A 141,400-nucleotide genomic window follows, 5' to 3' on the forward strand; every position below is an offset into this window, starting at 1 on the left:
AATAATAATAATTATTTATTTATTTATTTATTTATTTATACCCCGCCCATCTGGCCGTGTTCTCCCAGCCACTCTGGGTGGCTTCCAACAAAATACAGAAATCCATCAAACATTAAAAGCTCCCCTAAACAGGGCTGCCTTGAGATGCCTTCTAAAGGTCTGGAGGTTGTTGTATACTTTGAGGGCAGAGCTTCAGTTCCCCCTTCTTGTCCTTGTGCAGCAATAAATCTGCTAGCGCATTCACAAAGCTAAGCAGGGTCCGGTATGGTTTCAAATTGGATGGGAACCGCATGTTGAGATTCCTGCTTTGCAGGGGGTTGAACTAGATGACCGTTGGAGGGGGTGTCCCTTCCGACTCTACGGTTCTATGATTCTATGAGTGAACGTTACCCATTCATTTATATGGAAGGCGGTTTATGGGAGCTTTCCCCAGCCTGGTGCCATCCAAACGTTTTGGGTTACAATTCCCACATGCCCCACCCTGCACAACTGATGGGAGCTGAGCTGTAATCCAAAACATCCGGGGTGGGGTGGGGGAAATCTCAGTCATAGTCTCTGAGCCCCTTGGGTGCGTTAGACGCAGCAATCTAATCTAGAAATCTGTTTCCCGCCAGCGTTGCAAAACAGGCGAGCAATTTGCAGTCAGCTTTCCGGCTATTTTCCAGGTGTCCTTGTGACACAAGAGGGGCTCTCCACGTGGCCTTGGAACATCAGGGACTGTGCTGAGCTGCTTGGAAAAGAAGCTACTGGTCTCGCCTCCTCTTCCCCCTCCCCCTTAAAACAAACATGAGAATTCAACACGAGCTGAGCTTCATTTTGTCCATGCATTGATGCATTAGCTTTATGTCGAGGGTGGGTCTCAACGCACATAAAGATTGACCTGTGTGTGACCTTGATGGGCGTTGGGCATATATATGGGTAGGTGGTGTTGAGGCTCTGCTCCGTTCTAAACCGTTTTAGAGTCATTTGTTTATTTGCAACGGCTGATGGGGCAAGACGAGCCCAACTTAAGTCTTATGTGAAAGCATTTCCCCTTACAGGAATGTATTGGCAAGCTTCGCCCAATCTCCATCTGTCACTCTGACCCTCCTCTCGGTTTTCTCCCTAGCCAAAATGTGACGAAGGAGCCAATCGTTTATGAGCTTCAGGCTGCTGCGCGGCCTCAGTCTCCCCCTGGGGCAGGAACGCATTCCTCCGCTGTTTCTCACAACAACCCTCGCCTTTGAGCGCCTTATTTTTTGAGTTTCCCTGCAATCTGCATATCACAGACCAGGTGTTAAACTTGCAAATGCCAGAAATAATCAACATACCGAAGATCTGGAATAAATCACATAAATACCTTTTTATTTCTTCTTGGTTAAACCCAACCTGGTAATATCACAGGAACAAATAACATTACATAACCTAAGATGCTGCGAGGTGGAATGGCTTTGAGGACATCGCGTCTGCATTGAGAATCCCTGGGAATAATTGGAACCGGTGACGCTTGGTTCAAGTTTTAAATTTGTTGCTCTCAGAGTCCTCTTTCTACACCTTATCGTAGTTTGGATTGTTCTGTTTGTGACATAAACATTTGTGATATGTTCTAACCATGCAATTTTTGCAGAAGTGTTCGTTTGGCACCTCTGTATCAATGCAGGTTTGGATCAATGTTGTCCTTCCAAAACAGCCAGCTTAACCCTGGTCTCTTCTAAACCTCTCTCCTTTCCAGGAGGCCTTCAGTGACCTGGCGATGTTTTTCTACGACAAGCATGGAGGAGAGGTGATAGGAGTCCTCTGGAAGCCTCCGGCCTTCGAGCCACAGCCTTTCAAGGTGAGGCGGTCTGAACCCTAGGATTTGGACCATGTGCATTTTTGTAACCTGGCTTCTAGGTCGCAATCAGGGCCGGCGCGTCCATTAAGGCGAACTAGGCAGCTGCCTAGGGCACCAAAATGGAGGGGGCGCTGGCCAGCCTGCCCGTCCCCCGGTGCTGCCTGGGGCTGCATCCTCCACGCCCTCAGCTGTTGAGCGGCTTCAGGCCGCTCTCCGGAGGCGCTGAGGCCACCTTTCAGCCCGCCTTTCAGCCAAGGAACTCTCTCTCTTTATTTCCTACTTTTTTATTTTTTCCTATTTCCTATTTCCTATTTTTTCTCTTTTCTCTTTTTTCTATTTTTTATTCCACTTTTATTTTTTCTAAAAAAGGTCAACAACTCTGGGAAATTGGGGGGGGGGTGGTGCCAGAAGGTGATCTCGCCTAGGGCGCAAACAACCCCAGCAGCAGCCCTGGTCGCAATTGCACAGGGCCCTCTGTGTACAAGGCGCTGGGCAGCAAATAGAGGTGGCAGGAGAGCGTTCTGCCTGCCAGAATGCTTAGAGCTGATGTTAAGTGACACAGGGAGGGATGGCTCAGGGAGAGGCTTGCAGAGAGAAGGGGAATCTTGGCCGATGAGCGAGGGGCTGCTGTTTCGGCAAGCGACATGGCGAAAGGTACAGAGACCTTTTGGGTTGGAGGGGAGAAAGGATCTAAGGGGGGGATAGATGAGGAGACAGCTAGAAGATAGAGAGAGAGAGAGAGAGAGAGAGAGAGAGAGAGAGAGAGAGAGAGAGAGAGAGCGAGCAGGTGCAAAAGAAGATGAGGGACAAGAAAGGCCAGAGCTGATTGATGAAGGGCTTGGCAGCGATCCCAGATAAGAAGCCACTTTGGAAGTGCAAGATGTATGGTAGCTGGAGGGAAAGGTGACTTGAGCAGAGGGTGGGGAACTCCTGGCTTTCAGCCAAAGGATAAATAAATCTACATGGCTGCTCCTTTGGAACTGCAACTGCTCATGTGGATAAGAGAGTCGGAGGGTGTTGGAATTTGCATGGCTTGGCATGCCCAACTGGTTGCAGAACAGAGCCTCTAGCATGAAATCTGATGAGAGTCGGCTGAATAATCAAGCATCCTTTTCCCCACCCCCATCCTTTTTTACTAGCAAAATAAGTTCCTAGCCCTCATGGTGGAGGGGCACCACCCTGGCTGCCCCTGTGCTGTTGTGTATATGCATTTTGTGCATCAGTTGGGGTCCTGTTGGCCGACAGATTCTGCTCAAATGGCTCAGGCTGGCTTTCAGTTTTGGAGGCTAGCAAGGCCTAGGGAGTGGGGCTCAATTCAAGCATCATGCCCAAACCATGGTTAAAGGAGAAACCCGAGTACGGTTTAGCAAACCATATCACTTAGCAAAGGTTTCTTCCTCACTCTTCCAGAGTAATAGGAAAGTTTTAGGGCAGTTTTCCCGCTAAAGCAACAGATTATTTATTGCAAAGCATGGAATCTATACCAGTAAGATAGAAACAGTATCAGACCGTCTTAAATTGGCCAGATAAGTAAAAAAGAAAAGAAAAAAAGAGGTATTTTTAACTTACCTTTACAACCTCGGTCCTGTATACCTGAAGGAGCGTCTCCACCCCCATCGTTCAGCCCGGACACTGAGATCCAGCGCAGAGGGCCTTTTCGGTAGTGGCGCCTGCCCTGTGAAACACCCTCCCATTGGAAGTCAAGGAGATAAACAACTACCTGACATTTAGAAAACACCTAAAGGCAGCCCTGTTTAGGGAAGTTTTTAATCTGTGATATTTTAATGTATTTTGGTATTTGTTGGAAGCCGCCCAGAGTGGCGGGGGAAACCCAGCCAGATGGGTGGGGTATAAATAAATAAATAAATAAATAAATAATAATAACCTGGCATTGTAAAGGTAAAGATCAGCTCTATGCAAGTTGGTTTGAGGAAGAAATTCCAAATACTGGGTGTCACCACTGAAAAGGCGGTGGTTTGGAAACCATGGTTTGTTGCGATACCTAAATGGGAAAACCACACTCTCTGCACCTCTGGAGGCTCTTATAGCACGGAAGTAGAAATCAGGGCCGGCTCTAGGGGAAGGCTGGGTGGCGAGGGGTGCCAGGGCGCCGGGCTGCCAGGGGGGCGCCGTGCGGTGCACAGCATCCACCCACCAGCCGCAGCAAGAAACGGGGCGGGGGTACCGGAGCGATCTACGCACCACGCGCCCGTGTGCCCGACATTCTTAAGACGTAGAAATGCTGAGCAGATGGATGATGAAACCAGACAGGCGAGCCGCAAACCATGGTTTGTCTACCTGTTCAGAACCTCAGTTCAGATTTTGGGTTCTAAACCTGGATTTGGTACAATGCTTGAGTAGAGCTGCGGTCTGAACTCAGTTGCTTATTATATCTGTTCTTTCCGTCACAGGCGCTGAGCATGAAAGGAAGAATGATGTCCGCCCTCGCCCCTGAGCCTCTGACAGTTCCCAATGTGGAGGCCATTTTGGAAGACTTCAAGATTTTGGGGGAAGGATTGGTCACGTCAGTAGAGGCTCGTACAGAGAAATGGTCCATTTAGAATCTTTTGGAACTTTGTGCTGCGTGTATAAAGTGTTGCCCAGGGTGTGTTCTCACCCATGACTTTTCCCACTTAGAACTGTCTTATAAGAAAAGTATTTTTACTACATACAAACTTCTCTCGATCCTGTTTCCTCCTAGAGACTCATCCAGTTTAGAGAAACCTGACCTTCCTAATAAAGGACCCTGCTATTGTAGAAACTCTTATTAAATCCTCTTCCCGCCACCTTTCGAGGCCAAGGAAATAATTGGAACATTTATTTGTCTATTTGCTCAAGTCTTTATTTGTCTAGTGGAATTCTAATTAAAACACCACTCCCTCATAAAACCGCCAAGGTGTGAAATGCTGTTTTCTCCAAAGCTTATTTTACTCTTGAGTTAGCACATACAGAACTCTCTAGAGGAGTGTCTTCTCTCCCAGTCAATAAATAGATTCAGGGTGCTTATACCTGAGAATCATAGAATTGGAAGGGTCTCCAAGGGTCATCTAGGCCAGCCCCCTGCAGTGCAGGCTTCACAGCTGAAGAATATCTGAAAGCAAGCTCTTCCATCTTCCGTGTCGCAGCCCTTTAGTCTGCAGAAATCATGCAAATGCACTTGTACTTATTTTTGCAAAGTTCGTTTTGCCTTCTTCATTCAGATTTTCCAGATCAGCCACCTCTGCATGCTCTCTAGAGCTCCCTCCTGTTATCTGTCCACCTTGAAAGCCATATTCACAGCCCTAAGGACTAGAAACCTCTCTCCCACTTTTAAAATAGACACCGAGGCTTTCAATATTCGGAATTTTGTGCTGGTGTTAATTCATAAAACAAACAAACAAACCCAAGCTCTGGATAGGAGCCACAGCACACTCACATTGCAGCCTTGTGGTTGATATTTTTGCAACATGCTGCAGTTGCAACATCAGTTAATGCTTTGCGGTTCCACCACTGCGTTAGCAGAGAATGAGTAGAAATTAGGAGTTGGCTATGCTTAGCTTGGAAAAGAGAAGACAGAGAGGTGACACGAGAGCCATCTCCAGATATCTTAAGGACTGTCACACAGAAGATGGGGCAAGCTTGTTTTCTCCTGCTGTGGAGGCTAGATTCTGATTAAACATCAGGAAGAACTTTTAGAGCTGTTCAACGGTAGAACAGGCCAACTCAGAAGGTGGTCGACTCTCCTTCCTTGGAGGTTGAAAAGTTGGATGGCCATTTATCACGGATACTTTAGTTGTCATTCCTGCATTTCAGGGGGTTGGACTAGAGGACCCTTGGGGTTCCCTTTCAACTCTTGTCCCTGTGGGTCACTATGAGGATTCTCCCAGGTGTTCTCTTCCTGTCCCGTCCCCACCTTGCCACGCAAAGCCTCCCTGCAGCCCATTTGCCCCAGTCTAGTTGCCGTGCCCTCAGTTATTTTGGCAAGGCAGGGGTGGGGAAGCTTTTTTAAGCCCAAGGGCCACACCCCCTCCATTCTGGGCAACCTTCTGGGTGGCCACATGCCCCTCATGGGCGGGGCCAGAGACACAAGTGGGCGGAGGAACAAATGCAAATCTTGCCTAGTTTCTACACTTGCACCCTCCCATCTCTGCCCTTCCACCCAAACGTGGGTCTCTGGCTCTTTTTGGACTACAACTCCCATCACCCCCTAGCTTGCAGGACCTGTGGTCAGGGGTAATGGGAATTGTAGTCCCAAAACAGCTGGAGACCCAAGCTGGGGAAACTCTGATCATGAGTCAGCAGTGTGATGCAGCAGCCTAAAAAGCCAATGCAATTCTGGGCTGCATCAATAGGAGTATAGCATCTAGATCTAGGGAAGTAATAGTACCACTGTATTCTGCTCTGGTCAGACCTCACCTGGAGTACTGTGTCCAGTTCTGGGCACCACAGTTCAAGAAGGATACTGACAAGTTGGAACGTGTCCAGAGGAGGACAACCAAAATGGTCAAGGGCCTGGAAACGATGCCTTATGAGGAACGGCTTAGGGAGCTGGGTATGTTTAGCCTGGAGAAGAGAAGGTTAAGGGGTGATATGATAGCCATGTTCAAATATATAAAAGGATGTCATATAGAGGAGGGAGAAAGATTGTTTTCTGCTGCTCCAGAGAAGCGGACACGGAGCAATGGATTCAAACTACGAGAAAGAACATTCCACCTAAACATTAGGAAGAACTTCCTGACAGTAAGAGCTGTTCGGCAGTGGAATTTGCTACCAAGGAGTGTGGTGGAGTCTCCTTCTTTGGAGGTCTTTAAGCAGAGGCTTGACAGCCATCTGTCAGGAATGATTTGATGGTGTTTCCTGCTTGGCAGGGGGTTGGACTGGATGGCCCTTGCGGTCTCTTCAAACTCTATGATTCTATGATCTAGGCCAGGCACGTCCAACAGGTAGATCGTGATCTATAGGTAGATTACTGGACGTCTGTGGTAGATCACCAGTAGATCACTGGCTCCCCCCAAAGAAACTCATCAACTTTGGCTCCCCTAAAAAAAAGCTCAACAACTTTCTCCATCACCCCTAAAAACAGGGTTTTCCTTACCCCTAAAAAAATCTCAACAACTTTGACCTGAACCCCTAAAAAACAGGGTTTTTTTAGCTCAACTTTGACCTGAACCCCGCAAAAGGGGGTAGATCACTGCCAGTTTTGAACTATGTGAGTAGATCGCAGTCTCTTGGGAGTTGGCCACCCCTGATCTAGGCAAACAAGAAGCAGGAGTGGTGTTCAAGGACGCATTTCACCCAGGAAGAAAACAGCTGGCGATGGGTGTAGAGCCTGGAAAGAGTTATGAGGGCCAGGCAGAGAGGCTTGCAGGGCCGCATTCAGTCCCTGCGTCTGAGGTTCCTCCGTCCTGCATTCACACACAACCTGCCCTGGATATTTTTGCTGCATCGATGCATCAACATAACTCCTAATGTTGCTGCTGATTGAGCACACAGTCACCCAATCCTGTGTCGTGAAGTCTCCTTTTGCCTTGTGCAGAAAAGCGTGGCCAGGATCGTGCTCTTTAAGCCCCCTCCTTCCCAGTAAAACAAGACGGTGCCTGGTTTAAATATGCCCTGAGTGCAAACAGAAACTTGATAAACCCTTCCAAATATAACTCTTATTAACGCTTATAAACTTTTTAATGCCTGCAGTGCACCGGGAGCAGGAAAAGGCTTCCGCTTGGGAGGTGACGCTTCTCTGGGATGTCTGGAAGAATCTGGAAAACAAAGAAAAGACTCTTGGGAACCGCAGGTGGCAAAATAGGCACTGGAAGATCCAAACTAGGCTGGCACCTAGGAGTTGTAACCCAATAGCTGATGGGAGCATAGCTGCCAAGTTTTCCCTTTTCTCGCGAGGAAGCCTATTCAGCATAATGGAAAATCCCTTTTAAAAAGGGATATCTTGGCAGCTATGGATGGGAGTTGTAATCCAAAACATTGGAGGGCACCAGGTTGACAAAAGCGAGCCTAGTTCAGATCTCACCTGTGCCAAGATCTCAGCCGGTGGCCTTGGGTATCTCTGCCTCAGGCCACCTGCAGTGTGAAGACAGTAAGAAGGCTGACCGCTCTCTTTCACGAGGCTGTGGAAAGCACTTTGCATTCTACAACCCACAATTGCAGCGGGGGGTAAAAACTGAATGTCACCCCTTACTCGCATTTTCTCTAAACTAAAAACTCCCCAATGCTGAAGCTCTTCCCCGGAGGGAAGTTGTTCCTTCTCATCGATCAGGTCGGTTGCCTTTTTCTCTCTCTTTTTGAATACATTTCATTAACATTCGCACAAAAGGAATACAAAAGTTAATACCCAGTACCCTTTTTATCCAAAGCTGGAAAGCTAATCTAAATTAAAACATGGGCCAGAAAAGGAGAGAGAGAAAGCAATATAGGGAAAGGATAAAGAGAAAAGAGAAGGGGGGGGGGGAGAATGGCAGAAAAAAGATTTTTCATCTGTCAGCAGTATATAAAAAAATTATTCAACACACCCACTCCATGATAACACTCAACAAATCCACTTTCTATAAACCATTGGCTGCCTTTTTAGGAACTTTTCTCAATATCCTTTTTGGGACGAGGCAACCAGAACCAGGCAGAGTATTCCAAGTGTACTAGCGCCTTACATTTGCATAACAGGAGACACCCTGATCCTTGCCGATCCCTCCTTGGAGCCACCCAGCCTGTGAGAACAACTGGCAGGTGTGCAAGACCAGTAAGCCCATTACTAAACCATCAATACGATGTCTTGCATATCACACTGAAGAAAGGGAACAGGAGATTACAAAGAAATCCTGCTAGCATTTGACTACTACACCCTTACTCTCTTGCTAATTAAGAGCTAAACATGTGAAAAGCAAATCATCTTTGGAGGTCAACTCAAGCAGGAAATGCCGCCGTTCTCCTCCAGAAGGCTTTGAGATCTCCGGGCAAACATTGCCTCGACAGCCCCTTCGTTCCTCTCACAATGAGCGAGGTTTGCCGTGGCATGCCTTAATTGCCCGTCTCGCTTTTTCGGCCTGCGTTTCCTGACAGCTTTAATACCATCTCAGTGGAAGAGGCAATGAGGAAATGGGGGCAGTTGGTTTTGTTTGCAGGACTGGGGGGGGGGGTCATTTGGCAGCTCCCTGTCTTGAAAAATTGAGCTCCACCCATGAAATGCCATGTGGGGACCAGAAAAGCAACCGAACCCCAACTCCAGAAAAAAAAAAGGTATTAATGTTCACTGGCTTTTATCCTAGTTTAACCCAGGGCTCTGCAAAAGAAGCACATGCTATGGGCATCAAGGGGGCTGCCACAAATTTCCCATTGTTGGATTTTTAACATTAATGGTCACAAATTGCTGAGCGTATATTTCCAAAATCCCAACAGAACAACTCTGCAATAAGACCGGCCAGCCGGCCTATCTCCACAAACTATAGATTAGTTTTGAGCATCTGATTGAAGGCTTTGCAATTAGAAAAAAGCAGGAGGGAATTTTTCAAATACAAATAGTGGAAGTATACAGAAACAAACATCATTTTCCATCCTACTCTACGTTTTGTTTCGTTTCAAAAAAATAAGGCGTCATTTCACGGTTTATTGTTACTTATGTTTTCAATTTGATCTGTATGGGGGCACCATTTTTTTTAAGTGCTTAGGGACTACAAAGGTCTTAATTTGTAGAGCCAGTGTGGTGTAGTGGTTTAGAGCGGCAGACTCGTAATCTGGGGAACCGGGTTCGCGTCTCCGCTCCTCCTCCTCCTCTGCTGGGTGACCTTGGGCTAGTCACACTTCTCTTAAGTCTCTCACCTCACAGAGTGTCTGTTGTGGGGGAGGAAGGGAAAGGAGATTGTTAGCCGCTTTGAGAATCCTTAGGGTAGTGATAAAGCCGGATATCAAATCCAAACTACTATCTCTTCTTCTTCTTCTTCTTCTTCTTCTTCTTCTTCTTCTTCTTCTTCTTCTTCTTCTTCTTCTTCTTCTTCTTCTTCTTCTTCTTCTTCTTCTTAATTTGGCCCTGGCTGGAGGCAGCAGTCCCTTTGAGTATAAGTAGCTGGAAACCTCTAGAGGGAAGAGGGCTCTTGTGGCTGAATCCTGCTTGCAGGTTTCCGCGGGTTTCCCACAGACAGCTGGACTAGATGGGCCATTGGCTTGATCCAGCAGGCTCTCATGATGTTCTTAGGCCTAGGTCTCATGGGTCTTGTGGTTCTGAGCACACACCTGCATGCGTGCCCAGGACGGAAAAATGCAGCAGGGTGTGGCGTGCGTCTGAGATACACTCACGGTACATTCCAAAAAGCTCCACACTCTGGGGGGGATGGCAAGCTCCAGAAAACGCTCTAAAATTGTGAAGGTGCGGAAATCAATGCACCAAAAGCCCACACAGAAAAACGGGCTGTGAACAGCTCATGTGCAATGGGAGGGGTCAACCCAGAAGCATGCTCAGCGAACATGAGAAACGGTGCCAAGTCATGCCAGTTGAGTTTTGATGCTGGTAGCAGCTTTTGCGGCAGGAGTCTTGCCTAACCTTACCCAGGAATCGCAGGGATGGAAGCTTGGACCACCTGCATGTAAGCAGGTGCTCTGCTACCGACCTACAGAACCAGGTCATCTTCAGGACACAGTTCATTGGCAAAGTGGGCGCTTTGCATGAGAAGGCTCCAAGTTCCCAGTCCCTGGTGTCCTTTTCTCTGCCTGAGACCATGGAGAAGAAGAAGAGTTTGGATTTGATATCCTGCTTTCTCACTACCCGAAGGAGTCTCAAAGCGGCTAGCATTCTCCTTTCCCTTCCTCTCCCACAACAAACACTCTGTGAGGTGAGTGGGGCTGAGAGACTTCAGAGAAGTGTGACTAGCCCAAGGTCACCCAGCAGCTGCATGTGGAGGAGCGGAGGCGCGAACCCGGTCCCCCAGATTACGAGTCCACCGCTCTTAACCACTACACCACACTGGCTCTACACTACACCACACACATCTGCCAGGGATATTAGATGGTATTAGATGGGCAAATGGTATTCTTTCATATGCAGAATGAGAAAACGTTTCTCAGACTCAGCTGTTGACGGGTCGCCAACTTGGATGGCATACCCTCCACCATTTCTCCTATGAAAATAGGGACGTGCTATTCCATAACAATATAAATTTTATTATTTACACCCCACCCATCTGACTAGATTGCAGCAGCCACTCTGGGCGGCTTCTAACATATAAAAACAGAAAACATTGAACATTTTTTAAAAAAAACTTCCCCATACCAGGCTGTCTTCAGATGCATTCTAAAAGTTGCATAATTACTTATCTCCTTGGCTCGGGCGTCGCATAACTCCATACCCTCCAACAGTTCTCCAAGGAAAATAGGGACGTCCTAAGGAAAAGCAGCACATTCCGGGATCGAATCAGAATCTGGGAATGCTTTTGCAAATCTGGGATTGTCCCTGGTAAACAGGGACACTTGAGGGTCTGAGATGGCTTTAAAAGAAGTTTAGATAAATTCATGGAAGACAAAGCTACCAGGGTCTGCTAGCTGGGAGTCGCAGGTGTGCAGAGGACTGTTGCGCTCACGTCTTGTCGGTGGGCTTTCCAGAAGAGGAATTTTATCAGCCACTGTGAGAACAGGATGCTGGACTAGAGCAGTGTTTCTCAACCTTTTTTGGGCCACGGCACACTTGTTCCGTGAAAAAAATCACGAGGCACACCACCATTAAAAAAGTTAAAAAATTTAACTCTGTGCCGCCCTATATTATAATTATGACTGTAAGAAACACTTGCCAAATATTGCTTTCTGGCGGGTTAGTGCTGTGTGTTGGCGGCCGCCAGGCTCGTTTGCACTGAGCTTTGGGAAAGAGGAGGAGAAATATTGCTTTCCGGCGGGTGACAATGCAAATCGCCCTTCTCGTCGCCGCACGTCGCCGCACACCAGCCAGCGTCTCGCGGCACACTAGTGTGCCGCGGAACAGCGGTTGAGAAACGCTGGACTAGAGGAGTCCGTCACCTTATTGTTTTATTTCTATTCAATTTGAATCCTGCCATCTGTCCAAATCTCTCAATTTCTTCTAATGCTTCTGCAACACTTTTGCCGGGAGTTTCTAAAGTTAAAACCAGATCATCTGCAAAGGCCTTTAACTTAAATTCTTTTGCACCCAATTTAATACCTTTAATCTTTGAAAGCTCCCTCAATCTATTTTATAATACCTCCAGGTCCTTTTCTCTTTTCTTGGGTTTCATCTTTGACCCTTTGCATGCGGGCTTCCCTTAAGGCAGGTCTGTTTGCCTTCCAAGCGCAGCTGATGTCACCAGGCAGAGATGATAAATTGCTTCTGTGGTTCATGGGGCAATGAGGATACATAGCTGGGATAGCTCAGTCAGCAGAGCGCAAGACTCTTAATCTCAGGGCTGTGGGTTTGAGCCCCACGTCCAGCAAATGTTCTCTGCACTGGATGACCCTTGTGGTTTCTTCTAACTCTACAATTTTATGCAAGAAGGAAGGAAGGAAGGGTGGAGAGAACAGGTTGCAGGTCAGGCTACTGCTTAATTGCCTTGTTACCCTTTAACCAGGCTTCAGTCAGAGGTGTCAGGTGGAGACAGGCTGCGAAGGGGAGGACACTGGCTCACTTCAGAGTGTGCCACAAGGAGTTATGACATCTGCCTTCCCAACAGGGACTGAATCTCCTGCCTGTCGGCGACCAAGATGCTGAAGAAAGTCATCGGCTGGCTGACGATCCGAAATGAAACCATCCGGCAGGGACTGGCAGAGGCTCTGTCCACCTTCATCCTGATGGTGAGCAGGACAGGGGTGGAGGGTGCAGGGGTCATTTGAAGAGGGGGAGGGGGTGGCAAAGGCTGGGGCATGCACACACCTCCTTCTTGTTCCTGAAAAAGTGATGTGTGTGGATGAGGAAGGAGGCAGGAAGGGGAGCCAGTCTGCATCAGAAGCAGAATTGATCAAGTTTGCAGATCAATAGCGGAACCAAAACAGGCATCCCTCAAAAGGGGAACATATCTAAATTTTGAGATATGATTCTCCAGTCTGTCAGTATGTGTGCAAAAATGCAACTGTTAGGTCTGATCCTGCCTCGGGGCTCTTCTGAACACTGCAGTGTTGTGTGTGCCAACTATATTAGGCATGTCCAACAGGTAGATCGTGATCTACCGATAGATCACTGGATGTCTGTGGTAGATCACCGGTAGATCAGTGGCTCCCCCCCAAAGAAGCTAAAAAACTTTGGCTTCCCTAAAAAAAAAATCAACACCTTTGCCCTGCACCCCTAAAATGACCTGAACCACCAAAAACAGGGCTTTCCTTCCTAAAAAAAAGCTCAGTGTTGCTTTCCTCCTTCCTAAAGAAGCTCAACAACTTTTATGTGAACCCCAGAAAACAGGGCTTTCCTTCCTAAAAAAAAGCTCAACAACTTTGACTTCAATCCCCCAAAAGTGGGTAGATTACTGCCAGTTTTTAACTCTATGAGTAGATCCAGGCCCGGCTCGCCCATTGACTCTAGTGGCACAATGCACCACGGCGCCTGGGCGATCAGGGGGCGCTGAGGGGCGCCCCAGCAAGTGGGGGAGCTTCGCGGTGGCCTCCCTTTTCCCTCCACCAGCCGCTCCGCGAGAGCAGGGAGGGAAGCGAGCGGAACAGGGGCACTAGGACCCTGTTCCGCTCTGCAGCGCCAGGGTCATCCCTCACCCCGGCGCTGCGATTCATTGGTAGAGGTGACGCCACATGACAGCACCTCTACCAATGAAACGCAGCGCCCTGTTGGCGGGAAGGAACCCGGCGTGGCCCGGCCTGCCCAGGCACCCCGCTCTGCTGGGAGAAGGGAGGAAGGCTGCGCGGAGCAGTGGCGCCCCCTCCCCCACTCAATCTGGCGGCATCGGACAGGCAGGCAGGCGGCCTCCGGCACAGCGCGGCCCTGCTGTGAGGTGCGGGGGCCGCCGTGAGGCTCCCGCCGCCCGGCACACCAGGTAAGAGTTTTCCTCTTTTTTTAGAGTGGGGTGGCGCCCAAGGGATCCCTGCACCAGGGCGCCCGATGACCTTAAGACGGCCCTGAGTAGATCTTGGAAGTTGGCCACCCCTGAACTATATCTTTAAAGCACGTTCAAAGAACATTGCCCTCCGCTCAAAGAATTCTGGATACCGTAGTGTGTTAAAGGTTGCTGGGAACTTTCCCTTTGTGAGGGGCAAACTACAGGGCCCAGAATTCTTTGAGGGAAAGGATAGGCGTCAGAGCTGCTTTAAAGGCATACACAGTCAACAATGGTCATCTCCATCCCTTGTTCTGGACACGAAGGATCAGTGTTTCTCACACACCTGCTGTGACCCACGACCTGAGCGCTGCTCATAAACCCCGTTTAGTGATCCACCTGAAGATCAGCAAACCTTTCATATGCTCAACAGTATATTTGGAGTAGCAAACAACAACCCGACTCAAAGATGATATTGTGGGAGAAAACGGGGGAGGACATTTTGTTCTGAACTTCAGTTTGCATTAGGTATCTGATTGTATTAATTGGTTATGGATTGGAACCCATTGTCTCATGATTTGGAGGAAGCATCTGATAAAAGCACCGTTGCGCCCAACTTAATGAGGAACATTTCTTCAAGAACAGCTCATGCAATACTATTTTTATTTTTTTAAGCATCTAACCGGCTAAAAATATAGTATTATTATCCCAAGGGCTGTTTAATCCATTACCATCGCTATTACATTCAGTATTAGACACTTTGGGATTAGACAGGGATAGTGGCATTACAATCTGGAAAGAAAATACAGTGGTACCTCTGTGCCGTTTGCACCCCGAAAAGTCCGTAAGTAGAGTGTCGCTACTGCGCATGCGCGAAGCCTGATAGAGCGCTTCTATGCATGTGCGAAGCACGCAGATCACATATGCGGCAAAACCCAGAAGTATACACTTCCAGGTTTGCCCCGTTCGCAACCCGAAAATCTGCAACATGAAGCGAACGCAACCAGTATTATTATTCCAAGGGCTGTTTAATCCATTATCATCTCGATTAAATTCAGTACTAGACACTTTGGGATTAGACAAGGATAGTGGCATTACAATGACCTGCACATGTGGGTTCGCTTTGACACAGGCGATCTTTGCACAGGTGATGTTGTCCTGCTACCATGATGATGGATACCTTGACACATAGGGGGTCTCTCTTCTTCCCCCTCCCCCCCCCACACAGGTTATTGGACAGGGCTCTGTTGCCCAGGTGGTACTAGGAAGGAATAGCTATGGGCAGTTTCTGAGCATCAATCTGGGATTTGGATTCGGTGTCATGTTAGGAATCCACGTAGCTGGTGGAATCTCAGGTGAGTCTGGTAGAAAATGTGTCTGGCAGATCTTCCTTTTAATATCAGCGATGCAGTTTGAATCAGTTTAGATCTGGACATAAATTGCTTTAGGACCTGGAGAACTTCCACATACCGGATGTCTAGAAACGTACAGATTCAGCCTTGAGGCCATCTCTATACTCACAGAACCACGGTTCTCAGGGTTAAGAAGCAGGTCCCAACACCCACTCCATGATGCCTAGAACAACTTCCATAATCTAAGGACCACCTTGCTGATACTCGCCTCCAGCGGCTGAGGGTGTGGAATAAAAGTTCAGAACCGGCTTGTTTTGATTCCCCCCCCCATTGTGTTATTTTTTATTGAAACTTTTCAGCATACGATACCATACAAAGCAAACTAATCTAAATGAAAAGGAAAACAGCCAAAAAGGATAAAAGTCTCCTTTTGCTTTTCCATCACTTAGCATTTCCCTGTTTTGTGTTTTTTAGCAAACGCTCTCAGAATTGCTCTTTGTTGTGTTGTTTTTGCAAAGATAGCCCTTCTAAGAATTGGCAAGACGGAAGGGGTGGCTTGCAAATGCTATTATTGCTACTATTATTACTATTATCATCATTTACTCTCATATTCCTACCATTTCTTTTGTCCCTGGAAGGTGCTCACATGAATGCAGCAATTACATTTGCAAACTGTGTCGTGGGGAATCTGCCATGGTACAAGCTTCCGGCGTATGTGATTGGCCAGTTCATGGGATCCTTCTTGGCTTCTGCTATGACGTTTGCACTGTATTATGGTATGCTATTTCCCTTGACCCCCAACCCCTCACAAAGCCACTAGAATAGCTGGGGAGAGAGAAGAACTACCCTGATTTTTTGTGGTTGTTTCAGTGACACACACACATACCCTTATCTCTCATAAACACACACACACACAGAGAGAGAGAGAGAGAGACACACACATTGCGGGTCCGTGGAAGGGCAGAGTGTTTCGATCTAAAAGTCCATTTGTAGCCTCTCCAACTTGTGCTTTTGCTGTTGAACTGTGTAATCTGGTTGATTCCCTTTCAGAGGCCCTGATCGATTATACCGGGGGGACCCTGACTGTTGGAGGACCCTCTGGCACGGCAAACATCTTTGCCACCTACCCGTCTCCGTACGTGTCGACTTTGGGCGGCTTTATAAATGAGGTTGGCGCACCAGAATTGGCTTTTACTTATTTAATTCATTAAAGTTATATCCTTTTGGTTATATACTGTACTTGAAAAACCATACCCAAAGTGGTTTGCTAAAAGAATAAAACAGTAGGATTATCAGGGAAAGCAGTTAAAACACAACTATTTCATAGGGAGTCATTCTATAGCTTCTAGATAATAGAAACGGAGAGCTTGGACCACACTGAAATGCTAAGATAATAATTGTCCTCGTACAGGACTCCTCCTTAAGAGACAAATGAACCCAATCAGTCTTCAGACTGCAGGGGGTGAAGACAGGGTTGGCCCAGCCATGAGGCAAAGTGAGGTGACCGCCTCAGGCGGCAGGATCCACTGGGGCAGTGGATAGTGATAGGCACAAACGGGCTAGTAAGTATAAAACCAAATTTATTAGAATAATAGCTGGAATAGAGATAGGCTACTAACCATTCAAACAACAAACATACTAAGGTGCCATGTGCAATACAGGGACTGGAGATACTGTAAACATGGAGTGGATAAATGTACAACTCTATCTTAACAAGTGACATGTACAGTAAACGTTATACTGTACAGACTGGATTAATGAACCGTTCCACAAGTACCGTAAGTCCAATCACGGAACGGCTACCCAGTGCCACCACAACGGTAAGGATAGCATAGTTGCCTCTTCTGCCTCTGGGCTGCCATCTTTTTTTTTCATCCTTCCTTCCTTCCTTGCCTCATCCCCGCAGTTCATGACTACAACTGTGCTATTGATCGGAATCCTCGCCATCAACGACCTGAACAATGCAGGTGCTCTTCCAGGCACCCATGCCTTGAGTATTGGGCTTCTGGTTGCGGTCATCGGCATGTCCTTGGGGATGAACACAGGCTACGCCATCAACCCTTCCAGAGACTTGCCACCGAGGATCTTCACAGCCATTGCTGGATGGGGGCTGGATGTCTTCAAGTGAGTGCCTTTTCTCTACCATAGAATCGTAGGAGTTGGAAGGGACCCTTTATTGCATGGATTGATTAAGTCTGATTACTGAACCTTTTTTCTTATTATTCCTGGTTCGCTCTGCCCGTCAGGTGCAGGGTGGGCAACAACCACTTACTTAAATATTGATTAATTGAAACAAATTGATTGGTAGCTCTTGTGGATGCAAAAGTAGGTCTGAACCTCCTCTCCCTACATTAGGTGAAATTTCAAAGGTTAGGTCATTTATTGAGCTATCACATTTCTTAAGGACTGGAGTAAATGTACAAAGGGTGCTTTTGATGTGCACCCTACCTCCTCTCCAAGGAATTCTAGGTGGTGTACCTAGGATTTCCCCCTTTTAAAAGTACAAAATGAAAGTATAAAAAAGGTGGAAACAGGCCTCCTGAACTTGATGCAGTCCTTGGAAGCAGGATGGGCCAATAAATTGAATCAGAATCCTGTTTTGTGTAATTGGGGATGCAGAGTGGGAGACTGCCAGATCTGGACGAGGTTGCACTCTCTCCCCCCCCCCCCCGAAGGAGCAGCTTGGGGGTACAGCTAGATTCAACACTGTCAGCGGAGGCTCAGGTGGTCTTGATGGCAAGGAGCCCCCTTCCGTTCCCCTAGCTCAGCTGGAACCCCTTTGGGGCAGCTATGCCTTGGCCATTGCGCTCCATGCTCTGGTAACTTCCAGACTGGATTGCTGTGACACGTTTTACTTGGGGCGGCCCTTGAAGACAGCTCAGCCAGGGATGATGGGAGTTGCACTCCAACAACCTCTGGAGGGGCCACCCTTGCGTTAAAGGATGGCTGAGTTGTGATGGATGTAACTGAGGGGCAGTACAGGCAATGGGTGGTCCAGTTCAGGGATGGGGAAGATACATGCAGAAACCATTTTGTGTGGGTCCGATGGATGCACAATCACGCACACACACACGCTGCTGCTGACCTGGAAGCGGCCCCAATATGGGGCAGGACACCCATGGGGGTCAGGAAGGGAACCTCTGCTCAAAATGGTTGTCACCTGTAGTCACCACCCAGCAACAAGAGGGTCACGGCTTGCCCATCAAAAGGACCAGATCCTTTTGAATACTGCCACCAGGTCGACAAAGACCCACGAGGGCCGCAGTTGTGCTGTCAAAGAAGGAGCTGAGCTCAATTTCTGCTCTTGGCTTCTCCTAGAACCGAATAAAACCAGCTTTTCTCCCCCCCCCCCAGGGCATCAAATCATTGGTGGTGGGTCCCAATAGTCGCACCGATGTTGGGAAGCCTCTTTGGAATTTTCATCTACAACATCTTCATTGACTTTCACAATCGCCCTCGGCTGGATGGGAGCAGGAAGCCAGACTGCAAGGGCGAAGAGACCATTGAGCAGAGTCTGTGAAATCTGGACTCCCGTCCACCGGATGCTGGACAGCTCCATAGCAGACAGCTATCTGCTATGACCACAGTGCCCAAGAGCGTGCAAGCAGGCATCAATCTATGTATTTAGCTAATAAACAGAGTGCACTTTTTGGGGGGGGGGGAACAGGGCAAGGCTGGAAGGTATAAGTTCATTCCTGCCCTGTGCTCTTCTCACTCAGCTGCTGCTAGTGAGCTGCATCTCATTGCTTATGTAAGAGCCTTACTGAAATCTCTTTAGGCAAGGATGCTCAAGGGGTGCGCTGTGAGACACTGCCCTTGAAAAATACACCATCACTTCAGTACTTTCGGTTATTATAGACTGGGTGTTATTTCAGTTGTTATAGACCGGGTGACCCAACGTTTTCCTTGTAGACAGAAGTAGCCCCAACCACCCCACACGGGTACACGCAATTAGACAGGTGCAATTTGTGAACTATGTGCAACAATTGTGGAAAGATGCAGGAGAATTTCTAGGCTTGGCTATGACGTACAATCAGGCATAAGACTCCTGGCTGCATCTGGCTGCTCCCTGACTGCCGTAAGACACAGAAAAACCCTCTTCCTGTGACTACCATTTAACTCTTCAAACAAATTCAATTTCTTCAAAACCTGGGAGGTTGCAAGCTCTCCTTCCTTGGAGGTTGGTTGTCCCTGTGTCATGGATGCTTTAGGTGAGATTCTGGCATTGTAGGGGGTTGGACTAGATGACCCTTGGGTCCCTTCCAACTCTACAATTCTGATTGTATGGAAATCTCATCCCAAGGCAGAGTTTGGGAACGCAGCACCTCCCAGGTGTTGCTGGATGCCGTCTGCGCAAGTCTGTATCGCCAAAGGTCAGGGGATTACAGGAGCTGTAGCCCACAATCCTCACTGGTGAGAGGGCCACTAGATACCCGGCAGAGATCCTTCCCTGACCCTTGGCTGCCCCCTTCCCTTGATGGTTCGAATGGCAAACATCAAACCGCCTTATCTCTCTTATCTGCAACTGCTCAAATTGCAGATTGCGTTTATTTCATCTGACACCGTGCCAAGGATGATTGTGACACAAGTCATGTGCAATTTGGTTTATGACTTGAAAAGTGATTGGCTCTCAGCCTGGTGCACTTCTAGCTGTTTTGGACTATAATTCCCATCAGTACCATAGAAAGGTTACTCAAAGGATGCTTCCCAGGGGCAGGTTGCTTCCCCCCTCCCTTTCTGCACTTTATCTGCTCAATCTAGACAGGAAAGGGAATCCCCCTTAGCCAGCCATTGCATTACGATCCCTAGACAGGTTTAGTATACCTGAAGGAGCGTCTCCACCCCCATCACTCAGCCCAGACACTGAGGTCCTCCTCTGAAGGTCTTCTGGTGGTTCCCTCACTGCAAGAAGTGAGGTTACAGGGAACCAGACAGAGGGCCTTCTTGGTAGTGGCACCCTCCCTGTCGAACACCCTCCTAGCAGATGTCAAAGAGATAAAGAACTACACAACTTTTAGAAGAAATTTGAAGGCAGCCCTGCATCAGGAAGCTTTTAATGTTTGATGTTTCATTATATTTTTATATGTGCTGTAAGCCTTCCAGAGTGGCTGGGGAAACCCAGCCAGATGGGCTGGGTATAAATAATAAAATAATAATTATTAGCACGATTATTAGCAACATTCACTCCAAGGAGGGACCCCCCCATGTCAAACCTGAGCCCACTGGTCGCGTTTGGCACAAAGGAAATTCAACCGGAGCCTAAAGTCTTTTAAATAAATACTTTTAGATAAATACATCTTGGTCCCGTTCGATGCTCCACCAGTCACAAACTGGGAGGACTTTTCGGGGGGGTGGACCCAAGTCACGGTGGGGCAGTGCAGGGTCAAAGGGCAAAGATCAGTCAGGGCTGGGGTTCCCGTCTCCTTGAGGAGCTGCCGGCCTGCTGCGGATTCTTGGGGGCTGGCCCCGCCTGGCCCTTCTGAGAGGAGGGCGCCTGGGACGGCAGCTTCTTCTTCATCACTGGAGTTTTGCTTTTGCTGCGGAAGACCTTGTTTGGGTCCAGCTTGTTCACGAAGGAATCAGCCTCCTCAGAGAGCTGCTCCGTGTTGACTGTGATGGGCTTGTACATGTTGAACCATTGCTGGAAGAGGAGAAGGGAAAGTGAGGAGCAGCAAACGGCACTCACTGCAGGGTAGGCGTGCGGTTCTGGTCGCCTCGCCTTGAAAAGGATGTTGGAAAAGGTTTGGAGAAGGGCAACCAAAATTATCAAGGGGGTGGAGTGAATCCCCTCTGAAGGAAGGTGGCCGAGGTTAGGACCTTTTGGTCAGGAGAAAAGGCAAGTAAGAGGCAGCAGGATAGAAGTCTATGACGTTTGGCACGGCACAGAGGAAGTGGAGGAAGTCTTATTAGGAGATGCAGGACAGGTAAAAGAAAGATAAACCAGGTGCTCGGGACATGATTTGTCTCCAATAGACTCACGTACCAAAAAAACATGAAAGAGTTCTTATAAATAAAAAAGTGGGTGAGGAATTTGTCTCTTTAGATCGGAAAAAGAAAAGGAGAGTGGTTACCTATGTCAAACCTAATATTAGAGCAGGAAAATTATTTCAAGATAGAGAAGGCACCCACTTTGTGGTGGAGGCAGCGGAGAGGAGCCGGGTGCAAAGAGAAACAAGTTAATTAAGGTAAACCAGGGAACTCAGAGGAACCCAAAGAGGCATGGCTCTCGGGTTCAAAGGCTGTCCTGACGCAGAAGAGGACTCTAGCCTCCGAGCCCTGCCTGTCAAGGCAAATTGCCCCTCTGATAACGATGCAATCAAAATTGGCAATAAAAAATAATCTGCACACAGCAGAGAAGGAAGGTGAGCGATAGAAGGGTGAGGGTGTCTCAAGGCCTGGCTTGTTATCTGCCGGCCGTGGGACTGGAGGCCTCAGACAGGGATCCAGCTAGATGGACTCAGGGACAGAAGGGGGTCTGCTTGGCATGGAGCAGATGCCCAATTTAATCCCTAGATGATCTGCTAAAATACTATTATTACCCTTTGCAAGGCTTTCTTGGCACAGAGCTGCAGGAGAGAGATCACACCACAGCATGGAAATCCTAAAATCATGTTGCATGGTGTATTTAAGGGAAGAGTCATGCTTTGGTGTCAGAGTGTTCAATCCCTGGGATCTCCAAGGGGGCTGAGAGATTCAGTGTTCACAGAGTCAGTGTTCAGAGGCATCTACACCTGTACCTGTGCCCAGTCAACCTTGCTCTAAGATTTCCACCACCAGGCAGCTGACTGGGCTCCACAGGGTCAGGGAAGCCACCCGGGAACAGTCCTGTTGATGTCCGGTCTCACTTGACCATTGCACAAGAAGACCAGGGCCTCAGGAGCATCAGACATGCCAGCTAGAAAATCCCTTCTAATTCTACAAGTCTCTGGGGCCTGGACCATCTTAATAGAGAGGAGTCTCTGCAGAGAGGAACAGCCACTTCCTGTCCAACTCTCACCAGGGAATGAAATGTCCATCCAGAACAAAGGGCTTATCTTAATCCACAAGCAGAGGCAGACCAAGACATTTTGGCACCTGAGGTGAACCACAAGATGGCGTCTCCCCACCAGGGAACAAGGCAGGAGTGAAGATTTCCATCGGGAGGAACTGGGGGAAACAAATCAACCTCATCTTTGGGTTGAAGTGGGACTCAAAGGCCAATGTTGTAGGGTCTGCCCCCCAAATCCTGGAGAGTCAGTGTCCAACTGCCTCTCTGGGAAAGTGGGAGTGATGCAGAACAGAGCTAGGGAATGGAAGGATCCGTTCGGAGGCGAGAGCATTAATGTGGCATGCAAATCCCCACTGGTATCTCCAAGGAGGGCTGGGAGAGACCCCCACCATGCCACCTGAAGCCTTGGAGATAAGCAGCCAGTCAGTGTAGAGGTGGTGTGGCACAGTAGTAAGAGCAGTGTTTCTCAAACTTGGGTCCAGACAACAGCTGGGGACCCAAGTTTGAGACACACTGGATTAGAATGTCAGTCTAGGGCCTGGGAGGCCGGGGTTCAAATTCCATTTGGGCCATGAAGCTCACTGGGTGACCTTGGGCCAATCACTTACTTTCAGCCTGACCTCCATCGCAGGGCTTTTGTGAGGGCAGAATGGGAAGGAGCGGCAGACCCTAGGTAAAGGGACGGACTGTTTGTCGTTCTCTCACCTTAGCCTGGGGGCTGATGCCATAGCTGGTGAAGGCGTACTGCCAATGTGGCAGTCCCAGGTGGGTGATCAGGAGCCGGTAGTAAGCGGTGAAGGTTTTGGTGAGGAAATGCCAGTAGAGAGCTCTGTCCAGAAACCAGATCTCGGAATCCGGGGCAACAACTGGAAGTGAGAAGAGAGACTATTAGGGCCGCAGGATGAGAAGAACGGACCGCCCTACCTTTCAAGTGGGGTTAATAGGAACTCTGAGGTCTAGGGATGATGATCTGAGCTTCGGTGCTTTCTACAAACGATAAATGCATTTTCAAGGGAAATTCATCCTCTGAGGCCCTTCTTCGTTTGCCTCTTCCACAAGAGATAAGATAAGATATATTTATTGTCATTGTCCCCTTGCGGGAACAACGAAATTACTCAGTTGCTACATCCACTCCGATAAAGCATTCCGCAGAGGCCACACGAGAATGGGCCTTTTCTGCAGTGGCTCCCTGTTCGTGGAAGGTTCTCCCCAGGAAGGCTCACCTGGCACCTCGGCTCCCTATCTTTAGGCACCAAGTGAAAACATTCCTCTTCAACTATCTGATATCTTTCTAAATATGCGGGGTAGGTCGGGGAAATGTTTCCTTTTCTTATTTTTTTATTATGCATTTTGGCTTTTTTATATTGTAATTTTATGTGGGGAACTGCCCTGAGCTCTGTGGATGAAGAGAGGGATAAAAAATTCAGTAATAATGGGAAAAAGATGAAAGCCAGGCATAGCTTGCTTCAGGAAGACTTCATCACAGGCCATCATAGACAACAGCCTTTGTCAACCTGGTGCCCTCCAGATGTTCTGGACTACAAAGCCCATCAGTCTCAGCCAGCAAACTGCATGGTGCTAGGAACAGTAGTCCAAAACATCTCCCACAAAGGCAAAAGCTAACTGGGGTTTGCAGATGTGGTTCATAACTGCAGGCAGCTGTTGGGCTGCTGGTATCACACAACATACCTGGCTTGGTGTTCTTGTACACGAGGCAGACCTTCCCATTCCCTCCACACGGGTCCAGCTCAAACACCAGGCTCCGCGAGTCCAAGTGAGGTTTCTCCGGCTGACCCCCGTTACCTTGGGGGGGAAAGAAAAGGCTGAGCGAGGCAGGCAGGCATTCTCGTCGGGTGCAGGGCAAGGGAAACTCAAACCAGGCAGAGCTTGGGAAGCTGGGCATCGGTGGGGCTTGAGCATAAGGTGGCAGAAACTTTTGGTGGGGTAGCAGGTGGGGGCGGAGAGGAGCACTGAGGTCTCCCATGGACAAAGGGGTGAGGTGGGGCAGTACCTTCTTCGTCATCCGTGTCCTCCAAGTCAGCCAGCGTGGGGGCATTGGGCAAGGCATAGACGGGCGACGCTCTGACTCGGTTTAACTTGGAGATGCTGTTGATGGTCATGGAGCCAAGGGGCATCGGGTTGTCTGGAAGAAAGGCAGCCATTAGTCGGTTGCTGGCATGGATGCCACAATTCTGTAGAAGCACAGAAGGCTCACAGAACATGGTGCCCTCTGGAGAAGAATCTCAGCTTTCTTTCTTTTTGCAAAAAGCAAGCACCTAACCATCACGGCCGCAAAGATGGGATTGGCAAACACGGAGTGTTGCTGCTGAAATAAGAATCTTTCTGCTGCTGAACAGCTCCCCTCTTCCCAAAATAAAGACAGAACACAATTTAAGCGGAGGAAATGGGTGTGTGGATGCAATTGTGATCAGATAAGAATGCATTTATTTCATGTGAGTTTCATAGCATGTATATACTGTTTGACTGTGAGAAAAACCCTCAGAGTCGATAAAATTATCAGCAAAAAGTTAAAAACAGCTACCGTATTTAAAAACAATCAAAAGTTATTTATTTATATACTACCCCTCATCTGAAGAGCTGTGCAGTTCACAGCACAAAAACACAAGGGACAAACACAAAATAACCAGTAAAAACAGGAACAAAAACAAAACAAAACAATAATGCCCTCTCCATTAATTAAAATCAATGATAAGCTAAAAACTGGATTAAAACACATGCCATACTTCTTTGTGACTGGATAGGCTTGCCTGAACAATAATATTTTTAGCAACTGCCGAAAAGAGTACAGCGAAGGCACCTGTCTGTTGTCAATAAGCAGGGAGTTCTAAAGTGTGGGTGCTGCTGCACTAAAATACTGATTTATTACATATGCAGAATGAGTATTATGGGGTGTTTGTAATGGTGTCGGTTCCGCAGATCAAAGTGGCTGAGTGAAGAAGGTGACCTTGTGAGTAAACTGGTCCCAAGCTGTGAAAGCCTTATTCTTACCGTCAAACTTTACACTCCAAGTCATGTGGAAGCCATCCGTCATCAGGTAGAAATTCTTTAAATCCTCGGGCAAGACGCAGGCATTCTTCTGCAAGGAGAGGCGAGGGCAGGAGAAAAAGAGAATCAAGCAGCAGCCACTGCCTCTGTGGCAGGAATTGCCAGTGTGGCCCCGTCTAGATATGGGCGCCAGGCAGCATGGGCAAGGATCAGGGGTGATGGGAGTTGGAGTACTGCAACACTGGGACATGGGAAGCTGCCTTATGCTCAACCAGACTGTTGGGCCACCCAATTCAGTATTGTCTCCAGGGTTCAGATGCTCTCCAGGGCTTCAGGTAGGGAAGCTCTCCCAGCACCACCTGCAAATGATGGAGATTGAACCGGGACTTTTTGCGTGTAATGCAGATGTTCTACCATTAACCTACAACCATTTCCCAACATCTGGAGGGCATCCTTGCCTTGTGGAGTGTGCTAGCCAGCAAACGGGATGGGGGGTGTTTATTTGTTTGTTATTGATCTTGTTTTTATTTTTAACTTGTATTTTTTGCTTTACATACTGTGGTTTTATGTTATGATCGACTCTGAGACCTATGGGTGTAGGGCAGTGTGGAAGCCTTGATCTGCAGCTGGCCCTCTTGTCCTTTATACCGCTTCCAACATTTGTCTTTCTCCTATACTTTGCTTGGCCCCGATGGACCGAGACAGGCCTTCAGTATCCAGCTGTTGCCCGAGGGCCCCATCATCTCCCCCCCCCAGCATTCCTGTCAGCCTATGTCAAGACTGACCCCTTGCCCTGCTGCATCTATAACTTTGCACTCGCCCAGCCAGCTCTGTCCAGGTTTGCATCGCTTTTCTTCTTGAGCTGCCTGCCTGATGTCATCACTATGTCGGGTTCTCTGCTGCCCTGGATTACATGCCCTGAAAAGTCTGCCTCCCAAACTAACAGCTATCAGAGCGGCAGCACCGAGAGGAAGGGTGTGTTACACACAAGACGGGTGCTGTTCAAAGCAGGACCCAACAGCAGATGAGATTCCCCTATTTCTTCAGTTCCTCATTACAGGCCCAATTTAACAGAGGGAGAAGAATTGGTGGGGACAGGTCCAACACCCCTGAGAGGAGTGGTTCTCAAAGGGGGTGGCAGGGGAGAATGGCAAGTGTGGCGGGGAGAATCAAAGAAACATTTAAAAAGAACAGTATCCATGCCTCTTTTCAGGAGCATTGACTATTATTCTATAATTCTCCATGACCTGTTGTCGCGAAGAGGGATTTTGAACTCTAACAAATCTCAAACATCAGAAAAGAGAAAGCTTCCTTTGTGTCGATAGGCATATGTGGGTTTGTTTGTCTCAAATTAGACCTAATATCAGTAATATTATCCGGCAAAAGCCAGCTCACATCTCTCAGTGAGTTTGTATACATACTTAAGAAGCTTGTTTATTATGTAAGAGGCTAGTTTATAATTACATTTTGGAAATGATTTGTGCTCTTATGTAGTTGCATTGTTTTAAGCTTTGTGGATTCCCCATGATCATACTCTAAAGTAGTTGTTTTCTGCATTGTAAATCAAGCACTGCTAGTTGTTGTTTCTGTTTGTTTTCCAATGTATTTCTTATCACTAAAAGAATTCAGTGTTGTTTTTATTCCGAAAGTGTGGCCCAGGGGAAAAAAGTTTGAGAAGCATTGCCTTAGAATGAACAACTTGAAATCAGTGCCAGAAGAGCAGCCAAGTTGGTCTCGCTGCCTGGCCCTTAAGACACGCCCCAAACCTTATTTGCTCAGCCATCTAGCTTCACACCCTCCTCAAGTGCTTTTGCCTGGCTTGAATATGTCCCGGAGCTTATTAGACTTCTCGCTTGCCAGGATGAAGGACAGAGAAGGGTGTGTGAAAGTGTGTAGAAAGTAGGCTACTTCACAAAGGTAAAGATTGCATTCATTGCTCTGCCCACTTTTCCCACAAGAGCTGGAGGGCACCAGGTTGGCGAGGGTGAGACGGCAAATCCTGGAAAGACGGCTAGTGCCCAAGGGGCAAACTGCAAACTCCTTTACTTCCAATAGTTTCACATCCAGCAAGTTGAACCTGCTCTTTGCATGCAGTCCCATTTAAAAAAACGACCTCACCTCCAGGTGCTCTGTTCTTATCACCTCTATGGAAAATCCAAACTAATAATACTGTAAAAGCTGACTTGAGCACGGTGGGGGAGGAGAGGCAATATGCTTAAATAATAGCCAGCCTTACCTGTTCCCATAATATAATGGCATGGCGCTCGACTGGCACCTTCTCCACAAATGTCACCTCAGTAACTCCTGGAGAAGCTTCTGCAAAAAGAGTAATCAGTGTAAACAATACGTGGCCTGCTCTTCAACCAGAAAGATTTCCCCAAAGCAGCTTGCAGATGAATATAAACCAGACAGTCCCTCTGCCTCTAGGCTTGCAACTTTAAAGAGTCACAACATGAAAGGAAAAGGGATTGGGAGGGAGGAGGAATAGTGGGGGGGGGAGTCAGCATGGAGTCCTCCAGATGTTGCTGCTGGACTTCCAGTTCCCAACAAGCTTGACCAACAGGGAGGGGAGATGAGAGTTGTTGTCCAGCAATAGCTGAAGGCCACATGTTGATTGATTTACTTTCAAATTTTATAATCTGCCCTTTTGCAGAAACACTGTATAGCGAGTGGGAAAATAAAGATGGGAGAATCAACAAAAGATCCATGAAAAAGTCAATGAATATCAGTCAATACTCATTGGTTAAAATCATGATGCCTGTTTAAACCAACAAACAAAGCTTTCAAATGATATCTGAAGGAAAGGAGAGCTGGTCCCTGACAAATTTCTAGTAGCAGGGAGTTCCACAGGGCTTGGCTTGTCACACTAAAGGGTAGTGAAGACTAGATGAAATTCAGGCGTGCTGGGAACCACCAGAGATTCTCAGTGATTGAGGTGAAGCGTAAGGAAGCAGGCTGCCCCTGAGATAATTTGGGTCCTAGTCGTTGAGGGGTTTTCTTTCATTTTGATTCCAAGAGCCTTCTTCCCCTGGGGGTTCCTCGGCTTCTGCCTCCCACCACTTTTCTGCATGCAGCCGGTCCATGGCACCACTGCATTACAGCTTCCATCAGCTCCAAAACTCCCAGAGGTCACCGGTCTGGGGGAAGATGGAATTAGAGGAAGAAAGTCGCTGTACAGCACACGGTGTTGGGAAGCTATCAAGCAGGCAGATCTTAGGTTTCTGTGTGGAAAATTGAAGAGGACAGATAGGGGGGCCCAGCTTTAGGGAGCCCTTTGAAGCATCTAAGGTAAAAGATGGGAGAAATCCTGTTAGGTCATTTAGTTCACCCCCGCCCCTGGGCTCCCTGTCTTGAGGGGAAAGGAGGTTGGGGAAGTTGGGGGATGAATGTGGGTGCCTGAGATAAACGGTGGCTCATTTGCATCACACTAAACTATACATTCATCCAACGTTAGCAAGAGCTAATGGAAAGTGTCACTGAGCTAGCTATGCCTTTTACCAGCTTTACCTGGTTCGCTAGCTTCAGTAAGGCCATTCCTGGAGGATGGTTTGTCCCATTCCCCACTCCCTATATGTCTTCGGCCCCGACAAACAAATAAAACCCCACTTCGCCAAGAATTCCACAGGATGAGACCTTGGGCGAGGCAGTCAGTCAGTCAGTCAGTCAGGGCTGTTGTGAGGGAAAATATAGGAAAAGAACAGGGCGGTGGGGTGGCAGTCCCTGCCTCTCAGCGTGGCCCACCTCACAGGGCTGTTGTGTTGGGGGGAGGAAGCGCCATGCAATGAACAGGAGAGGGAAGGAAGGCTCTCCGTGGCTCCATCCCTTGGCCGTTTCCATGCCAACCAGGGATGCCACCTGCACCTCCACTTTACCTAGGATGCGAGTGACGCCCAGGGTGAGCTTCTCCAAGTAGGGCTTGGAGGTGCTGGAGCTGCTCACGCTGCGCGGGGCCTTCTCCTCCATCCTCTTCCTCCTCCCTCCCGCATCAGCCCGTCCACCTGAACACCGGTACGCGCAGCCAAAGGGAGTCGGACAGCACCAGGTGAGCGCGTTTTGCCCCTTCTCGCGACCCGTAGCTCAGAATCCTCGCCGCAGTGGCCTTTGGGAAACACAGTCTTCGGTTTTATTCAGTTCCTTTCGACGGTCGTTCTGTAGGGGGGAGGAATGTAGAGCAGGCACTACGACTCCCAGAAGGCAATGGGAGAGCCGGTTCCCCCCTCCCCCTCCTCCTCCTCCTCCTCCTCCCTTTTTCTCCCCCGCCCGTTCCGAGTCCTTCCCATTGGCCGGCTCTTCCGACACCGTATCTGGACAAAGCCCGGGCCCCGTCAGCCAATGGGAGCCGAGAGTGGGTGCGGGGGGTGTGGCAAGGCAGAGGGACACTGGGAGTGGCGGTTGTTTCAAGATGGCGGATGTGGCTGGTCGCTGGAGTAAGGACCTCAGGAGGGGTTCGCGGGGCCGGGGGTGGCGGGAGAAGACGGAAAAGCGGGGGGGGGGTAATTTGACGGCGGGCCGAAGAAAAAAGATGGCAAAGGCTGACGTGTTTCCTGAGCATGTGCAGAGTGCCGTCTCCGTTCCCTCAGAAAACAAGTCCCGCTCGCTCCATGGGCTTTGTTCCCGAGTGCAGAGCCAGGCCTGGGGGTTACGGTGGAAGCCCCCACTCCCAGGGCGGGCTGACCTTGGCCCCGCCAGCCTCTCTCTCTCTGGCCCCTCGCCCTACCCTGCAGGGTTGTTGTGAGGGTCAGGGGAGCGTCGCTTGAGGCGCCCTGGACTCCGCAGGGAAAGAGCGGGTTGGAAATATTGCTGCTTCGTGGTCTAGTTAGTACAAATGCTAGTCTGTTAAATTCCCCATCGCTCCTTCGAAGTCTCCATTCAGTGCACAGCGCAGCAACCCGAATAGTGGCGCTGAATGGAGACTTGAACTCGGGGCTTCCCGGCTTTCCCCGTCAACTCTGAGCTGCTGCAGCTGATTCCAGGTTTTGTTTGTGGTTCCCTTTGGTGGAAGTTTTGGTAACTTTGGTGGCTGCCCTTACGGGGAAGCCGGTCCTGGTAGTGGGGAGTCGTATATTGCATGGCCCTTGAGGTGTGTCCTATTTATGATCTCGTCTGCCTCCATAGCCGCTCCCCTTCACCAAGTGACCCCATATCTTGTGACCCTGCAAAACAGACCCAGAGCCTATTTGTCACTCCCTCCTAGCGTCCTTTCGATCCTTGACACCAGAATTAGGCATCCCACTCGCAGCAGAAAGGACTGAAGGTCACCAAATTGTCATGCTTCTGTATAGAGCTAGAAATGGAGGCTCAGACCTCCAGGCTCCCAGAGGTAAAGTTAGCTGGATCTTTTTGTGACCTCGTAACTCAGTTCTACAAAAGAAGGCCACCCTGCACTAGTTAGCTCAGTTGGTTAGAGCGTGGGGCTGACAATGCCAAGCTTGCAAGTTTGATCCTTTCCCACTGTCGGCAGCTGCAGCGGAAGGAGCAGCAGCCGTGCCTTCGCTCCATAAGACGCACAAACAATTCCCCTTCCTTTTTAGGAGGGGGAAAAAGTGAGTCTTTTGGAGCGAAAAATATGGTACAGTCATATTGAGAACGCTCCGGTTTGTATACTTTCGGTTTAAGTACTCCGCGGACCCGGAAAAGTTAACATCTGGGTTCCACGGCGCGCGCATGCGCAGAAGCGATCTGCGTGGTTCGCACATGTGCAGAAAGCGGCGCTTGGATTGAGTATTTTCAGGGAGCGAATGGCTCCCCGGAACCAATTGAGTACTCAAACCGAGGTACCACTGTATCTCTTTCAGCCACCTCATAATATTCTCACAAAGAGTTCATCCAAGATTATCTACTGGTTCTTGATGCCTTTTTTAGATTTTGCCCCTTACTCCTCCTCGCTCCTCCTCTGAGTTCCATTTCCATTTTTTATGCTTTTCTTACTTCCATCACCACATTGTTTCTCTTGTCTGTTTGCCATAATTGTTTCTGTTGATTGTGCTCTGGTTAATCGCTGGACACTTCAATTCGATGAGTGCTTTATTTCCCTCACCCAGTTTATTTTGCTTTGCTTTGCCTCACAGAGCTTGTCTGTTGGCATCTAGCCCAGCGTTTCTCAACCACTGTTCCGCGGCACACTAGTGTGCCGCGAGACGCTGGCTGGTGTGCCGCGACGTGCGGCGATGAGAAGGGCGATTTGCATTGTCACGTGCCTGGCGGCCGCCAATACTCATCACTAACCCGCTGGAAAGCAATATTTCTCCTCCTCTTTCCCAAAGCTCAGTGCAAACGAGCCTGGCGGCCGCCAATACACAACACTGACCCGCCGGAAAGCAATATTTGGCAAGTGTTTCTTACAGTCATAATTATAATATAGGGCGGCACAGAGTTAATTTTTTTAACTTTTTAATGGTGGTGTGCCTCATGATTTTTTTCACGGAACAAGTGTGCCGTGGCCCAAAAAAGGTTGAGAAACACTGATCTAGCCAACTCAATTGCAGTCTCCAATACATAAAATTCCAATACAGTATATAATAAATTTTCCTTTCTTTTTCCTACTTTTCATCCCATTTTATGGTGTTTCTTTATTCTATCATACTGCTGTACCCTAAATTCACTCTTTTGTATCATAGCCATAATACAATAATCTCTAATTCTTTCCGTTGCTCATAATTCAAATCCTGATCATGAATTTGTGATATTAGAATATTTCTTCAAATAGTCCTAAAAAGACTTCCATTAAACATAAAACAGTCATGGTTAAGTTCTCTCATTTTAGCTGCCAGCTTTGCTGATCTATTCTTTGCTTATCCATTCTTTTCGGCTGGGAACCTCTTCATATTTCAATTTCTGTGCATAGAGAATCCTAGCTGCTGTAGTTACATACACAAATAACCATCTTTTTTGGAACTTCTGGCCCTATAACCCCAAAAACTTCTGTTTTTTTGGGGGGGGGGTAATAATCACTTTGAACAGAGAAAAGTCATATATCATTTCCCCCAAATCCCTCCGTTTCATTTCAGGTCCACCACACTTTCTCATCTTGGTCGTCTTTTATCTTCTTCCAGCTACCGATGATTGTCAAGGAGATCTACAATCATCTCCCCAACATCGCAGATGCCTGCACAAAAGAAGAGGCTCTTGCAGCTATTGTCCACCTCGCTGCAAAGCGGCTCATCCCCATTGTGGACTGTCTATTGGACTGCTCAATGGACTCCGATGAGTAAGGATCTCTAAGAGATGACTGTGTGACGGGGGATTGATCCATTTTGCCTGCAAATCTCAGGACGTCTCAGATGCCCTGCATAACCTCGATCCGCCAAGCCAGGCCACAGCCCATCAGCCATGGATGGAGATTTCCCAACTCTCTGGCATCTCCCAGGTTTTTGAAGTAGAGCTGCCAACTATTTGCCCCCTGGAAGCTGCTTGCTCTGCAGGAATCGGACTTTCTTCCACGCTGTCAAAAGCATTACCTACTGCGGATCAAACTTCTGTTCAAGATTCAGGTGGAAGTCATGCTAGGTTTCCCACACATACACCTTCTGGACAGTTGGGAAGGATGGGAAACAAATTCAGTTCAGGTCACTTTTAAGTGAGAACCTACATCATTTACAGTTTCCAAACAAAAGCAGCAGACGTAGACTGAGGCAAGGGGCTGGGCTCCTCCTCTGAGCCTGCCTGGCCTGTCGCTCAACAACGTGCAGGTCTCTCCTCAAGAGGGATGTCAGGGGGGAGGAGAGCCAGCAGGACTGGGACTGCCCAGCCACTGAGTAGCAGATGCAATCTCACTCCTCTCTGTCTGAGTCTGCGCTCACACGGAGACTCTCAACCTCCAGACTTGTCCTGGAGGTTTTCATACCTCATACCTGGAGGATTTTTCATACCAAGTGGGCCACAAGAGTAATTCAACACAGAACCTGTGGGCTGCACACTGTGGGAGAGGGGAGCGAGGCCAAAATTTGACACACACACCCCGGCCTTCATGCTGCCTTCCCAAAGGTAGACAAGTGAGGCTCTGGGTTTTGGGAAGGAGGCATGAGGGATCTGTCAGGGTCCTAGAATCCACCAGCTTCCTTCCCAAAGCCTAGTTAGCTCTTTCCCAGCTTTGGGAAGAAAGTGGGAAGGCTCTAGGTCCTGCCAGAGCCTTGTGCCTCCTTTCCAAAACCCAGAGCCTCACTTGTGTGTCAAATTTTGGCCTCGCTCCCCTCTCCCACAGTGTGCAGCCCACAGGTTCTGTGTTGAATTACTCTTGTGGCCCACTTGGTATGAAAAATTGGAGCACCCTGGTTTAGATGGTGTATATTTCTGCTCTGGTGCCTTTGGGTGAGGGATGGATTACAAATACTTCCAGTGAATAAATGATGCATTTTAATGCATTTTAGCGTTTAATGAAGCCAAGAACTGTATCACGTTTCAAAGGTGTCAAAATGCAAGGCATACTTGCATTGCAAGCTGCACATGAGTCTGGGAGGTGTGGTCTGGTCAGTTCACATCAGAATCCACAGAAATACTGTTCTTCAAACCACCTCTATTATTATCCAGGATGGAAGGATCTGTCCAAATTGGTTCTCTAAGTGTCTCATTTCTCCACTCTTAAATTTGGTTCCTCACATTTTGCAGCAATCTGCTTACAGAATCACATTTATCCTCCAGCCCTCATGATCACTGATTGCAATAAATAAAATGACATGTTTGACGTGCATCTTTCTACCTAGGGAATTTCAGAGGCCGTTGGTATGGCTTCCCACTGCCATTTCTCTCAGACGCTGACGGCAGTAAGGGATTTCGGCTATGTAGCCATTTCAAGGAAGACTGAGAGTAAGGGTGTCAAGTGAGGAAGGAGCAGAGCAAGAATGTAGGTCAGCCACCCCCATCGGTCTGGCCTCCTACTGCCACCTATGCCAAATATTAAGTACCCTGAAGGATTTTGGCCACTCCATCTGTGAGGTAAGGGTGTCAAGGGAGGAGGGAGCATTGCAAGAGGGAGGTCAGCCACCCCCAGCCTGGTGCCCCTTCCCCACCCATGTGTTTTGAACTGGAACTCCCATCAGCCCCAGACAGCATGGCCAATGGTTAGACACGATGGGAGTTGTAGCACAACAATATCTGAATGGCACCAGGTTGAGAAGATCCTGACAGATTGGGTCCTTAGCTGCTATTTACATTCACACCAAAGCCTCTGGGTTTCCTATTATCTTCAAAAACAGAGCTGTGTTGGAAGAGAATGAATCCTGCCCCAGGGTTCTGTCTTGGGCCTGTTGTTGTTCACCTTTTTAAAATTAAATGACTTGGACGAAGGAATTGAGGGGATTAGCCAATGCCGCAGAAGACAGAATCGGGATTCAAGATGACCATAACAGATTGGAAAACTGGGTCCAAACTTACAAAACGAAATGCAGCAGGGACAAATGTCAGGTTTTACATTTAGGCAGGAAGAACCAAATGCATAAATATAGGATGGGGAACATGTTACCTGCCAGTAGTATGAGTTTCCTGGAGGGGAAAAATGAATCTTGTAAGTCTGCACAACAACTCTGCCACTTACAGACTACTAATATTTTCCCAACTGCTAAAAGGTCCCAACTGAATGGTGACTTCTTCCTACTGCACTTAAGGTTCCCAAACACACTTTCCTCAACCTTTCCCTCCAGACTACGGTCGAGAGTAATGCCTGTAACATCCTTTCCTGTGGAAAAACAGCTCTTGGGGCGAGGCAAGATCTGTTGCCCTACATTAAGATCATTCTGACAGAGGTCCTCTTCCAGTTCTGTAGCGTCAGTAAGGTATGGCTCTCATTTCCCCATGGACTCCTGTTGTTTGTTCTCTCAATTATACCGTATTGGCCCGAATATACTGCACCAGCAGATAACCCGCACCTTTAAAATTCAGAGGGGGGGGGGAGACATATATAAGCCACTCCCTTAAAATTGGAGAGAAAAAGAGAAAAGTCCATTAGATTCAGGGAATAAAATACTGGTAGTGTTTTTTCTTTTTTATTATACAGTATACCAAGCAACCGCTGGTGCTTGACCCCTGAGCGTGCTTGGTGTGGTGGCAGGGATGGGGTCTCCAGTTCTCTGACATGCTGTGTGCTTCCCCACAACAGGAAGCTATCGAAGAGGAGCCGCTAGCGCCTTTCACCAGCGAAAGCCTTCGCCAAGCCTTGGACACCATCACCTGCATCACCTAAGTACGAGGAGGTACATCTCAGTCTCCCTACAGCTTGTCACTGCCCCACCTATTCCTGGCAGGGTACTGCATCCTTTGCTCGTTCCTCAAACAGAATCTGGCTGCTATGGATGCACAACCTCACTGTATCTTCACACAAGTCAGTCGACTGCAAGGGATTCCTGCAAGGGAGCATAGATTTGATACTGCATGTGTGTGTGTGTGTGTGTGTGGTGGTGGTGTTGATTGTTTTTCATTTTTGTTGCTTTGGTTGAAATTTTAATAGAAATAGAAATATATTTAAATTTAGAAACTTTTTCAATGAAGCTTAAATTTTAGAACTGTTATTGACACAAACACATATATGCACAATACAGACATGCATATAAGCATGGGTATTTCTTAGATCCCAGCCCTTGTCTAGGTATTTGTGTCTCTGTGCAAGGGTTAAAAACAACCATCCATTTCTCTGGGGACATAACAACCCAACCCTCTAATAAATACCGTGTTTCTCATATTATAAGTCATGTCTTATAATCTTTTTTTCTCAAGAAAATAAGCCTATGGCTTATTTTCGGGGGGTGTCTTATTATTTTTTTAAAAAATTACAGTATGGTACCTCCCCTGTCCGGCGCCCGGAACTGGCTGCTGCTGCGCTACTGGGCGCGTTGTCGGCGCTTCAGCAGGGCACACTGCTGGGTCCCGCTGGGTCGGGTCTTCACGCGGCGCGCGCTGAGGCTCTTGCCGGATCCCGGCTCGGAGCAGCGCGCGCTGAGGCTCTTGCTGCGTCCCGCCGCCGGGTTGGGGCTTGGAGCAGCGCCAAGCGCCAACCCAGCGGCGGGAGCGGCGGGACCTGCAGCGCGCGCGACAGGAAGAGGAGGGACCAGCGAGTGGCAGCCGCGGCAGCCAATGAAGGCTCGGCCGGGTGTTTTTTGTCGTTGTAGCTGCGTCCCGCTGCGTCCCTCCTCTTCCTGTCGCGGCTCGGCGCCCGGAACTGGCTGCTGCTGCGCGCGTTGTCGGCGCTTCAGCAGGGCACGCTGCTGGGTCCCGCCGGGTCGGGGCTCCACGCGGCGCGCGCTGAGGCTCTTGCCGGGTCTCGCCACCGGGTCGGGGCTCGGAGCAGCGCGCGCTGAGGCTCTTGCTGCGTCCCGCCGCCGGGTCGGGGCTTGGAGGAGCACGCACTGCGGCTCTTGCCAGTCCCGCCACCGGGTCAGCGCTTGGCGCGGTGCATGCTGCTGGACATTTTGGAGGGGCAGCAGCAGCCGGTTCCGGGCGCTGACAGGCATCTTCCTCTTCCATGGCGCCATCCAGACCTGCTCCCACCACTACGGCTTATTTTTGGGGTATGTCTTATATTTCTTCAACTCAGGAAAATCCTGCCATGGCTTATTTTGTAGGGATGACTTAAAATATGAGAAACACGGTAGTATAGCGTGATCCTACAGCACAGGGCCCCAGCCCCATAGCTGTACTCTTGCCAGGACAAGAAGAGCTCAACAAAGTTGCAGCAGCAGTTCTCCTTCATCCTGCTGCATCCATTTTGTACACAAAAGGGAGAAGGGTACTTCTTCAGCTAGCCTTACAAATAAGTCAAAAAGTTTGCTGCTGTTTAGTCGTGTCCGACTCTTCGTGACCCCATGGAACAGAGCATGCCAGGTAAAAAGTTACTAGCCTGCAATATTTGTTTTGTCCCCTCCTCCAAAGTTGGCATGGAAAAACAATAAAAAAGTGCCTTCTTCCATGATGGATGGTGGAAGAGAGACACTCTGATAGTCCACTGTATTTTTTGTGCTGACTGCGAATGAGATAAGACTACTCTTCCTTTACAGCTAGCCAAGAAATCAAGTGAGCTGGCTGCTCAGTCACCTGCATGAAATTCCTGGTTGCCTGTGGCTACCAAGCAAGTCGTCAAATACAAGGCAGTCCAGTGATTTTAGAACCCATCCCTTTCATCTTTTGAGTCTTCGAACACATGGATGTCTCCATCCCCTTAGGTGCCACTTTAAATTGGCCAAAGGCTAACAACACAATGCTTTTTTTCCCCTCTGAGGAGCTTCCCATTTCTTGCCAACAGAGGCCTGTGGCACAGATCACAAAGAATGAACAAAGGGTTTGTATCTCTTCTATGCGATGCCTCTTCAAGAGCATGAGTGGGAGTTGTGGCTAGACATTACCAAGAAAACATGCCCTTCTGGGTTCAGCTACACCTTCCAAAGAAGTCTTCAAAAGCTAATAAAATTATTATTTTAAGCCCTCTTTGAAATGGATAGCAGCGATCAACCTGTACTGAGTGATGTTTCTCACAACCCCAGGCATTAAAAGAGCTTCATTCAAACCTTTTGATTTGTGTTTAATTTAAACAAGCTTTTCACTCAAAGCACTTCAAGTTAACAGCTGTAGGTTACATCTGCGAAAACTTTCTCTGCACTATTCAAAGAAGTAATACTTTTTTAAAAAAGACACATTGAGAGAACACATTTAAGCCTAACAAGCTGTGGGAGAAGGGAGGGCACTCCCTTAAAGCCGGTGGCAGCAACCGAACAGCTAAGCAGGGGCGAAATGGTGGAGATATAGCATGGAATAAGTAGATTGTCTGAAGAGAGAAGTCAGTAACACACCCAGCGCACAGATCCAGGGGAGAACCAAATCTCATCTCAGCCACAAATTCAGTTGGCAACCTTCAAAACCCACGTCTCGAACCGCACTCCATTCACAATATAGGGACTAATACTTACAGGGTTGTTGTAAGGTGTGCAATATTACACGCACAGCTCTGCACTGTATGTTGTTGTGGTGTAAGTGATGCATTACTCCAATATAAGAGCAGCACACAGACCAGGAGGGTGGCTGAGCCAAGCCAGAAATGGCTGACCGCTCTTCAAGCCACAGAGAGAGCTTTGCTAAAGGACATACAGAGCAGAATGAGAGGCATGGCATTGCCATGAGGGGAGGAGGGTGTAAGCCTGAGGCTACCAACTGCTTGTTTATGCAATCTCAATCATGCCAGTAGGTGTCATTCTGCTTTGACCAAAGCAAGGTTAGCACAGTCGTCCTCTTTATGTTCTGGAGTTTGCTGGTATTTTGTGCAGACAACAGCACAGTAAACAGCATGGCTTCCTCTTCACCTTGGCCTTTGAGGTGGAATCTGGCAGCTGAAGCAGCATGGCAAACCAAGAAGGATTTACCAAGCCACCAAGATCCACAGGATTCAGGCAGGAATGCCCCTTCTTTCACTTCTGAGGTTATGCAATAAACTCTCAGAAAGAATCCCGCACGAGAACACAGAAGATACAGGCAAAAAAACAATTCACCCGAAGTTCCTGCACTTACTCTCCAGGAAGGTCTGCCTGGTGGCAACATTAACCACGTTTCAGCACCAGGCTAATGGGGAGGGGATTCCGTGAATGCCACAAGAACCATAACTGGTGACCCCAGGAACTGGATGAAATGGGATTGTAATGCTTACTGCTGTTTCTGTGTTTATTTTTGGAGGAACATTGTTGAACTCAGTAGGTAGAGCAGGAGACACTTCACCTCATGGCTGTGAGTTGGAGCCTTACATTGGGCAAGAGACTCCAGAATTGCAGGGGGTTAGACTAGATGACAATGGGACGCAGGTGGCACTGTGGGTTAAACCACAGAGCCTAGGGCTTGCTGATCAGAAGGTCGGCGGTTCGAATCCCTGCAACGCGGTGAGCTGCCGTTGCTCGGTCCCAGCTCCTGCCAACCTAGCAGTTCGAAAGCACCTCAAAGTGCAAGTAGATAAATAGGGACCGCTACAGCGGGAAGGTAAACGGCGTTTCCGTGTGCTGCTCTGGTTCGCCAGAAGTGGCTTTGTCATGCTGGCCACATGACCTGGAAACTGTACGCCGGCTCCCTCGGCCAATAATGCGAGATGAGCGCGCAACCCCAGAGTCGGTCACGACTGGACCTAATGGTCAGGGGTCCCTTTACCTTTACCTTAGACTAGATGACCCTTGCGGTCCCTTCAAACTCTACAATCCTATGAGTCTATGTACCTGAAAGTCTCTTAATCATCTGCAGTTTTCTAAATATCCAGAAATGTTTGTTTTCTATTAGGCAATAAACACATGAAAGAAAGAAAGAAAGAGAAAGCTGGGATTGACCCCTACAGCACCTCCAGACCCTAGCCTAGATGCCTTAGACTTGCTTCCCAGGTTGTTTTATCTTCCGTTTTAAGCATGAGCCCTTTAGAGAGACATGTTTCAGACGAAATACCTGCTGCTCACCCTCAACCGTTTGGTGAGATAGGGTGGGAAACAAAAAAATAAAAATAAATTGAGATATCAGTTCTTTTCTGAAATTGTGCTGTACTTTTCATTTACACCACCAAATCAAATCACATCCTGATTTATGACTCAACTACACCAGCCCAGCTGGGCAGCAATTGGGCAACAGTTCCTCTTTGGAAACAAGGGCTTTCACACTTTCCAATTTGCCCTGTAAGACAGATTGGCCTCGGGGAAAAGAAGAACTAGAGGACTAATTGGTTTACTTGCTCCAGATTTTTAAACTAATATATATTATTATTCTCATCATTATCATCATTATATGGAAGGGATGAGCTAACATGTAATATTCTCTTTCTGTTATCTCTGCTTTGTTGTTTTATAACCCACTATTGCTTCTTTAGACAAAGGCCCATTAGTCATAGCTATAAATTCAATAAAGACAGTGTAAGGATGCACTTTTACAGCAGGTCTTATACAACTGAAGTTTACATCTTCCACTTTAGTGACATTGTAATGTATTCGAAAGGAGCACTGCTCACACTGCAGGAATAAACTGCTGCTGTCTTGGGGTACGATCTTTAACTCTCCGCCTCAATCTCTCACACACCCATGGTTCTGCCCACAGGGGGAAGGCAGTTCTGATAACCTGGACTGCTCTTTGCAAGAACATTCTGCTAGAGGGATGGTAACTCAGTGGCACAGAGAAGGTGCTTAATCCAAAGTAGCTGTATTCTATGTTATATATCCAGCACTGCTACTTGTTTCTTTTTGTTTTCCAATATATTTCTTATCCTCTCTCTATATATGTGGGTAATCATCGCTGCAGAAGCTTGTCTTTGCTCCAAAGAGAAGAGAGACCACCTAGGAGAAGGCAGCAACTCTCCAAAGAGAATCACTGGGGCACCTCACCAGCAATCTGCACCCCTCCGCCCCGCTCCCTTCCAGTCCCAAATAGGAGGAGCAGGAGGACATGCCTCTTTTTGACAAATCCCTCAAGAGTTCTGGTTCCATTTGCCCTTCTCCGTACTGACCTGCTGCCCAGGCAGTTTTTCCAGGCATCCATTGGGGCCGGAGCAGCAGCGGCAGGCACCTTTGCCTTCACTGACCTTTCAGCAGGTGTCTTGCTCTAAAATTCCTCTCTGTGGAAATTCCTAGAGACTGAACAGACAAGAGCAGGAAAACTTCCAGCTTGTTCTTACAAAGCACCTCCCACTCTGAAGCTTCCCACAAAAAAGATTAAATGAAAACAGCACACCCACACACAAAAAAAGCTTAGGCAGCAGCCCAGCCCAAGGAAAACTCTTAATGAACAAAAACAAACCAGCCCAGACTTGAGAAGGGCCCAATGATAACCCTGCCCAACACCAAGAACCCTGCACCTTGGACTCCTCTCTGGCTTTGAAGGGCCCAGCCAGCACCCAAAAAGTGGGTGGGTGGCAGCAATTAGCACGGTTAGTCTCTGGGGCTGACAAATATATACATATCATGGGAGCAGAGAGCACGTTGGACTTGCTGTCAGCTGTGTTATCTTGTTAAAATTATCCATGAAAATATATCCCCCCCCCCAGTAAAAATAGTCAGAATATAAAGGCAGGTCAAAGCAGGCCAACCAAACTCTGTCTCACCTTCTCTGATACCTCTGAGTAAGGAAGGGCCAACTGGGGGTTGGCTAGGCAGGCAAATGGAACTCAAAAGCCCGGATCTAATTTGTTAGGAAGTCAGTGCATACAATGAAATTATTCACTGTTTGATCTACTCCCAGGGTAGGGCCAGAAGGAACATGATGCCACGACCTTTGGGAAGCTGAGCAGGTCTAGGTCTGGTTTAGTGCTGGGTGGGAGACTGCCTTAGAACCACAGGTGCATGTACGCTACCTTGGGCTCCATGATGAAAGAGAAGGCTAAATGTAAACAAAATATGAGCAGCTAGAGATCAAATGTTGCTAAATGGCAGCTTTAAGCCATTTCTCTAGCTCAGGCACGTCCAACTCCCAAGAGACTGCGATCTACTCTCCCAGTATAAAAAAACTGGCAGTGACCTACCTACCTATTGTCATTGGAGGGAGGAGGAGCGTGCGTGGGGTGGGTGGATTGCCCAGAGTTGTTGAGCTTTTATTTGTTAACTTTTGGTAAACTTTATTTAATCCCACAATCGATAAGGGTCCTGTGATCTACCAGGATCAGCTGGGGATGTACCGGTAGATCGCAATCTACTGGTTGGACATGCCTGCTCTAGCTCCAGGAGGAGTACCAAAAGGCTGGCTGCCAACCTGTGAAAATGAGGTGATGGCGCCTAAAAGCACGCCATGATTTTTCCAGCCCCCCTAAAGGACCTGAAAAGGTTGTATCCCAAAGTTATTATTTGAACTCTTTTACTTCTAGCCCTCTTCCCAAAGTTACAAACACACCCCCAATCTCATTTTAACCCGTTGCTCCAAAGTCGTCGAGATAAGAGTGCATGTGCCGTATGCACAGAGTGAATCTGAATCAGGTCCTGGCCCAATTCACTACCCAACAAGTCAAGCTAAATTTGGCAGCCATTCAAAGATCATACCTAGAGCTGCTGTTCATCGGAAACTGAATGCAATTTCATTCAGGGAAAGCAAGGGCAAAAGGTTTGTTCCATTCTACACTTTACAGTCTGGAAATATTGCACAGTCTGAAAATTCTTCTGCATAAAAACTGAAAGTTCAGAAGAAGCGGAACACTGACCAGGAGACTACCAAAGCCAGCATTTCTGTAAATCCACTTTGTTATTACTCTTAAACAGACCTCATTTAAAAGGTTGTCTTTAATTAAAGACCCTGTAACTACCTCAGTCATTGAGATAATGAGCCACATTTATTTGTGTTAGCCTTGATTATAAAAGCAACTCCTGGAGGCTATACACTCAATGCATGCTCCTCAGACTCTTATTATGGACACAGAGAAAGTAAGCTTTATATTCACACATTTTTTTTAAAAAAAAAAGCTATCTGGGGCTCTTACAATCAGGTACTGGTATTGCGGGGATCAGGAGAGAAATCTGGGTAAACTTCACCCGCAAGAACATACCATGGGACCCTTCCCTGTTGGACCATCCAGACTGCCATCAGACTGCTAATCTTTAGCAGTCATTTATTAACTCGTGGTAGATTCAATTAAAGATTCAGATAGGTAGGCATATTGGTCTGTCGCACCCAGGGACATACCGGTAGAGGCACTTTCGAGGAGCTGACACAGGCTATGCCTCAGCCAACTAAAAGCCCCAGCAAGAAGCTGACAGTTAACAGTGCCTGCACTTACTTGCCATTAGAATGTTCACCTGCCAATGCTTATACGATTGGTTGGAACGCACACCCGGCAACCAAAGATGTGTTAGACCCAATACATAACAGTACCGCTCCAGCCACCATTAACAGTGATCAACAGTTATAAAGTTGTAGCAACCTCTGCTTCAGAGTACTGTATCTGAAGAAGTATGTATACACACAAAAGGTCATACCTAGAAAGCTTATACTTAGTTGGTCTTTAAGGTGCTACTGGGATTATTTCTAAAAAAAAAAATTATTGGGAAAGAGTCTTTCAAAGACAAAAAGACTTCTTTTTGGATCATGTTTTAATAAAAAAAAAATTAAATTTTTTTTCATCTTGTTACTTATTAGATTCAAATAAGTGAGCCATCACAGCCCATTGCCAAGTATTTTCAGCTTCCTATGTCCTAGTGCTGTTGTGGTTCACCAGAAGCGGCTTTGTCATGCTGGCCTCGTTGTTGTAAGCCAAACAAAGAAGCAATTCATAAACTAGAACATAAATTGTTACATCCACACGTAACACAGGTTCCCATACATGCAAACTAACAATATGTAACAGATCACGGTAAGGATCAAAGTTTAGTTAGCGGTGCTTATTGCGCATGCGTATTAGATTAGGTAATGACATAGGTGTTAAATATGAAATGATATAATGATGAATATTAAATATTAAATGATGTAATGCTTTATGTGATTGGTTAAATCAAAATCCTTTGTCTGAAATGTTATAAATTCCTCTGCCCAACGTTGGGCGGGGTTGCAGTTTTGCGAAAAGATTCGACTGTAACCTTATTGCTTTGCAATAAACATAATGGACTCCTAACTCCTCTTGTTTATTGGCTAACTCAGAAGATAAGCCGACTGCCTTTCTTCCAGACAACCCGATGCTACATCATGACCTGGAAGCTGTACTCCCTTGGCCAATAATGTGAGATGAGCACCACAACCCCAGAGTCAGTCACGACTGGACCTAATGGTCAGGGGTCCCTTTCCCTTTACCTATGTCCCAGTGTTGCAGTACTCCAACTCCCATCACCCCTGATCCTTGCCCATGCTGCCTGGCGCCCATATCTAGACGGGGCCACACTGGCAATTCCTGCCACAGAGGCAGTGGCTGCTACTTGATTCTCTTTTTCTCCTGCCCTCGCCTCTCCTTGCAGAAGAATGCCTGCGTCTTGCCCAAGGATTTAAAGAATTTCTATCTGATGACAGATGGCTTCCACATGACTTGGAGTGTAAAGTTTGACGGTAAGAATAAGGCTTTCACAGCTTGGGACCAGTTTACTCACAAGGTCGCCGTCTTCATTCAGCCACTTTGATCTGCGGAACCGACACCATTACAAACACTCCATAATACTCATTCTGCATATGTAATAAATCAGTATTTTAGTGCAGCAGCGTCCACACTTTTGATTGTTTTTAAATACGGTAGCTGTTTTTAACTTTTTGCTGATAATTTTATCGACTCTGAGGGTTTTTCTCACAAACAGTATATACATGCTATGAAACTCACATGAAATAAATGCATTCTTATCTGATCACAATTGCATCCACACACCCATTTCCTCCGCTTAAATTGTGTTCTGTCTTTATTTTGGGAAGAGGGGAGCTGTTTAGCAGCAGAAAGATTCTTATTTCAGCAGCAACACTCCGTGTTTGCCAATCCCATCTTTGCGGCCGTGATGGTTAGGTGCTTGCTTTTTGCAAAAAGAAAGAAAGCTGAGATTCTTCTCCAGAGGGCACCATGTTCTGTGAGCCTTCTGTGCTTCTACAGAATTGTGGCATCCATGCCAGCAACCGACTAATGGCTGCCTTTCTTCCAGACAACCCGATGCCCCTTGGCTCCATGACCATCAACAGCATCTCCAAGTTGAACCGAGTCAGAGCGTCACCCGTCTATGCCTTGCCCAATGCCCCCACGCTGGCTGACTTGGAGGACACGGATGACGAAGAAGGTACTGCCCCACCTCACCCCTTTGTCCATGGGAGACCTCAGTGCTCCTCTCCGCCCCCACCTGCTACCCCACCAAAAGTTTCTGCCACCTTATGCACAAGCCCCACCGATGCCCAGCTTCCCAAGCTCTGCCTGGTTTGAGTTTCCCTTGCCCTGCAACCGACGAGAATGCCTGCCTGCCTCGCTCAGCCTTTTCTTTCCCCCCAAAGGTAACGGGGGTCAGCCGGAGAAACCTCACTTGGACTCGCGGAGCCTGGTGTTTGAGCTGGACCCGTGTGGAGGGAATGGGAAGGTCTGCCCAGTGCCCCCACGCTGGCTGACTTGGAGGACACGGATGATGAAGAAGGTACTGCCCCTCCTCACCCCTTTGTCCATGGGAGACCTCAGGGCTCCTCTCCGCCCCCACCTGCTACCCCACCAAAAGTTTCTGTGACCTTATACACAAGGGGTAGGCAACCTAAGGCCCAATCGCCTTCTCAATCTGGCCCGCGGACGGTCCAGAAATCAGCATGTTTTTACATGAGTTGACTGTACTTTTATTTAAAATGCATCTCTGGGTTATTTGTGGGGCATAGGAATTGGTTCATTTTTTCTTTCTTTCAAAATATAGTCCGGCCCCCAACAAGGTCTGAGGGACAGTGGACCGGCCCATTGCTTAAAAAGGTTGCTGACCCCTGTTATACACAATCCCCACCGACGCCCAGCTTCCCAAGCTCTGCTTGGTTTGAGTTTCCCTTGCCCTGCACCCGACGAGAATGCCTGCCTGCCTCGCTCAGCCTTTTCTTTCCCCCAAAAGGTAACGGGGGTCAGCCGGAGGAACCTCACTTGGACTCGTGGAGCCTGGTGTTTGAGCTGGAGCCGTGCGGAGGGAATGGGAAGGTCTGCCTCGTGTACAAGAACACCAAGCCGGGTATGTTGTGTGATACCAGCAGCCCAAGAGCTGTCTTCACTAATTGACCCCATTTTCAAACCCCAGTTGGCTTTTGTCTTTGTGGGAGATGTTTTGGACTACTGTTCCTAGCACCATACCGTTGTGCTGGCTGAGAGTGATGGGCTTTGTAGTCCAGAACATCTGGAGGGCACCAGGTTAAAAAAGGCTGTCATCTATGACGGCCTGTGATGAAGTTTTCCTGAAGCAAGCTATGCTTTGTTGTTGTTGTTGTTGTTGTTGTTGTTGTTTGTTGTTGTTGTTAATATTATTGTAATTTGTATACCGCCCTTCATCCACAGATCTCAGGGCGGTTCACCACATAAAATTACTATATCTAGATATCTATATCTAGATATATGCATAAGAAGATCAATAAGAAAAGCAAATATCCCCCTCACCCAGCACATTTAGAAAGGTATCGAAGATCAATCAGCAAAAGGCTTTCTTGAAGAAGAACGTTTTCACCTGGCACCTAAAGATAGGTAGCGAAGGTGCCAGGCGACCCTTCCTGGGGAGGGCCTTTCACAAACAGGGAGCCACTGCAGAAAAGGCCCATTCTCGTGTGGCCACCCTCCGGACCTCTCATGGAGGAGGCACACAAAGAAGTGGATGAATTTCCCTCGAAAATGCCTTTATCCTTTGTAGAAAGCACCAAGGTCCAGATCGTCATCCCTAGGCCAGATCGTCGACCTCCCTTGAAAGGTGGGGCGGTCCGTTCTTCTTATTCTGGGACCTAATAGTCTCTCTTCTCACTTCCAGTTGTCACCCCGGATTCCGAGATCTGGTTTCGGGACCGAGCTCTCTACTGGCATTTCCTCACCAAAACCTTCACCGCTTACTACCGGCTCCTGATCACCCATCTGGGACTGCCACATTGGCAGTACGCCTTCACCAGCTATGGTATCCGCCCCCAGGCTAAGGTGAGAGAAAGACAAACAGCCCGTCCCTTTACCTAGGGTCTACCGCTCCTCCCCATCCTGCCCTCACAAAAGCCCTGCAAGGGAGGTCAGGCTGAGAGTGAGTGATTGGCCCAAGGTCACCCAGTGAGCTTCATGGCCAAACGGGAATTTGACCCCCGGCCTCCCAGGCCCTAGACCAACAATCTAATCCAGTGCGTCTCAAACTTGGGTCCCCAGCTGTTGTCTGGACCCAAGTTTGAGAAACACTGCTCTTACCACTGTGCCACACCACCTCTACACTGACTGGCTGCTTATCTCCAGGGCTTCAGGTGGCATGGTGGGGGTCTCTCCCAGCCCTCCTTGGAGATACCAGTGGGGATTTGCATGCCACATAAGTGCTCTTGCCTCTGAACGGATCTTTCCATTCCCTAGCTCTGTTCTGCATCACTCCCACTTTCCCAGACACTGACTCTCCAGGATTTGGGGGGCAGACCCTACAACATTGGCCTTTGAGTCCCACTTCAACCCAAAGATGAGGTTGATTTGTTTCCCCCAGTTCCTCCCGATGGAAATCTTCACTCCTGCCTTGTTCCCTGGTGGGGAGACGCCATCTTGTGGTTCACCTCAGGTGCCAAAATGTCTTGGTCTGCCTCTGCTTGTGGATTAAGATAAGCCCTTTGTCCTGGATGGACATTTCATTCCCTGGTAAGAGTTGGACAGGAAGTGGCTGTTCTTCTCTGCAGAGACTCCTCTCTATTAAGATGGTCCAGGCCCCAGAGACTTGTAGAATCGGAAGGGATTTTCTGGCTGGCATGTCTGGTGCTCCTGAGGCCCTGGTCTTCTTGTGCAATGGTCAAGTGAGACCGGACATCAACAGGACTGTTCCCGGGTGGCTTCCCTGACCCTGTGGAGCCCAGTCAGCTGCCTGGTGGTGGAAATCTTAGAGCAAGGTTGACAGGGCACAGGTACAGGTGTAGATGCCTCTGAACACTGACTCTGTGAACACTGAATCTCTCATCCCCTCCTGGAGATCCCAAGGATTGAACACTCCGACACCAAAGCATGACTCTTCCCTTAAATACACCATGCAAAATGATTTTAGGATTTCCATGCTGTGGTGTGATCTCTCTCCTGCAGCTCTGTGCCAAGAAAGCCTTGCAAAGCGTAATAATAGTATTTTAGCAGATCATCTAGGGATTACATTGGGCATCTGCTCCACCCCAAGCAGACCCCCTTCTGTCCCTGAGCCCACCGAGCTGGATCCCTGTCTGAGGCCTCCAGTCCCACGGCCGGCAGATAACAAGGCAGGCCTTGAGACACCCTCACCCTTCTATCGCTCACCTTCCTTCTCTGCTGTGTGCAGATTATTTTTTATTGCCAATTTTGATTGCATCGTTATCAGAGGGGCAATTTGCCTTGACAGGCAGGGCTCGGAGGCTAGAGTCCTCTTCTGCGTCAGGACGGCCTTTGAACCCGAGAGCCATGCCTCTTTGGGTTCCTCTGAGTTCCCTGGTTTACCTTAATTAACTTGTTTCTCTTTGCACCCGGCTCCTCTCCGCTGCCTCCACCACAAAGTGGGTGCCTTCTCTATCTTGAAATAATTTTCCTGCTCTAATATTAGGTTTGACATAGGTAACCACTCCCCTTTTCTTTTTCCGATCTAAAGAGACAAATTCCTCACCCTCTTTTTTATTTATAAGAACTCTTTCATGTTTTTTTCTTTCTTTTCTTTTACCTGTCCTGCATCTCCTAATAAGACTCCCTCCACTTCCTCTGTGCCGTGCCAAACGTCATAGACTTCTATCCTGCTGCCTCTTACTTGCCTTTTCTCCTGACCAAAAGGTCCTAACCTCGGCCACCTTCCTTCAGAGGGGATTCACTCCACCCCCTTGATAATTTTGGTTGCCCTTCTCCAAACCTTTTCCAACATCCTTTTCAAGGCGAGGCGACCAGAACCGCACGCCTACCCTGCAGTGAGTGCCGTTTGCTGCTCCTCACTTTCCCTTCTCCTCTTCCAGCAATGGTTCAACATGTACAAGCCCATCACAGTCAACACGGATGTTGAACATTAAGGGAACTGTGCCCTAATGGGGGTCCCAAACTAAGGCCGGCCCCATTCACCCTCCGGGACTTCCAGAAACGTAAGGTCCCTACAATGGGGGTGGGGACCTTCAGGGTGCAATATCGAGGGCGAAAGCAACAATTGGACTTGCTGGTAGTTAAGGGCCCCTACGTTAGCTTACTGGGACTGGCATGGTTTGGACCTCTGGGTGAACCGCACTAGCTTACAAGTGGACGTGGACGCCATATGCAAAGAGTTTCCAGGGGTTTTCGATGGGGCATTGGGACGATATACAGGACCCCCCATTGCCCTACAGCTAGACCCCGCTGTACGACCCATCAGGCACAAGGCCCGCCGGGTCCCGTTCGCCCTGAAACCCCGCATAGACGAGGAATTGGACCGGCTCGTGGAGCAAGGAGTGCTGGAGCCGGTGCCCAACGCCCCCTGGGAAACTCCAATTGTCACACCCGTCAAGCCTAACGGTTCGGTCCGCATCTGTGCAGACTACAAATGCACCATAAACAAGGCTCTCACGGCCCATGCATACCCAGTGCCAGTGGTCAGCCATGTCCTCGCCACCCTGGCTGGGTCAAAAATCTTTGGCAAACTGGACTTGGCCCAAGCGTATCAACAGTTGCCTGTGGACGAAGCCACAGCAGAGGCTCAGACGATTGTGACGCACAGAGGGGCATTCAGAGTAAAGCGGCTGCAATTTGGCGTTAGCGTGGCACCAGGCATATTCCAGAATCTAATGGACTCTCTCCTTAAAGGGATTCCTGGCGTCACCCCCTTCTTCGATGATGTACTGATCGCCGGGCCCACACCAGAGGAATTTGAGGACCGCCTCCGCTCCGTCCTGCACCGTTTCCAGACGGCGGGCCTCAAGGTGAAGCGGGAAAAGTGTTTACTGGGAGTGCCGCAGGTGGACTTTCTGGGATTTAAGGTGGACGCAGAAGGGGTCCATCCAACCGGTGACAAGGTACGGGCCATTTGTGAGGCCCCAGCGCCCAAGAGCAAGCCCGAACTTCAGTCATTCTTGGGACTATTGAACTTTTACCATGCCTTCCTTCCCCATAAGGCAGCGGTAGCGGAGCCCCTACACAGACTCCTAGATAAAAGGGCCCCTTGGGTGTGGGGCCAGCGACAAAGGGCCGCATTCCAGGCAGTCAAGGACTTGCTCGTCTCGAACTCGGTCTTGGCACACTTCGACGAGAGGCTGCCAGTGGTGCTGGCATGCGACGCCTCTCCCTATGGCATCGGCGCTGTCCTGGGACACCAACTCCCGGATGGAAGAGAGGTGCCGGTGGCATACTTCTCCCAGACGCTTGCTGCAGCCGAACGAAACTACTCACAGATTGACAAGGAGGGTCTGGCAATCGTGAAGGGCGTAAAAAAATTCCATGATTTCTTGTACGGGCGGCCCTTTACCATAGTGACTGACCACAAGCCGTTGCTTGGCCTGTTTGCCCCCGAGAAGCAGACCCCCCAAGTGTTGTCTCCACGTGTCCTCAGGTGGTCAATTTTCCTTGCCGGCTACCAGTATGCACTAATCCACCGCCCTGGGAAGGCGATGGGCCACGCAGACGCACTCAGCAGGCTACCACTACCAGAAACAGGCCCCGACCCAGCGCCTGCGCAAGAGGTTATGACCCTGGAGCTGCTTCCCGACCGACCCATTCAGGCACAAGAAGTTGCGCACCATTCCACAAAAGATAGGGTCATCTCCCGGGTCCTGGACTGGGTGTGGCGAGGATGGCCCAGCAGCAGCCCCGGGCCAGAATTCGCTGGCTACACAAACCGCAAACATGAACTGTCGGCCCACAAGGGGTGCCTGTTATGGGGAAGCAGGGTCGTTGTTCCCCAGCCCCTCCGCAAAAGGGTCCTCACAGCCCTACACGAGACACACCCAGGGGTAGTGAGGATGAAGGCCCTTGCCAGGAGTTATGTGTGGTGGCCGGGGATTGACAGAGAGATAGAGGCCTGGGTCCAACACTGCCAGACCTGCCAAGAATCCCGCCTGGATCCCCCAAGGGCCCCAGTCCAGCCCTGGGAGTCCGCCCGACATCCATGGTCACGCTTGCACGTGGACTTCGCTGGCCCCTTCCAGGGAAAAACATTCTTCATAGTGGTGGATTCCTACACCAAATGGCTGGAGGTCGCACTGGTACCGTCCACTTCTACGGCGGCAGCCATCCGGGTACTACGTAAGCTGTTTGCAACCCACGGGCTCCCTGACACCCTCGTCTCGGACAATGGAAACACATTCACGTCAGAGGAGTTCCAGACCTTCACAGCGCAGAACGCCATCCGCCACATCCGCTCAGCACCATTCCACCCTGCCACCAATGGCCAAGCGGAGCGCATGGTGCGGACCACCAAGGACAGCCTCCGCCGCATAACACAAGGGGACTGGGAATACCGCCTTGCCGCATTTCTTCTAGCACAGCACAGCACCCCAAGCACAACGACGGGCCGGAGCCCAGCTGAACTACTCATGGGCCGGCGCCTTGCAACTAGACTGGACCGACTTCACCCCGACAGAGCTCAGGATGAGGTAGTGGTGGGGAAAGGCAGGAACCCCCGGACATTTGTGGCCCAGGACCCAGTGTATGCAAAGAATTTTGGGGCAGGCCCAGCATGGGTACCCGCCACAGTCACCAAGGTGACCGGTCCCGTGTCGTACGAGGTACTAACGGAAGGGGGGCAATGTTGGCGCCGCCACTGCGACCAGCTACGACGACGATTCCCAGGAGGAACCCGGGAGGAGAGCGGGACAGAGGGGTCCCAAGGGGACAGCAGGGCAGTGAGGCCTGTAGAGCGAGAGGGGTGGGCAGGGGAAGCAGAAGCAGTAGGCACAGAGGGGCGCCCCGAGGGTGGAAGGACACCGGAACCAGAGCTACAACCTAGTGGTTCAGTGGCGCCAGACCAGACAGCCCCGGCACAGCCAGCAGCCTCGGAACACGAGCCAGAACCTGAACCCCTGACCAAGGAACACCCCAGGCCACAACGCACACGGAGGCGGCCAGCAGACCTTGGGGACTACGAATGCAACTTCCCGGGCAGGACTGGAACTTAGAGGGGAGGGGTGTTATGTACTGAGCTGAATCCTAGAACAATAGGATTCAGAATCAGCGGGAGCTACCCAATCCAACTCCAGGTGGAAGTGAATCCGCAACCTGATTGGCCTGCTGGAGCAGCCAATCAGGCGGCTGGCAGAAGTGAATCTGCTACCTGATTGGCCTGTAGGAGCAGCCAATCAGGCTGCAGGCAGAAGTCAATCCACAATATAATTGGCCCACAGGTGTAGCCCTGAAGTAGCCAATCACGCAAGGCCCATTGTGTAAATAATGTATATAAGCAGATGGTTTTGGGAAAAGAGCCATTCGTCTTCTCTTCTTCTCCTTGATGAATATGAGCTGAATAAAGAGCATGAAATTCACTCTCGACTCCGAGTATATTTCAACGGAGCAGCTCTCTGAGGAGGCTGATTCCTTCGTGAACAAGCTGGACCCAAACAAGGTCTTCCGCAGCAAAAGCAAAACTCCAGTGATGAAGAAGAAGCTGCCGTCCCAGGCAACCTCCTCCCAGAAGGGCCAGGCGGGGACAGCCCCCAAGAATCCGCAGCAGGCCGGCAGCTCCTCAAGGAGACGGGAACCCCAGCCCTGACTGATCTTTGCCCTTTGACCCTGCACCGCCCCACCGTGGCTTGGGTCCACCCCCCCGAAAAGTCCTCCCAGTTTGTGACTGGTGGAGCATCGAATGGGACCAAGATGTATTTATCTAAAAGTATTTATTTAAAAGACTTTAGGCTCCGGTTGAATTTCCTTTGTGCCAAACGCGACCAGTGGGCTCAGGTTTGACATGGGGGGGTCCTTTCTTGGAGTGAACGTTGGTAATAATAGTGCTAATAATTATTATTTTATTATTTATACCCAGCCCATCCGGCTGGGTTTCCCCAGCCACTCTGGAAGGCTTACAGCACATATAAAAATATAATGAAACATCAAACATTAAAAGCTTCCTGATGCAGGGCTGCCTTTGCATGTCTTCTAAAAGTTGTGTAGTTCTTTATCTCTTTGACATCTGCTAGGAGGGTGTTCGACAGGGAGGGTGCCACTACCAAGAAGGCCCTCTGTCTGGTTCCCTGTAACCTCACTTCTTGCAGTGAGGGAACCACCAGAAGACCTTCAGAGTAGGACTTCAGTGTCCGGGCTGAGTGATGGGGGTGGAGACGCTCCTTCAGGTATACTAAGCCTGTCTAGGGATCATAATGCAATGGCTGGCTAAGGGGGATTCCCTTTGCTGTCTAGATTGAGCAGATAAAGTACAGAAAGGGAGGGGGAAGCAACCCTCCCCTGGGAAGCATCCTTTGAGCAAACTTTCTATGGTACTGATGGGAGTTGTAGTCCAAAACAGCTAGAAGTGCACCAGGCTGAGAGCCAATCACTTTTCAAGTCATAAACCAAATTGCACATGAATTGTGTCACAATCATCCTTGGCATGGTGTCAGATGAAATAAACGCAATCTGCAATTTGAGCAGTTGCGGATAAGAGAGATAAGGCGGTTTGATGTTTGCCGTTAGAACCATCAAGGGAAGGGGGCAGCCATTGTATGCAGGTAACCCTAGTTTGTTTGCGAACATCTCTAGTTAAAGGGAAAAGGGTCAGGGAAGGATCTCTGCCGGGGATCTAGTGGCCCTCTCACCAGTGAGGATTGTGGGCTACAGCTCCTATAATCCCCTGACCTTTGGCGATACAGACTTGCGCAGACGGCATCCAGCAACACCTGGGAGGTGCTGCGTTCCCAAACTCTGCCTTGGGATGAGATTTCCATACAATCAGAATTGTAGAGTTGGAAGGGACCCAAGGGTCATCTAGTCCAACCCCCTACAATGCAGGAATCTCAACTAAAGCATCCATGACAGGGCCATCCAACCTCCAAGGAAGGAGAGCTTGCAACCTCCCAGGTTTTGAAGAATTTGAATTTGTTTGAAGAGTTAAATGGTAGTCACAGGAAGAGGGTTTTTCTGTGTCTTACGGCAGTCAGGGAGCAGCCAGATGCAGCCAGGAGTCTTATGCCTGATTGTACGTCATAGCCAAGCCTAGAAATTCTCCTGCATCTTTCCACAATTGTTGCACATAGTTCACAAATTGCACCTGTCTAATTGCGTGTACCCGTGTGGGGTGGTTGGGGCTACTTCTGTCTACAAGGAAAACGTTGGGTCACCCAGTCTATAACAACTGAAATAACACCCAGTCTATAATAACCGAAAGTACTGAAGTGATGGTGTATTTTTCAAGGGCAGTGTCTCACAGCGCACCCCTTGAGCATCCTTGCCTAAAGAGATTTTAGCAAGGCTCTTACATAAGCAATGAGATGCAGCTCACTAGCAGCAGCTGAGTGAGAAGAGCACAGGGCGGGAATGAACTTACACCTTCCAGCCTTGCCCTATTTTCCCCGCAAAAAGTGCACTCTGTTTATTAGCTAAGTACATAGATTGATGGCTGCTTGCACGCTCTTGGGCACTGTGGTCATAGCAGACAGCTGTCTGCTATGGAGCAGTCCCAAGTCCAGGATCCGGTGGACGGGAGTCCAGATTTCACAGTCTCTGCTCAATGGTCTCTTCGCCCTCGCAGTCTGGCTTCTTGGTCCCATCCAGCCGAGGGCGATTGTGAAAGTCAATGAAGATGTTGTAGATGAAAATTCCAAGGAGGCTTCCCAACATCGGTGCGCCTATTGGGACCCACCACCAATGATTTGATTCCCTGGGGAGGGGGGGGGAGAAAAGCTGGTTTTATTCGGTTCTAGGAGAAGCCAATAGCAGAAATTGAGCTCAGTTCCTTCTTTGACAGCACAACTGCGGCCCTCGTGGTTCTTTGTCGACCTGGTGGCAGTATTCAAAAGGATCTGGTCCTTTTGATGGGCAAGCCGTGACCGTCTTGTTGCTGGGTGGTGACTACAGGTGACAACCATTTTGAGCAGAGGTTCCCTTCCTGACCCCCATGGGTGTCCTGCCCCATATTGGGGTGCTTCCAGGTCAGCAGCAGCGTGTGTGTGTGCGTGATTGTGCATCCATCGGGCCCACACAAAATGGTTTCTGCATGTATCTTCCCCATCCCTGAACTGGACCATCCCTTGCCTGTACTGCCCCTCAGTTACATCCATCACAACTCAGCCTTCCTTCAACGCAAGGGTGGCCCTTCCTGAGGTTGTGGGAGTGCAACTCCCATCATCCCTGGCTGAGCTGTCTTCAAGGGCAGCCCCAAGTAAAGCGTGTTGCAACAATCCAGTCTGGGAGTTACCAGAGCATGGAGCGCAATGGCCAAGGCATAGCTGTCCCAAAGGGGTTCCAGCTGAGCTAGGGGAACAGAAGGGTGCTCCTTGCCATCAAGACCACCTGAGCCTCCACTGACAGTGTTGAATCCAGCTGTACCCCCAAACTGCTCCTTGGGGGGGAGTGCAACCTCGTCCAGATCTGGCAGTCTCCCACTCTGTATCCCCAATTACACAAAACAGGATCCTGATTCAATTTATTGGCCCATCCTGCTTCCAAGGACTGCATCAAGTTCAGGAGACCTGTTTCCACCTTTTTTATACTTTCATTTTGCACTTTTAAAAGGGGGAAATCCTAGGTACATCACCTTGAATTCCTTGGAGAGGAGGTAGGGTGCACATCAAAAGCACCCTTTGTACACTTACTCCAGTCCTTAAGAAATGTGATACAGTGGAACCTTGGTTTATGAACACCTCAGTTTACGAATTTTCGGTTTACGAATGCCGTGGACCCATCTGGAATGGATTAATTCACTTTCCATGGCTTTCAATGGGAAAGTTCGCTTCAGTTTATGAACAGACTTCCGGAACCAATTGTGTTCATAAACCGAGGTACCACTGTAGCTCAATAAATGACCTAACTTTTGAAATTTCACCTAATGTTGGGAGAGGAGGTTCAGACCTACTTTTGCATCCACAAGAGCTACCGACCAATTTGTTTCAATTAATCTATATTTAAATAGGTGGTTGTTGCCCACCCTGTACCTGACGGACAGAGCGAACTAGGAATAATAAGAAAAAAGGTTCAGTAATCAGATTTAATCAATCCATGCAAATAAAGGGTCCCTTCCAACTCCTACGATTCTATGGTAGAGAAAAGGCACTCACTTGAAGACATCCAGCCCCCATCCAGCAATGGCTGTGAAGATCCTTGGTGGCAAGTCTCTGGAAGGGTTGATGGCGTAGCCTGTGTTCATCCCCAAGGACATGCCGATGACCGCAACCAGAAGCCCAACACTCAAGGCATGGGTGCCTGGAAGAGCACCTGCATTGTTCAGGTCGTTGATGGCAAGGATTCCGATCAATAGCACAGCTGTAGTGATGAACTGCGGGGATGAGGCCAGGAAGGAAGGAAGGATGAAAAAAGATGGCAGCCCAGAGGCAGAAGAGGCCACTATGCTACCCTTACCGTTGTGGCGGCACCAAATAGCCTCTCTGTGATTGGATTTACGCTACTTGTGGAACGGTTCATTAATCCAGACTGTATAACGTTTACTGTACATGTAATTTGTTAAGATAAGAGTTGTACATTTATCCACTCCATGTTTACAGTATCTCCAGTCCCTATTTTGCACATGGCACTTTGGAAGTTTGTTGCTTGAATGGTTACTAGCCTATCTCTATTCTAGCTATTATTCTAGTAAATTTGGTTTTATACTTACTAGACAGTTTGTGGTGTTGTTGTTTTGTTTTGTTTTGTTTTGTTACCTCTTAACCCACCTGAGGCAGACACCAAAATGGCATCCCCCATCCCTGCCAGTGAAGAAGTGGTGAAGGAAGAAGGCAGGAAGAAAGATTGCTACAAGGATCCACTGCCCCGGTGGATCCTGCCGCCTGAGGCGGTCACCTCACTTTGCCTCATGGCTGGGCCGACCCCCTGCATTCTGAAGACTGATTGGGTTCATTTGTCTCTTAAGGAGGGGTCCCGTACGAGGACAATTATTATCTTAGCATTTCAGTGTGGTCCAAGCTCTCCGTGTCTATTATCTAGAAGCTATAGAATGACTCCCTATGAAATAGTTGTGTTTTAACTGCTTTCCCTGATAATCTTACTGTTTTATTCTTTTAGCAAACCACTTTGGGTATGGTTTTTTAAGTACAGTATATAACCAAAAGGATATAACTTTAATGAATTTAAATTTAATGAAAGTCAGTCAATCACCCACTTCTACCACCCTTCTGAGTGATCCCCCCTCCCCTCCCCATCCCCACCCCCTCCCCACCCCTTCTCTACATAAGTGCCTGGGGACTCCTATTTCACTGTATCTGAAGAAGTGTGCATGCACACGAAAGCTCATACCAAAATAAAAACTTAGTTGGTCTTTAAGGTGCTACTGAAGGAATTTTTTTATTTTAATGAATTAAATAAGTAAAGCCAATCCTGGTGCACCAACCTCATTTACAAAGCCGCCCAAAGTCGACATGTACGGAGACGGGTAGGTGGCAAAGATGTTTGCCGTGCCAGAGTGTCCTCCAACAGTCAGGGTCCCCCCGGAATAATCGATCAGGGCCTCTGAAAGGGAATCAACCAGATTACACAGTTCAACAGCAAAAGCACAAATTGGAGAGGCTACAAGTAGACTTTTAGATCGAAACACTCTGCCCTTCCACGGACCCGCAGTGTGTGTGTGTGTGTGTGTGTGTGTGTGTGTGTGTGTAGTGTAGTGTCAGGGTAGTTCTTCTCTCTCCCCTGTGGCTTTGTGAGGGGTTCTAGTGGCTTTGTGAGGGGTTGGGGGTCAAGGGAAATAGCATACCATAATACAGTGCAAACGTTATAGCAGAAGCCAAGAAGGATCCCACGAACTGGCCGATCACATACGCCGGAAGCTTGTACCATGGCAGATTCCCCACAACACAGTTTGCAAATGTAATTGCTGCATTCATGTGAGCACCTTCCAGGAGCAAAAGAAATGGCAGGAATATAAGAGTAAATGATGATAATAGTAATAGTAGTAGCAATAATAGCATTTGCAAGCCACCCCTTCTGTCTTGCCAATTCTTAGAAGGGCTATCTTTGCAAAAACAACACAACAAAGACCATTTCTGAGAGTGTTTGCTAAAAACAAAAAAGCTTAATCTTTTTTGGCTGTTTTCCTTTTCATTTAGATTAGTTTGCTTTTTATGGTATCGTATGCTGAAAAGTTTCAAAAGAAAATTAGACAATGGGGAAAAATCAAAGCAAGCCAGTTCTGTGAGTATAGAGATGGCCTCAAGGCTGAATATGTACGTTTCTAGACCTCCGGTGTGTGGAAGTTCTCCAGGTCCTTTTGCAGAAATCAGTATAATACAGGGATGTATAATACAAAGATGAAAACAGCTTTCCTCAAGTTTGTGCCAAGATTATGGGTGCCCAACGGCAACCACAACGTAACGTGACATCATGATGTTGTCTACTTCCGGTTTCTACTGGAAGTCACTTCCAAGACTTTGTAGGGCCTTGGAGGTTGTGTCAGAGCCCCACTGAAAAAACAACACCTGAGTGCCCTGACACCCAAAGCCCCCTAGAGTTGGCGCCAGTGCTCGTGCCCTCCAGTGCTTTGGGTCTACAGTTGTATAAACGACTAAGAATGTAAGAGGAACCCTGCTAGATCACTGGATCACTTGCACCCTCTTTCACAGTGACCAATCAGGTGCCCCTGTGGTGGGAAGCCCAAAATCAGGACCTGAGTGCAAGGGCACACTTTCCTTGCGTTTTCCAGGCAACTGCTGTTCAGAAGCATTGCTTCCTCCAACTGTGGAAGCAGCACATAACCATCATGGCTAGTAGCCACCGATTGCCCTCTTGTCCTCCATGAATTTGTCTAATGCCCTCTTGGAGCCATCTACGTTGGTGACCATCCCTGCCTCCTGCGGCAGAGAGTTCCACACTTTAACAATGTGCTGCATGAAGAAACACTTTCCTTTATCTGTCCTGAACCAGCTTCCTTGAATATCCATGAGTTCTAGTGCCAAGAAAGAGGGATGAAAACTTTTCTCTATCCGCCGTTCTCTTGGGCTAGGTTTTGTAGTCTAAAACCTCTGGAGGGCACCAGGTTGGGGAAGCCTATACTAAAACCATCCCGGCAGAAAATGTTATGAAACACAGAACCTCTCTGGAACAGCAAAAGGAAAGGAAGAGAAGCACTAAGATAATATAGAAATCAACCTTTTAAAAAACAGCCAGGGGGGATTAGAATCATAGAATCATAGAGTTGGAAGAGACCGGAAGTGAAGATTCTTTCTTGTAGTTTGAATCCATTGCTCCATGTCCGCTTCTCTGGAGCAGCAGAAAACAATCTCTCTCCCTCCTCCATATGACATCCCTTCATATATTTGAACATGACTATCATATCACCCCTCAACCTTCTCCAGGTTAAACATACCCAGCTCCCTAAGCCATTCCTCATAAGGCATCGTTTCCAGGCCTTTGACCATTTTGGTTGCCCTCCTCTGGACACGTTCCAGCTTGTCAGTATCCTTCTTGAACTGTGGTGCCCAGAACTGGACACAGTACTCCAGGTGAGGTCGTCTGACCAGAGCAGAATACAGTGGTACTATTACTTCCCTTGATCTAGATGCTATACTTCCCTTGATCTAGATTAGATGCTTCCCTTGATCTAGATTAAAGCAATTTATGTCCAGATCTAAACGGATTGAAACTGCATCACTGATATTAAAAGGGAGATCTGCCAGGCACATTATCTACCAGACTCACCTGAGATTCCACCAGCTACGTGGATTCCTAACATGACACCGAATCCAAATCCCAGATTGATGCTCAGAAAGTCCCCATAGCTATTCCTTCCTATTACTACCTGGGCAACAGAGCCCTGTCCAATAACCTGTGGGGGGGGGGAGGGGGAAGAAGAGAGACCCGTATGTGTCAAGGTATCCATCATCATGGTAGCAGGACAACATCACCTGTGCAAAGATCGCCTGTGTCAAAGCCATGATTCTTCAACATCAACTTTGTTGGACTGGTCAAGTTGTACTGATGCCTGATTATCGTCTTCCAAAGCAACTACTCTATTCCCAACTTAAGAATGGAAAGTGAAATACTGCTGGTCAACAAAAGAGGTTTAAAGACACTCTCAAAGCAAATCTTTAAAAATGTAGTATAAGCACTGATAACTGGGAAAGACTGGCTTGCGCTCCAGTTGGAGAACAGCCTTTACCAAAGGTGTCATGGACTTTGCTTGAACTCAGGACGAAAGGGAGAAACATGCTAAGAGGAAGACATGTGTGGCAAACTTTCATCGTGATCAACTCCTGCCCGGAATCCTATGTCCCCCCCTGTGGAAGGACATGTGGATCCAAAATTGACCTCCACAGTCTCTTACGGACTCACTGTTAAAACCGTGTTCATGGAAGACAATCTTCCTCGGCTACGAGGGATCGCCAAAGAAGAGCTGTAACCCACTGAGCTGTCTAGGCTGACATCAATGTATGACATTTATACATCATGCTTTCTTCCGAGGAGCTCAAGGCCATGCACATGCTTCTCTTCCTCCTCCCCACAACTCTCCCATAAGGCTGAGAGACAGGCCCGACATCGCCCAATGAGCATCGTGGCTGAGGGGGGATGTGAATCCTGGTCTCCCAGGTCAGAAGCATATTATTTTCCTTCCAGATTGTAATGCCACTATCCTTGTCTAATCCCAAAGTGTCTAATACTGAATTTAATCGAGATGATAATGGATTAAACAGCCCTTGGAATAATTATACAGATTGCGTTCGCTTCATGTTGCAGATTTTCGGGTTGCGAACGCGGCAAACCCGGAAGTGTATACTTCTGGGTTTTGCCGCACGCGCAGAAGCAATCTGTGTGCTTCACAAATGCACAGAAGCGTTTCATCGGGCTTCGTGCATTTGCAGTAGCGACACTCTACTTACAGACTTTTTGGAGTGTGAACAGCACCCCAAAACGGATCGCTTTTGTAAGTAGAGGTACCACGGTATTTTCCTTCCAGATTCGAATGCCACTATCCCTGTCTAATCCCAAAGTGTCTAATACTGAATTTAATAGCGATGATAATGGATTAAACAGCCCATGGAATAATAATACAATATTTTTAGCTGGTTAGATGCTTAAAAAAAATAAAAATAGTATTGCATGAGCTATTCTTGAAGAAATGTTCCTCATTAAGTTGGGCGCAACGGTGCTTTTATCAGATGCTTCCTCCAAATCATGAGACAATGGGTTCCAATCCATAACCAATTAATACAATCAGATACCTAATGCAAACTGAAGTTCAGAACAAAATGTCCTCGCCCGTTTTCTCCCACAATATCATCTTTGAGTCGGGTTGTTGTTTGCTACTCCAAATATACTGTTGAGCATATGAAAGGTTTGCTGATCTCCAGGTGGATCACTAAACGGGGATTATGAGCAGTGCTCAGGTCGTGGGTCACAGCATGTGTGTGAGAAACACTGATCCTTCGTGCCCAGAACCAGGGGTGGAGATGACCATTGTTGACTGTGTATGGCTTTAAAGCAGCTCTGACGCCTATCCTTTCCCTCAAAGAATTCTGGGCCCTGTAGTTTGCCCCTCACAAAGTGACAGTTCCCAGCAACCTTTAACACACTACGGTATCCAGAATTCTTTGAGTGGAGGGCAATGTTCTTTGAATGTGCTTTAAAGATATAGTTGGCACACGCAACACTGCAGTGTTCAGAAGAGCCCCGAGGCAGGATCAGACCTAACAGATGCATTTTTGCACACATACTGACAGACTGGAGAATCATATCTCAAAATTTAGATATGTTCCCCTTTTGAGGGATGCCTGTTTCGGTTCCGATATTGTTTTGCAAACTTGATCAATTCTGCTTCTGATGCAGACTGGCTCCCCTTCCTGCCTCCTTCCTCACCCACACACATCACTTTTTCAGGAACAAGAAGGAGGTGTGTGCATGCCCCAGCCTTTGCCACCCTCCCCCTCTTCAAATGACCCCTGCACCCTCTACCCCTGTCCTGCTCACCATCAGGATGAAGGTGGACAGAGCCTCAGCCAGTCCCTGCCGGATGGTTTCATTTCGGATCGTCAGCCAGCCGACGACTTTCTCCAGCATCTTGGTCGCCGACAGGCAGGAGATTCAGTCCCTGTTGGGAAGGCAGATGTCATAACTCCTTGTGGCACACTCTGAAGTGAGCCAGTGTCCTCCCCTTCGCAGGCTGTCTCCACCTGACACCTCTGACTGAAGCCTGGTTAAAGGGGAACAAGGCAATTAAGCAGTAGCCTGACCTGCAGCCTGTTCTCTCCACCCTTCCTTCTTGCATAAAATTGTAGAGTTAGAAGGAACCACAAGGGACATCCAGTGCAGAGAACATTTGCTGGACGTGGGGCTCAAACCCACAGCCCTGAGATTAAGAGTCTTGCGCTCTGCCGACTGAGCTATCCCAGCTATGTATCCTCGTTGCCCCATGAATCACAGAAGCAATTTATCATCACTGGGTATTTTTAGCCTGGAGAAGAGAAGGTTAAGGGGTGATATGATAGCCATGTTCAAATATATAAAAGGATGTCATGTAGAGGAGGGTGAAAGGTTGTTTTCTGCTGCTCCAGAGAAGCGGACACAGAGCAATGGATTCAAACTACAAGAAAGAAGATTCCACCTAAACATTAGGAAGAACTTCCTGACAGTAAGAGCTGTTCGGCAGTGGAATTTGCTCCCAAGGAGTGTGGTGGAGTCTCCTTCTTTGGAGGTCTTTAAGCAGAGGCTTGACAGCCATCTGTCAGGAATGCTTTGATGGTGTTTCCTGCGTGGCAGGGGGTTGGACTGGATGGCCCTTGTGGTCTCTTCCAACTGTATGATTCTATGATTCTATGATCATCTCTGCCTGCGCTTGGAAGGCAAACAGACCTGCCTTAAGGGAAGCCCACATGCAAAGGGTCCAAGATGAAACCCAAGAAAAGAGAAAAGGAACTCAACTAAGCAAAGTTGATCAGCACCGTTACAGCCCCCCCCCCCAACCTGTGAGTTTTATGGCCCAAAGGGAATTTGAACCCCGGCCTCCCAGGCCCTAGACTGACATTCTAATCCAGTGCGTCTCAAACTTGGGTCCCCAGCTGTTGTCTGGATCCAAGTTTGAGAAACACTGCTCTTACCACTGTGCCACACCACCTCTACACTGACTGGCTGCTGCTCTCTAGGGCTTCAGGTGGCATGGCGGGGGTCTCTCCCATCATGGAGATACCAGTGGGGATTTACATGCCACATAAGTGCTCTTGCCTCTGAACGGATCCTTCCATTCCCTAGCCCTGTTCTGCATCACTCCCACTTTCCCAGAGAGGCAGTTGGACACTGACTCTCCAGGATTTGGGGGGCAGACCCTACAACATTGGCCTTTGAGTCCCACTTCAACCCAAAGATGAGGTTGATTTGTTTCCCCCAGTTCCTCCCGATGGAAATCTTCACTCCTGCCTTGTTCCCTGGTGGGGAGACGCCATCTTGTGGTTCGCCTCAGGTGCCAAAATGTCTTGGTCTGCCTCTGCTTGTGGATTAAGAAAAGCCCTTTGTCTTGGATGGACATTTCATTCCCTGGAGACAGTTGGACAGGAAGTGGCTGTTCCTCTCCGCAGAGACTCCTCTCTATTAAGATGGTCCAGGCCCCAGAGACTTGTAGAATTAGAAGGGATTTTCTAGCTGGCATGTCTGATGCTCCTGAGGCCCTGGTCTTCTTGTGCAATGGTCAAGTGAGCCGGGACATCAACAGGACTGGTCCCGGGTGGCTTCCCTGACCCTGTGGAGCCAAGTCAGCTGCCTGGTGGTGGAAATCTTAGAGCAAGCTTGGCTGGGCACAGGTACAGGTGTCGATGGCTCTGAATACCAGTTGCTGGAAAGGGCAGGTGGACAGAGTGCTGTTCTGCTCATGTCCTGCCTGCAGGCTTCCCAGAGAGGCATCTGGTCGGCCACTGGGAAAAGAAGATCCTGGACTTGGTGGTCCATTGGCCTGAGCCAGCAGGTACGTCTTATAAATTCACAGAATTGTGGAGTTGGACATGACCTCAAAGGGTCAGCTAGTTCACCTCCCTGCATTTCAGGAATTGCAGCTGAAGATTCCCTGACAAATGGCCACCCAACCTCTGTTTAAAAACCTCCAACCAAGGAGAGTCCACCACCTTCGGAGTGGGTTCGTTCTAGGGTGAAACATCTTTTACTGTCAGAAAATTCTTCCTAACGTTTAGCTAGAATCTCTGTTTGAGTAATTTGAATCCATCAGTTTCTGATATGTGGTGTTTTCTTTCTAAGTCCTTGTGAAAATTCACCATCAATGCAGTGTGAATTTCTCCCATTACACACTTTTGCAAAGCATCTTTCCCTAAGACAACAAAATTGTGCATATTAGTTTCACTAATACTTGCATTTCTGTGCACACTTCACCCTGGCCTGTGCATTTTTGTAGGCATTAATTGGCTGGAAAATTGCCATATGAAATTGTAAGACAGGGTTCAGCAAACTTTTTCAGCAGGGGGCCGGTCCACTGTCCCTCAGACTTTGTGGGGGGCTGGACTATATATATTTTTGAAAAATGAATGAATTCCAATGCACCACAAATAACCCAGAGAAGCATTTTGAATAAAAGGACATATTCTACTCATGTAAAAACATGCTGATTCCCAGACCATCTGTGGGCCGGATTTGGAAGGCGATTGGGCCGCATCCAGCCCCCAGGCCTTAGTTTGGGGACCCCTGTTCTAAGAAGTGTGAAGGAAGGCTGTGCTCTGCTTTGTGTTTTGTTTCCAAGACTGTGGATGGGGCAGGTTCTCCTTTAAATGCGAATTTCTCCCCTTTCTGTGTCTAGTGTATGTGTATATTTGCAGGAACTTGTCTGTGCTTTATATGGGATAAAGTTCTCTCACTTCTGCAGCCAGCAAATCCAGGTCAAAAACATAGCATTAAAATTTACGGAAGTCCACTAGGGGGCAGTGCAATAGCAAAAAAGCAAGCACTTTCTCTGAAGCTCTGGATATATGGTTAGGGAAGATGGATCTCCTTGACAGCTGCCATCCAGAGGATGAACAGGGCGGTTCCACACTAACACACATCACAGGCCGCTGACATTTGGGGAGAAAGATGCTAGAAATTGCCCAGGGAGACTCCTCCATCTTCCTGGCTCAGCTGAGTCTTTGAGCTGTCCGGCTGGAAGAGGATGCAGAATCTGTGGGGTCGGGTCCCTCTTTGAAACAGAAATCCCCTCCGCGTGATCCTTTGCAAGGCCCTGAATCCTTCAGGAATGCTTGCAGCGTTGCACCTGCTTTCTCTAGGGATGCACTGGGGGGTTAGGCACTCGGTTTCTCTGCCCCCCCCCAGGTGCGTAGGAAGGTGGTGGGCTCCATCTCCATGGAGAATGTGGTTCTGCCCAATTCTGAATTTATCGGATTAATCACAAAACAGGAAAATCTGTATTAAATGGTGGGGAAGTGTGGGCTGGCATTTTGATGAGGGCAGAACAATCTGGGTGGTGATGATGATGATAGTAATAATAGCACCCTGCCCTTCTGACTGGGTTGCCCCAGCCACTCTGGGCAGCATCCAGCATATATAAAAACATAACAAATGTGATGACATGAATAAGCAGAGTAGCACTGAATCCACATTGATTTCCCTCATGAACAAGGACCGTGTCTTCCTTCCAGGGACCATACTGGGCAGACTAATGGCTAAATAGGAGGCAGCTCTAAAGAGATCAACGCAGCGTCATGCTCAGGACCCCGGCTTAGCTGGGGTTTATGATCCACCAGGGCTATGCCATTCCGCCCAGTCCTGGATCCCTTAGTCTAGGGATCTGCTTTAAACCAGGAGACAAGAAGGAAAGTCACAGCGCTGACCAGCCCAGAAATACACCCCTCCCCTGAGATAAGGGCATCCCTGGGTTTCCCTTTATCTAATCTCACGGATTTCGGAAAGACGGATGTATGGGCTGAGCAGAGATGGGTAGGAATTCAAATGGGCTGCTGGTGGAGGAGTTTTAACTTTCCACCCCACCAGGCACCGCCAGTTCAGGCATGACTCAAATCTCTAATTGGCTTTTGCCAAGAGCCTAAGAAGAGTCCAGAATTGTGTTCTCACAGTGGCCAGCCAGGTGCCTGTGGGAATCCCGCAAGCAGGATTCAAACACAAGAACCCCCTCTCCTCCTGTGGTTTCCAGCAACTGGGTTGCAGAAGGCAGAACATAGCTTCCATGACTAGGAGCCACCGATAGCCCTCTCTGCCTACTCCTCTTTTCAAACCATCTAGATTGGTGGCCATCACTGCCTCCTGTGGCAGGGAGTCCCGTAGTTTAACTATTTTTCACTCCCCCCCCATTTCACTTTTCATTTTTATACCACCTTTAGACACTGCAATATACAAGAAGTTCTCAAACTGTTGAAACAGCAAAATATACACCAGAGAGAACACAACTCATAATAATCTGACCCAAAGCAAATAAGTCATGACAAAAAGTGACTTAAAAAACAAAACAAAACAAAACAGCTGTGTGCTGCATGAAGACATATGCCCATTTATCACTCCTGAACCTTCCAACATTCAGCTTCATTGGCCGGCTGTGTGTTCTGAGGTTAGTTCAGGCATAGGCAACCACTGGCCCTGTTAGCTAGGGATCATGGGATCATGGGAGTTGTAGTTCCAAAGGATCTGGAGAGCCAAGGTTGCCTGTGCCTGGGTCAGTTCTTCCTTGTGGGTTTTTAAGCAGAGGTTGGATGGCCATCTGTCATGGATGCTTTAGCTGAGATTCCTGCATTGCAGGGGGTTGGACTAGAGGACCCTTGGGGTCTCTTCCGACTCCACAATTCTATGATTCTATGAGCCAGCGAGAAGACCTTTCCTCTGACGCTACCCCACAGATAACAATCCTATCTGTCCCTGCCAGCCCTCCCTACAGCCTTCTGTCGGCCGAGGCCTCATCTGAGCTACCCTGAGTTCTTCTCCCTAGGAGGGAGGTTGGGCAGAGAATGAGTACCCAGGTCACACACAAGGTGAGCATTTTGGCCAGAGACAGATCTGAATTTCCCCCGTCTAAGTCCGCTCCTCTTTATCATGATTCTGCCGCACCAGCTCAACCCAGATGTCTCTTCCTTGCTCCTTCGCTCTCAGCTTCCACCTCCCCGAGTCCCAGTGGGGCTGGAAGGGACCCAAAGGCCATTTACTCCAGCCCCCTGCAATGCATTTCCTCCCTCCAACAAATCACATTCACCTGGGGTGGGGAGAAAATGACTTCTTGTGCTTCAAAGCTCACTAGGGAGAAGAGACACCATCCAGTTGCCAGACCTCTGAAACAGCAGGGCTTGAGCTGACCTCTTCGACGTCCGAGGTGCCGGAACAGAGCCCAGGTTCCATCTGCCGGAAGGTCTATTACGGGCTGGCGCTGAAGTCACAGTGGCCTCTGCCAGAACTGGATTCTTCAAAGTACATTTACAAGCCATTCTGAGGTTACCTTCCCAGAAGCTCAAGAGTGGTTATAACTACTTCTTCTTCTTTTCAATTATATGTTATTGTTTCAATATTTTGAACATATACATTCAAAATACAATTTTGTCTTTTCTCTTAATTTTTGTCGACTTCCAACCCTGTTTTCCATGGAGTTTTTATTTCTCTCCTGTTGTATGCCTTCTTCTATCTGTCAAATCAGAACCACAATATTATAATCTAATTACTTCTGCTGCTCATAGCTCAAATCCTGCTCACGAGTTCAGCGTACTATAATGTGAAAAAAGCCTATTCTTCCACAAAACACTCAACATTAGATTCTCTTAATTTTTCTGTTAATTTTGCCAGTTCTGCATAGTCCATTATCTTACTTATCCATTCTTTGGAACTTCATTTTCCTTCCATTTCTGCGCATATAGAATCCTAGCTGCTGTTGTTACATACAGAAACATCTTTAACTAATTATAATTAATAGCAGGTCACCACAACCAAAAACTGCAGTATCTAGCTGACCATTGCAATGATAAACCCTAAAAATATAATTGAGACAAGACAATTTAAGGAAAAGTTACCAGAAACTATTCATTGTGGTTGTTGTTAGTGGCTGTGGAGATGCCATAACATTACAGCACATGACTCCCCCCCCCCCGGCGGAATCATAGGAACTGTAGTTTACCCCTAAACACAGTGCTAGAGGTCCCAGTGGAACACATGACTGGCTTATCCTAGAGATCACTGTGTAAAAAAACTTGCAATGCCAGAAAATGATGTTGAGCCTGATATTTACCCTGGAATCCCAACCACCTTTGCCCATGACAATGTACAACACCCGGGACTCAGCTATACAGCTGCAAATAGAACGTTTTGTTTTTATTTTTTAAAAATATATACTTTAATTAATTTTTCATTAATAACCAATATGGGCCACATTATTACAATATCAAATCATGCCAAATCATAATACAAATCTATAAAGCCAGTTATGCATTCCAAATTATGATTTTTTTCAAATATATTTATTAAAGATTTTTTCAAACAACAAAAACATACAAAAATACAAAACACAAAAAGAAAATACAAAATACAAAAAATACAAAACTGCAAAAACAAAAATTCTTACTTATAACCCATGTTTCTAATCTATTGACTTCCTCTTTCCACCTCCTACTGCGGTTCTTTGCATTTCATACTTAGTAAATTCTAAATCTTATGTAAGCTCTAATTATTACTTCAATATATTATTGCTATATCTTTTATATCTTATCCTTATAAACTCATTCTATATCTTACTTCTTAATTAATTTATCCTTATCTTCTATCAATACTTATTTCACACCCTTGTATTATCTACAACCTCTTTGTATCTCCCTCACTTCCATTAATTCAATCTATTATACGCTTATTTTTCAAATAAATTTTAAATTTCTTCCAATCTTCTTCCGCTGCTTCCTCACTCCGATTCCAAATTAAACAAATTGGGTGACTTCCCGTGTTCTGATCGTCCAGAGATCATTATTCATAGTCCTGCACAGAATCTCATATATAATCCAAATACACCAATTCCGATCTTGATCCTTTCTTCTGTTTTTGCAGCCACTTGTGTAATCACTCATATTCAAACAAAATCTAGCCCAGCCCCCTGAAATGCAGGAAAATGAAGGTGGCCCTTATGAGGATCAAACCTGCAAGCTTGGCATTACTGTATCAGCACCACGCTCTAACCAACCGAGGTAACTAGTGCAGCGTGGCTGCCTTTTGTAGAACTGTGATATGAAGTCTCCAAGAGAGAGGGGGGGCTGGTGGGGCCAAGGTCAGCCTGCCCTGGGAGTGGGGGCTTCCACCGTAACCCCCAGGCCTGTCTCTGCACTCGGGAACAAAGCCCATGGAGCTCAACATAAAAAAAAACTAAGATCATGGCCACTGGTCCCATCACCTCCTGGCAAATAGAAGGGGAAGAAATGGAGGCAGTGAGAGATTTTACTTTCTTGGGTTCCATGATCACTGCAGATGGTGACAGCAGTCACGAAATTAAAAGACGCCTGCTTCTTGGCAGAAAAGCAATGACCAACCTAGACAGCATCTTAAAAAGCAGAGACATCACCTTGTTGACAAAGGTCTGTATAATTAAAGCTATGGTTTTCCCAGTAGTGATGTATGGAAGTGAGAGCTGGACCATAAAGAAGGCTGATCGCAGAAGAAGAAGAAGAAGAAGAAGAAGAAGAAGAAGAAGAAGAAGAAGAAGAAGAAGAAGAAGAGTTTGGATTTGATATCCCGCTTTATCACTACCCGAAGGAGTCTCAAAGCGGCTAACATTCTCCTTTCCCTTCCTCCCCCACAACAAACATTCTGTGAGGTGAGTGAGGCTGAGAGACTTCAGAGAAGTGTGACTAGCCCAAGGTCACCCAGCAGCTGCATGTGGAGGAGCGGAGGCGTGAACCCGGTTCCCCAGTTTACGAGTCTACCGCTCTTAACCACTACACCACACTGCCATCAAAAGAATTGATGCTTTTGAATTATGGTGCTAGAGGAGACTCCTGAGACGGTGTTCTCGAAGCTACGAACATGAGTTTGACCAATCTGAGGGAGGCACTGGAAGACAGGAGTGCCTGGCATGCTCTGGTCCATGGGGTCACGAAGAGTCGGACACGACTAAATGACTAAACAGCAACAACAACAACAACACAGTTGTAATTCTATCAATGTTTAATTGCTTTTTAATTTTAGATTTCCCCACCTGCCCCCAATGTTTTTAGCTTGTCTTATTTTCATCCGTGAGCTGCCTTGAGTCCCCATCAGGAAAATAAATATATAATAATTCTAATAATAATTTCAAGCCAGGCATTCCCCTCCCCCCCCCCCGATATACAATGCTGGCATGGCAAGAGAGGAAGGCCAACCATAACTTAGAGTGCAGAGGTGAAACAAGCATATGATCCCCGAATGAAGGGTGTCATAGACATTTGATGAATTTACTTTAATAAATATAATAATAATAATGCCTCGACCTGCTTGGCCAAAAAATCTCACACGGCTTTTGGATTCAGCAAAACCCAGTGGGGGCCGCAGTGAAACTGGGAGGCCACACCTGCACACACCTGGCCTGCTGTCCCAGGCCAGGTGAGCAAGAGGTCTCCTTTCCACTGACATCATTTCAATCCTGATGTTGCCATAAATAATGCTGTGACCTCATGTCTCCAGGGGTTTGGGGGCCCCTAGCAACACTGGTGAGGAGGAGCCACATTATCAGAGAGTTTTTATTTCCGTTTGCCCCCTGAAGATTACGGATCACTAAGAGGTGAAGGAGAATATCAGGTAAAATAACTCCTGCGCATTCAAACTGGCTGCCTCTGGTTGCTAATCTTCATTCTGACAGATTTTTATTGAACTGCCCTGGCTTCTTTCTTTTTTTAATGAAGGGTGGTGTATTTTGTAATTTGTAAGTAAATTGTGGGGTTGGCCAAATAACAGATAGTGGGATTCCATAAAGTTTGGGTTAAATTTGCTCTAGGAGCTGCCGTCGCTTAGCCCCGGAATGTGCTTTCAGCCCTAAAGAATCTCAGTCTTAGGACAGGGGAACTCATGAACATATGCAAAGTGCCTTTCCTTTCACCACTTGAGTTGCAGCAAGCGATTCCTACCCATTGTTGCACACCAACCCAGCCACCTTCTTCTTGCTGCCACCAGGGGAGGGAGAAAATTCCTCCAGCCTGACACTCTGCGACTATGGGAGACGCAAGACCCTCTTGGGGTTTTGATGCTGTGAACCCCTTCATCGTAGGCTCAGGTTGCGTAGATGTGTAAATAAACCACAGGTCCTCAAGACATCACAGTCTCCGCTGCCCCTCAATCCCAAAAGGAAACACAAACCCCGGGTCAATGCCTGGAACCCATGGAATCTCGCACCACGGAGATTGGGTTGGCGTGCAGCAATGGGGAGGGATTGCTTGCTGCCACTCAAGTGGTGAAAGGAAGGGGGTGCCAAAGGGGTTCCAAATGAGCAAACCAACCAGGGGGCCATGTCCTCTCTTGCAGGATGACCTCCTTCCTGAAGAAGTTCCGGGGCCTGAAAAAGAAGAGCCAGGAAAGTAATGAAAAAATCCAGGAGAGCAGCCAGGGCCAGCGGGATAAGCAGGAGGCCCAGCCATCAAGCCTGCAACAGAGTGTCGCCCAGGACCCTGCTGGCCAGCGAACCTCCCAACTCTTGCCCATGCTGGTGAAGCCTTTGCAATCCCCTGCAGAGGGCAGGAGGAAATCTCAGGGGGCGCCAGTTATCCTCCCAGAGTTGGTACAGCGCCAGGCCAACACTGCTCAGTCGGGCAGCAGCAGGCCAGATGCGAAGCAGCAGCGGAACTTGGCCCTGCTGAAAAAGAAGGATTCTGGGCCAGAGTTCCCAGGTGAGTAGGCAGAACCAGATGCCTTTCAGGTTCTCCTTGGCAAGGCCTGCATCATACAAGGTCTCTCTTGGTTTCCTTTATCTCTGGGCGCAAGTCCCACCCGCCCCAGCCCTCTTTTTAAAGAGGCGTGTAACATGGAGCAGGGACTTGCGGGTGGCTGCCCCTGTTCTGTTCTGCATTGCTGGGGGTTGGACTAGGTGACCCCGCAGGTCCCTTCAAACGCTACAGTTCTATGATCCCTGCTCACATGCGGCATGTACCCTTTATCTGCACTTTCCAGAAACCACCAAAGACCATTTCCCCCAGTTTCATGAAAGGCAGACGAATTCAACACAGGGCTAAGCAGATTGCTACATTAGCACAGACATTTCTGCTTTCCTGGCGGGATAACCTCCCCGCTCCTTCCCCCTGCATGCTTTGTTCTGGTGGTTCGCCTGCCTACCCCTCAGCCAATTAGGGGGTGATAGGGGGGCATATGGGGAGAAGAGAGGGTGGGGGGAGCCCAGTTGTGCTAGCAAAAGGCCAGGGTGCATGGAACATACACACAGGCTCTGTGCCACAACATGTAGGAAGTGTCTTGTAATTCTGGATCCACAGTAGTTTACACTGAAGATCGACAACTAAGTAGTGCTAGGAGCCGTGGGGAGCTCTTTCATTAGGAGGGCCCTGATGAGGGCTGGAAATGACCCTCAGCCACCCAGAAAGACCCCTCCCCTGAACGTTTACCCCAATAGGATAGACACCAGTTGGTGCCGTTTGAAGCATGCCAAGATGACATGGTGCAGCCACCCTTTGGGGCTGCCATTGCCGGTCCGAGGAACCGAGCAGATGTGACAGTTCTGTGGCCCCTTCCTGGTGACCTGCTTCCTGAACCTTCACCCTGATCCGTTGGCCAAGGTTTGTGGGGATGTTGAGTGAGGTCAGCGATTGAGCGCTCGTTCTGATTCGCTCGGAGGGAAATGAGACAATGTTGTGTCCAGCAAATGCTAGCTCCCCCTTTCCATTCTAGTTTCCCTGTCACTTTTCCCGCCCAGAAAAATGTCTGATTTGGAGTCGGTTGGGGAGGGGGAAGTCGGTTCGTTGTGCAAATCGCTTTAAACAAGTGACCTGACTCTGCCGACGAAGGAGCAACTGGAAGCCTCCTGACAAAGAATTGACCTTTCCCTCTCTCGCCTGCCTCATTTACTCACCTCTCTCTCTCTCTCTCTCTCTCTCTCTCTCTCTCTCTCTCTCTTTCTCAAGAACTCTCAGATGAAAACTTCAGATACTTGTGGACGGGTAAGAAGATGCCGAGAGGAAGAACACTCAAAGAAAGTTTGGAGATGATGGATGAGAGGGAAATTTTAGACACCATCCTCCAATACCTCCAGCCAGGTCCCCAGGTGTGTGTGATGCAGGGTGGATTTGATTTAAATCAAATCGATTTAAATCACGATTCAAATCTCTAGTCAGTAAGATTTCATTTTGGGAATAATAAATGTGCAGAGTTGTTTTTTACAGTTATATAAAAAACTACTAATTTGGTTATACTGTTAGTAATACATAGACAGATAATTATGAAATTATTGTGAGGTTTAATAAGTTAACTGTTTATATTTGGACAACTTTTCTGCTGTAGTTTATTGAAAGGAGAAAAATAAACATTTAATAACAATTTAAACAATTTATTTAACTGAAACAATAACATTATAGCGTATGTATCCATGTTTGTCAACTGATGTGGTTAAACAATTTTTTTAAAAAAAGAAACTTACACTGAGTTTTAGCAAATATGAAAAACTTAAAACAAATCCTTATTTCCTGATGAATAGCCTTTGGACTATAATGCAACTAAAATAGAAAACTATCTATAGAAAGATTCCCCCCAAAGCATTTTATTTTTAAAATCCAATTTAAATTTTAAAAAATCTGATTTAAATCAAGGAAATCCTATTTAAATGTTTTAAAATCAATTAAAAATATATATTAAATCATCAATTTTTATCCACCCTGGTCTGATGTTGTGCAGCGTGAACTCCCCAGCCTGATGACCTCTAGATGTTCTGGAGTATATACTGGCTGGGGCTGGTGGGAGCATGTGAGGGGTTCAAGTTGTGGGGAACATCCATGAACTATCAGGAGCCCAACTTGGAGGAAGGTTCTCTTGCAGATGCAAGAGATGACTCCCCCCCCCGGGGGTGGGGAGACTTGTGAGAAGGAGTGGTGACTGCCAGCCTGGGTGACTTTAAAGGAGTACCAAGCAAACTTGAGGAAGCAGATAAGGCCATCAGTGCAGGATCGGTAGACAGGAAGAGGAACCAATCAATTAAATATATTTGGTGGGGTGACTTTGACCCCAGGAAATGTTGCATGTTTTTTTCTTTAACTTAGTCATTGCAACTGATCATTCCCAATATCTGGGAACATTTCAGAACCTGATATTGTGCAGTAAATGTTTTTGTCACTGTATTGTGCCAAATATGGCCAATATTTCCTCTTTGCTCTCAAGAGCAGTTAATTCGCCAGGCCTGTGCATTTGGCAGAGCAGGCAAGCAAATACTTTATGCAACTGAAAATTTAATAAAGAATAATACTGGGGGTGGTATTGCTTCTGTCTGTTATTATGGTGTGTGTGTGTGTGTGTGTGTGTGTGTGTGTGTGTGTGTGTGTATATATATATGTAGTAAATCGCCCTGTGATCTTTGGATGAAGGGCAGTACAGAAATTTAATAAAGAATAATAAAAACAATAGCCATAATGCCTAGGCCCCGTTGGTTCATGGCAGGAAACAAAGTGCTTCAAATGAATAGTGTTCCTCACAGTACAGAAGCTTTATTTCATCTTTTTTGGAGTGTTACTTAAAAAAAAGAAAGAATTGACTGCAATAGATTTTACTCCAAATGAATTTTGCAAGAAGTCTATTTCTAGGCATGCACGTATTTTTAAGAGAAGACAAGTGGCAAATAAATGGCAACTGTTCTCTAGACCAAAAAAAAGAGACACTTTTCTTAATTTTATTCCCTTTTCTTTCCGACTTTAAAATCAGAGCTCCAGTGTCCACAGGAAATCAATTACCTTGTCCCAGGATTCAGCTGCCTCCAGCCTTAGATCAGGTGTCTCTGTGCAGCAGAAGACATCCAAGTCTGGAAACGAAAAGGTAAGTCCTGAGTATCGTAGATGAGTATCGTAAGATGAGTATCGTAGGCAGCAGGGGCGGGAGGGGGCATACAATCTGAGGAAAGAAGAACAGAGAAGTTTTACTTTCTTAGCACAGGCCTTGTACATAGCAGGGAGACACTGAATAAAACATTCAGAGGAAAACTCCCTCAGAACTACCAAGCCAAGCAGAGTGCAGGCTTCCTCAGTAAGCGTCAGCAAGCAAAACCTCCACCTTTCCCTCTTTTGGTTATTGGATTTCAACAGGAACACAATTAACCTGAAATGACCTCCTGTTGGAAGGGTGAACTTCCAACAAAATATTTTCTTCAAGGAGCGTGGGAGGTCATCCCACCATTCCTGCTTAGCACACTCAGGCCCTGAGGGACAAGCCAGATAGGGCCGTAAAGATCTGGTCTCCACTCCAGCTGTTTCTGAACTACAATTCCCATCGCCCCTGACCACTGGTCTTGCTAGCTAGAGGTGATGGGAGTTGTAGTGCAAAAACAGCTGGAGACCCAAGTTTGGGAAACCCTGATCTAATGCTAATATTTCAAGAAGCTTTGAACAAATGTTCTTAGGGTTCTGTGGGGGGAAGCAAGACCATTCATGGGGCGTGAGGGTGCTTCTAATGTCTGGTGCAGACAGAACTCTGGTTTCTTCTGAGCTTGAGGGTCCACAGCAATTGGCTCCCCCTTTCCCCCTTTGGGAAAAGAGAGGGGGCAGAGTGTTTGGCAGTCTCCCTCATTGAGCAGGTTGACCAACTGCCTCTTCTGGCTGTCCCCGCAGGGAATACAAGGAGGTCGTCCAAACGCAACCTGCTGCTCAGGTTTTCTCTCTCTCTTGGTATCCAACAACCGTGCCGTAGGTGGGGGGCCACAAAAGAGAACACCCTCTCTCCCAATTTCAGTCACGCAGGGTGGGTGGGGAGACCCATAAGAGGCTGCGGGTGCAGGTATTAGTTTTCTCAAAAGGCGGGAAGAACCTAGTGTTAGTGTATCCAGGACAAAAGTGTGTCGTAAGAATGAAAGACGAGCCTGCTGGGCAAGACCAGCATCCTGCACTGACCAGCACCCTCATCTCTCACAGTGGCCAACCAGATGCCCATGGGAAACTTGAAAGCAGAATTCGAACACAGAGGCCTTCCCCCTTCCTGTGGTTTCCAGCAACTGGTATTCAGAAACATTCCTGCCTGCAGCAGTGGAGGCAGAACAATTAGGACATGTTGAACTTTTCAACTTTCAAATTCCTCAAATGAGGGGTGCTAAAGAGTTGTAACATGACTTGGGAAATCAGAATATATTGTGGTTAAATTAATATAATTTAGTTCTGAGTGGTAAGTAAACTATGTGTCAAAATTGCGTACAAATTATAAAAACAATTGTCTAGTACTTGCAATCTATTATTTTTATTATTATTTAGCATTACCTGACATTTTCAGAAGGTAAAACTGAAATTCTTTGGTTTTCGAAAAGCAGTTTATGTAACTGGTGGGGTCTCCTCACTGTGACTCACAAAAACCTTCCCCAACCCTTAGTATGCCCTCTATAGATACTACGGACTCAAACTACGGAATTCCAGGAGCAAGGAGACAGTCCACCAATACTTGCACTTACTTCTAAAGTTGCCTCTTGAAGAGGAAACAGTCAGAGAGGTGAGTGAATTCGTGTGTTCCCATGAAGTCATAGAATCACAGAATTGGAAGGGACCCTGAGGATCATCTAAGTCCAACCCCCTGCAATGCAGGAATACGCAGATGTCCCATTCAGGGATCGAACCTGCAACCTTGGCATTATCAGCATCACACTCTAACCAACTAAGCCATCCTGTCCTAGGCAGTGCTATTTTTCTAGAAAAAAGAGGTGCTGGAACTCACCATGAACGCCTCCCTTGCTCTCTTCTAATGGCCATGGTGCCCATCTGTGAGGTGCCGGAGTTGAGCTCCTCCAGTGTGTTGTGGCTAAAAAAGCCCAAAGGGTTACTCCTTATGAGTCTGCAGCTCTTTGACAGAGGCAGGGGGGGGGAGCCCAGGTGAGGTGGACCAGAAGCAGAGTCGGAAAGGGCCTCAGTCCGTCACCTGTGGTCTCTGGCCTGCTGTTCCCTGGGGGCTCCTCCTCTGGACCAGGACACCTGTCAAGGAGCTGGGGGGGGGGTCAGCACAGGCCATTCACGGGGCAAGAAAAACACGAGGCATGAAATGCATTTATCTTTTATGTACAGCAAGTAACAGCACAGCAGAGTTCCTCTGGCTTGCCTTGCTCCAGCTGGAGTCGTTGCTGAAACAGGCGCGTAGCAAGAAAGGGGCGATGGGGGCGGGGTGCCCCGGGCAGCACTCTGGCGGGGGCAGCGCCCCCTGCCCCTCCCCACCCTCCACCGACGGCCATCGTGGAGACGCCCCAATGTTGCGCCAGCAACCCACTCCTTGGTGTTGCGTCCTTCAACCAGCTCTGCTTCTTCTTGCTCGGGCAGAAGCGAGGCGCAGGCCAGAGAGGGATGTCAGCGGCGGCCCCTGAGGCCCCTCCCTGGCCCACCCCTCGCCTCCTCCACCCAAGCAGGAAGAAGCAGAGCGCGCTATGGAGCAGGGTGCCGTGCGCCAGCGGCGCCGGCAAACCACAAGCAATCTGCAGAGCGAGGCTTTTTTGAAAAACCTCGCTCCGCGCCTTGGTCACGGTTTGCCGCCGCCGCCACCACCCGGGGCGACCTGCTTGTAGCGCGCTCTGCTTCTTCCTGCCCAGGGTCTGCCTGAGCAGGAAGAAGCAGAGCGCGTCGGCCGAGCAGAGCAGCAGCGCCAACTGGGACGGACTGCGCATGTGCGGACATGTGCGAACTCGTAAGGCTGCCGCGTGCGAAAAGCAGCATGGACGGGGCAGCCTTACACGTGCTGTTCACGCGCGGTAGCCTTACGAGTTGCCGCTTGCTTAGCAGATTGTAAGGTTGCCATGGGAGCAGCAGCGCGCACGTCTTGCGTCGTGACATCACGACACGTGCGTCAGGATGCATGTGTGCTGCGGAGCGATGCCCCACCCCTAGGGGGGGTGCCACCCCGGGCAGCCAAGTGGCACCATTCACCACTGTGCTGAAACTGACCTCAGAAACTCATGTCAGTTGCCTCCCAAGCAGATGGAGACTGAGGCAAGGGGTGGGCTCCTCCTCTGAGCCTGCCTGGCCTGTCGCTCAGCAACGTGCAGGTCTCTCCTCAAGAGGGATTTCAGGGGGGAGGAGAGCCAGCAGGACTGGGACTGCCCAGCCCCTGAGTAGCAGGTGCAATCTCACTCCTCCAACAGGTTTTGTGTCAGACTGATGTATGTATGGTGTATTGGGGGGGGGGGGGTCTTGGGTTCCAAAGTGGGCAATTTCAAAATGTCTATATAAGTGTTTGTGTGTCATTGTCCCTCCTGCCTCCTGCGTGTGGCTGTGAGCACCCTGTTGCAACAGTTAATAAAGATCAGGCTTACTAGCTGCTTTTCTGCTCAATATTCTCTGTTATTTTCTCCTAGCGATAGAGAACCTACAAAAGGACTCTATGGGCTCTTGGGTACCCCATAAGGAAAAAGGAGCAGTTTCCCTCTTATAACATGTGCATCATTCTCCCTAGGGAATTTCTGAGGCTGTCGGCGTAGCTTCATACTGCCATTTATCTCAGATGTTGATGGAACTGAGGGATTTTGGCCACGCAGTAATTGCAAGGAAGATCGAGTTGTCTGAGGTAAGGGTGCCAAATGAGGAAGGCGCATTGCAAGAGTGTCAGCCATCCCCAACCTGGTGCCCCTTTTAACTGGAACTCCCACCAGCCCCAGGCAGCATGGCCAATGGTTAGACACAATGGGAGTTGTAGCACAACAATATTGGAAGGACACCAGGTTGAGAAGATCCTGGCCGATTGGGTGCTTAGCTGCTATTTACACCCACACCAAAGTATATGAAATAGCTTCTGGGTTCCTATTATCTAGAACAGGCACCCCCAAACTCAGCCCTCCAGATGTTTTGGGACTACAATTCCCACCATCCCTGACCATTGGTCCTGTTAGCTAGGGATGGTGGGAGCTGTAGGCCAAAAACACCTGGAGGGCCCAATTTGGGGGTGCCTGATGTAGAAAAAGAGAGCTGTGTTGGAAGAGAATGAATCCTGCTCCATTTCAAAATATGCTCCTTTTCAAGGGATGTGATCCTTACCACTCCAATAAAGCAATTGGATCTGCTCATCCTCTCAGTATGGAAGGCCAGAAAACTTCCTCTGTGGGTATGACTCAGTCATCCTTCTGAAGTGGGCTCCAGCAGTCCTGTCTCTCTGGCTCCAGATCCTAGATCTGATCTGATCCCTTTGCTCAGTCAGTCAGTCAGTCAAACAGATTCGTTAGAAACCATTGGTCATCCCAAATGTACAAGCAATACAAAAGTACACTGACACATGCTTTTAAGTTGGTTGGCATTTCTTCAATAGTGGAAGCTAATTTGGTGGGAGGGGGGTTGTCTCCTGGTTACCATAGAAGATAGAATTACGGAGTTGTAGAGGTGAAAGGGTCCCTAGGGTCATCTAGTCCAACCCCCTGCAATGCAGGAATCTCAGCTCAAGCATCCCTGACAGATGGTCCTCCAATCTCCAACGAAGGAGAGTCCACAACCTCCCGAGGGAGAGTGTTCCACTGTCAGAAAGTTGCAGGGATTCTCTGTGGTTTTAAATGAAGAACCTCTCAGAGTTTGGAAGAGGGGGACACCTCTCCACCTGAGGGGAGGGAGCAACACCCAAGAGAGAAGGCAGTTGGCAGGTTGGGAGAGGCAGAGAGAAAGGGGTGAGAGGTTTATTCTGCAATCAGCTTTAAAAAATGGGGTGCATCCCGGGGCAGGGCAGCTGCCAAAGTTGCTCTCGGGAAAGGGTACATCTGCCTTATGGGAGTGCCTGCTATCCCCATTCAACCATGTTTTAGAGTAGAGTCATTGAATTGAATGAACATGACTAAGTTAGGCTCATTCATTTCAACTGGTCTACTTGAAGCAAAGCCTAGTTGAGTATCACTCTCTGTGTTCACCTCCATATATTTGTAATTTAGGCGAATTATTCCAAAGGCCTAGTAGTTGCGTGCAGATCTAACAGTTCCATACCCCGAGGGGGCCTTGGGGTCATGTGCCCCTGGCTCTCCACTTCTCCTCCAACCCCTCTGGAAGGAGAGCAGAACCTTTTCCTTCCATTATCAGTTAACTTCCATCAAGTGTTACTTCAAACGCCCCAAATGATGGTTAATATTCACTATGATTTGTTCAAAGGAGCCAAGAGAATGATACCCGGGAGTGTCTTGCCCCTGGGGGTTTTCTGTGAGTTGGGAAATGACAAAGGAAATTTTCCAACCCTCCCTGTGGAGAAGAACCACTTGGTTCATTTTAATTTTTAAAAAGCACCTCCTTTGGAAAAGAGCACCAGTGGTCAGTCTACACTACACTACACTACACTACACTACACTACACTACACTACACTACACTACACTACACTGTCCTTCACTTTCTCACTGGTTGACTGACCGACCCAAAAAGAACTCCTTCATGGTTCCTTGTCATCCTGGGGGAAAAGTCACCAGTGGGGTGTCACAGGGTTCTGTCCCGGGCCTGTTGTTGTTCAACATTTTTTAAATAAATGACTTGGATGAAGGAATTGAGGGGATGCTCAACAAATTTGCAGATGACACCAAACTGGGAAGGGTACCCAATGCCGGAGAAGACAGAATCGGCTTTCAAGATACAGTGGTACCTCTACTTACGAATTTAATGCGTTCCAAACGCACATTTGTAAGTAGAAAAAATTTGCAAGTCGAATCCCATAGGAATGCATTGGGAGAAAAAATTCGTAAGTAGAAAAAATCCTATCTAAACCACATCCAAGATGGCGGACGGAGCTCCATTCGTAAGTAGAAACATTCGTAAGTAGAGGTACCACTGTAACCTTAACAGATTGGATTACTGGGCCCAAACTCACAAAACAAACTTCAAGAGGGTCAAATGTCAGGTTCCACATTTAGGCAGGAAGAACCCGATGCACAAATATAGGGTGGGGGAGCCCTGGCTTGCCAGCAGTTTGAGTTTCCTGGAGGAAAAAAATATATGAATTTTGTAAATCTGCACAACAACTTACTGACTACTAATATTTTCCCAGCTGCTAAGAGGTCCTAACTAAGTGGTGACTTGCCTCCTATTGCAATTAAGATTCCCAAACTCACTTTCCCCATCCTTTCCCTCCAGAAAACAGGGGAGACGAATGCCAGTATCACCGTCATGCTTTGCTATGGCCAGATGGTTCTTGGGGCACGGCCAGAAGACCTGCTGCGCTTCATTGAGTTCATTGTGGCCGAACTCCTCTTCCAATTCCAGAACACCAGGAAGGTATGGATCTCATTTTCCCATGGACTCCTGTGGTTTGTTCTCTCAGGTATACCATACTTTTCCGTGTATAAGACAATGGTTTTTTTATTATTATTACAAAATGATGTTTATGAATGGAGGTCATCTTATACATGGATAGTGCATAGGGGGACGTGGGATTGGTTGCCGCTGCGAACTGGAGATGGTCAGCGGCTATTGTGCGTGTTATTGGTGGCTGTGGAAAGGGCTGGTGTTGATTGGCTGTTGCTGCAGCAATTGGGCATGTGATTGGCGGTTTCTGCCGGCGAGGGGACATACGATAGGTGGGTTTTGCGATGTGTGGGAGTGTCAGCAAAGGTCCGGTGGGTGAGCGATTTTGGAATCTCCCTTTAAAAAGCTGAACAACTCTGGGCAATCCCCTCCCCCCAAAAAGCTCAGTAACTCTGGGCAATCCTCCCCCCGTTTTCTTAATTTGGAGTCTCCCAAAATGGGGGGTGTCTTATACACGGAAAAATATGGTATATCCTGCCTTTCTCCTGCCATACGACTCCAGGAGCTGTGCAACCGTTTCCCAAGTGGTCACCATCCTGGCACTGAGCAGACCTCCTGACCTTCGTCAAGGTCCTTGCGCCACATGCCTTCAGACTGTGCCCCAGGGCATAGTCTCTGTCTTCACCCACCGAAGGGTTGTTGACTGGGGTGTATACTGACTCCACACCTAGGACCAAATTGGGTATTACAGTGGTACCTTGCTTCTCAAACTTAACCCGTTATGGAAGTCCGTTCCAAAACCAAAGCGTTCCAAAACCAAAGAGCGCTTTCCCATAGAAAGTAATGAAAAATGGATTAATCCGTTCCAGACTTTTAAAAACAACCCCTAAAACTGCAATTTAACATGAATTTTATTATCTAACAAGACCATTTCTGGGTTAGGCTAAGGGTTAATTTTAGGATTGGGTTAGTGTTAGGGTAAGGATTAGAATTAGGGTTCGGGTTAGTGTGGCTTTACATTTCCTTGTGATTTTGATTCAGTCTCAATTTTATAAAATCCCTTCTCCTTTTAGGACGAAGCTCTGAAAAAGAGCCTCATGAAGACAGCCATTCTAACCACCAAGGCACTTGTGCAGACGAATAGTGAATTGGTCATCTTCCCGCACAAAGCAGATCTCACCATCTGCATTATTGTGAGTAAAAAAGAAAAAGAAAAAGAGGGGAATCTCCTGGGGTTTTTTCCCAGAGCGGTTTTTTTAAAAAATATATTGCTGTGTAGGTCTGGCTCTGGTAAAATATCAGGGTTGCAGGTTCTGAGCATCTGGCCCCAAACAGTTTCTGGGTGGTCACATTCTGCTCCAGCTAAAGTTTCCAAACCCTCTTGAAATGCAGCTCTACATTGTGGCAACCTCAGCAGGATGTCACCAGCGCCTAAGTAAAAGAGGCTAGGTTCTCCCAGGAGGAGAGGGCTGTCGATGGCTATCAGCCATGTTTGCTATGTTCTTCCTCCACAGAGGAAGGAAGCAATGTTTCTGAATGTCAGTTGCTGAAAGCCACAGGCGGGGAGAGGGCTCTTGTGCTCATGGTCTGCTCCCTGGTTTCTCACAGACGTCTGGTTGGCCGCTGTGAGAACAGGATGCTGGACTAGATGGGCCATTGGCCTGGTCCAGGAGGCTGGTCTTACAGTATGTTCTTATGAGGTAGAGCTCTGTGCAGGTGAAAGATGGATCTGATTCCCAGATCCAGGAAGCCCACTCTTCTCCCCTAGGAGGACCCACTTGCCAATTGCAAAGAAGGTGTCAAGTGGGCTGGGCTGGAGAGGGAGCACAATTCAGGGTTTGGTGTGGTGGTGGTAGGGATGGAGCCTCCAGTTCTCTGACATGCTGTGTGCTTCCCCACAACAGGAAATTATTGAAGATGAGCCGCTAGGGTCTTTCTCTATTTCGGTCCTGCACCACGCCATCATCACCGTCAGCTGCATGACGTAAGTACGGGGAGGTCCTTCTCAGTCTCCCTACAGCTTGTCACTGCCCCACCTATTCCTGGCACCTCCCTTGCCATACCCTGAAATTGTACCCCTTGGCCAGACACAGTGCCTATTTCCTCACCAGGTTGATGGACTGCTGGGTGCTGATCATTTCCTCTCCCCTTCTTTCTCTTTCCTCTTCAGTGCCTTGAGACCACCTATGGACTCCCAACTTCGCTCAGAGCTAGTGAGGAAAAGCATAAAGAAGGTGTTTTCACTGCCCTCCTTGAAGCTGACAAAGCTCAAAGCCGGGAGTCCCATGCAAGGAACAAAGACCCAGGTGACTGGACCTTCTACTTCTAGGGATATGAATGGAGGAAAATGGGCTTTGCAAGGTTAAAATTTTGAGGGCAAATAGTCTGAGCTGTGTAAGCTATAAATAATGCTGCCACAGACATTTGACCCACCACAATGATGGAACAACTAGAGACTTTGGGTGTATATTTTTTATTTTAATCATGTTTCAATATTTATTGCATTTAACCTTTGGCTAGAATGCATCCACGGATGATTCCTGCATGCTGCATTTTGTGATTCTCATGCCTCCCTCCTACGCTGCATTTAATTTTGTTTGTTTGTTTGTTTGTTTATATGCTGCCCATCTGACTGGGTTACTCCAGCCACTCTGGGCGGCTTCCAACAAATTAAAACACAGCAATACATCAAACATTTAAACTTCCCTATGCAGGGTTGCCTTCAGATGTCTTCAGATGGAATTATAATTATGTACAGTATCTCTCTGACATCTGATAGGAGGGTGTTCCACAGGGTGGGCCCCACCACCAAGAAGGCCCTCTGCCTGCTTCCCTGTAACCTCCCTTCTTGCAGTGAGGCAGCTGCCACAAGGCCTTCTCAATAAACAACAACAACAGCCCCCACTGAAGATTTGCTTGCTATGGCAATGGAGGATAAAGTACGATAGTTAGGGCCAAATGGTTTGGGACACCCCAAGGAAGTTGAGCCTAGTGTGAAGTCCTGTATCTTTATATCCCATGACCTGTAACCTTTCTTGATGTATGTCAAAGAACGATTGATGTCTATGACTCTTTGTGTGCTGTGTTTGAACCCCTGCATAAGCATTGTTGCGAATTTGCTGAGCAGCTGGTGGGCAAGGCTGCCCTATTGCAATAGCCCTAATATACTGGGTCCCTAACTGGATCTGCTGAAGCTTGCTGTGATTCTCTTGATTCTGTGTGCCATTTAAAAGGTGTTCCCTCACCTGGGCAATGGACAGGTGGTATAGAAATAAAGTCTTACCACCACAGCCCCCCACCCTGGTGGCTCTTTCCCTCTTTTCTCATTCTGGCTACAGGCTGCAAAATGACTTTTCTTTCTTTGAAAAGAAATAGAGTTGGAGAATGTGTGCTTCTCCAGATGGGCTGCCATTGGCCCCAGTCAGGAGTGGCTGGAGTCCGAGGACCAGGCATAGGGAACCCGAGGTGCTCCAGAAGCAGAAGCATAGAATCGTGACAGGTGGACGTCCAAGCTCTGCTAAAAAACCTCCCAGGAAGGAGGGTGCTGTTGAGCTCACGTCTTGCTTGTGGGTTTCCCACTGGGTCATTGGTTGGCCACTGTGAAAAGGGGAGGCTGGATGAGAAGGCTCCAGAGCACATGGGATTTCCACGGGGGTCTTTTAATTCCTTTTGCTTCTCTCCTTTCAGGACTTTTATCAGCAGACGGTCAACGCTTGCCTGAATATGCTCACCAGCTTGCTGTCGGAGGCCCCCTCTCTGGAGGCGCTGCAGGATATATTAGTGGTAAGGGAGCCACCAAGACGTCAGAGCAGGGGGAAGCAGCAGCTCCCATGCCGGGGGACAGACCCTGTTGAAATTATTGCATGGGGGGCACCTGTGGCCAACTCACTGGTTGTGGATGCTGATGGTGAACTGGGCCTCTGTTCTGCTAGGAATGCTTGCGCAAGGCACACAGAATCATAGAATCATAGAGTTGGAAGAGACCACAAGGGCCATCCAGTCCAACCCCCTGCCAAGCAGGAAACACCATCAAAGCATTCTTGACATATGCCTGTCAAGCCTCTGCTTAAAGACCTCCAAAGAAGGTCACATCCATTTCCTTTCAAAGATATGTCCTCTGCTGATAGCATTAGGGGAAGGGCCGTGGCTCAGGGGCAGAGCATCTGTTTTGCATGCTCAAGGTCCCAGGTTCAATCCTCAGCATCTCCAGGTGGGGCTGGGAGAAGACTCTCTGTCTAAAACCCCAGAGGGCCAACTGGCAATCATCATTTCCTGTGGCCAACACCAAGGTTGGTGGATCAATGGCTGGGCTTGGTCTAAGGATGCTTCCTGCATTCCAAGACTATGGCTGTGGTGAGGAGTATGTTGTAGTGTTGTAATTATCACACACGCAAACACACAAATGACAGATCGCAGGGCGGTTCACAACATGAAAATACAAAATGAGAACACAAAATACACAATAAAACAAAAACAAGCCAAGAGCCAATTAATTTCTAATTCTATTAATGTTCAATGTGTTTCTTTTAATGGCTTGTTTTTTCTATATCTCAAGTTGTTCTTATTTTGTTTGTAAGCTGCCTTGAGTCCCTGTCAGGGAAAAAGGTGGGGTATATAACAACAACAACAACAACAACAACAACAACAACAACAACAACAAAGGAGAACAAATTGAGCAAACTTTCTCCTTTACAAAACAACCCCTTTTTGCAATTTGTCCCCTCTATGGTCCCAGCATGATTGATCCAGCCAATAGCCAAAGCTTTGTGAATTTGCAAACCCGGATTAATGCTTGTCCGTCCATGTGATGATGATTATTTCTCTCCCGCAGCACACAAATGGCTGGATAGACTCCCCCAAAATCTACGAGCGAGAAAGAGCTGTGAAGAGCACCAGCTTTCTCATGAAATATGTTTCCGAGCATTTAAACTTTGATGTGAGTGACCAAGGCTTAATGCTGAAATTTCAGATTTCTTTATTTTTAATGTATTACATTTCTATACTGTGGTACCTCCGGTTAAGAATTTAATTTGTTCTGGAGGTCCGTTCTTAACCTGAAACTGTTCTTAACCTGAGTTACCACTTTAGCTAATGGGGCCTCCTGCTGCCACTGCGCCATTTCTGTTCTCATCTTGAAGTAAAGTTCTTAACCCGAGGACTCACCATGAACTCACCTCCCTCATTCTCTTATATTGGCAACAGCGCCTACCTGAGAGGTGCCAGAACTGAGTTCCAGGGAGTTCTGGCTGGAAAAAAGCCCTTGGGTGGGCCACCTAAGCATAGGTCTCTTTCCCTGCGCCCCTCTGCCACCTTTGCCAACTGAAAGCATGCCAGATCGTTTCTCTTGCTGGGCTGTGTGGGATGAGGGCTGACTGTGCACCTCTCTCTCTCCACCTCCTAGATATCCCAGGATTTCCCCCTTCTGGGGCAGCTGGTGGCACTTTTATCCCTGCACCTGGCAGACAACGGGAAGGACATTGGGCTGCAATCCGCGGAGGCCTTGTACCACCTCCATTATATATTGATCGCCAAAATGGGTGAGTGGGATGCTGGGAAAGGGTGTGTTTCTTGCAAGCCGCAGGGTGGGAGATCTGTAGCCCGACAGAGGCTGCTCCAACTCCCAGTATCCCTGAGTGTTGCCCATGCTGGCTGCCGCTGGGGTTGATGGGAGTTCAGGAGGGCCAGAATTCGTGCCAGCACTGGCCTAATGCAAACACCCCGTTAGCCAGAGACGAGAGGGCAGTTTGAGGGGAGGGATTCACTCCTTAGGAACATAAGAAAAGCCTTCTGGATCAGACCAGTGGCCCACCCCAGTCCAGCATCCTGTTCCCACAGGGGCTGACCAGATTCCTGTGGGAAACCAGCAAGCAGAATTTGAACTCAAGACCTCTTTCCCCTCCTGGGGTTTCCAGCAACTGGCCTTCAGAAGCATTGCTGCCTCTGACCGTGGAGGCCGAGCAGAGCCAGCATGGCTAATAGCCCTGGGTAGCCTTCTCTTCCATGAATTTGCCTAATCCTCTTTGAAAGCCACCTTGGTCCGTGGCCATCAATGCCTCCTGTGGCAGGGAGTTCCAAAGTTTAGCTGTGCACTGCAAGAAGAAGGACCATCCTGAAACTTCAGTTTCATTGGAGCTCCCGGAGTTCTCGTGTTAGGAGGGAGAGAGAAAAAGCTTTCTCTCTCTCCACTTTCCCCTTGCCATACATTGTGTCTCCCTTTTCTCGCCATTTTTCTAAACGGAAAATCCCCCAAATGCTGTGACCATAGAGCTTTGCAACCACCCCAGTCTTTTGGTTGCCCCCTTCTGAACCTTTCCCAGTTCTGAATTCCAATTTTTGAGGTGAAATCGACAATATTTTTGTTGGCTACAGTGGGAAAGCTGGAGGTTTTGTGCAGGGAGCCCTAATGCTGTTTTCTTTTGCATGCATATCCCCAACCCTGACCCCGTTTAGCTAAGAAGGTGGAGATGAGGCATAAGAACAGGAAAGGAAATGTGGTGAAATGGTATAGAGAAGACTTCTTCATTCCTGGGCCCTCAGTCTTCTACAATGACATCTCCAAAGTGGCCAAGGTAGGTGTGGCTTTTGGGACTGTTTCTTGCTAAGACCGCAGCCAGCTCTTGGTTAGCAGAGGTTCGTCCATTCAGGCCAATGGGGCCCTGCTCCACCAACCTCCTCAGGCCGCCTACGCCTTCTAGGGGATGAGGGAGAGATTCAGAGCAGTTCACATTTAAAGCCAAGGCCAGTGTTTCTCAACCAGTGTGCCTCCAGATGTTTTGGAACTACAACTCCCATCATTCCTGACCACTGGTCTTGCTAGCTAGGGATGATGGGAGTTGTAGTCCCAAAACATCTGGAGGCACACTGGTTGAGAAACACTGGCCAAGGCTATCAAACCCAGGCTTCATGAAACAACATGAGAATGGAAACACAAGCCGCCTTTGAAATTCACACATCCTCGAATTTTTCAATGCCATTTCCTGGCCAGTGTGTACAAAAAGGATTGTGCAAGCTAAAAGTGTCCAGAAAATGTATATATTAGTGTAAATAACATATGGAAATGCATTGTATTAGAATAAATCCTTTGAAGACAAGTGCATGCCAAATTCTACTTATTTAAAAAGGTCACATTACACAAAACGTTAGATAGTTGATTGATTGATAGATAGATAGATAGATAGATAGATAGATGATTGATTGATAGATAGATAGATAGATAGATAGATAGATAGATAGATAGATATAGACAGATAGATCCCAACCCAAACTACTCAGGCATTGCCACAACTGTGAGCCCTGGATAGAGACCCATATGCATTACAAGCTGCAACCTGCCAGGCCAATGTATCCTGCAGGAGAATTGTGGAGCAGCCCTAGCTGCGCTGTGCATCTGATGGGCCCCTGTGGTGAGGAGAGCTGATACCCTGCATGTATCACTTTTGCTGGATCGAGAAGAGGCAGTGTGGTGCAGTGGCTAGAGAGTCTGACCAGGTGCTGGGAGACCTAGGGTTCAGATCCCCACTCAGCCAGGAAACTCATGGGGTCAGTCACAGTCTCTCGGTCTTAAACTACCTCATGAGGATAAAATGGGGAGGAGAGAGAGCCATGCATTGCCACCTTGGGCAAAGAAAGAGTATGAAAAGTTGACTCGTTTGGTGCCCATTTCATGAGGTGCCAATGGACTATGCCAGGCTTCCTCAACCTCGGCCCTCCAGATGTGTTTGGCCTACAACTCCCATGCAGGACCAGTGGTCAGGGATGCTGGGAATTGTAGTCTCAAAACACCTGGAGGGCCGAGGTTGAGGAAGCCTGGACTGTGCCACCATTGTGGTGGATGTTTTTGACATATATTAAGAAATAAACACACAGCCTGCAGGTTCCCACCAAATCTGACTTCGTTTGGCATTGATTGATTATATAACTGATATCCACTATTACTCGCCCTCTCTGCTTCTGCGAGAAAAGTTATCTTATTTTCTAGTCTGACTAACCAATTTTAAAAAATAGCAAGGCGTCACCTGACTCTTAGTTTTGTTTGTTGTGAAATCTTTCAGTTGCTTAAATAAACATATAAATAGAATCAGAATTGGGGAGGTGGAAGGGACCCTGAGGGTCATCTAGTTCAACCCTCTGCAAGGCTGAGTGCATATGTCTTTCACTTTGTTTGTGAAGGCGCGCACCCTTGGACTACTTAAAAGTGGTCGGAGTGTGGAGCAGAAGAAAACTCCCTCTTCTTTCTTCTTTGTACCAGGCTTTTGGGGAGCACCTCACGCCAGGCCAGATCAATGAGGTTGTGTTGAAGGCGATCGACAACTTGACAGTAGAAGACAGAGTCATCTCGCAGGCTGCAGGAGTGCTGCTGAGTTCCTTCCTTGAGGAATGCGGGATGGACATGGAAGATGTAAGGCTCAAAATGGAGGCGGGGGGAGCAGGTGTCCTATAAATGAAACATTCTCTTCAAACGTAGAATTAGCTTGTTTCCAGGGATGTAAGAAGGCATCGGTTTCCGTGTCTGTGGCTTACGCCTCTGTTTCCATTCTGCTGCAGTTCGGCTTCCAAAAACCAACCACCATGTTTTTCATATCGCTGTCTGCTGTGACAGTATTTTAATTGCATTCTTCCACCCTGTTCATGTCAATGCAAAGGAAACACAATGTGAACAACACAGAGGTTCATGGACCATTGTTATTGCAAGGTGCAGCTTCCTAAATTAACAGGAGAGATGAGTTAAGCTGGCTCTTTGATCTGTTTTATATTTCTTTTTGGGTTCTCTTTTGTAAGCTCTATTGAAAATCTAAATACAGTGTACATTTTCAAACAAGCAAATAAACAAATAGTCATTTCTTTCTCATCCTGGTATTTTTTTAAAAATATATTTTATAAAAATTTCCACAATTTCACATAAAATTCCAATACATAATAAATTTTCCTTTCTTTTTCCTACTTTTTTCCTTTTCCCTTTTCCTACTTTCCATCCCAATCTATTCTTTGCTTATCCATTCTTTTCTGCTGGGAACTTCTTCATCTTTCCATTTCTGTGCATAGAGAATCCTAGCTGCTTATATACACAAATAACTTAATCGTCTTTTCTGGAACTCCTGTCCCTATAACCCCAAAAGCTTCAGTTTTGTTTTGTTTGTTATAATCACTTTGAACATCTTTTTTATCTCCTCATTTATCATTCCCCCCAAATCCTTCGCTTTCTTTCAGGTCCACCACACTTTCTTATCCCGGTCTTCTTTTATCTTCTTCCAGCTGCCCATGGTTGTCAAGGAGATTTACAACCATCTCCCGAGGATCCCAGACTCCCGGACAAAGGAAGAGGCTCTCACGGCAGTCGTCAACCTCGCCACGAAGCGTCTCAACCCAGTGGTCGACAGCCTGTTGGACTGCTCGATGGACTGTGATGAGTAAGGATCTCTAAGAGATTACTGTGTTATGGGGGGATAGATCCATTTTGCCTGCAAATCTCAGGACGTCTCAGATGCCCTGCATAGCCTGCGATCCGCCAAGCCAGGCCACAGCCCATCAGCCACGGGTGGTGATTTCCCAACTCTGTGGCATCTCCCAGGTTTTTGAAGTAGAGTTGGCAACTTTTTGGCCTCTGGAAGCTGCTTCCTCTGTGGGAATGAGGCTTCTTCCACGCTGTGAAAGGCAGTACCCATGTGGATCAAACCTCTGTTCAAGATTCAGGTAGAAGCCATGCCAGGTTTCCCACACATGCACACCCCTTCTGGACAGTTGCGAGGGACAGGGAACAAATTTCAGTTTGGGTCACTTTTAAGTGAGAGCTTACATCATTTGCAGTTTCCAAAACGAGAACTGTCATATTTCAAAATTCGCACTTTATGCTGAATTTTTCAATGCAGTTCTCCAGTCAAGTAGTACACACACACACACACACACACACACACACACACACACACACACCCAAGTAGGCACATAAATGCATGAACTGGTAGAAATAACATATAGAAAGACGTAAAATTAGGGGAGATTTCTTTTAAAAAGGTGTTTAAGAGGCAAAATTGTATAAGCAAATGCGCAAAGCTTTCATGATGTGGAAATGGGGAGAGCTGAATTTAATTTGGGTTTCTTAATTTATATTTTAGTTTCATACTTGCAAAAAATTGTGCCCCGAGTTACATATCAAAAAGGGGAATAGTAGTTTCTTTCTCTGCTAATGCATGTGCGATATGAAGGAAATATAAAAGGCCTGGCTTTTTTTAAGAAAAGGAAAAAGGAAGAATTCTGTTTTGAAAAATTGCAGAAGTGCCGCAGCAATCTGGAAGGCCTTGGTCTCCGATCCGTATTCCAGCATCAAGCTTCTGAGACCCCTCCTGAAACGGCTTCAGGATGAAGACCCCAATTCAGAAATCACTTACAGGCGACACAGCAAGTCTCAAATGCCAATGGCGGTACGAAACCCCTCAGTTTCTCTCTCTCCTGGATTGTTCTTGAATGGGAGCTGGATGAGGCTGGGGGCAATGACAGCAACAAAACATGGAAAATCAGACATCGTAGTATGGAGAAAAGCAGGGAAAGTTGACCAAAGGAGGGGAGTACCAAAAGCAAAGTAAAAATTACTAAAGAATAGGCAGCAGAAAATACAAAGCAAGGGGGCCTGGGGGAGGGGTCTCCTGGAGCAAAGCCCTGGCTCAGAGCACTTGCTTTGTATGCAGAAGGGCCCCAGCATCTCCACGTCGGGGGGGGGGTCACTTGCCTGAAACCCTGGACAGCCACTGCTAGTCAGTGTAGACATTACTGAGATGGACCAGGGGTCTGAGTTGCGTCCTGCATAGAGAGTTGGGTCTTTATCTGACAATGTCCTGTCCTTGTCCTTCCAGGCTACCAACGCTTTGTGTCTCATCCTGTCCTTACCCGAAGCTTCAGATGTACTGCAGAACAAGTTCTCCCAGCTATTGCTTGCACTGATCACTCAGATCTATTTTGTCCTCGGGACGAGCAGAAGAGGTTCGGGGGCGAGAAGTCTCCTCTCAGAGCCCTCTTCGCATCTCAGTCCGCTGGCGTAAGGGACCTGCTAATGCATTTGGGGTGGCCCTCCCTTCTCTCTCTGGGCGCTTGCAAGCCTGACCCATAGCCATGATGGCTCACCCCTCACCAAAGAGAATAGGCTTCCTTTGGAGGTGGAGGTTCTGCTTAGGCAGGATAGCTAAGAGACCCAGGCTTCCCCAACCCCTGTGCTCTTCAGTCGTTTTGGATCACAACTCCCATCAGCCCCAGCCAGCACAACTGGGCTGAAGATGGGAGTTGTTGTGGTCCAAAACATCTGAAGGACACTAGGATGGGAAGGGATGTTGGAGACTCTCCCGCACGCACGATGGGCTGATTTGGGTGTGGTGAGACTCACATGTCATGAAACCTTAAGTCTCCATCACAGCCGAAAGGTTGCAGCTTGTGCTGGAAACATGTGAGAGGCTGTGGGGGCTGGTGATTGAGGCTGGAACTAAAACTCCCCAGATGAACCTACCTAGACCTTGCGATCATCATCGGAGGCCCCTCTTCATGTGCCTCCTCCACAAGAAGTCTGGAGGGTGACAACACAAGAAGGGGCCTTTTCTGTGGCGGCTTCCCATTAGTGGGATGCTCTCCCCAGGGAGGCTTGCCTGGTGCCTTCATTATATACCTTTAGATGCCAGGCAAAAATGTTCCTTGTCAGTCAAGCCATTGGTGGATTAACACCCTACGCCCTTTCAAAAGTGTTTGTGAGAGGGAGAGGAGTTTTTGGTTGGGTTTGTTCACATTTTTATTATTTATTTTGTACTTTTTATCTTGTATTAATATGTTGTGAACTGCCCTGAGATCTACGGGTGAAGGGCAGTATACAATTTTTTAAAATGGATAAATAAATATAATATTCTTAATTCTTTCACTTGATTCAGGACCACTGTGCAGGCCCTGAAAAACCTTATTGGGTGTGGCGGCTATGTCAAAGAATACAACATTTTGGGGATGCAAAGGTGCTGGGATATGCTATCAAGTCCAGAAAACTTTTTTGAAGGCATTCGTATTCTGATAAGGTAAGATGGTGAAAAGGAGTGGCAGGTGAGACATGAAGAGCGCCCCCCCAAGGCCTGCTTTCTGGGAAATGGAGATAAACTTATTATTTATTTCAGAAAATGTATATGCTGTTTGATTGTAATAAAACAAACAAACTTCAAAGTGGTTAAAAAAGAAAAGACAAGAAAATATCGATTAGAAAAACTGCCAACAATAATTTGAGACTTTTGAAAAGTTAAAATAACCATAGACTAAAACCAGATTAACATTTGCACCAGCTTTCTAAACATCTTGGAAGGCTTGTCTAAACAAGAATGTTCTTAGCAGGTGCCCAAAAGGGTACAGTGAAGGTGCCTGTTTGATATCAAAAGGCAGGGAGTTCCAAAGGTTATGTACTGACACACTGAATGTTCTTACAAATGCAGAGCAGGAATTATGTGGTGCCTGAAATAGTGCCAATTCCACCAATTGAAGAGGTCGAGTGGGTGCCTATGGGGTAATGGTAATAATATTACAATTAAATTGATTAGTTGCACTTCTCCAGCAGGTCCTGGGGTGGATCACAGCCATTTAAAATTCAGAATATAAATCAGCTGAAACAAATTGCAAAGGCAGGAATAGGCTGGGTCCTGAAAATACTCAGGCGTCACAGGCGTAAAGAGGTGCATCTTCTGTGGGGAGCGAATCCCACCATTTACCACTCTTCTCTAAATCCGTTTGCATTCATAATTGTTTCATAAGAACAGGGCAGAACAGATCATGCCTGCAAGGGGGGGGGGGGGGATGAAATCCGCAAGAGCAAATCTGGATTTTGGGGTTGGCTAAAAAGAAAGAAAGGCACATGAAACACTCTTGTTTTGCACCATTTATATCCGGGTTGTTTCCTGCCAGCTCAGAATTACGCAGGAGCCTGAACCTTCCCCTTCCCCCTCCAAGCACTGAAAACTGTATTCAGCAAACTCTGCTGGCTTTGGAGATTTATTTGCAAGATACTGCCCTGCACTCTCAAGCATCCTTCCTTGACTTAGCTAGATATGACTTGGGATACGACGTGGGTGAAATTGGAGAGGAGCAGAGGGTAGTGGCTGGGGCAACCCAATCAGGTGGGCGGGGTGCAAGTAATGAATGATGATGATGATGATGATGATGATGATGATGCAGGAGCACTTAGTGGTCCTTCCTGCCAGCTTCAGGCTTCTGCATCCTTTGTGTCTGATTTTGATGTTTCAGGACCTTGTTCACATTCTCCAAAGTGCACCTCAGAACGACTTTCAAACAGGCCAACGCCTACTTGCGCCGCCCTGACGTTAAAGAGAGGACGGTTGGGATGGCCTTCTTCACCGAGGTGAGAGTCGGGAACAGGAAACGCCTGCAGTCGCTCCTGCTTTGAAACCAGAGGGTGTCAGAAGGTCTCCTGAGCCACCATTGATGGCTGGCAGGCCTGCACTCTGCCTGAGGCAGCAATTTCTACAGGCCTTCTATATGAGCCAAGGGCATTAACTAACTCCTTGCACTTTGCTCCCCTTTCTTCCTGCCCTTTCTCCCTGCCCCTCAGAGCCAGCATGGCACACAGGGCTGGGCTTGGGTGGCCGCAGCCTCTTCTCTTCTTCTCACCTGCTTTCCAGCCCCCTCTACCAGCTGCCCAAGGGAGGAGGCCAGCAGCAGTGGCCACGGAGAGGCCATGGAGGAGCAACGAGAGGCCCCCTCACAGCCGCCACTGTCATTGGGGACAAGCTCTGGCTCATCCTCCCCCCCAAGCTTGGTGGCGGCAGCTCTGGCAGGGGACACAGGGACATTCCGGGATCAAATCAGAAGCCGGTTGGCTTTCGTAATTCCGGAACTGTCCCTGGAAAATCAGGATACTTGGAGGGTATGGGGTACTGAACTTTGGTTTCCGCAGCACAGATTTCCCCCTGCCCTCCCCACTTTCTTTGGCCTTGCACACATCAAGTGTTTTCTTTCTCAGCTCCTTTTTCATGGGGAGATAGGCTTGTTTTTCGTGAAGCAAGACATTATGGACGTCCTGAAGGAGTGGATGGGCCAAGCCAACCCCCTCATGCAGCTCTTCAGCATCCGAGGGCTGGGCTACTTGCTGCAGCACCCACTGGAGGTAAGAGATTGGTGGCGGGGGGCACATTATCAAGCAGTGCACAAAATAACCCAACAACGCTTTGCGGTAGCCATACCAGCCTTTCAATGAGGCAGTTGAAATGAGACTCCCTTGTTCTGCTGCAGCCTTATTCTCAGGTGCAGATCAGCACCTGCCTCGAAGGAAGCTGCCTTCAAGTGAGTCGATCCAATGGTCTGGCTACACTGACTGGCAGCAGCTCCCCAAGGTTTCAAGAGTCTCTCCCAACCCTGCGTGGAGAAGCCGGGGCTTGAACCTGGGACCTTCTGCATGCCAAGCAGACGCTCCAGCTCTGGTCCCTTCCCCTATGGGATGCCCTCACCTTGTACAACGACTCATGAGAGAGCACCCGTTTGGGTTGTTTACTTTTGTGTAACGCTTACGCTGTGGCTTTTTGGGTGCAAACAGCGTCTGCGTGCGCTGACCTCTCTGCAGTGACCGTGTTCCCTCACCTGCTCCCTTGCTTCCTTCAGGGAGAGTCCTTGAATGGCTTCGTCTCGCCCCTGATAAGCTGCACTTACAATCAGGACAAGAGTATTGCCAAGGAGTCCATTAAGTGCCTGCAACTCCTGTTCCAACACTTGGAGGCGGAGGAATACAGCTCAGCCGGGTGCAGCCTTTATCCTCAACTCTTGAAACACTTCAATGATGTAAGTCAACAAGCCTACTAGAAATGGGCTTCATCCATGCCCTGGTGCTTCCCAAACATTTTGGGGGGGGCTGCCCCTTTGGTTCCATAGCCTCATCCCCAGTGCCCCCTACACTATAAAAAGAATCACAGGGTACCGAAATGCGTTCCAGAAGTCTGTTCCAAAACCAAAGCGTTTCAAAACCAAGGTGCGCTTTTCCATAGAAAGTAATGCAATATGGATTAATCCATTCCAGACTTTTAAATACAACACCTAAAAAAGCAATTTAACATGAATTTTAGAATCCTAGAGTTGGAAGATACCACAAGGGCCATCCAGTCCAACCCCCTGCCAAGCAGGAAACACCATCAAAGCATTCCTGACAGATGGCTGTCAAGCCTCCGCTTTCTCTCTAACGAGACCATTGATCCATAAAATGAAAGTAATAATCAATGCACCGTACTATAAAATACATAAGACAGTATTGTAGATGATAAAAATTAAAATAGTTTTTTTTTTCTTACCTGCACTGATGATAGTCATTCTTTGGATGGGGGACTTTTATCCATTTCCACAGTCACACAGTCAATCTATCAGTAGCTGAACTGGGTTCCACACAGTCACAAAAACTAATTAACTGAAAAAGCCTCAAAAACAAAAATGCAAAATAAATAGTAAAAACAAAAGCACCAAAAACAGGGGTACCTTGGTTCTCGTACTTTACTCAGTTCTGGAAGAAGAAGAAGAAAGAAGAAGAAGAAGAAGAAGAAGAAGAAGAAGAAGAAGAAGAAGAAGAAGAAGAAGAAGAAGAAGAAGAAGAAGAAGAAGAAGAAGAAGAGGAGGAGGAGGAGGAGGAGGAGGAGGAGGAGGAGGAGGAGGAGGAGGCGGAGGAGGAGGAGTTTGGATTTGATATCCCGCTTTATCACTACTCGAAGGAGTCTCAAAGCGGCTAACATTCTCCTTTCCCTTCCTCCCCCACAACAGACACCCTGTGAGGTGAGTGGGGCTAAGAGACTTCAGAGAAGTGTGACTAGCCCAAGGTCACCCAGCAGCTGCATGTGGAGGAGCGGAGACTCGAACCCGGTTCCCCAGATTACAAGTGTACCACTCTTAACCACTACACCACACTGGCTCTCACCACATGACTTCCGAAATGTTCATGGCATGGCTTCTGATTGGTGCAAGCACCCCGGAAAAAAAAGCCAACACGTTTGGCTTCCGAAAAACGTTCAAAAACCGGAACACTTATACTTCCAGGTTTTTGGCGTTTGGAAACCAAGGCATTTGAGTACCAGGGCGTTTGAGAACCGAGTTACCACTGTATTCAAAGTAGAGGTTTGCACGACCCTCTAAGGAAGATAACACAACATCAAAATTCCTTTTTTCCTTCCTTCCTTCCTTCCTTCCTTCCTTCCTTCCTTCCTTCCCTCCTTCCCTCCTTCCCTCCTTCCCTCCTTCCCTCCTTCCCTCCTTCCCTCCTTCCCTCCTTCCCTCCTTCCATCTTCTTTCTTCTCTCTTTTCCTTTTGTTTTCCTTGGTGTCCTTTGCTCAGGGCCATTATTGGGCTCTTTGGGCATGGTCAACGGGGGCAACTGCCCCTTCAAGTAAGTAAGTAAGTAAGTAAGTAAGTAAATTAAATAAATAAAAATACTTAACTAACTGACCAATCACATCACATATACCTTGGTTCTGCTCCCACACACACACCCAACATAAATCCTGCCCCACCAACATAAATCCTGGCTACGCCCATGTTGGGTTCCAAGGAAGGTGATGGCTTGTTGGTGAAGGTCCCTGAGTGAGAGACAGGGAAGAGAAGACTTCCCAGGGTGGGAGAAGGAAGGGAACCTCCCAGGTCCTCCTCTTTCCGTGTGAGACAAGGGTTAAGAGCTACCCTTGAGAGAAGACTCTGCATTTCCGTTTCTCTTTCTGTTTTTATTTAGATCACTTTCCTTTCTTTTCTTGTATTATGGAAAAGCCTTAATAAAGACTTATGGGGGGAAATAAAGAAGATAATAACACAATGAAATTCAGAACACCAGCTGCACCAGCTTGCCCCCACGATTGAGAGGGCTGGCGCTGTGTGACATGCACATGTCATGCGCACACACCACGCCACATTTATACCTCAAGCACCCCTCTGTCACCCCACTCGGCTTTGAGCACCCTCCCCACAAGTGATCCCACTGGCCTAATCTGCAAGACTTCTTGCTTCACCAGCACTTCAGGTGACTCTGTCTGCCAGCAGGGGAGGCTGGCACAACTTTAGAGGCACCAAGATGAACTCAGTCCACTAAGCTCCTTGATGGTGGTGGGCAAAGGGTTGGTCCCCTGTTGTGTGGGCCAGGCTAACACCCTCAAACAACCAGACCCATAGAGAACGAGAAGCGTTTGTTCAGCTAAACTCCCCGGAAGCTGTGAGACGGGTTTGCCCTGCACAGCACTTGGGACTGACTGGCGTTCTCCTCCTCTCTCTCCTCAGGAGGACAATGACATCAGGATTTGCTCCATCAGTCTTTTCGGGGTGCTGTTGAGAGGCATGAAGGAAGAGCACAAAAACAGGGCGGAAGACAGCGTCCTCAGGAGCCTCGTCCCCCTGATAATCCAGCTGACCGACCCTGTGAGCGGAGAGGTGAGTTGAGGTTGGAAGGGCCAGTCTGGGCATTGCCTGGCCCCTTTGGCAAACCGCTTCTCCCTGGCAACTCTCCGCACGCAGCTGGAATGCAGAGCAATGTTTCTCTGCCCGTGGAAACCCCTTACGATACCAATGCTGGGTAGTCCTCGAAGCATCTGTTGCAGCTGAGGAACTCTCCCCTTTCCTGGGAATTTCCACACGAGAAGCGTTGCTCTACGTGTTCCAGCAGGGCTTGGAGAATCATCACATCTTGCCCCACAGATCAAGTAAAGCGTAGACTGGTCTTGAATGCGTGGGCCTCGATTGTGCTTGGGGTCTGTGTCATCACAGCACCTGAGGTTAAAAAGGGATTTTTCTGTCCAGGTCAGATAAGTTAGAGATCCTGGGGTCTTTTTTTACCCCTTTTCCCTTGCTCAAGTCACTTGCTCTGCAGATACTATGCTGTGGTTGGGATTGCTCTGCAAAAGGTTGGAACCATCAGAGAGTCATCGAACCACAGAATCATAGAGTTGGAAGGGATCCCAAGGGTCCTCTAGTCTAACCCCCTGCAATGCAGGAATCCCAACTCAAGCATCCCTAACGGATGGTCCTACAACCTCTGCTTAAAAACCTCCAGTGAAGGAGAGGCCACCACTTTCCAAGGAAGTTGGTTCTGGAAGTCTTCTGATCGAGGCTGGTTAGCTTTAAGGAGTGGAAGCCTTGCAGGGTTGGTTTTATATCCTGGTCATTAGACACCATCTGATACATCCAGGTTTGAGTTCCTGGGATTGGAAGCTAAGCCTTGACTCCTCTGCTGTCACTGTGATCAGCTGAATAGGCCGGCCTGGTGGAGGTTCATTTAGCAGCCAGTAACCAGAGGGAGGGTCTTTTTCAGGGTGGCTCCTCTCTATGGAATCACTTCCCTTCTGAGCCCAGGTGAGCCCCTACATTAGAGGCGTTTTGATGCTTGTTGAAAACCTAGGTGAGCTCTCAGGGTTTACAGGTGCTTAATTCCCGGTGGGTTAGTTGTGTTTTCAACCCTACCTGGGTTACGCTCTGCATTTTATTTGCATTGCGGCCTTAATGCAGATATGTATATTTTCAAAGCTGTTGCAAGCCTAAGGCTTGATGTGAAGTAAAATGTCACCCCTCCTTTCGATTCTAGGACTGTCGAATTGTCCTTAACACAATTGTCACCTTCCTGAAACTGGGGGAGCTGCCCAGTGACATCTTTGAGTTTGGGCAGCAAGACAAACTCTACTACAGATTCTCAGTTATCTCCAAGTACATTGTGAGTAAAATTAACATGGTCAACTGTTCCCTCCAGACTCTTTCACAAGTTTGCTTCAGAGAAGAAGAAATTTCCCCACCATTTCTTAAGTTTGGGACTCACATACTTTCCGCCCAAACTGTGTGTGTTTGGTGTGGGCAGTGGGAGTTGCAGGATTATTTTATTCTACTGCCTGGCTAATATTTTGTATCCACCACAATGCCCCAGATCACGGCTTGGGTGAGGAAGTGGAAGAATATCTAGATAAAATTCTGCAAAATAGACTCTTGAGAAATAGGGAGGGGGGATATGCTGATTTTTTTCTTAGAAAGATGCTGTGCAACATCTGCAGCACCCCTAGCTGCTCCTCCCTCTCTCCCTCTGCTAAATTAACTCCCCAGTTTTATGCCATTGTGGTGTATTGATGTGCACCCTCCTGGATTAGGTGTGGCTGCAGACCCTCCAAGTGTCCCTATTTTCCAGGGACGTCCATGTTTTAGAGAAGCCGTCCCGGTTTCTGATTTTATCCCGGAATGTCCCACTTTTCCTTAGGATGTCCCTATTTTCATTGGGAAAATGTTGGAGGGTATGCAGTTATCTGACCTCTGAGCCATCTGAAGGCAATCCTGTATAGGGAAGGTTTTTTTAACATTTAGTGGTTTATTATGGTTTTATGTGTGTTGGAAGCTGCCGAAAGTGGCTGGGGCAACCCAGTAAGGTGGGTGGGGTATAAATAGTAAAATTAGCATTATGGAATGGGACGTCCCTATTTTCATTGGAGAAATGTTGGAGGGTATGTGGCTGCAGCATCTACCTTCTCATCTCCCTGTGTCTGCATCTGTGGCATCAGCATCAGCCGGCCGCAGCCCCCAGCTTGCCCTTGCCTTCTCCATCACAGATGTCTTCTGAGACATTTTGTCACTATTATTGATGTGTAGCACAGCCACAAACCGAGGCCCACCAACACTGCCACATCCATAGTTATGCTATGGAACTCACTGCCACAAGACGCACAGGTGGCCACTAGCTTGGATGGCTTTAAAATAAGGCTGGACAAATTGATGGAGGGTGGCTCTGCTCTGATGGCTCTGCTCTGCCTCCATAGTTCTACCAACTAAACCAACTAACATTTCCTGTCCTCTCAATACTTGGGCATGAAGTATGATTCTGCGTTATATAAAGTCAGTAGTATTACTGTGGGTGGCCAATTCGGAAATAATGAGGTTATACTTTTCAAGTATTGTTTGGCCACCACGAGGGATAGAAATGGAGTTTTACAAAAGACTAACCTGGCCCCTCGCTTGCCTTCCTTTCCACTCCCACCCCCCAGTTGTGGAGATACAGGCAGAGGTTGCCAGACATGCTCATGCAGATGACGGAATACCTAAAGAGCAGGAACCCTGCGCATCGCGAGGCAGCGACGATATTGATAGGTAATTGAAAACAAGGCTCTTAAGAGGAAAGGGGGGTTTCAGGGCATGAGCCAGAAGTGGGATTTCAGCCGGGATACCTGGAGGCTGAGATGCAACTCCAGGTGTCATGCGCTGCCCAACTCTGTCCAAAGGAGAGCGCTAAAGGGAGGCTGCACCCAGAAAGCAGTTTCTTTCTACCAGTTGCCCACAGCAAGTCAGGCGCTTCTCCATTGTTGTTGTTGTTTGTTGTTGTTTACCAGCTCCATGCCCCAAGGTCCCAGGGTGGGCTACCACTTTTAAATACAGGCAGTGAGTGGTTCTTTGCAATTGATGCACTGTGCGCACTGGAAGTGACACGGAAACGTCACCAGAACATCATTAAGATGTCACTAAAAGGGCAGAGCAAGGGTCGAAAGGGGGTGGGGTACGGCAGGGCGGAACAAGGGTGGGGTGGAATGCTTTATGCAGCCCCCACCAATGCGTGGGGGGGGTCTGGAACATAACTCCCACGCAAAACGAGTATTGCCTGTATTAAAACAGAGACGCACCCCTCAACCTTTTTGTGCCTGGGGCAATCCCCCCTGTAGCCCCCACTACGCCACACCATTTCCCCTGTATGGAATCCTGGAGAGCCCGTTAGTCAGTGTAGACAGTCCTGAGCTGGATAGAGCAATGCTTTGACCCAGCATCAGTCGGCTTCCTGGGTTCCTACGATTAAACCAGCAAATTGTTAAAGTGATCCAGAAGTTGTTAGCCCCTTTTATAGAGTACCAACAGCCTCTGTTCCTCAGGTCTGATTAATGTTTTTAAGCGGGACAAATGCAAAAACTGATAATTTTCTATTGATCTGTCTAGCGTGCAATGCACAATTTATGAAACCTGATGTGGTGAGCAGCAAACAGATTGACGACGTTTTTCTGGGTAAGGATCAAACCGGCTCTTTCCTTGCAGAGATCTTTTCATCACAGGACTACTTTTTCCAATCTCATTAATCCCAGATTATCCCACTTTAGTTACTATCAGCCCCTGCAGTCTCCTTTCCCTTCATGATTTTGATTCCCATGTTCTTCTAGCCACTAACATGACGGGAAATCTGATGTTTGTGCTGGGCAAGGAATTGCATTGGCAAAGTATAATATAGTTGGATTAGACCTAACAACAAAAGTTTTGTTTCTGTACACTTGGACTTGAACAGAAACCGTGTTTCTTTCTCTAACAACTGGCATTAATTTACCTAGCAACACAAAGGCGAAATGAATTGTCACAGTAGGGCGTGCTGAATTTTTCAGCTTTCAAATTCAGAAAGCGAGGGTGCTAAAAAGTTGTAACATGACTTGGGTGAAATGAATATGATTTAGTTTTGCTTGGTAAGCAAATGTGTGTAAAACTGCATAGAAATAATTAAAAATGAGTCCTAAGAATTTTGGTTATTTTTATTTCAGTATTAATGTAATTACCTTACATTTTCAGAAGTTAAAATTCTTTGATTTTTCCGAAAGCATTTTTTCTTGCTTCATCAGACATAGACTTACCGTGCTAAATGTTGTTCAGTCACAAAAATAATAGCAGATTTTAATTTCTCACACCCAAAAACATATTTTAAAGACCTTTCACTGAAGAATTTGTCAAAAATTAAGTTTCACCCCCTAAAATATCACACGCTACCCAGGGAGTCCAGCTCCCTTCCCAGGCTGCTTTTCTTTGCCACTGCAACCCCGTTGTTTTGCAATTCTCCTGTCCTGCACATCACCCCCCTCCAGATGTTGTTGGACTACAACTCCCATCAGCCAAAGCCAGGAGAGCCAATGGTAAGGGGGGGGGGGTCCCCCGTGTGTGTAAATTCTCCTCATTTCCACATCAAAAAACGGCCAGTCCTAGAAACCTCTTCCATGTAAACAATACTGAACTCAGCAACCCAATGGGCCTAACTCTGTTCCAGGCAGCTCCTTCTGTCCTTATCATGAGAGGCATTCGCTCCTGACAAGACATAGCCCTGTCCCTCCTTTGAATTTATCTCTTTAAATATCTATATGTGATTTATAACTGTGTTTTTAGGGCAGCTTACAAGAGGAGGGAGCGATGGCCACCAACCTGGATGGCTTTGAGAAACGATTGGAGGAAAGGGTATCAATGGCTCTGCTCTGCTTCCACAGTTGGGGGCAGAAATGCTTCTGAGCACCAGTTGCCGGAAACCACAGGAGGGAACCGGGTTCTTGTGCTCGGGTCCCACTTATGGGTTTCCTGTTGGCTCATCTGGTTGTCCATTGTGAGAACAGGACGCAGGACCTTGGCCTGATCCAGGAGGATTCTGCTGTGGTTCTCATGTTCCTTCTTCCATTGCAGCTCTCCTGGACCTTCAGGGAGACTTGGACGTGGCTGTGTCCAATGCTGCAGTGGCTGCCAGCGAGGAGCTGTTTAGACGCTGCGGCGGACGGATCAATCCAAAGATTGTGCCCAGTCAACATCTCCTGTCCATGCTAAAAAACAACATGGCAAGGCAGTGAGGCCGAGAATTGGCATGCCCAGAAGCAGGTCTTCAGAAAAGGCAGGGAAGCAGGAACAGCTCTCCTTGCTTTCCGAGTGCCACAAAGAGCAGCTGCGGGGCAGCTGGGCTTCCATTTGTGTTGAGAGCACTTGTAGAGAACTTAATGAAAACTCTAGACATTGCTTTCTATGTGGTCTGCCTTTCTCTCTATGAATCAACCTTTTTGCATCAACTTTTCCCTTTCCAAAAGCCATTGTTTTTATATGATTATTTTCTCTCCCCTGTCCTCTCCATCCAATGGAGAGCTGATCCCATGCCTGCATACACAGATTATGGCCTAAATTGGGGGGGGGGACCTTCCTCCAAGAAAAAAGGGAAAGGAAAACATTTGGGCCTGGAAGGGGGTCTGACAGATTCCAGAAGTCTTGAGACAGCTACATGCTTCCATCATTTTCAGTGATATCTGTCAATTTGACTATACATTGTCAGTCTGCTTCAAATAAGGTTCAGAATATTCAGGACTCCGAGACCTTTTGGTTGGTTGGTTGGTTGGTTGATCACACAAAGAGAAACAATTCCTCTTTGAAACACCCTTGCATCTTCCTGGCCAGTTTTAATCTTAACCTCATACCTGTCTGTGCCACTCAGGAAACAAGCTGGGATGCAATAGCAGCTTAGGAAATGAAGCAGCGGGATACAATTTTACTTTTTAGAGGCGTCCCAGAGGAAGAGGAAGAGAACGTAAAAGAGTATTTAATTAACACATTGTCTGAATGGTTAGGAATATAGGAGGAGGAGCTGGATGGTTCAATTGACAGGATCTATCACGTTAAATCAAATTTTGCAAAGATTAGGGAATTACCAGGACACTGTTGGGTGATTTTCAATTCAAGATCAATTAAAGACAGAATAATGCAAACCAACTACCAAAACAGATTTCAAATTTGAGGATAGAATATCATCATTCTGAAGGAAATTCCAGCCTGCCTTCTTAAAAAACGCATAAATTATAACTTTCTAACAGATGCCTTCGAGAAACAATAAAATACCTTATAGATGAGAACTCTGAGAAGTAATTTCTTTTACATACAAAAATAAGAAACAGAGATGCAGAGACATGGACGAGGCACAGAAGGTTTTGGAGGAGATATAAAAAAGAGGAAAAGCTAAACCAATGGTAGGGGAACAGGGAGCAACAGGAGGTGAGGAAGAGGAAACGCCCAAAGATATTACAGGTATTCAAGAAGAATTAAAAGAGAAACAAGATTCTAATTAAAAGATAAATATCAGAATGGCTGATCTTAAGATATTATTTTGGAATGTAAATGGTTTACATGGTAAAACAAAAAGGATTAAAATTGAACATGAAATCTTAAAACAAAATTTGGATATAGTTTGCCTACAAGAAACTCATGTGGCTGAAAGACATAGAAAAGTATTGATAAATAAAATATTTGGAATGGAATTTATAACCTCAGATAAAACAAAGGAAAGAGGAGTGGTATTATACATTAAATCTAAGTTAGACCCGAAACAAGTATTTAAGGATGATCAAGGGAGGGTGATAGCAATACAAATCACATCACAAGGTGAGATGATAGTAATCCATCTCAAGATGAGCGTCGAACCTCACATTGGCTCAGCCCCTGGCCAACAGCAATTCCAGCCCATTCACAGACCCCAGGACGTTTTCAGAACTTCTGTAGCCTCCCTTGAATTTGAAGAAAAAGGATTGAGTTGTATATCATCGGTATACTGATGACACTGCCCCCCAAATCTCCAGGTAACCTCCCTCAGCAGTTCCATGCAGATGTTCAAAAGCATGTCAGATGTGGCTGGTGAGTTGTATCGAGTCTGATGGGCCACAAATTGTGCATAGAATCATAGAGTTGGAGTCCTGCCATCTCTGTAGAACCACCTCCTCTCTGAATTGTGGCAGTCAGCACTTGCTGCTTGTGCTGCAACTTGTACCGCTGCAACTTGTACTGAGCTTTCCATTGGCCTAGCAGCTGAGTTGTGATTTTATTATACATCTGTTTTCCTGTACACCAGCCTTGTTGTTGGCAATGAAATGGGGTATAGAAATGCTTTAATGAATAGAAATAGATATTAATAAACATGAAAGAGGTAGCCATAGAGCTTGGTAGTGCAAAACAGCACCTAATTTATCCTCCCTGCCGGAGGCAAGATCTACCACGCCCAAATTGCTCATGGCAGATGTCTATCGGGCTGTTCACAATCCACCCTACTACCTGCAATTAAACCCTTGCCTTAAAAAGAAAATCCAAAAGAGCAGCCAGGAATAATAATAACCAAGTTATAGGTGTGCCTGGAAAGCATTGCACATAAATCATCTTTGTAGAATCAGAATAATTAAAGGCTCATATTCCTCTCCAAAGGACTGCTGCTCCAGAGAAGCGGACACGGAGCAATGGATTCCAACTTCAAGAAAGAAGATTCCACCTAAACATTAGGAAGAACTTCCTGACAGTAAGAGCTGTTCGGCAGTGGAATTTGCTACCAAGGAGTGTGGTGGAGTCTCCTTCTTTGGAGGTCTTTCAGCAGAGACTTGACAGCCATATGTCAAGAATGCTTTGATGGTGTTTCCTGCTCGGCAGGGGGTTGGACTGGATGGCCCTTGTGGTCTCTTCCAACTCTATGATTCTATGACTGCGAACTGGCTCCCCTCCATAGTCAACCAAGTATTCCTCCCAAACTGAAGGCATCAGAGGTGGGTTATGCCAGCCACTGTACACATAGAAGGTGTACACATAGGATATTTCACCACCCTTATCTCATCCTGCTTCCCACTAATTTTTTGAAGCTCCCATTATACAGATTGGAAAAACTGAGGCTAAGAATCAAGCCTCACAAGTTTGGTCACAAGTTACCCAAGGCTGATTCCCTCCAGAAATGATTCAATGAGTTCAAAATGTCCACCCTAAATTCTGCTAAGCCTTCCATCCACAGCCAGGGAATCTATTTCAGATCCTGGAGACCCATGGCTCCACAAGAACTTGTGTGGTTGGCAAAGCCAGGCATCTCTGGAGGAACATAGAATACTGATTACAGGTAGGTAGCCGTGTTGGTCTGATGCAGTCAAAATAAAAATAAAAAATCCTTCCAGTAGCACCTTAGAGACCAACTAAGTTTGTCATAGGTATGAGCTTTCGTATGCATGCACACTTCTTCAGGTATCTGAAGAAGTGTGCATGCACACGAAAGCTCATATCTATGACAAACTTAGTTGGTCTCTAAGGTGCTACTGGAAGGACTTTTTATAGAATACTGACTTACACAGAGTTAGACCAGGTAACTGAGTTTTGTCAACCCTGACTGGTAGCAGCTCTCCGTAATTTCAGAATTTTCCAGCCCTGCCTGCAGACTGGATCTCTGGTTTTTGGCATGCAAAGCGGATCAGTCAGCCAGTCAAATTTAGAAACCATCAGCCATCCATCGGGGAAAACAAACAGCACAAAAGTACATTTTGCAGGGAGCAATGTAGCACACAATGAACAATATTTTCCACCTCTTCCTAGCCACAGAGACACAAATGATGATTTGCAGGTACTTTCCACCCAAATATGTTGTGGCCATCGTTTGAAATCTCAACACTGTAATTGCCTTCAGATTTCACATAATAAGAACAGAAGAAGAGCTTGCTGGATCAGGACAGTGGCTGTCAAGTCCAGCATCTTGTTTTCACAGTGAACAACCATGTGCCCATGGAAAGGCTGCAAGCAGGATCCAAGCACAAGAGCAACTCTCCCCTCTTGTGGTTTCTGGCAACTGGCATTCAGAAGCGTTCGGAAACGGCTCAGGACCATCATACCTCAAAGACCTCCTTTCAGTGGCATAGCATGGGGGGGCACAGGGGTGGTTGCCCCAGGTGCAAAATTCCAACCCTGGTGTTGCGTCAATACAGCTGCACGCTTCCATCGCTGGGCTCTGTTGAAAACAGCTTTTCCATGTGAACCAGGAAGTGACATCTCCAGACAGCGGAACGACGCTTCTTTTCTTATCTCTGTGGCTGTGTTCTCCTGGGTGACGTGGACGCCATTAGGCAATTGGATGTGCATGTGTATCCCATCCATTTCCCTTCTTCCCACGCCTCCTCTGTGTGGCCCTGGGGCACTGGCAACCCACGCTATGCCACTGCCGCCTCTCCCCATATAAACCGACTCAAACTCTAGGATCATCCTCCGAGGCCCTTCCATAGCTGCCAAGTCTCCTGTTTTCCCCAGGAAATCCCCGTTTTTCCAGCTGTTCCTAGCTGAAAAAACGGATTTTTTTGTTTCCCCCCGGTTTATTCTGGCACGGTGGCCATTTTGGAACTGGGCGGAGCATGCTCAGAAGCGACTTTTGATGCTGCTCTGCCCAGTTCCAAAATGGCTGCAGTGCGACTTCTGGCGCGGCGGCCATTTTGGAACTGAGCAAAGCAGCATCAAAAGTCACTTCTGAGCATGCTCCGCCCAGTTCCAAAATGGCAGCAGCGCTACTTCCGGTCTGCTATTTCTGACCCGGTCCCTTATTTCTCTGACAGCAACTTGGCATGTATGGGCCCTTCTCTGTGTGCCACCACTATGGGAAACAGGATTCCAGACTAGGCAAGGGCTTGGTGTGATGCAGCCAGACTCTCTCTTTATGTTCCTACTTGCTGGCAGAGTGACAAGAGGTGATGGAAGGTAGTAGAAGAAAGGAATGCAACAGAAGCACCTTGGTGTAGGAGCGTTGCCCGAGTGAAACAAACTTCTGTGACAGCTTCCCAGCCAACCAACCCTCATCAGTCTGGATCAACATGCCTTGCAAGCATCTAGCTGTGACCAGCTTTCATATAAACGGAGTTTCCTTGTAGGGAAACAACTGCCAACAATACCTCCTCTCTCTGGGAGCCTTTGGCATTCAAACCTGGCACATGGATGGCATTGTTGAAAGAGCGCTCTGGGCAAAACAGAGAAGAACAACAGGGATGTCTTTTAGGAATGGCTGAATGTTGTTTTGTGGCCTGTTTTAGGACTGTTTCTCACTCTCAAATTCCCCAGCAGTTTGAAAGTTCCAGATGCATCTGAGTCGGGGTCCATTTCCTCATTTTCATGGGAAAATACGAAATCCTACTTTGTTGGCATCTGTTTGCCTCAAGAGACAATGGAGGAGTGCACCTTTGAGGGTGAAGTCCAACCATTGGAGTTACAGCGCCTGCTGTGGCTGTAGAGACCGATACAGAAGAGACATGTTTTGTTGCAGCTGGGGCAGATGAAGGCGTCTGGCTGTGCTGTTTCAGATGCACCAGAGCATTTCTTTTCTCTGAGCTCCTCCCAGGGGTCATTCCTCATCTGGCCACCGCTATGGATACATGACCTGACTGCCTGTCTCCAGGCACTGCAGTCATCTGTATGGGATTCCCACACGGTGGAGTTGATGCTGCCAACCTTTCACATATCTCTCCCATCGTTTTTAAGGGGCGGGGTTTTAACACAAGCAGTGACAATTAGGAAAGCAAACCTATCACAGCTCAGCACACAGTCTTTAGGAGCCTTTGTGGTGCATACCATTCTGTGGCCCCATTTTTTGCTCTTGTCATTGATCTTTTAATTCTGACTAAAACGTTGTTTTAAAAGCAAAACCTCTAAAACACCATAAGGCGAATGCATTATTGTGGTATAGCATCATAAAAGTATTCACCACCATAGCTGCCAAGTTTTCCCTTTTCTCGCAAGGAAGCCTATTCAGCATAAGGGAATTTCCCTTTAAAAAAGGGAGAACTTGGCAGCTATGTTCACCACAATGCATTAACTTTCTAGCAGTAGGGTGTTATAGCACTGTATTTCATTCTGAAAGCATTTTACTGTTAATTCAAAGATCAGTTTAGAAAAATAAAAACAGGGGTCATAGGATGGTTAAATGCCCCCCACCCCGATATGCAGCAGATATGTCCTTTCCACTGGACTATAGTGGAATACCGTCAAAGAAAAAGCACAATACGGTACTTCCAACAGCATACAAATCCAGTTGCAATTTTGCCTGTACCTGAGGAGCAATGATGGGGTTGAACTAGTTCCTGCCTAGCCAGAAGCAGTTTAAGAAGGAAAATGGTGTTTGTTTGTTTGTTTAGTTTTTCTTCACTTTGTTTTTCAGTTTTTGAAAATACATAGAACAAACAATCCCTATTAACATACAGTCAAATCTCAAGTTTTTAAAATAGTTTAGAGTTGATTACATCCGTTAGGTGTCTTCTGCTCTCTGCCTTAACAGATTGCAGCAGAGGGAGATGTTGGTTGTAGCTGGTGGCAAGAGGGCCACGGGGTTCTTTCCAATGAATAAACATGTCCCATACATAGCTGCCAAGTTTTCCCCGGGAAACCCCCGTTTTTCCTGCTGTCCCCAGCTGAAAAAAAGGATTTTTTTGTTTTTCCCCGGTTTATTCTGGTGCGGTGGCCATTTTGGAACTGGACGGAGCATGCTCAGAAGCGACTTTTGATGCTGCTATGCCCAGTTCCAAAATGGCTGCAGCGCGACTTCTGGTGCAGCGGCCATTTTGGAACTGGGCACAGCAGCATCAAAAGTCACTTCTGAGCATGCTCCGGCCAGTTCCAAAATGGCCGCCACGCTACTTCCGGTATGCTACTTTCGGTCCGGTCCCTTATTTTTCAGAGAGGAACTTGGCAGGTATGGTCCCATACATGATGAGAAGTTATTTTGCATATCCAAAGCGCATGCCTGCAAACCGCGTCACAAGGAGAATTCTAAGAAGGAACAGGGAATCCCTTCCTGCCTTTGATGACGTGTGACACAACACACCAAGAGCAATTTAGTTGGCTGTCACTTCCTTGCGCCCCACATTGGGTCCGTGGGATTAACAACTGTGAAGGTGGAGGTGGGGTGAATGGCTTCCTATCAGCAGCCCAGCATCAAGCAGTCCAGCCAGATGGAACTTCCAACAAGTTGCGGCAATGTGTCATTTCTGAAGGAAAGCACTTTCCAACGTCACACCCAAGTAAGACACACACACAAAGGAAGATCAACAGATTGGGATAAATTATTGTTTTGAATTTCTGAGCCACTAATTAAAGACGTACATTGATGCCTGGGAAATTTAATTTAATTTAATCTGTGAGGCATATGACATGACTGGCGCTGTGTTCGGCCCACCCACTTGCTCCTCAGTTCCAGGAAAATTGCTAAACCACCGGCAACAAAAGGTTACAGGGAACTGAAATGTATCCGGTGGGAATATGAGCTGAAGCAGAAGTCATTGGAATTATGCCAATATTTACAGGGTTTTTATGCAGTCGTCTATTACCGAGGTGGAGCGGGGGGGCAGCCCAAGACTTTTGGGTACTTGAGATGGAAAACCCAAGCAGCACCCATGAATTAGCATCCTGAGAGGGATCCGAATAGCTGACTAAGTTCCTTCTTGAACTCGGTGAGACTTAAAGGCATTTCATCTTGGTTGGATAATTCCCATTGTGGTTTCAGCAATGGGAAAATGGCCACACTACCATGGGAAAATATATCTTAATAACTGTGGTCTCCAGGGAGAAGCAGCAGGTGTAGGTTCCCCTCAATGGTGTCCTTAAGTGTACACCTCAATTTTTGCTTCTGTAGGTAAACGGTTGCCATTTATTCCTATCTATCCATGGACTGACTAACCTTGTCAATAGATGGCCTACTCACTAAAGATAGATCACAAAAGGGAGAAAGGTCCTCTTTCTTCTTCTGAGCTAGGGTCTCTCCTAACTTTATAATTCTACGATTCTATGAAATGTCTTTGGTTGTTTGTGGAATGTGCAGATAATGTCCCCCTGTTTTTGCTCACCATGAATGCAGTTCCATGGAACAGGGGCAGCCACGCTAAAAGCTATTCTCCAAGTTACTATTGAACGGCCTTCTGATTGATATCTTCTGAACTTGAAGAAGGAGCTCTCCTGAAGACCGCATCTCTCAAATCATGCTTGGAAGTAAAGTCCTCCTCCTGGAATGCAAATGGCTGGAGGAATTTAAACCTGGTCCTAAGGAAACATTTCCCCTCCTTTCTTTGTCAGTGCAGCTAAGCTGGCTCAGAAACTAGGACATTTTCACCCAAAAAGAGAGGAGCACAGCATGGGTGATGTTAGGAGCTTTGATCTGATTAGCGACGTGCCCCAGTAGGGTACCTGGGAGAGAGGAAGAAAGATGAAGCCATAACCTTTCCAGGAAGATAAGGTGGGATATTGATGCAATAAATAAATAAGGTAAAGGTAAAGGGACCCCTGACCATTAGGTCCAGTCGTGACCGACTCTGGGGTTGCGCGCTCATCTCGCATTATTGGCCGAGGGAGCCGGCGTATAGCTTCCAGGTCATGTGGCCAGCATGACAAAGCCGCTTCTGGCAAACCAGAGCAGCACATGGAAACACCGTTTACTTTCCTGCTGTAGCAGTTCCTATTGATCTACTTGCATTTTGATGTGCTTTCGAACTGCTAGGTTGGCAGGAGCTGGGACCAAGCAACCGGAGCTCACCCCGTCACAGGGATTCAAACCGCCGACCTTCTGATCAGCAAGCCCTAGGCTCAGTGGTTTAGCCCACAGCGCCATACTTGCACTAAATACTTGCACTATTTTCATGCAGCAGAAAAGGAGGCATATTGGAAGCTCATCAAGAAAACCCCAAGGTAGGAAATGTGGGGAGTATTCCAATGGCAGCTGACTAAAGAGGTCCCCATGGAAAGAATTCTTTAATTTGAGAGATAATTAATGATGGGTTTTCTATTGCGCTGCAAGCTATGGGGGAAAGGTGCCAAATTGGCTGACTAGCAAAGGCATCCATACACCGTGGGGAACACCTTGCCCTAACATCTGCCATTCCATTGCCTCCTGACAACATCAAAAGTTGAAGATGGAAAGACTCATCATTAGCAGCAATGGTGGTTGTTGTTGTTGTTTAGTCGTTTAGTCGTGTCCGACTCTTCGTGACCCCATGGACCATAGCACGCCAGGCACTCCTGTCTTGCACTGCCTCCCGCAGTCTGGTCAAACTCATGTTCGTAGCTTCAAGAACACTGTCCAACCATCTTGTCCTCTGTCGTCCCCTTCTCCTAGTGCCCTCCATCTTTCCCAACATCAGGGTCTTTTCCAGGGAGTCTTCTCTTCTCATGAGGTGGCCAAAGTATTGGAGCCTCAGCTTCACGATCTGTCCTTCCAGGGAGCACTCAGGGCTGATTTCCTTAAGAATGGATAGGTTTGATCTTCTTGCAGTCCATGGGACTCTCAAGAGTCTCCTCCAGCACCACAATTCAAAAGCATCAATTCTTTGGCGATCAGCCTTCTTTATGGTCCAGCAATGGTGGAAGGGCTGTTAAAGTGACTGGATTTAGCTGAGATGGTGAAGCTGACACGTTTAATCAGTGAAAAGCCATTGTCAACATTTACTAAAGACTGGAAACTTCTTATGGACTTTTTGCATGAAAAAGAAAATGAACTCATGATGTTTGGGTTTGAGGATTGAAGATAATGTTTATTTATAGAAAGCGGTTTCACTGGGTGTTATTTTGGAGTGGATGTGTTGACTAATTTCTATATATAGTTGACTGATAAAGAATCAGGGGCTCTCTTTTTCTGTTCTTTTTCCTTCCTTATTCCTATTTTTTCCTTTGTCCTTTATCCCCCCCTCTCTCCCACCCTCTCTCTGCCTGCTTTGTGTTCTTATTTAGTTTAGCCTTTTAGTTTTGATAAAAAGAAATTTGACAGTAATCTTTGTATTCCTAATAAATATTTTTTTTAAAAAAAATTGTCCAGTAGCACATTAGAGACTGATTAAGTTTGTTCTGGATATAAGCTTTCGTGTGCCATAGCTGCCAAGTTTTCCCTTTTCTCACGAGGAAGCCTATTCAGCATAAGGGAATTTCCCTTAAAAAAAGGGATAACTTGGCAGCTATGTCGTGTGCATGCACACTTCTTCAGATACTCTGAAATATTGGATTATTGTCTCATTACACATGCTAAAGTTATTTTTGGTCATCTGCATACTATCCATTGCTTTTTCCTGTAGGACTGTTGTTGTTGTTTAGTCGTTTAGTCGTGTCCGACTCTTCGTGACCCCATGGACCATAGCACGCCAGGCACTCCTGTCTTGCACTGCCTCCCGCAGTTTGGTCAAACTCATGTTCGTAGCTTCGAGAACACTGTCCAACCATCTTGTCCTCTGTCGTCCCCTTCTCCTAGTGCCCTCAATCTTTCCCAACATCAGGGTCTTTTCCAAGGATTCTTCTCTTCTCATGAGGTGGCCAAAGTATTGGAGCCTCAGCTTCACGATCTGTCCTTCCAGGGAGCACTCAGGGCTGATTTCCTTAAGAATGGATAGGTTTGATCTTCTAGCAGTCCATGGGACTCTCAAGAGTCTCCTCCAGCACCATAATTCAAAAGCATCAATTCTTCGACGATCAGCCTTCTTTATGGTCCAGCTCTCACTTCCATACATCACTACTGGGAAAACCATAGCTTTAACTATACGGACCTTTGTCGGCAAAGTGATGTCTCTGCTTTTTAAGATGCTGTCTAGGTTTGTCATTGCTTTTCTCCCAAGAAGCAGGCGTCTTTTAATTTCGTGACTGCTGTCACCATCTGCAGTTATCAAGGAGCCCAAGAAAGTAAAATCTCTCACTTCCTCCATTTCTTCCCCTTCTATTTGCCAGGAGGTGATGGGACCAGTGGCCATGATCTTGGTTTTTTGATGTTGAGCTTCAGACCATATTTTGCGCTCTCCTCTTTCACCCTCATTAAAAGGTTCTTTAATTCCTCCTCGCTTTCTGCCATCAAGGTTGTGTCATCTGCATATCTGAGGTTGTTGATATTTCTTCCAGCAATCTTAATTCCGGCTTGGGATTCATCTAGTCCAGCCTTTCGCATGATGAATTCTGCATATAAGTTAAATAAGCAGGGAGACAATATACAACCTTGTCGTACTCCTTTCCCAATTTTGAACCAATCAGTTGTTCCATATCCAGTTCTAACTGTAGCTTCTTGTCCCACATAGAGATTTCTCAGGAGACAGATGAGGTGATCAGGCACTCCCATTTCTTTAAGAACTTGCCATAGTTTGCTGTGGTCGACACAGTCAAAGGCTTTTGCATAGTCAATGGAGCAGAAGTAGACGTTTTTCTGGAACTCTCTAGCTTTCTCCATAATCCAGCGCATGTTTGCTATTTGGTCTCTGGTTCCTCTGCCCTTTCGAAATCCAGCTTGCACTTCTGGGAGTTCTCGGTCCACTTACTGCCTAAGCCTGCCTTGTAGAATTTTAAGCATAACCTGTAGGACTAATTGCAGTCATTAACAGTTGTCAGCAGGTTTACCATACCCATTAAGTCAGTCACCCATCTCCAACTACCCTTCTGAGAAATACCCCACCCCACCCTCCCACTATATAGGGACTGGTGACTTCTTTTTCAGAGTAGCTGAAGAAGTGTGCATGCACACGAAAGCTTATACTGTATCCAGAACAAACTTAGTTGGTCTCTAAGGTGCTGCTGGACAAATTTCTGATTGTTTTATTTAATTCAACTGTGTCAGACCAATACGGCTCCCTAGCTGAATCTTTGTATTCCTGTAGTTGTGATTCCTGCATTGCAGGGGGCTTGGACTAGGTGATGCCAGGCAAAAAAGAAAAAGAAAAAAAATCCCCTATTACCAGGCCTTTGGTCTTTATCTGTGACCTTTTAAATGTGGAATGTTTTTTTAATGTATTTCTCATTCCTCTTGTACCTAAGTGAAGTTTATTGTCTGGTTGGTTGGTTGGCTGGCTGTAAGTCACTTTCGGTTGCCCTGGGCAAGATTAAACAACTAGCAAATTTACTGCATTTTTCGCTCCATAAGACACACTTTTTTCCTCCTAAAAAGTAAGGTGGGGTGTCTGTGTGTCTTATGGAGCGAATGCGTGATGGCTGGACCAAATTGCCCAGGGGCAAAAAGCAGATTGTACTTTTTTTAAAAAAGAAAGAGCTAAAGGCTAACAAGAGGGAAAGAGAAGGAAGCCGTTCAGCAGCTGATTGCAAGAAATCGGGGAGGGAGATAAGGGATGCTAACTCCCTTCCGCCCCACCCACTTGCCCAGGCCTCCATTGTTGAATGTTCTGCAGAGGGAGGCTGTTTGTTTCCCCAGCAACATGTGACTGGCTGATTGGATTATCTGGCTGATTAGATTATCAGAAGCTACAGAACTGTGAGTTGAACAGGATGTTTTCCCTTTGCAAAGTAAACTCAACAACTTTGAGCTGATCCTTTAAAAAATGGGGCTTTTCCTCTTTGCAAAAGAAGCTGCACAACTGTGAGCTGATCCAAAAAAACCCGGGGCTTTCCCCCTTTTCTCCTCTGAAAACTAAGTGTCTTATGGTAGGGTGCGTCTTATGGAGCGAAAAATACAATAAGTAGCAACAAAAAACCTTTGTGTCCCTTCCAACTCTACCATTCTACTCTCTGGATCCTCGGCTTGGATCATGGTTGTCAAACAATGACTTTCCAAGGTGTGCCAGGTCTCCCAAAGGCCACTGACAGGTGTCTGGCTCTTAGTCGCATCCAGGCTGCAAACAAAGCAGGTCGGTGCCTGCAGGAGTGCGATTGTTTCACGATCTCTTCTGTATACATAGCTGCAGGTCACCACACACTCAGGTCATCTTGACAGTGTTGGGAAACACAACTAAGAGCTGTCCTAGATTGCCATGTTGACCTGGGTGGGTGGACCGTGTGATCCAAGTGTTGAACCCTGGAATCTCTTTCTCTGCTGTGGATGATGCCAGCAGTGGTGTAGGAAGCCGCTCGGGCACCCGGAGCAGCAAATATGACACGCACCCGTGGGCGGGGCGTCGCTAGGTAGCGTGCATGCAGGGCCGTCTCTAGGCCTGGGTCCGGTGGCATGGGGCGCCAGGGCGCCAGGCCACCAGGGGCGCCGCTGCGCTCGCTGAAAGGTGCAGCGGAGACCGCCCCAGGCGCACCGGATGCAGCCCTAGGCGCGCCTCTCAGCTGTTCAGGCCACTCTCAGGAGGCGCGGGCCTGGGGCTGCCTCCGCCGCGCGCAGGGGCATCGTAACAGGGGGCGGCCAGGCTGGATCGCTGCGCCCGCCCGCCGTGCCGGGAAATGGGGTGGTGGGTGGGGCGCCGGAGGGATCCGGCGCGCCAGGGTGCCAGGCATGCTTAAGACGGCCCTGCGTGCATACGCAGCATCACAGAGGAGGCACCCAAAGAAGGGCCTCAGATGAAGATCTCAGGGTCTGGGCTGGTTCATATGGGGAGAGGCTGTTGCTGAACGATGGCCCCATTGTGGGACTTCAACTTCTCAGGACCACTTCTGGATTTACGTATAAGCTAAACAAGCTATAGCTTAGGAGTGGGGCCCCCCCAAAAAAATTACAGGAAAAAAAACTGGATGTACATTTCCAAAATATAAGATAAAAAACAAATAAAATCAAACCAACATACAGCAACAGTATTTTGTGTTGTGTAGGCTCCTATGATGTAAGTAATGGGCCCCCAATAGTTTGAAGTTAGAGCTTAATAATTATTTCACTATTAATAGACTTCTTAATTGTATTTCACTGTTAATATACTTGTTCTTAATTGTATTTCAGTTCAACAATTACTTTGATAAAATACAGTACATATTTTGTTATGTGCAAATGGCTTTAGATACCTATGAGGTCCATAAATTACCATGTAGCATATATTCAACACAAAAAACAGTGGCAATTTGTTGTTGACAAAGGACAGCTGGACATGTAAAGGGTCCCCTTACCTTCAGGAGCTTAGGGCCTCATCCCACCTCAATCCGGCCCTGCTCAGGACCCATGCACAGAATGTGCAAAGGCACGTGCCATGCCCCAGCAAAGGCGGACACAATGAATTGCCGCCTGAAGAAGGGCTTCTCCATCCCAACCAGTTAGGCACCACCCACCGATACAGGGCTTTGGTGCCCCAGTCACCCACCCACCATTCTTCTCCCATTCCTTCCCAGTGGGGGTGCATCACCTTCTATGAGGACCTAGCAGGAGCGGGTCTCCTCATTCTTCCAATCTTAAATCCAGTTCTCCACATTTCCGCAACGATTTTGTGAATTCCCGTAAACACTGGCCAGCATTTTAGTGTGAATATCTCCCAACAGGCACATTTTTACCCAGTTTAAAGTAACGCATGCCTCTTTGCAAGCCGTTTCCTCCAATATAATGAATTTTTGTGTGTGATTTTCACTGATATGTGCATTTGTTTGCACACTCCCCTCTAGTATGTGCATTTCGGCACACATCACTTGGCTCGGGAAGTGTGTGTTTTGAAGGAGGACTGTGATTCGGTTTGCAAATGGTTTCAGAAAGTGTGAATTAGGTACAGAAAGGTCCGTATAGTTAAAGCTATGGTTTTCCCAGTAGTGATGTATGGAAGTGAGAGCTGGACCATAAAGAAGGCTGATCGCCGAAGAATTGATGCTTTTGAATTATGGTGCTGGAGGAGACTCTTGAGAGTCCCATGGACTGCAAGATGATCAAACCTATCCATTCTTAAGGAAATCAGCCCTGAGAGCTCACTGGAAGGACAGATCGTGAAGCTGAGGCTCCAATACTTTGGCCACCTCATGAGAAGAGAAGAATCCTTGGGAAAGACCCTGATGTTGGGAAAGATTGAGGGCACTAGGAGAAGGGGACGACAGAGGACAAGATGGTTGGACAGTGTTCTCGAAGCTACGAACATGAGTTTGACCAAACTGCAGGAGGCAGTGCAAGACAGGAGTGCCTGGTGTGCTCTGGTCCATGGGGTCACGAAGAGTCGGACACGACTAAACGACTAAACAACAACAGGTTTGCCTTCGAATGGAATTTCTCCCCCACTTCTAACACAAACACACACACACCTTTCTCAAAATTAGAGATATTTTTTCTCCTCCAAGCATCTGTGCAGGACCCAACTAGCACGTCTGGAGGGCAGAACCACAATGAGTCAAGCACCTCTGTGAGTTATTTATGAGTTTCTGCGTGTATGCAACTGGATGAAACTGGCTTCCTCCTTCCATCCCCTCACCCTTTCCCTTCAGACTCATCAGCTTTCAGCTCATCTGCCTTCGTTATTTTTTTGGGGAGAGGGGAGTTGGTCTTCTCTGAGTCTTGAAAGTACACACCCTGCCTAGTAATAATAATAATAATAATAATTTATTATTTATACCCCGCCCATCTTGGCTGGGCTTCCCCAGCTACTCTTGGCGGCTTCCAACAAAATATTAAAATACAGTAAATTAAAATACAGCCTAGTGGAACTAGTTACCTCAGCCTGCCAACACACACCCTGACTCCTGTGTGTGTGTGTGTGTCTGGCACAATCTTTTCGCCAGCTCAGCCTATTAGAGGCGGCACAATGAAGCAATTGTCTCAAGGCAGATTGAACCAGAAGAAACAAGACTGAACCAGAAAAAGCACAACCCAGAATTGGCAAAGGCAGGTTCGTTGTGTGCCAAACCTGGGATGTTTTAACATCTCCACTCGCTGCTCCGGCTGCAGGAGGAAGTTCTGGGGGCAGCCTTTGACAAAGTCACATCCCTTGAAAGCAGTGTGTCTCGGAGTTTTGTGGCACACTCTTCTTGCAGAATCTGTCTCCATGCAGCCTGTGGAGAGAGAGATGGGGCAACCCGACTGAAGCAGCATCCATTCTGAAGCTGAGCAAAGCGTTGGCAAGGGAGAACATTCAGATTATTTATTACTGTACAGTTGCGTCTTACATGGGGGTTCAGTTCCAAGGGTACTGTGTATACACGGAAATCACGTAGACCACAACTCTTTCCACTTGGAAGCCCCCCAGAGTATTCAGGAATCCATGAGGAGCCATAAGATTCCAAGGGCGGACCATCTGAATTGGTCCCACACTCTTGCAGAGGGGAATCGCTGCCATGAGTCCAGGCTCCACCAGTTTGGCCTGGGAGCAAAGACCAAGTCAAAGCTTATGTCCTGCTCTGTGCATCATCAGGTGATCATGACAGACGATCCCATTGTCACCATGGAGGCCGTGATCCCCTCATCTGGTTCAGCAGCTCCTTCCGCTGCTTTCTTCTTTGGCGATCCTTCGTAGCCGAGGAAGATTGTCTTCCATAAACACGGTCTTAACAGTGAGTCCGTAAGTGACTGTGGACATGGGCGTACCCAGCGCGGGGCAGGGGGGCAGCTGCCCCCCAGAAGCAAAAAAAAGGAGAGCACGGCACGGCAGGCAGGGACGCTGCCAGCTGTGCTCCGCCTCGGCCTGCTCGGCTGAAGCAAAACGGCAGCAAATGAAGTACCGTGAAGCATTGTGGGGCAGCACTTTCTGTGCTGTGCTCGCTGTGACTTGAAGGAGTGTGGGCTGAAGTTAGCCCAGGTCCAGGTCCAGGTTTCCCTTGACGGAGGCAGCTTCGCTGCTGCTGCCTCGTTTTAGTCACCGCTGCCGGTAAAGGAGCGGGTGAGGCAGAAGCGCAAGCGCGGTTGGCAACAGCTCCAGCCCCCTCTCCTCTGGGGGGTGTGGACATTGACCACGCCTCCTGGGGGGATCCCAGCCATGTCATCGCCAGCCAGCCAATCAGGTGGCTGGGGTGGGGTGTGTGGCTGGCGTGCTCCCCCCCAGTTTTTATCCTGGGTACGCCCATGACTGTGGAGGCCAATTCTGAATCCGCACGCCCTTCCACAGTGAGGACATTGGTTTCTGGGCGGGAGTTGATCATGGTGAGGGTTTGCCAAGCGTGCCTTCCTCTTAGCGCGTTTCTCCCTTGCGTCCGGGGTTCAAGTGTCTTCAAAGCCCATGACACCTTTGGTCAAGGCTGTTCTCCAGTTGGAGCACTCGCAGGCCAGTGTTTCCCAGATGTCAGTGTTCACCTCAGTGTGACTGCTGAAGTCACCCAGGATTATCATCCAGGATTCCTTCAACACAAATATAGGATGGGGGACACCTTGACAGTAGTGCGTGTGAAAAGGATTTAGGGGTCTTAATAGACCACAAGCTTAACATGAATCAAGAGGGTGATGCAGCAACTGTTTCTTTTCTACCAACACCGCTCATCCATTCTCACTCTCTCTGTCTTCCCAGAACCTCTTCTCTTTGTTATCCTTGCCTTTGGAAAGGAAATAAACCTTGTCAAGGAAATAAACAACTATCTGACTTTTAGAAGACATCCGAAGGCAGCCCTGTTTGGGGAGGTTTTTAATGTTTGATGTTCTATTGTGTTTTAATATTCTGTTGAGAGCCACCCAGAGTGGCTGGAGAAACCCAGCCAGATGGGCAGGGTATAAATTATTATTATTATTATTATTATTATTATTATTATTATTATTATTAGCCTTCTCCAGCCAAGTAATGAGTCAAAAGTGAAAACCGCGTTAGTGAAAACCACTTACAAAGAGGTCTCATGTTGGGGGGATTGCTTTGCCAAGAAGGAAATATTAGGAGAACTTCCCCCTAAAATGCTGGTGGTTTTTTATAAAATAAAAAAATATATAATTGAAACTGATATGGGAATGTAGAGAACTAAACCTTAGATTATCAGGCGTTGGGGTGGGAGAGAGAAATGAAGAGAAACATCCCTGTTAATTCAGCCCTTGAGCTGGCTGAAAGATCATGTAGTCTCATCTACCTTCAACCCCAAAACAGTTTACAAAAAGAATAAAACAATAAAAATGTTGGTTAATTAAAACGACTATTTAAATTTTAAAACATTCAAGAAAAAATCTATAAACTAAAACACACGCACACCGGCATTCTAGGTATCTCAGTAGGCTTATTTAAGCAAAAATGTTTTTAGCAGGTCCTGAAAAAAGTCCAGCGAAGGTGCCTGCCTGATACCGTATCAAGAGGCAGGGAGTTCCAAAGTGCAGGTCTGGGAACAAATCGCCAACCATTGCAGGTCTCTGATCAGTCCTTTATTTGTGATACTGCAGGGTTTTGTTTGGTCAAAACTGCCATGACGAGCGTCTCAATACTCAATATAGCATCTAGATCAAGGGAAGTAATAGTACCACTATATTCTGCTCTGGTCAGACCTCACCTGGAGTACTGTGTCCAGTTCTGGGCACCACAGTTCAAGAAGGATACTGACAAGCTGGAACGTGTCCAGAGGAGGGCAACCAAAATGGTCAAAGGCCTGGAAACGATGCCTTATGAGGAACGGCTTAGGGAGCTGGGTATGTTTAGCCTGGAGAAGAGAAGGTTAAGGGGTGATATGAAAGCTATGTTCAAATATATAAAAGGATGTCATATAGAGGAGGGAGAAAGGTTGTTTTCTGCTGCTCCAGAGAAGTGGACATGGAGCAATGGATTCAAACTACAAGAAAGAAGATTCCACCTAAACATTAGGAAGAACTTCCTGACAGTAAGAGCTGTTTGGCAGTAGAATTTGCTACCAAGGAGTGTGGTGGAGTCTCCTTCTTTGGAGGTCTTTAAGCAGAGGCTTGACAGGCATATGTCAACAATGCTTTGGTGGTTTTTCCTGCTTGGCAGGGGGTTGGACTGGTTGGCCCTCGTGGTCTCTTCCAACTCTATGATTCTATGATTCTAATACTGAGGACTCACCAGCCAAGAGATACTGAGACCTTAGCACTTCTGCTGAACATCCTCTTTGACCAAAACAATTTGGCTCAGCTTTTTTGCCCTCCAGCAAAAGATCACGGTCATTGACCTGCAGTTGTTCTCATTTCTGGTACAGTGAAAGATACTGAGGATGAGAATGTGAAAGAGCCTTGCAGCTCCTGATCCCCGGAAATGGGGTTGTTGTGTGAGTCACCGATCTTCCCAGAAAAAAAAAGTGTATCAACAAAGGGAAACGGGTTGTAAAGGGCTCAAGAAAGGACAGCAAGGAGCACTCAGGATGAAGAAATCTGAAATTGCATCCGTGTGGCTTCAGCATTGTGAGGGAGGGATTAAAGAAGCAGAGATGGCTTGAGTCATAGGACACACCGATTATGGGTTGCCTAAGGACAGAGCTAGGTGTACACAGTTCCTGCTGAAATCAAGGGAGGTTAAGATAGACTATGTGACTTAACTTCTATTGTTTAATGGGAACTAAGTGCCTAAGAACAGAAGAAGGGCCTGCTGGATCAGGCCAATGGTCCATCTGTCTCGGTATCCTGGTCTCACAGTGGCAAACCAAAGGGCTCTTCTGGGAAACCCAGAAGGCTAAGGAGAAAATCCTACGGGAATCCGGAATGGAGTCCCTAAGGTGGTTGGATGGCGCCTCGTACACTTCCTTCCAGCAACTCCTGTAGCCCAGCTGGTGCAGAATGTATTGCTCGGCTTTCCTTGGACCACATCAGCATGGCCAAGAGGGGGTCCTTGTGGTCTGGGCATCCTAGGACTTCCATATACAGTGTCCAGGCTTGTGACCCAGGGAGGCACCTCGGTGCTACTAATGCAGCAAAAACAACATGGGAGGCAGCCGTTACAAATTACTGGTCTCTGCCGCCACAACAGGCGCTGTGATTCTCCAGTGGTTCGGCTTCACCCCCAGAGGTGAACTCCATTGTGTCTTTTTTTGTATATTATTTTTATTATGTTTTCTGTTTTACAATTTAAAATTCTAATTTTACATCCTTAATATATCAATGGCTTCCCTTCTTCTCTTTCCATGGTTCATTCTGCATATCATAAATCCCTGCATATTTTACAAAAACTATACCATTCAGTATTCCATTATTGCTTCCATCAAAACTTGTTTACACTGTTTGAATTTATCTTAATGCTGCCAGTGTTTTCAGCTGAAAAGCGAATTCCATTGTGTCTTGAGGTAGACGGATGCCAACAATATCGCCCTTCATCTGAGGATCATGGGGTGGTTTACAATATAAAAATGCAGAAATATATATTGAGGGTGCGTTGCTATCTTCTAGCTTGCTCTCTCTTGGCTTCGAAATGCGCTGCCAGTTCCTTTCTTTTGCTATAGGATTTTGATGAGCGTCCCAACAGGGAGGCTCCTTGCAACCTTGACCTGGTTTTGCGTCTGTAATTTTTGCTTTATTAGCTTCCCCAGAGGCACTTAATCATCAAAGCACAGAGCGAGGAGTCGGGAAGACAAGAGCACAGACAGGGGGCAAGTGCTGCTCTAGGTGGTAAAACTGCACCACTTTGGGCTGCATAGCCAAGCCTTATGAGGAACAGTTGAGAGAGTTGGGTAATTTCAGCCTGTTGCTGTTGTTTAGCCGTTTAGTCGTGTCCGACTCTTCATGACCCCATGGACCAGAGCACGCCAGGCACTCCTGTCTTGCACTGCCTCCCGCAGTTTGGTCAAACTCATGTTGGTAGCTTCGAGAACACTGTCCAACCATCTTGTCCTCTCTCGTCCCCTTCTCCTTGTGCCCTCCATCTTTCCCAACATCAGGATCTTTTCCAGGGAGTCTTCTCTTCTCATGAGGTGGCCAAAGTATTGGAGCCTCAGCTTCAGGATCTGTCCTTCCAGTGAGCACTCAGGGCTGATTTCCTTAAGAATGGATAGGTTTGATCTTCTTGCAGTCCATGGGACTCTCAAGAGTCTCCTCCAGCACCATAATTCAAAAGCATCAATTCTTCGGCGATCAGCCTTCTTTCAGCCTAGGGAGGAGAAAATGGAGAGGTGATATTTAATATAATAATAATGTCATTAATAATGATATGATTGGCATCTTCAAATATCCGATAGGCTGCCCTATGGAAGAAAGAGCAAGCTTGTTTTCAGCTGCTCTGGAGGGTAGGACCCAAAACAGTGGATTCAAATGACAAGGAAGGAGATTCCAACTCAACGTTTCTGATGTCAAGAGCTGTTTGACAGTGGAATGGCTGACGTTGGAAAGTGGCAGGCTCTCCTTCATTGGGGGTTTTTAAACCAAGGTTGGGTGGTCATCATCTGTCAGGGATGCTTCAGTTGTGATTCCTGCAATGCAGGGAGTTGGACTAAATGAATTTCCCTTTCAAGTCTACACTTCTAGGATAGCATAAGAAGAAGTTTCCAGCTGCTGGATCAAGCCAATGGTCACCTAGTCCAGCAACTCATTCTCAGCCAGGTGCCTATGGGAAGCCTGGAAGCAGAACGATGTGCAAAAGCGCTCTCCCCCCTGTGTGGCTTCCAGCAACCAGCATTCAGAAGCATTGCTGCTTCAGGCAGTGGTTGTAGAACATATCTGTTAAAGTTGTTAGCCACTGAGAGCTGGATTGTCTGTCTCTCTTCTACAGAGCAATTAAAGGTTCAGGAGCCCTGAGCGCTTTTGCATTTTGCCAGCCAGGGCTGAATTTTCCTCCACACACAATGCTCCCCCACCAGGAAAATGAGCTAGTCCAAGAGAAAGCTTTAATAATAGTAGTAATAGTAACTGGTCTTCTTTGTCCAGAGAGTATTTTGGGGCAGCAGAGGCATTTCCCAGGCAATTACCCAAACGCTCTTCGACAGATGATGAAATGCCCAAATCGAGTGTGGATGTGCTGCTCAGCATGCAAGCTTGGGAAATACTGCGTTCAGCAATAGTCAATGACTCCTGCATTCCCAGGGGTCATCAAACTGACATGCAAGGGTGAGTAACAGTAGCCAGGTCATCTCTTGTCTATTGCAAAGCTCCCTCGAGAGGAAAGAGAAAGTGATGTGGGAGGGATAGGAATGCTTAGCCCTTCAGTTACTTTTGCTGTCAGGTATCCTCTCCACAGCTACTTGTAACATGAGTATTATTCCCAGTGCTTCCCCCCCCCCCAAGAAAAATAGGTGCTGGAACTCACCATGAAGTTGTTTCGGCAAGTTGCTGGGCGACCGGGACAGCCCTGAGCAGATGCTGGTTCGACCACAGCCAAGTTGGCCACACCCAGAGGTGCTAAAAGCAGGCCCGGCTCTAGGTATAGTCCCGGTGGCACAGGGCGCCAGGGCGCCGGGCCGACAGGTGGGGCGCTGCGCGGAAAAGCAGCATGGAAGCTGTGCTGCACGCTGCGAGGGCGGGGGCAGGGGTACCGGACCGATCTCCGCGCCTCAATGCAATGTTCATTTGGGGCTTCTCAGAAGTATATACGGTAAAGGCAAGAGGTGGGCACGAGGAGTGCTGGCCCCCAATGTAAACCACTGATTCACCTATGCCTTGTAAATCCCCAGCATCTCCAATCAGGGCTACAAAATCTCTTCCCTATAATGTAAGGCAGCTGCTCCCAGTCGGTGTAGGCAGCCACTCCCAATTTGGTGCCCTGCTAATGTTTTTGGGCTACAACTCCCAGTCAGCCCAAGCCAACATGACCATGCTCCCATCGGATTCGGTATCATATGGCTTTGCTGGGTGTGGGCTGCTTGGAGTTGTAGTCTAAAGAGAGCATCTGGCTGGCAAAGGGTGGTGTATGCAATACTTGGTGATTATCCACACTTCCTATTGTCTCACTGCTTCCCACTGGGGGGAAATTGTTCTCTAGTGCTCAATCAGAGCAAACAGCAGTTCAGATTTTCTCTGGATTGATGTTTGCTCCATTGCAGAGCTAAAAACAAACAACTCTTCTTTCCTGGGCAAGGGGGGAACCACTCTGACCCATGCTTTCCAGGTGGAAATGTGGCTGAGCTCTGAGCTTGATGGACCATCAATTTGACTCAATAAACCAGACATGAGACAGCCTAGTCAAACTGTGGAACTCGGTGCCGTAGGAGAAAGGGATGGCCACCAACTTGGGTCGCTTTAAAAGAGGATTAGATAAATTCAAGGAGGAGAGGGCTACCGATGGCTACTAGCCACAGTGGCTATTATCTGAATCCACTGTTGGAATTGATGGGCTTTGGCAATCCCTGGTTTAAGCACAACCATCTCTCACCCAGTGTAAAAGACCTGTCTCGCTTTGCAACAGAGAATGGGGGGCTTATTCCTGGTTGCTCTGTAGTCTGCCTGGCAGTCCAAACATCTGGCTATTCACACACCCCAGTGAAATGGAGAGTCTGAGATTTAAATTGCAAAGAGCCTTGGGGACAGGTAGTCACACCTGCGTTTTCCAGGTGTGTTGCTTGCTATGCTGAAATCTGCAAGATGAAGGAGCCTCCCTCCCAACCACTCATCCCTCCCAGCAGTCTTCTCAGAGGTACAAAAGTTCCTATGGATATATATGTGTGTCCGTATATGTATGAAACTATGTTCCCCTCCCAGTGTCTGCGTCGAAAGGGAGATGAAATACAGTCTTTCCGAGCCAACTTGAAACAAGCCCGTCCAGTCCTGCAGAGAGCCTGACAGGGAAACGAAAAGCCCAGAAAGACGTTGAAACGTTTAATAATCTGAAAGTGCTCCCTCCTTGACAGTCCCTTGCCCTGCCTCTCCCACACATGCAAGGAATCAAGGTAGAAACTTTCCCACCCCTGGGAGAGGCACATCTGCCAAGGGGAAACAAGGAAACCTATAAAGCAGCCCTGCCCCCCTGGGTGGGGTGTGGAATCACCTGTGGGTGGGGTGCTAATAGGAAAAGGGGTGGCAGGGGGGACGCTGAAGGTGTCAGTGACTACCAGACTGGGTCAAGTTCATGAAATATGTCGAATGAATTGAGCTACATACCGTATTTATAATTGGATTTTGTATAACTGTGAAATTGATTGCTGCCGTTTTGAATTTCATTGTGCGATTCTCTCCCTTAGTGGTTCATGCAAAGCACTATTCTGAATAATGCTTCTTGTAGGGTAGGGATCCAGGTGGCGCTGTGGGTTAAACCACAGAGTCTAGAGCTTGCTGATCAGAAGGTCGGCGGTTCGAATCCCTGCAACGGGGTGTGCTCCCGTTGCTCGGTCCCAGCTCCTGCCCACCTAGCAGTTCGAAAGCATGTCAAAGTGCAAGTAGATAAATAGGGACTGCTCCGGCGGGAAGGTAAACGGCGTTTCCGTGCGCTGCTCTGGTTCGCCAGAAGCAGCTTTGTCATGCTGGCCACATGACCCGGAAGCTGTCTGCGGACAAATGCCGGCTCCCTTGGCCTGTAGAGCGAGATGAGCGCCGCAACCCCAGAGTTTTACCTTTACCTTTAGGGTAGGGGCATGGTGCTGTGGCCTAAACCACTGAGCCTCTTGGGCTTGCTGATCACACGATCAGCAGTTCGAATCTGTGCAACGGGGTAGGCTTCCATTGCTCTGTCCCAGGTTCTGCCAACCTAGCAGTTTGAAAGCACACCAGTGCAAGTAGATAAACAGGTTCTGCTGTGAGGGGAAGGTAAATGGCATTTCTGTGCGCTCTGGCACTCATCACGGTCCTCTGTGTGCCAGAAGTGGTTTAGTCACGCTGGCCACATGATCTGGAAAGCTGTCTGGACAAACACCGGCTCCCTCGGCCTGAAAAGTGAGATGAACGCCACACCCCATAGTCAAATGTGACTGGACTTAACCATCCAGGGGTCCTTTACCCCCCCCCTTTTTTAACCTATAGGGTAGGAAGCACTGGGGACAAGTTTATGGAACTAAAGGGGTGCAATACACCCATCCGGACAGCTCAGCTGGTTAGAGCCTGGTGCCGATAACGTCAAGGTAGCAGGTTCAATCCCTGTAGAGGGCGGCTGCCCATTCCTGCATTGCAGGGGGTTGGACTAGATGATCCTCAGGATCCCTTCCAACTCTAGGATTCCAATAAGGTTTGGGAACCACTGATATAAATAGTCCTCCCATGAATTGGATAGAATCTTCTTCCAAGATAAATACAAAATAAAAGTTCTCTCTAAACAAGTTATTTCAAGGCAGACAGTGCTCGTTCCTGCAGCTTGTAATGTCTCTGCCCAGGAGAATATCTCCTGTCCTTTTCCCCAGTCCACACTCCCGGGATAATGCACTAGGGTGATTTAAGACTAACCATGACAATATTACTGAAATATACTCAATATCAATAGGGAAAGGTATTGATGCGGCATCTGAAATTCCAGTTCAGCTTTGTCAGGTCAAAGCCTTGACTCATTTCCAACAGGGTGTGGGGAAGCCAGGAGCACAGCCCGTTTTCTAATCTTCTGCCTGGGCAAGAGGCAATTTATTAATGCCATCAAACAGAAGGCTTGGTCTGTGAGCCTAAGGGGTGGAACGGCCTGGGATCTTTTTTGCGTGGGCTATGTGAGATTACCGTTATGCAGGAGCGCAACAGCAGACAATGTAGGAGGCATATAAGCCTGACTCCATTTGGCCAAAGCAGCGCAGTCACGTACAAAGAAATATCTTGCTGAAATTGTCAAACCCATTGCTAAAACCCACTGCTAAAACCCACTGCTAAAACCCATTGCTAAACCACAGTGAATCGATTCCCAGCATGAGCTGACCACAACGCCACGTAGGTAGAACACGAGCCAGGTCATGCAACGTGTCTGTGAGGAGGTTTTGCAAAAGAAGATATGGATAAGGGTATAAAAAACGGCAGCAACCTCTGTGAAGGTGTGTTGCTGTGAATGACCACGCACCACCTTTTTGCACTGCCTGGCATTGCGAAAATAAAGCCTTTTCTCTAGAAAGCCCTGATGTCTCTTGACTTCTTCTTCCTCCCGGGGCACGCTGCACCCAGACTGAACCTAAGGCTACAACAATGCTGTACTCCAACTCCCAACAGCAACAGGTAGAGCAGCCTATGGTTCGAGGCGATGGGATGTTTTTGTTTGTTTTTTTGCAATGGCACAGAGCTGTTTTGTTTGCAAAATGCACGATCCCATCTTGGACTGCATCTTCCATGCACAAGAACACCACACTCTGTGCAGAGAAGGCTCCCGGGTACGGACACACATTTGAGAGAAGGTTTAGGACCTGGACATTATGTGCAATTTAGTCTCATTGTCATTCCCTTGCAGCCTGACTCATGAACCACTGGACTTCCAGACATGGATAAAGTGTTTCTTTCCCCTCTTGCATGGTTGGGCCACCTCCTTCCTTCTGGCCCTTCTGGTGTCCTGCATTCTCTGAGTGAAGCCCACTCAGCCGCTTCTAAAACCGAATTGATTTCTACCAGAGACGGGGCCTTCTTTGTGGTGGCACCTTTCCCAAGGAATGCTTTCTCAAATGAAGCTCACCAGGCCCATTCCAATCAGAACCTTTGGCTCATTCAGTACAGCATGAGACTCTTAATCTCAGAGTTGTGGGTTCGAGCCCCACGTTGGAGGAAATATTACTGCATTGCAGGGGGTTGGACTAGATGACCCTTGTGGTCCCTTCCAACTCTACAATTCTATGATTCTATGAAAGCTAGGGCTGCCATATTTTGAAGAACAAAAATGAGGGTGCTAAGATGACTCTCATTTTAAATACCCCTACTATATGTAGGCTATATAAGCTGTGATATATTGCTGAAGTGGGTAGGAGAAGAGAGGAGAGCAAGTCTTCAATCACCAGTTATATCAATGTCTCATCCAAAAAGCAAAGCCAGAGACAATTTTAAAAATCCACCTGGACAGAAATTTTACTCCCGAAAAAGAGGGGGTGTCCTGGAAAAAGAGGACACATGGCAACACTAAGAAAGCAGCAATCTATCTGTCGATCAGTCGATCTCACCAGACCTCTGGGATCTAGTAGCACAGGTTTTTGGGTTTTTGTTTAAATCTGCTGTGCATTTTTATTTATTTTTGCATTTTCCACCAGCTTTTGTAACTGACCAGCAGAAAAAGGAAACCCTGGAGACTGTAATTAGACAATTTATATATGCATTTATTTTTATTAAAAAACAAAGACAAATTGGAAATACATTACAAATGGTGTAGACATTACAAATTGTATTGAAGCAACACGGCGGACTGCAACTATGCATCAAATCGGGAAACGCACGCCTGATGTTTTTTACCTTCCCCTACAGGAAGGAATTCCCCTCCCCCAAGAGGGGCGATGTTCCGATCCAAGGAATGCCGTGCATTATTTAAGAGCACAATTGAGAATATTTTAGCAACACCTGGTTGCCCTATAAATTGGAGTCGTGCAACAAAACGACAGCGTTAGGGTGAGAGGAAGCGCAAATTTGGGCATCCCAAAAGCGGTCCTAACAGGTAATACCGCTCTGCTTTGCTAAACAGAGAAGGTCTCCCATCTTGGATCCTCTGTGTCATGTAGTCACTTAGGAATCAGGTTCGAATCCTGGCATCTCCAGCTAAAGCTGGGAATGTGTCCTGGAAAGCGGCTGGCAATCAGTGAAGACAACTGACGGATGGACCAATCAGGTGGCTTTCCAGGTTCCTGGCAGGGGCAGACTTTGGCAGCCCCCACACCCCAATTTCTTATTTTCACAATAATTTCTTATTTCTTTATTGTTATTTTGCAGCCTCTCGGCTCAGCTCCCTGTGCAAGGAAACTGCCGGCACCGCCATGAATCCAGCACTGTTCCCGGGCACCATTTTGTCCCAACATTTTCTGCAACGAGTGCCTAGGGTGGAATTAGTGTTTATCGCAATAAAAGACCACAAGAGGAGTGAAGAGCTTTTATGCTTCTTGATTTCAAGCGTGTAGAATTGTAGCCGGCATGAATGGAGCTGGATACACGCTAACTACCGTAGGGATGCGTGTAAAGGGGCATTTATGAAGCAAGAACTCAATTTACATCCTCTCTCTCTCTCTCACACACACACACACACACTTTTTTCAAAAGCCGGATGCTGTGACAGAATATAACAAGCCGTTACATCTTTATATTTACAAAGCTTGATGTGGCAAAGAGCCTCTGTAATGAACCTTGCACCCTATAAAAATCAACATTTCCCTCAGGTTCCCCCAACCCCTCGTCTTTTTTATTCTGCTGACATGCCAGGAGTGGTTTCTCATGGGCCCATCCCTAAAAGGAACTTGAAATCACTCCTGCCCGTGAAATCTTTCCTCTGCTATAGCTTGTTCTGAGGCAAAGATTGGCCAGGCAAGGCCCATAACCCAATCTTGGCGGAGATGACACCAGCCCTCAGAGATTTGTCCTGTGGAGGAAGAGGCAGCAATGGCATAATACTCTTCCTAACTCTAACCCACCCGTTCACCCCAAAACTATTTAGAAATTTCCACGTCAATATGTGTTTGCATGCATCTTCCCAAAGGGGGTGTCAGGGAGCCAAGAGTGAGGTTTGGAGCTGTTGGTACTTGGGGAAAGTAGGATTCAGGCTGTGAAGGCCTTAACACTATTCCCCAGTGCAGCCAGAGTGAGGCCCCAAATCCTCAAGCGTACAGCATACTTTGTAAAGCAAATGAACCAAGGGGGTCCTAGCAATTGGGGAAAGCAGAGGCAAAGTTAAAGGGGGGGGGCGTCTGGAGGAGAAATTCCTAACTGTGTGTCCTCTTGCTCTCTTCTTTTTGGTTCTATCAGTCCTTTGTTTATTTTTTTGGTTTTTTGGTTGGTTTTTGTAGCAAAAAAAGTCCATTGGCACACCAAGGGGTGGTCACGCTTCTGCAGGGAGCCTCAAACATTGTCCCTCTGCTTCACCTTGGACAGCTTGACGGCTTCCTCCTCATCGCATTCGTGTTGGTGAAGGTGGTGCTGAGGCGGTTCGTCGTGGCAACCGATCATCAGCTGGTAGACCAGCACGCCAGCCGTGGCTCCGAGGAAAGGGGCCACAATGGGGATCCACCACCAGCCCTTGCCAGTCCTGTGAGAGGCAAACACAAGGTTAGTAATTCAGGTTTTTTTCCTAAAAGTAGACCTGAGGTCAAAGGACCATACCTGACAAGTTGCTGTCGGAGAAATAAGGGACCGGCCGGAAGTAGCAGACCGGAAGTAGCGCTGCTGCCATTTTGGAACTGGGCGGAGCATGCTCAGAAGTGACTTTTGATGCTGCTTTGCCCAGTTCCAAAATGGCTGCCGCACCAGAAGTCGCACTGCAGCCATTTTGGAACTGGGCAGAGCAGCATCAAAAGTCACTTCTGAGCATGCTCCGCCTAGTTCCAAAATGGCCGCCGCGCCAGAATAAACCGGGGGAAAACAAAAAAATCCGTTTTTTCAGCTAGGAACAGCTGGAAAAACGGGGATTTCCCAGGGAATGCGGGAGACTTGGCAGCTATGCAAAGGACACCTGGAATTTAGATTCATGTCTCCCCATTTTCAAAAAATTGGGAAATATCACTCTAACTCAACCATCCTCCATGGAGCGATCCCAGACTCCTCCCTCTCCCCATGACAGCTGGTACGTGAGACTCCATGGATGGTGTCGACCTCGAAAATATCTCTCAGAAGGTCACACAAGGACTTGCTTGCAATTAAATTGTCCTCAGATCCTTCCTAGGCACATAGACCAGGACTATGTCTTGACAGGGATATTGAGCCTCGGACACTAACTTTCTATCCTTAAAGGCTCCTCCAAATTTTAGGAAGACAGATCAAAGCCCAAAAGCCACCCACAAAAGTCTCCAGTTGCTGTCAGTGTGTCCCAGTAAAAAGAGAAAAACAAAAACCCAAAAACCCCACTTAAAGTGTTTCAGCTTCAGGTGCCTCCCCAAAGTTGTGGACTACAACTCCCATCATCCTTGACCGCTGGCTATGCTAGGTGGGGCTGATCGGAGCTGGAGTCTGAAACTGCTGGAGGGCAGCACCTCCAAAACACCAGCCTTTGTAACAATAGTAGTTGTGATGTTCCCAGGCCAGAGTTCATTATTATGAGCTCCTTGTTCATGAATGCAAATTTAAATAAAAACAAATGCAAGCGAAGTCCTGTCGATGACATTTTCTGCAAGGATGAGGAACCAGCCCTCCAGGTGATATTGGACTCAGCTGCTACGTGCCAGGGATGGTGGAAGTTGTAGTCTAGCAACACCTGGAGGACCAGCCATGATCTACTGCGAAGGCACATAAGGAACCCACTTACGTAAAAACGTCTGAGCCCCAGCCAGCAATGGCAGTGAAGAGACGGGGTCCAAAGTCTCGAGCTGGGTTGACGGCATAGCCAGAGTTGAAGCCCATGGATGTTCCAATGACCAAGATGACGAAGCCAACGGTGAAAGCCTCCAGTCCTTTGGGGACTGGGTTGTTGTGGGGGTCCACGATAGCCAAGACACACACGAGCAGGGCTGCTGTGCCGATGAACTGAGAAGGGAAAGGGAAAGCGATGAGAATCTTGTTTTCCTCTGACTCAAAATGTCTCCATGTTGCATTTCTTACAACATTTGGGCTTTTGGGGCTTGGAATGCCTTACAAAAACCCTCCCATTCTTACCTGGTCAAAAAATCCATTGATGGGGGTCAAGTGCTTTGACGGGTAAGTAGCAAATATCCCTGCAGTGGCGTTGTCACCGGCGACTAATAGCTGGCCCCCACCAAAATCCCAAATTGCATCTAGAAGAAAAGGAAACAAAGCAGGGATCTCATCAAAGCCTTGCTTTATATCATAAATATATGGGGAAGATTAGTCTTACTCTTGAGGGGGGGGTATATCAGTAGATAGGATACAGCATGGATGGGGATCCTGTGCTCCCCCAAAGGGTTGTGTTTTTTTAATTATTCGTTTTTAAGAAACAAAACTGGCTATTGAAAAAAATCTATGTTTAAACTAGGAAAATCACACACATCCAAGAGGTTGTTGGATTACAACTCCCATCATCCCTTGGTCAGGCTAGGTGGGGTTAGTAGGAGTTGGAATCCAACAGTACCTGGAGGACCAGGTCACAGAATCCCAGTGCACTAACTGGGGGAACTCTAGGCAAAGTCAAGTCTCAACATTAAAGGCAACAGGACCTCAATGTGTATTCCTTCAGCTCAATTGCAGCCGCTCTTGATTCCTTCATTCTAATGTTGAGGTTTGTAAGATTCTGTGGAACAGGGTTATTCCCTCCCCCCAGGGCCAAGATCTAAACACCATTCACTTTGTCTGCCCACCAAAGGAAAGAGGAGTCCCACAAGACCAGAGGAGAAATGATGCAAAATAATCCCTGCTCTGAATTAACCTGCCATGTCCTAAAATTCTTATGAAGGAACTGTGTTAATTTCAAGTCTCCATTGCCATTCCAGATCTAAGTCAGGTACCAGAAGCTGAGGAAGACATGCTCAACCTATGCGCTTGCTCACTTACCAATATACAAGCCGTAGACGATACCCGCTCCTAGGAATGCCCCGATGGTTTGTGCTAAGGCATAAATAGGCAACTTGAGCCAGGGTTCCCGGGCCATAAGGCACATGGCGAAGGTGACAGCAGGGTTCAAATGGGCACCTGTGGAAAAATGCCATGGTTAGGGTGATTGTTTTGTTTCCAGGCACACAAAAGATGGAGAGGGCTTTGCATGGCAGGGAGTTGAGCTCGGTGACCCTTCCAACTGTACAATTCTATGGTTCTAAGGCTGCTCATATTACTGGGGACCATACCTGCCAAGTCTCCCGCTGAAAAATGCAGGATCAGCAGTGGCGCAGCACCGGAGGTTGAGTAGAAGCAACTTCCGGGGCCGCTCTTCCCATGTGTGGGCACCGGAAATTGGGCAGAGTGGCACCGGAAGTCATCTTGGTGGTGGCCGCATGGTGGCAGCCATCTTGGTGGTGGCCACATGGCAGCAGCCATCTTGATGACAGCCATCGCCATGCGGCCACCACCAAGATGGCTGCCGGGCATGCGTAGAAGCGACTTCCGGTGCCGCTCTGCCCGATTTCCGGTGCCCACACATGGGAAGAACGGTACCCAAAATGGAGGCTCCCTGGCAGGTAGGAAATCCGGGGGTTTCCCGTGAAAAACGGGGTACTTGGCAGCTAAGCTGGGGACATCTCATAGGTTGTGCAACCCTCCAAGGATCAGGGATCCTTCTCGTGACATGACTAAACGTGTCAAAGTCTTGACGCAAAGGCTGCTTCTTGGAAAGAGGACAAGTTTGTTTCAGGGTAATGTGAAGCTGGAGCAAGTTTAATTTATGTCTAATTTAAACCACTTAAACCCTTGCCTCAATTATGCAAAGTAAGCTACTGTGCAAGAGTTCTCTCATCACACATAACTTAAATTTAAGTGCATGTCTGCTTTAGAATAAGATAAATTCATGCTAAGCCCATATCCCGTGAGGTTTCCTCCCAAGTAGGTGAGCCTAAGGCTGCAGCCTTCAAGTGCTGCTCTCAGTTTCTGGGAGGCGCAGGGAATACCTACTTACAGACAGTAAGATTCAGACGGACCTAAATTCCACAATGGGAGGTCCTTAGCCAACTGTGGCCAAATCTGTGTCCTATCATAAAGTTCAGGCACATACCAGAGATCTGTCCAGCGATCAGAATTCCAAGAGTCACAGCAAAGCCAAAAGCCAGGTTGATGGTCAGGAACTGTCCACTTTTTCCACCGCTGAGTATAGACTGGGCCACTGAACCACAACCAAACACCTGAAAGGAGAAAAAAAATCCTGGTCAAATCCTGTTTGGTGGATCGCACCGTCCTGCAGCACCAAAGTATAACTTTACTTTATGAAAGACACCCAATGATTTCCCTTTCTATTCTTCAGGCATTCTAAGAGGTGGTCGTGCTGCAGATGTTCACTAGCCACATTCTCAGGTGTACAACCTTCCATCCTAAACTGAGCTCAGGAGAACCCAGTTCAGAGTGTTTACAGCAGAAGTTGCTTGTGCACAGCACTGATTGGCTGGAAGCGGTGATGTCACTAACTCATTCCTTCTGTCCTGAAGCAGTTTGACAAAATGTAAATCGTTGGTTCTGATTTCATTGGGGAATTTGCGAAGTTGTTGTTTTTGTTTAGTTTTTAAAAATGCTTATAAGTGGTGTTTAAAAAATGATAAAGAAAGGACAGCCCACCTGTAACATGCAGGTGGGGCAAGACAGTCTATTGAATTAGCTGGTGGTTTGCTGGCTAGCGCAACTTTTGTAAACTTGGAATGAAGGAAGGCTGAAGATTAAAAATCAAAACCAAACAAAGATTCCTCTTTTACATCTATGCACTACAAAAAGTGCCAAAAGAGAAGTTGATCTCCCACATGGATTTAAATATACTCCAAAATATCACAATTCAGAAATAGGAGAACATTTGTGTCAATCTGCTGAGCCACAAATCATGCAGACCTTCACAAATCCAATAATTCTAGGGAACTTCCAGACACTTGTGTATTGAGCATTCACCTTAACTTGTTCGTGGGGAAATCAGACAACGAGGTCTGCTTAAAGTCTCTGCTTTCAGGGAGGCTAGACAATGTTGCATCAAACATCAAGCATCATCTCACACTTTCCAGTGCATTTTCTCCATGACTTTCCTTTTCACAAAAAGTCCGGGGTGTTTTTTTTTGGGGGGGGGGAGTGGACTTGTTGCACAATACCTCTCTACCAACTGCGATTGCATAACCTGAATTTGCTGCTATTATGTGGCTGAACCCCTTCAAAATTAGCAACAGTTTGGAAGCATCCCAACTGCAAAGGAGAAACTGTGGTCACATAACCACATCCTCAGTCCCACTGAAAGCACCAGGGGGAAAAAACACAGTACATCCAATAACTGCAGCCTGAATTATCATTCTGCCGCATTATTGTACAACCTACACGGCCGGTGGGCTTCAACAGCTGCCGACAACAGGATCGACTGCTGGGTATAAAACAAAGATATATTCACTGGGCACACAGGAATCAGCATGATATTTGAGACACAGGATCCGGCCATCTGACTGGCACACATGCCATATAAATTAGCAAAGCTTCCAATCCAAAGATCTCAAGATGGACAGTAGAATAACCAAGCAACAGAGCTGAATTTCTCCAGTCGTAACAGGCTGCAGAATTCCACATTTCTTGCTGCACAGTTTCGACTAGCTTGGCACAGAATGTGGACTTTAGTAATTTTGAAGTACGCTGTATGCACAGCATAATGGATAAGTTTATAAGCGGGCCTACAGAAAAGAACTTTTATTTGTGCATTACGCAAGCTAGTCGTCTGTTTGCCTTTATGATTAGGGTTCCTCCCCTTCCTTAAACAGACAAAAGTGTTTCTCTCTCTCTCTCTCTCTCTCTCTCTCTCTCTCTCTCTCTCTCTCTCTCTCTCTCTCTCTCTCTGCTCCTTGTCGTAGCATACGCAAAAAGCTCTGAAGGGTTATTTGTCCTTGAACTTTGTCGTATGGCCTTTGAATCAATACTGGACAAACACACACACACACAAAAGTCTCTGCGGTGTGTATGTTCAACTAACCCAGAAAGAATGTTATCGCCCAGAGTCACAACTTCCCTGCGAGGGAGGTCAAGGTGACCAAGCATGAAGCACACGCAGCCTTTGCAAACCAGCCTTAACCACAGCAACAACAGGAGCCGATTCAAAGCTGGATTCTTTTGAACAATGAAACCTGGTTCAGTCGGAGTTGCTCAAGGCTTTTGTCAAATCTCAAGGCTCTGGGACCTTGAATGGGAGAACTGCCTGACACAGTGGAGGGCGAGAGATGAAAATTAAAAGGAGCGTGACTGACAGGCCACAAAACCCCGCATTTCTTGAAACTTATTTCCTCCTGAGCCCAATGTTCACAGGAAACTCATGTCCCAGAGTAGGGGTCAGCTCAGAGATTTATGGAGCCTGGGGTGCAAAGTCTAAATGGCGCCCCAGACTGTGTGCCACCTATTTGCGGGGGTAGAGCACAATTTACCATTTGTTCTGATTCAGCAGTAAACGGTAGGTTTTTCCCGGGGAAAGTGGCAAGGCAAAGGGAAAACCTCTCGGTCAGGACAAAGAGAATAAAACATGAACCACATGCAAGTGTGGATGAGCCCTCCGTGGTGACTGACAGGAGGACTGCCCAAGGGAGCGCGCCCCGATGGGCCAGATCCATCTGTGTTTGCTGCCGCCTTTCCCAGAGCTTTTGTAGAACAGCCAAGCCTGCTCTGTTCACAGCTCTCCTTTGTTGCAGTGCCTAAACAGCAGCAAATACCAGCTAATCCGACCTGCCAAAATCAGTCAGCTAGGCAATCCATCACAAAGACCCAGATAAAAACACTGAAGGCTGACACTTAAAGGAACAAAGGTTCTGAGCTCCTAGTGACGAGATTCCTTCACGCAAACTGAGAGGAGGTAGAGGATCAGTTCGCCTTAAAGTTTAAAAAGCTGGCGCCCTGGAACCAAGAGGGCTTGGCTTGCCACAGGTGACGGCTGCAGGCAGCACACATTCTGCAAATCTCTGCTGGCGGCTAGTGTGTTGCAGCCGGAGAAGGCCATCCTTCAGCGGCAGAGCATCTTCCTTGCATGTGGATGGTCGCAGGCTTAAACCCTGGCTTCTCCAAAGAGGCCTGGGAGAAAAACCTTGCCCCAAAGCCCAGATAACTGGCACCAATCAGAGCAGACAATGCTGAGCTAGGTGGCACAATTCAGAAGAAGGCAGCTTCCTGTGTTCCTCTGTGCTGCTCTGTTGCTCAAGTCTTTTCAGGAGGTGGGGGCTTGGTGCAAGTGAACAGAAGTGCAAACCTTTTCGGATTGGTTAAAAGAAAATCTCTTTTAAAGTAAGCAAATTTGAGTACAACTGTGAGTTTCTTTAACATTTGGAAGAGGACGGGTTGGAAGAAAAACCTTCAAAGCCTGCCACCTGCACAATGCAATCTTCCCCAACCTGGTGCCCTCCAGGAGTATTTGATTACCACTCCTGTGGCCAGGCTGGCTGGGGCCGATAGCATCCTCTCCAACATTTCTCCAGGGAAAAGAGGGACATCCTATTCCATATCCTCCCCAACATTTTTTCAGTGAAAATAGGGGCATCGGAAAGCAGGACTTCCTGGGACCAAATGACAAACAGGGATGGCTTCTGTAATTCCGAGATTGTCCTTGGAAAATCAGGACAGGTGGAGGGTCTGGCGACAACCAGGAGGGTGGAGACCAGCAGAGTGCATCAGATCTGGGGACTAAATTGAGGGGAGAAAACTTCTCTCTCTCTTTGCAAATCTCTGCTCTGTGATCACTGTAAAAAGTTCAAATGGTATGAGTACAGTATAAGCAAGTCTGGAATAAATCATATCATAAGAACACAAGGAGACCCTTCTGGATGAGGCCAATAGTATCCTGTTCCAACGGTAGCCAACCAGATGGCTGTGGGCAATCTGCAAGCCGGACCCAAGCACAAGAGCTCAATCTCCCCTCTTGTGGTTTCCAGAAACCGGCATTCGGAAGCATCACTGACTCCAACTTCCTCTGTGTTAGGAAGCCACCGTCAGATCACTGTCTTAACGACAAGCAGCTTGGGTGGGAAGGGAAATCCCAGATGTTTGCCTTCCCCCTTTGAACTCTCCCCGCCTTAAAAAAAAAACTTTCTTCCAGATGTCACTACAAAAGATCTGGACCACTTCAGCAAAGGCAGGAAAAGAGAGGGGCGGATTAAGAAGCGACTTCCAGGCAGGACTTTATCCCTGTATCTGGCTCAGAAGCGGAATGTGTTCGCCACCAGAGAACAAAGCGGGGCATCTGGCAAATGCAAACAGGCCAGCACCCCAAGATTTGAGGGGAGAAGAGGTTAGGGATCAGCTGCACAGCACAGGACCCTCAGAGAGGTGCAATATCATAAGTTCTACTGACGCATAAGTGCTGTATCCATGCAGTTGCAACTCAGCACAGCAACTCCTGCAGAGAGCTGCATTGGTGTTCCCATGCAGGCACAGCAGCTGCCCCAACAATGGATTCAAATGACAAGGAAGGAGATTTCAATTGAACATTGAGGAAAACGTTCTGGTGGTAAGGGGCGTTTTGACAGTGAACTGACCCACTTGGAAGGTGGTGGGTTCATTTAAAAACATTCAATTTTAAGCAGAGGCTGGATGGCCCGTCTGTCCGGGGTTCTTCAGCTAGGATTCCTGCATTGCAGGGGGTTGGACTAGATGATCCTCAGGGTCCCTTCCAACTCTACAAATCTGTGATTCTATAACTTTCTTATTGATGCAAATATCCAGCGAGTTGCATCCAGGTCAGGATCACAGCAGAAGGTGACAATTGCAATTTGTGTGTGTGTAACACTATGGTTTGGCCTCACGAAACAAGGTGGCTTTTGCAACGGGACATTTCTCCCTGCTGTTTTGCAAGTTTATTATGGCACTCTTGAAGTTGCTACTCTCTCTTTCCTTCCAGGAGTTTGGGTCCCGCTTTATTGGGGCTGCTGTGTGCTCAACTGCCCCGCCCCGCCCTGCCGAGCCGGATGGGTGTGTACCAGCAGGTAGATAACAAGCCCTCCAGGTAGAGAGACCTTGCCCAACAGTTACTGCCTCTTGTGCAGATGTTTAAGAGCCTACTAGTCCCTGCTAAAGTTCATCTCCCTGTAGCTCCACACTCCTAATATTTTATTACTCATTTAAAAACACTCCGATGGAAGCCGTTTCCCTGTTGAAAGCAAATCCCTGGAGCATCCAGAGGGTGGGCGGGGGGGGGGGCTGTTTCACCTGGAGGCTTTTGCAGGCTTCCTTTGCTCTAATGAAGGTGTGATATGGATCTCGAATGATTGCAGGGCGTGTTGAGATTAATTTCTTAAACCTGGCACTGATGGAAACATTTTCTGAGAAGCAGGAATTCCCTAAGGCGTACAGGAGTGAAAGTTCTCACTGCAGAAAAAGCTGAAGTTCTCACTCCAGCTTTAAAGAACCTGAGTTTTGCCTCCCTGCCTCCCACAATCCATGCCAGAGCGAGAGTCAGGTATTGAGACAAACGGCGAGTGAAGCCCTTTCCCTCCTGTCTCTGGGTGGAAATTGCAAGGATAATTACCCCCCATAATCCTTGTTTTGCTCTTCCCTGTTCCATCCCCTCCTGATTCTGAGAGACTGAGATGCAGCAGCAGCAGGAGAAGCCCCTGGCCCTTCCCTGCCCTGCCCTGCTTCTTCCTCCTCTTCCTCCAGCTCTAAAGCTTCCCCTGCCTCCGACTCTTGCCTCCTGGCTGGCCCAGTTCCCTACAAACCACTGCCCCGCTCTTTCAAGCCAGATTCCAGCCCCTCTTCCCCCAGCGCCCTGCCAATCATACACTCCCCCTTTCTGGGGCTCCTTGAGGGGAGCTCTGGGTTTGCATCATCCAAGAGATTTCCCTTATGGCTCCCATTGCGCCTTCATCTGCGCAATGGGTCTAAAT

At 47.6% G+C, this 141,400-nt stretch overlaps 6 protein-coding genes and 1 long non-coding RNA gene across 7 annotated transcripts in view; 4 read left to right on the forward strand and 3 right to left on the reverse strand.

Moving 5' to 3' along the window:
- Positions 1-1,423: 1,423 nt before the first annotated feature.
- Positions 1,424-4,574, forward strand: LOC132592813 (nucleolar protein 6-like). Its single transcript, XM_060280388.1, has 2 exons — positions 1,424-1,813; positions 4,225-4,574. Exons 1-2 carry the CDS (start codon positions 1,733-1,735, stop codon positions 4,372-4,374), a joined length of 231 nt encoding a protein of 76 aa, XP_060136371.1. The 5' UTR covers positions 1,424-1,732; the 3' UTR covers positions 4,375-4,574.
- A 7,806-nt stretch (positions 4,575-12,380) lies between these two features.
- Positions 12,381-18,969, forward strand: LOC118077317 (aquaporin-7-like). Its single transcript, XM_060280385.1, has 6 exons — positions 12,381-12,580; positions 14,993-15,119; positions 15,755-15,892; positions 16,167-16,285; positions 17,023-17,240; positions 18,471-18,969. The coding sequence occupies exons 1-6, from the start codon at positions 12,491-12,493 to the stop codon at positions 18,634-18,636; spliced, it is 858 nt and encodes a 285-aa protein (XP_060136368.1). The 5' UTR covers positions 12,381-12,490; the 3' UTR covers positions 18,637-18,969.
- Positions 18,970-20,158: 1,189 nt separating this feature from the next.
- LOC118077732 (tubulin polyglutamylase complex subunit 2-like) lies at positions 20,159-29,251 on the reverse strand. Its single transcript, XM_060280383.1, has 7 exons — positions 28,983-29,251; positions 27,347-27,426; positions 25,114-25,201; positions 24,116-24,247; positions 23,794-23,907; positions 22,810-22,970; positions 20,159-20,757 (listed from the first exon to the last, which is right to left on the reverse strand). The coding sequence occupies exons 1-7, from the start codon at positions 29,071-29,073 to the stop codon at positions 20,518-20,520; spliced, it is 906 nt and encodes a 301-aa protein (XP_060136366.1). The 5' UTR covers positions 29,074-29,251; the 3' UTR covers positions 20,159-20,517.
- A 167-nt stretch (positions 29,252-29,418) lies between these two features.
- Positions 29,419-35,489, forward strand: LOC132592814 (uncharacterized). Its single transcript, XR_009558339.1, has 3 exons — positions 29,419-29,537; positions 32,163-34,877; positions 35,201-35,489. It is a non-coding gene; the product is annotated as an uncharacterized LOC132592814 (long non-coding RNA).
- Positions 35,490-54,111: 18,622 nt separating this feature from the next.
- On the reverse strand, positions 54,112-62,063 carry LOC118077218 (aquaporin-7). The gene is made up of 7 exons (XM_060280384.1): positions 61,930-62,063; positions 61,667-61,787; positions 59,402-59,528; positions 57,462-57,599; positions 57,102-57,220; positions 55,816-56,033; positions 54,112-54,419 (listed from the first exon to the last, which is right to left on the reverse strand). Exons 2-7 carry the CDS (start codon positions 61,754-61,756, stop codon positions 54,254-54,256), a joined length of 858 nt encoding a protein of 285 aa, XP_060136367.1. The 5' UTR covers positions 61,757-61,787; positions 61,930-62,063; the 3' UTR covers positions 54,112-54,253.
- A 24,323-nt stretch (positions 62,064-86,386) lies between these two features.
- On the forward strand, positions 86,387-103,754 carry LOC118077217 (maestro heat-like repeat family member 5). The gene is made up of 16 exons (XM_060280274.1): positions 86,387-86,523; positions 87,437-87,555; positions 89,235-89,384; positions 90,239-90,393; positions 91,254-91,401; positions 91,831-92,012; positions 92,887-93,024; positions 94,235-94,349; positions 94,971-95,114; positions 95,606-95,782; positions 98,243-98,396; positions 98,657-98,661; positions 99,540-99,665; positions 100,933-101,077; positions 101,912-101,977; positions 103,400-103,754. The coding sequence occupies exons 1-16, from the start codon at positions 86,520-86,522 to the stop codon at positions 103,558-103,560; spliced, it is 1,989 nt and encodes a 662-aa protein (XP_060136257.1). The 5' UTR covers positions 86,387-86,519; the 3' UTR covers positions 103,561-103,754.
- Positions 103,755-131,685: 27,931 nt separating this feature from the next.
- Positions 131,686-141,400, reverse strand: part of AQP3 (aquaporin 3 (Gill blood group)) — a 13,718-nt gene continuing 4,003 nt past the window's right edge. The window contains exons 2-6 of the mRNA XM_035100735.2: positions 135,586-135,712; positions 134,436-134,573; positions 133,584-133,702; positions 133,237-133,454; positions 131,686-132,024 (exon numbers count right to left, since the gene is read on the reverse strand). Coding sequence (XP_034956626.2) covers positions 131,838-132,024; positions 133,237-133,454; positions 133,584-133,702; positions 134,436-134,573; positions 135,586-135,712 — 789 coding nt within the window. The 3' untranslated portion in view covers positions 131,686-131,837. The remainder of the gene's footprint in view (positions 132,025-133,236; positions 133,455-133,583; positions 133,703-134,435; positions 134,574-135,585; positions 135,713-141,400) is intronic.

The sequence above is a fragment of the Zootoca vivipara genome, chromosome 11 (genome assembly GCF_963506605.1).
Source record: "Zootoca vivipara chromosome 11, rZooViv1.1, whole genome shotgun sequence".
Classification (NCBI taxonomy): Eukaryota; Metazoa; Chordata; class Lepidosauria; order Squamata; family Lacertidae; genus Zootoca; species Zootoca vivipara.

Coding starts and splice junctions, on each gene's coding strand:
- LOC132592813 (XM_060280388.1), top strand. CDS start 1,733: ATGTTTTTCTACGACAAGCATGGAGGAGAGGTGATAGGAGTCCTCTGG. Junction 1,814..4,224: donor TCGAGCCACAGCCTTTCAAG/GTGAGGCGGTCT, acceptor TTTCCGTCACAG/GCGCTGAGCATGAAAGGAAG.
- LOC118077317 (XM_060280385.1), top strand. CDS start 12,491: ATGCTGAAGAAAGTCATCGGCTGGCTGACGATCCGAAATGAAACCATC. Junction 15,893..16,166: donor GACGTTTGCACTGTATTATG/GTATGCTATTTC, acceptor ATTCCCTTTCAG/AGGCCCTGATCGATTATACC. Junction 17,241..18,470: donor TGGGGGCTGGATGTCTTCAA/GTGAGTGCCTTT, acceptor CCCCCCCCCCAG/GGCATCAAATCATTGGTGGT.
- LOC118077732 (XM_060280383.1), bottom strand. CDS start 29,073: ATGGAGGAGAAGGCCCCGCGCAGCGTGAGCAGCTCCAGCACCTCCAAG. Junction 27,427..28,982: donor GGGCGTCACTCGCATCCTAG/GTAAAGTGGAGG, acceptor CTCTTTTTGCAG/AAGCTTCTCCAGGAGTTACT. Junction 23,908..24,115: donor GGACACGGATGACGAAGAAG/GTACTGCCCCAC, acceptor TTCCCCCCCAAG/GTAACGGGGGTCAGCCGGAG.
- LOC118077218 (XM_060280384.1), bottom strand. CDS start 61,756: ATGCTGGAGAAAGTCGTCGGCTGGCTGACGATCCGAAATGAAACCATC. Junction 59,529..61,666: donor TGTCCACCTTCATCCTGATG/GTGAGCAGGACA, acceptor CCCCCCCCACAG/GTTATTGGACAGGGCTCTGT. Junction 54,420..55,815: donor TGGGGGCTGGATGTCTTCAA/GTGAGTGCCTTT, acceptor CCCCCTCCCCAG/GGAATCAAATCATTGGTGGT.
- LOC118077217 (XM_060280274.1), top strand. Junction 94,350..94,970: donor GGATGGCCTTCTTCACCGAG/GTGAGAGTCGGG, acceptor TTTCTTTCTCAG/CTCCTTTTTCATGGGGAGAT. Junction 101,078..101,911: donor GGCAGCGACGATATTGATAG/GTAATTGAAAAC, acceptor TGATCTGTCTAG/CGTGCAATGCACAATTTATG.